Below are 144,179 nucleotides of genomic sequence, written 5' to 3'. Positions count from 1 at the left end.
TTTCTTTAGTATTTTCTGAAAAGTAGAAAATTGATGAAGTTTGCCTGGGTGTGGTGGCTCACGCCTGTAATCCCAGCAATTTGGGAGGCTGAGGGGGGTGGATCACTTGAGCTCAAGAGTTCGAAATCAGCCTGGCCAACATGGTGAAACCCAATCTCTACAAAAAAATACAGAGTAGCCAGGAATGGTGGTACATGCCTATGGTTCCAGCTACTTGGGAGGCTGAGGTGGGAGGATCACTTGAACCTGGGTGGCAGAGGTTGCAGTGAGCCGAGATAGCACCACTGCACTCCAGTCTGGGTGACCCACTGAGATGCTATATCAAACAAAAAAAAAAAAAAAAAAAGAAAAAAGAAAACTAATAAAGTTCAGTTTATCATTTTTTTCTTTCATGGTTTTTATTGTTTCTTTCTTAAGAAATATTTACCCAGCCAAAGATTGCAATGATGTATTATGTTCAGTTCTAGAAGATTTATAATATTAGGGTTTACATTTGAGTTGATTTTTGTAATGGCATAAGGTGAAGGTTAATGTTCTTTTTTGGAGGCATATAGGTGGCACTAGTTCATTGAAAAGACGATCATTTTCCCACTGAAATACCTGGCTACATTTGTCAAAAACCAATTGATACGTGTGATCTATTTTCTAGATTATCTTTGTTTCCACTGATTGCTTATCTCTATGCCAATACAATAGGTACTTGAACCAAATCTGTTTTGTTTGTCTTAGGCAACAGCGGATGAGACTGAGTATGACTAAGACATCTAGTATGATGACCAGACCTACTTGGAGGATAGACACAGCCAGGCTTCTATCCAGATCCAAGCTGGTCAAATATGCCATTAATCGAGGTGCACCCGGAGGTATTGGCTTTTGCATACACTCTGCCTAGACTGGCCAGCAGGAAGTTCAGGACAAAGGGATTTTTATCATCATATGTGCTAGAGAGTTTAGGTTAGTGTTTTGTGTGTGTGTATGTGTGTGTGTGTGCATGTGTGCACATGTGGTGAGGTGGGGTGGGGAGTAAGCATAAATTGGTTGGCCACTTAAGAAATAGTAGTGATTTCAGTAACAGTATTTTGTTGATGTGGCATCAGGGCTCAGTTTTATTTATTAAGTTTGTGAAAAACATCTAAAAGAGTTTGTCATCCCTTAAACAGGAGAGGACAACCACAGGATACCAATGATAACAGCCTATCACAACAACTAATGTTTTCTTCTTTATTTTTTTGTCTTGGGTTTATAAATTTTTAATCAAATATAAGAAAATTTTAGCCATTATTTATTTAAGTATTTTTTTCTGCTGGCTATTTTATTAATTAGTTGATTATTCCTAGATATAGTCTTAAAGTGTATTCTGGGTGCAGTTAAGTTAACCTGGAAACAATTTGGTGCTTTCTAAGCTTTCTAGTTCTGTTAGGCTAGAACAGAGTAGCCTTTAGTTTAGGGGTAATTTTGTCATGCCACCAAGGCAGTATCCTGCTGAGAGCTGTACCCAGTATCCCACACTGGCTGGTGGGAACACAGATATTCCTGACCCTAAGTATAAACTCTGGGGATTGGTTCGATTCCTCTAATCCTTTTAGGAGCTTCTTTTTCAGCCTTCAGTTCTTTTCTCACATGAATGCACTGATTAGTATTCAGCTAAAGACTGGGAGGGTCCTTCTGCAGATCTCTGGAAATCTCTCTATGGACAGTTCCCTCCTATCTGGATTCTGCCCCAGAATCTCCAGCCACCTCAAGCTACCTGAACTCCCAACTCAGGGAGAATTCTGGGCTCCACTCAGGTTCCATCTCTCTGCACTGTGACCTGGAAACTGTCTCCAGGCAGTAGCTGCAGCAGTTGTAGGGCTCACTCTGTTTTCCTTCTCCCCTGGATCTTTCTCCTGCCTTGCCTGTTGTCTGATGTTTAAAAACAGTATTTCATATATTTTGTATAGGAAACTTTGTATTTTGTAATTTTATTTGTATTTTTAAATTTGTATTTTGTAATTTTAATTGTTTCAGGTGGGAGGGTAAGTCTGGATCTGTTACTCCTTGGCTTGAAGCAGGAGCCATTTTTCACTCTGCAATTTGGTTTCCTTTGTGGTCTTGCAACCTCATCTATCTAATAGGTTTAAGAAAAGTTATAATCTTATAGATGATTTAGTTTGTTCAGGTTCTAGCATAGAAATAATGTTGTCTTGTGGCTTTATATCCTCAGCAAAAGTGGAAGCTTTAGTAAATACACATTTAGCTTTCAACCAATTAAAGATAACTCTGCATTCTGCTGTGGCTTGGTTTATATAAAGTATGGTGTCTTATTCCATTTTGCACAGCTATAACAGAATAACTAAGATATTCTGTTTATAAAGACCAGAAATTCATTTCTCACAGTTCTAGGGGCTGAGAAATCTAAGACTTAGGTGCTGGCAGGTTAGGGTTTCTGGCTGGGTCCTCACATGCTGGAAAGAAGGGCAAGAGAGAACTCTGGGCCCTCACATGACAGAAGAGTGGAAGAGCAAGCTAGCCACCTAACCAAAGCCTGCACAAAGCCTCTTCTAAAAGAGCCTTAACACCACTAATGATGGAGAAGCCCTCATGACCTAATCCCCTCTTGAAAGCCCCACTTCTTAATAGCATCACCTTGGCAACACCTGAATTTTGGAAGGTACACATTCAAACCACGGCAGATGGCATTATCACAATATTTAAAAATGGCATATGTATAGTTATATTATGTATAGTGAAGTCAGAAAATATTGAGAAGATTTGACATTTAAAATAAGAAAAAATTATAAGATGATGCAATTTGGGCCATTTCTAATTGAAAAGTTAGGGCAAGGTATTCCTGGTAAATGACATTTCAGGTAGCATAAAATATAAACAAAAGTATGAGAGCTGAGATTTTCTCAGTTTTATACCTTGCTTTTTGACTTTTCTAAAACTACTTAGTTTCAAGCCATTTAGCGTTGCTTGATATCACAATGAAGATATCAAACAGCAACCATAAAGTAAGTCCGCATTTGTTCTTTTTCAAAAGTAGGAAAATGGCAGCAGTTTTATTTAAATTTTTAGTGATTGTTCTGAAGATGATAGTAGAAATAAATACTTCACATCTATATTAACTTCTAGGCAAAAAATTTTATTTTTCCTCCCAATTCTATTTTCTCTTCCTCACCTGGGCTGACTGGCATTTTAAAACTTGTCTCTAGGTTGATGTTTCATTGACCTTGACTACTTTCCCATTCTGTGGCATCCATTTATCATCTTTGGTTCTGTTTAGAGGTACATTAAATAATAAAACTGCATTATTGGGGGCATCTTTGGACATTTTAGAAATAAGCTGATTTGTCCCTGACCTCATTAGGTATTCAAAATTTCTGAGGGAAATGGGTTAAATATTCCTAAGGAGTTACACATTGCTCCTTGGCTTGGCGAGTTAGGGACAGGCGATGTCTAAGGACTATGCTGAATAGATGAGACTCTTTCCTTTCTAACTCTGTCCTCCTGGTTAGAAATACAGGCAGAACAACTGAACTACTTAATTTACCTTTTTAAAGTAGGAAAAGCAGAAAAGATCTAACACATTTAAAATTGCAGAGGTGGTAGAGGGAGTAAGAATGTAATTCCCCCAGTTCTATGGCCATTCCTAATCATGAGAAAATTGCCAGAGGATTCTTAATGGGCATTAGTGGTTTAAGACTCTGATTCCACACACCTCACAAGGCAGCCTGCTTCTGCAGAATTAAAAGTGGGAGTGTCTAAACTGGCTTCCTGGTGATTTTAATGACAATCTAAACTCTGGTGATTTAAAAAGAAAATGAACCTTGAGATTGGAAATATCAGCTGTAGTGGGAAAGGACAAAGCACTGAAATTACAGAAAGTTGACTCACACACCCTTTAGAAACAAGTCCTTTTACCATGACTTACCAGAAGTCGAGAAGACTCTATTCAAACAATGATGGCTACACTTGGCAGTTATTTTACTTATATGATCTCATGAGGTCATAGACCAAAGAAATATGGCCATGAGCAAGTCAGGGATTTATAGTAGAGTGATTGAAGTAGTCAATCAAAATGAATATTTAATGTGAGCTGGGCTGATCTGGTGCATGTTGTACATTCCAAGATGTGTTTTCTGAATAAACAAGTGATTTAAATTCCTGTGAGACTTAATTGACAACAGTGATTTTAGGCATGCCTTAAGAAAGGTTTTTGTTTTCCAAAATGATTATTACTTGGCACAAAAAATTTGTCAGAAAATTTAGCAGCATTCTAGTCCTTTGAATATTATTATGCATCTTCTTTGTTTATTTTTTTCCTTAGATCTTAGCTTTACTCACACTTCCCACTTTGAATGAGCAAACTGGCAAGAAATACCAAGTTCTTTAGCTTTTACCTATTATTGTGAATAATCCTTAATACTGAATGGATTTTTTTAAAAAATGACATGTCTTTCACAAAAATGTACAGGTTACTGTTATCTTTTGAAACAGAAACTTTAAATATGAAATGAACATAAAAATAATAGAACTTAAGAACAACAGCTTTAGAAGAGATTTCTTACCAACAACAAAATATTTTAAATCAGAATGTCAATTATTAATCCTTAATGAGAATCAGCTATCAAAATGATCAGATATTTGCCTTATTGACTCAGGAAACTATATCATCAGCCTACTGATGATCTGCTTATCTATATAGTTTCCCGAATCAATAAGGTAAGTGCTGATAGGTGCTGGGCCTGTTTGCTGTCATGTTGGTTACTTGCTTTTCTCTACGTGTTCTCTCTGTGGCAGGGGAGCTGACTCCTGGAATCTGTGCTCCTTAGATTAAGATAGGAGGACAAAAAAATAGAGTGTGTTTCATAATCTGTCTCTGGGTCAGGTGGTTTCTTTGGTGTTGGCTGAGTCTCCTGCCTGGTTCTAGCTTCCATCAAGTGCCCTAGCCATGAGGGTCCAGTAATACTCCCTCTTCCCTTTAGCCCAGAGGTGTCCGTGGTTCCTTGCAGTTGCAAATCCTTGGGGTTGCCTCCTAACTCCTCCTTGACTTCTAGCAATTCCAACTGTGTGACCAATTCCTGCATTGCATTTCTTGTATTTTAAGTACCTGGTAATGTTTTTTGTTTTCCTAGTTGAACCTTGAATGATACAGTAGGCAAGGAATGAGATAAAGGGAAGCTGGTTTTATGATTCAAATGTTTAATGCTATTTGGCTTGAAAAGCATCAAGCTTGGGAATTACCTGAAGTATGTTCAGATTCATTCTGCTTAACTCAAAGGTAAACTGAAAAGATGAAAACATTTAGAAATCTTTCTGAAATGTCTCTTTCTCTCTCCTGCATTAGAAAGCAAAACTGTATTTCATTTATTCTCTTTCATATTTTAGATTCTAGTAGTGTTTCTCAGAGTATCTAGGACCAAGATATTGAAATAGAATCTGTAGATGGTTGGACTAAATATGATTCATCGTTAGGATGCAACTTTGAGGCAGTTTTTAGAAACCATCTGCTATAGTTTGAATATGGTTTGTTTGTCCCCACCAAATTGTATGTTGAAATTTGATCTCCAGTGTTGGAGGTGGGGCCAAATGGGAGTTGTTTGGGTCATGAGGGTGGATCCCTCATAAATAGATTAATGACTTCCCTGGAGTGGGGGCATGAGTGAATTCTCTCTCTAGTAGTTCCCAAGAAAGCTGTTATTAAAGAAAGCCTGGCACCTCTCCCCCGTATCTCTTATCTCTCTTGCTTCTTTTCTCACTGTGTGATCTCTGGACAGCCGGCTGTCCTTCACCTTTTGCCATGAGTGGAAGCTGCCTGAGATCCTCACCAGATTCAGATTCCTAATTGTGAATGTTCCAGCCATCAAAACTGTGAGCCAAATAAACATTTTTCCTTAATAAATTACCAGCCTTTATAGCAATACAAAACAAAGACACCATCCTTATCTCAGTTTTATGCTTGTGCGTGCATCTCTATTTTTTTATGAAAACATATCTTAAAACCATGTTGAAAAGCAAACTTACAAACAAATTTAGTTCAAAGATCTAATTGGCTTTTATTTGTGATTTGAGATCAGGCAACATTTCTTTCTATAAAATAGAATGGGTGTTCCACTGCACTGAGCCTAAGAGATTGGCTTTAAAGGCAGAAAAGTACTGAAGAAAGCAGAAACAGGGAACAAAAAGCAGATTGGTCCCTTCAAAGCTACTTTCCTTATATGGTTAAAACAGGGAACTTTCGTTGCGTGCTGGCTTAGGTAAACTGGGCCCCTTCTGATTGGTGGCTGTGAATCTCTTCTTTTCTGGAAAACTAGCCTGTTTCAAAGTTCAGTTTCATCACTCATTCTTGTTTGGCCTGGTCTGTTGGGGCCTAGTGCAGGAGTTTAGTCCAAAATCATGGCCTCACATGAATTTTATTTAGCAAGGATAGTGCATATGTCATCTTTTGATATTTACAAATATTGAATTCAAGCACGCTGTTTTATCTTAAACAGAGCAGCAATATCAGGTCAGTAAGGGTTTTAGTTGTAAAATTTATTTTCGGATGGCCAAAACCTAGGTCATTAAAAAGACAGGCTTTAGAAAATATATGCAGTCATTTATTGTTTTTTAAATATTTAATGATAACCTGCTATGAGATAGGCATTGGAGACACAGTGGTAAATAAAACAGATGTGAGCTTAAAATCTGCTGGAGAAAACAGACTTCTACAGGCAATCACAATAATGTACAAGAGAAGTTATGGGTATATATAACAGGGGATTTGGCTTGTGTCTTAGTCTGTTTTGTGCTGCTATAACAGAACGCCTGAGGCTGGGTAATATACAATGAACAGAAACTTATTTGGCTCACAGTACTGGAGGCTGGGTGGTCCAAGAGCATGGTGCTGGCATCTGGCAAGGACCTTCATAAGGCATCGTCTCAGCGTGGAAGGTGAAAGAGCAGGAGAGTGAGAGCAAGCAGGAGATTGAACTCATAGCCTCAAGCCCTTTAATAATCAGTATTAATCCATTAATGAGGGTGGAGCCTCCATGACCTAGGCACCTCCCATTGGGCCCCACCTTTCAACACTGTTGCTTTGGGGATTAAGCTACAAACACATGCTTTTTGGGGACACATTCAAACTGCAGCAACTTTGTCCAAAAGTCTGGGAATGTTAAGAAGTAATCAGAAGCAAAAAGAAGACCAAAATTGTCCCAGGTTATCAGACAAGATTCATTTATCCATTCAAAAAACTTGACAAACATTTATGAGTCTAGGGAATAGTTGTCAGTAGGACTAACAGTGTTAATAAAAACACAGAAGGATGAGCTGACAAAGCAAGCACACCAAAAAGTTGGGTAATGACTTGGGTTGCATATCACAATGACAAACTCCTGACTATAATGTATTAATGATTTTTCCTTCTTTGTGTTCCCCAAACTCCTGACTATTATGTATTAATGATTTTTCCTCCTTTGTGCTCCCCAAACAGCTTTTATTTCTACTGCAGCATTTAATAGTATTTGGCCTAAGAAATTTGTTTGAGATCATATTTTTTTTACTCATGAGAAAATTTGGATCCAAGGGGTTAAAGGACTAGTTTAAAGTCACTGAGATTGTAAATGTTGGAGAATTAACATTGTCACAGAGTGTTGAGGAGTGAGTGTGTCATCTGAGGCATGTTCCTGAGTAGATAAGTTTTCCTATCTACCCAAAGTGAGACATTAATAGCATGAGGATTTAAAAAAGGTTTACATTACTTAACACAGTGCTTGGCACAGACTGCTTAATTAATGTTAGCTCTTACTGAGACAGGAATAATACAGGGTGGTTGTAGGAGAATAGAGAATTCCAGGCAGCAGTTTCATGTGACTAACAGAAAGGAAACTGTTGAAACAGCTGCATAAGCTAAAGGCTGATAAGACACTGAAAAACAAGATATAGACCAAGCTGACTCTGACCAACTGGACTCAACATGGTGCTGGATTTGACCTAGGTTTTACCTAGGACTTAATATCTGCTTATTAACATACTAAATCACACATCCACCAGTGCCATAACAGTTCCAGAAACATCCATATTTGGTGTAAAAATGGGTGACACCTCAGTTCCAAGGTATCTTCAACTTTTTCCAGAAATCTTCGTGAATATTCCACCCCTTGGTTAAAGAAACCCATAAAGGTAGAAGCCTCAGACTCTATTGGATGCAACTCACTTTCTTGAGTACACCCACACTCCCTTTTCTTGAGTGTGTACTTGCAGTTTGCAATAAATATCCACACTTTCACTTTCCTCTGACTTGTCTTTGAATTCTTTCTCACAATAGTGTCAAGAACTGGAACACCAGCCTAGGTCAAGTTCCCACAGGCGTTTGGGGACCTCCCGTAGCTCACCAGTATTGTTATTAGCTATCAGACCTATGAAACACCATTGTATTAGTCAGTCATTGTATTCTATAGAGAAACAGAACCAATAGGAAACCTATATATCTATATATACAGCTACAACTATATCTATGTATCTATATCTACAGTCATGCACTGCACAACAACGTTTTGGCCAACAATATTCTGTATCTATGACAGTGGTCCTATAAGATTATAATAGAACTGGAAAATTCCTATCACTTGGTGATATTGTCACTGTCATAATGTCGTAGTGCAATGCATTACTTACTTGTTTGTGGTGATGCTGATGTAAACATGCCTACTGCCCCACAATCACATAAAAGTGTACTGTAATATCCAAGGCCTTCATATTCACTCACAACTCACTGACTCACTCAGAGCCACTTCAGTCCTGCAAGATCCCTTCATGGTAAGTGAAAGCATATCATTTTTTAATCTTTAAAATTATATTTTTACTGTGTCTTTTCTATGTTTAGGGAGATTTAGATATATAAGTACTTAATATTATGTTATAATTGCCAACAATATTCAGTATAGGTATATGCTGTACAAATTTGTAAGTTTGGAGCAATAGGCTAGACCATATAGCCTAGTTGAGTGATAGGCTATGCCATTTAGGTTTGTAGAAGTACACTCCATGATGTTCACATTTCTCAGAATGTATCCCTGGTGTTAAGCAACTAATGACTCTCTATATATCTGTATCTATATCATCTGTATCTATTCTATCATCTATCTGTCTAGTCTATCATCTACCCATCTCTCCATCTAGGTAGATAATTTAGTATGAGGAATTGACTCATGTGATTATGGAGGCTTAGAAGTCCCATGATTGCCATCTGCAAGCTGGAGACATAGGAAAGCTGGTGGTGTAATTCAGTTGGAGTCAAAAGGCCTGAAAACCAGAGGAACTGATAGTGTAAATTCAAGTCTGAAGGGAGGAGATGAAATATGATGTTCCAGCTTAAGCAGCAAAGCAGGAAAAAAGAGTAAAATTCCTTCTTCCTCTGCCTTTTGTTCTATTCCTGCCCTCAGGGATTGGATGATGCCCACTGACATTGGGTAGGGCAATCTTCTTTACTGAGTCCACAATTCAAATGCTAATCTCTTCTGAAAACACGCTTATCCACACGCCCAGAAATAATGTTTCTGTGGATATTCCATAACCTAGTCAAGTTGACACATAAAATTAACCATCATTAGAGACCATCCATTCTCTAAAGGCTCTTTCAATACATTTCATTCGATCCCAAAGACAACACTGGGAAGGGGAAAAGTAGGCATGATCATTCTCATTGTAGAGAAAAAGAAACAGAAACAGAGACATTAGTGATTTTCCCTAAATAGACATCAGGCATTGAGATATGATGGAACACAGAATTCGATCTCCTTAACTTCACATTGATTGCCTTTCCCATGCAATCAAGCTACTACTCATTGCACTATAAGCAGTTACAAAAACATACCTCTCTACTGCTAGACTGGATTAGATTGCTTCTTTCCAGGATTGTCTCTCTTACTAGGCCTCTTGCTCTTTGAAGCCAGAACCAAGTTTTATTCATCTGAGGTGTTCTCATAATGCCTAGCACTGACACAGGGACACAGAGGGTGTTCCATAAACACTTGTCAAGTGAAACTAAGATGGAGACAGAGGCAGGCATAATGGATGATGCAAGGAGGCTGCTCCAACCAAGTCCTGAAACAAGTAAATCTTTTTGATTTGCTGTGGCATACTAATGGATATTTGGAAGTTGCAGTTCCTATTGTGAACCCCGAATATCTGAGAGAGGTCAAGTTAATTTAGAAAGTTAATTTTGCCAAGGTTGAACATGCGCACCCCAGACACAGCCTCAGGAGGTCCTGATGACATGTGCCCAAGGTGGTCAGAGCACAGTTTGGTTTCATACATTTTAGGGAGACATGAGACATCAATCATTATATGTAAGATGAACATTGGTTCAATCTGGAAAGGTGGGACAAATCGAAGCAGGAGGAGGCTTCCAGGTCATAGATGGATAAGAGACAAATGGTTGCCTTCCTTTGAGTTTCTGATTAGCCTCTCCAAAGGAGGCAGTCAGATATGCATTTATCTCAGTGAGCAGAGGGGTGACTTTGAATAGAATAGGGGCAGGTTTTCCCAGCTTGACTTCTCCTTTTAGCTTAGTGATCTTGGGGTCCCAAGATTTACTTTCCTTTCACACTATCTTTGAGTAATATCCAAATTCTAGGTGAATTGGATTCGTCCTGGAAGGTACAGGGCCCCCTATCACTCTGAGAGAGTTGCTTTTTAAAGATTTTTCAGGTTTTTAAAAAATCAGCTTTCCTCTTGTGTGGGCCTGTGGGCTCTTTAAGTTGAGCCTGGAATTCTTGGAGGGTGGCATCTATGGCCTTATATGAAATTTTCTTTTATGTTCATTTAGAAATAGTCACTATATCGTGCCATACTACTTCAAAGATTCTATTCTATTCCTTCAGCTATGCAGCGATCCCCATTTTCATGCCTTAAAGCTCTTCCGTGCCAGGCAAGCACTTACCAAGAGGTCCCTGCATCTCTGTGGGAGTGGGATGTAGATATTGCCAAGACCAAGCTCCAGCCTTCTTTCTTCCTCTTGCTTTTGAGGGCTGAAAGGGGTTGGGCACACTGAATGCTCCTTGGCTCTGCTCACCCTGAGTGAGATTGCTAATCAAATGCAGGGCAAACCAGGAAATGGTTTTCCTGGAAACAGAAAAATTATTCTTTAGTTGGTAGTGCAGAAATCATGAACTTCAAGCATTGTGATGGTTACACAGCCCCTTTTCATTCTGATGTAAATAACATTCAGTTATGGAAGCCACATGTTATGCTTTGACAGAGTCATTTTTAAAAAGCCAGCAGAGGTAAAATCTGCATGAATATGCCACAGGGCCATTATCCTGAAGCTTAGAATGATGGCTGTAAAAGGTCTTATACAATGGTAATTTTATATCTCAGTCATATGCTATTAAGGTATAGTAGATACCTGGTGAAAGATGCTCTGGATTTCCTCTGAGAGAGAGAGAGGAAAAGTGTGTGTATGTGTATTTATACATGTGGCTGCCCTTAGATGTTTGCATAGGAGTTAGTTGGACCTTGAGAAAGTGCGAGGAGCATGTTCATTGCATGTCTGAGGATACACCATATTTTAATTCCCTGGAGAAGCAAAGCAGTTTCTAGTGGGTATTACTCCTCCTCCAAGTAATACAAATCTTTTCAATGAGTTTTACCTGTATTATAACAGGATATAGTAACCATGAAAAATTTCACCCTTAAAAACAAAATCCAAAAAAAAAACAATGGGTCTAATTATTAGGAGCAATGTACTGCAATAAAGGAAGAAACTATATCAAATGTATGGATACACTGATATTTGCTATGCATTAGGGAAATAAGTTGATTCCTTTGAGATGTTTAATTCCACTTGATAAATTATATGGCCTAGTAGAAATAGCATTTGCACATTGACAACCTTGCTAATGCCTACGCCACTTAGCTGTCATGCATAATCACATGTATGAATGACTTCTTTGAATAGACCTATTTCTGAGAACATAATTATAGGACATTATATTTGTGGCAATTACCATATTCTTTGAGAGCATCTTACATAGCACATCCTTTGACTTGTTTAGTTTTGAGACTTTTCTTTCACGCTTTCAGTTGGAAAATGATTAAACTAGGGCCTTTGTCCAAATGCAAATAGAGCTTACAGTCGACAAAAATTACTAAATTTGATCATGCAGTGCTGCAGCCTGTAAGATGGTATGATGGTTGATTGTAGGTGTCAACTCGACTGGACAAAGGAATACTCAGCTGGGAAAGCACTATTTCTTCTCAATGCTTCACTGGGCACTGAGCCTGCCCCTCTTCTACTGAAAGGAAAAGCCAGGAGGTTTTGCCTTTGATTAGAACAATTGGTCTGCCCAAGGTGTGTATGTGAGGGTGTTTCAAGAGGAGATTGTTGTGTGAGTCAGTGAGGATGACCTGCTTCATCCAGTGGAAGATCCACCCTCGTCATGAGTGGGCACTATACAACTGGCTGGGGGCCTGGATAGAACAAAAAAGCAGAGGAAAGGCACATTTGCCCCCTCTCACCCTTCTCCTGCTCCTGAAGATCAGAACTCCAGGTTCTCCAGTCTTTGAATTCCTGGATTTGCACCAGTGGTGCCTGGGTTCTCAGGCCTTCAGCCTCAGACTGAAGTTCACCATTGGCTTCCTTGACTGGAGGCCTTTAACTCGGACTGAGACATGCTATCAGCTTCCCTGGTTCTCCAGCTTACAGATGGCCTGTTATGGGACTTCTCAGCATCCATAATGAGTGAGCCAATTCCACTAATAAATACCCTCTTATCTCTCTTGTTCTCTCTATTCTATCAGTCTGCGTGGAGAACCCTGATGCAAATAGATGGTAATCCTTTCATGATCACTTTGTGTGTTTCCCTTCTTTATTTTTGTTCAGATGATACCAATGAGTTGTGGATCACTCACTGTGAGGAAGATCATGGATTCTATGGAGAAATGAATCCTGAGTTATTTGAGAACAAGAAAGAGGATGGTGATCCCTTTCTAAAATCTATGAGTCTTTTAATTTCAGTTCTTGCCTCTTGATGCAGCTTGACCTTGGATAGCTCATAATCACGGGCAACAGTGCTGATGAAGTAAGAATGAAGACTGATGTGAGGAAGTCAAAGGCTCTCTCTTACCCTGTGTTCAGGAGATGAAAAGCCCTAATAAAGAAGAATGAAGAATTAAAGACATGACTGTAGAAGTAGCACCCAAATGTGTCAGAGCTTTTATCTGGAGTTCTTTTTTGAGAAAATCCTTGCTTTTTTATTCCCTCACCTTCTTCCATGTTTGATCTTTCTGGCTTCTGAGTTTCTGGCATAGTTCAAATGAACTGTTTGGCTGTGAATCTTAGACACCTCCAGTCTCCCTCACATATCTCCCCCCATCTGCCTCATTGTTTTTAATCCATTCCAGCTTGATTTATTTTTACCACCTGATTCCTGTCTCTGGCATCACTTGTCACTTATCTCTATCTGCTCATGCTTGAGTACATTTTGCTAATGTGAGATAAAGGAAAGACCATGAGCTTTGGGATTTAAAATACCAGAAACCAGTTACTAATGGTGTGACCTAGAAGAGTCTCTCTGAGCTTTAGTTTCATTTTCATTAACTATGAAAAGAGGATAGTTATACTTTCCTGTTAGGGTAGAAGTGAAGAACTGAAGAGTTGACAGTAGGAAAAATGCTTCTCACAGTGGCTGGCACTTAGTACTTGCTCAATGCATGCTGCCTTCATTCCTATCTTCTGACTTCCACTCAGAGACATCCCTGCGTCATCCAGCACTAGCCAATCCTACTGACCTGACAAATGTGGCTTGTAGATCATGACATTGTGACAAGATGACCAGTGATGCAGCATCCTATTTACATCCTTTAAATCATCCTCTCCTTCCACACTTCCTTCCAACGCCTGTCTACTCTTATTAGCTAACAACCTGTTAACAGTTATCAGCGATCTGTCTCTCCTGTCTACTGTTATCACTCCTGGCAGAACTCTAAAGAAGAAAAAGAAAGAATCAATGAAGGTGTAATCTGAGATTGCTTGGGACTCATTAAAATAGTGTAAATCTTCCAAAGTGGGCATCATCTTAAATTTAACACCACCACCACCATTATAACTTTATACCTTACACCTTTTCTTTCCCTATTTTCAGAATTCTTGGCAATGATGCTTTCTGTCATGTTCCACCAAATCAGGAAATCAGCGGTTTTCACTTTCTTTAATTCTTTGTGATACTTTTTTGCTGAAACCTGATGGTTTTCCTTCTGTGGCTTTGCTTTCACCAATTTTGTCGTAAGCTGTGATTTAGACTCTATTCTGTCATAAATAGCTAATTTTGACTTTTTCCTAGTCAATGACTCAGTGATTATCATCAAAGAATGGCCATGGCCAATTTTCCTGCCAGCAGTATTCATGTTTCTTTGGCTCTTTATCTTTTATCTTCTGTGGTCTCAGCTTTAAAGACGCTAAGAAGCACAGAATCCCTGGGTGTTGGAAGCAAGCTTAACATCCTTAAATAATCAACATGATATCCTTACTGTGTGGTCACCTGGCCCAGCTTGAATAACCCCAGTTATGGTATAAACACTGGCTCTCAAGGCATCAACCAATTCCACATTTAGTTGGCTTTGATATTTAGAAAGCTGTTTTTTCTGTTTTTCTCTTCCCTTGATCTTAATTTTGCTCCTTGCAGTCATATGGAGCAAATGTGGCTTCCACTTCTAAACTATTTACACCTTTCAAAGGCAGCTATCTGTCCCTGATACACACCCTTTCCATACCAACATTTTATTTACCAACATTTCCATTTACTCTAATCATCTGTAAAACCTGTTAATATTTGTTACCACACAGTTATCACATTTGCCATGAAATTAGGAACTTGTTTTTCTTTATGGTGATACCGGAGAAATAATGATCACCAAAATAATCTACCCTAGACTTCATATGTTAGAAACAAACAACAAAAAGAAACTCATGTTCTGAGAAATCCTATGTAATGGAATGTTTATATGAAGTGAGAGCTTTGCATACCCATCTCTATTAGTCCACTGTCATGCTGCTATGAAGAAATATCCAAGACTGGGTAATTTATAAAGGAAAGAGGTTTAATTGACTCACAGTTCTGCATGGCTGGGGAGACATCAGGAAACTTACAATCATGGCAGAAGGTATCTCTTCACAGGGCAGCAGGAGACAGAATGAGTGTGGAGGGAAGGGGAAAGACCCTTATAAAACCATCAGATCTTGTGAGAACTCACTCACTATCAAGAAAACAGCCTGGTGGAAACTGCCCCCATGATTCATTATCTCCACCTGTTCCCACCCTTGGCATGTGGGGATTATTACAATTCAAGGTGAGATCTGGGTGGGGACACAGAGCAAAACATATCATCCTCTATACTAAGTTAATATGTAATGATTACTTTGGGAACAGCCTGGCATATATATGAACAAGGGGATGAGTGGTACAATTTTTGAAATTACTAATGTGCCTTTTTACCTTTTAGGCTCCATGACATTTGCTCCAGTTAACCTGATACAGCCATCTGCCTGAAGGAGGAGGAGAACTTATTATAAAGAATGACGAAGGAAAGAAGCAGAGATATGTAACATCTGACATAAAAAAAAAGGATTAAAGCAAAATAAAAGCATTATAAACCAGACTATGATCTTGAGAGATGATTTTCCAAATCCTTTCCACTCCCTCCTCTAACATACCAGATATTAAACCCAGAGGATCCCACAGCAGAGAAGTTACCTTTCCATCCATGACAGCAAAGCCATGTGTCTGAGAGAGACAGCATATAGAAGTAAAAACAAGGCCCACCTCTTTTCTAGCCATTAGAAATGATGACGGGAAGGGGCCAGAGAGAGAGAGAGAAGAAGCACATTGATGGGATGAGTGCCTGCATTTCCTCTCTCTGGACTGGGGAGAGTAGACTCAGGATGTGCATTGTGAGGGAGGCAAAAGGAGGAGGCTCTAGTCCCTGACCCCCTTTTGGGGCTCTGCAAAGAGAGAACCTCCCTAACTTTTCCTGTACAAAACATACTTTCATTCTCTTCACAGTGCAGAGCTTTTAAGGAGCCAGAGGACTCTAGGGTTAGCATTTCTGAGCCACTCTCAGGTCCCAAGGAGTTTGGGTGCAGAGTCTCGGAGGCTGTTTTGGTGTCTGCTGAGGTGTAAATAGCAGAGGCTAGCGGGGGATTTCAGGGTTTTGGAGCCAGCAGGCATCAAAGTGAGACCAAATTGTTCAGGGAGGACACTGGGCTGTGACCAAGTTCGGAGAGAGAAAGAGACCAACTGCAGACTTCGGCCACAAATATAGTAGCCAGATGAACAAGACAACATCGTCTAGGAGATTAGAACACCATGCTCAAGGTTACTGTGTCTATTCATTCACACTCTTCTCGCCACTCATACGCTCAATTGCCTTCTTTCAGAGATAAGTAGGAGGAGGCAGAGGAAATCTGAGAGACTGAGATTCTTTCTCCAGCAGAAAAGACTGAATATTGCCTGAAAGGACTATTTAAATTAATTAAGTCAGACTAGCCTTAAACTGGGTTAGATATCCATTAAAAATGTTCCCTTTAACCAGAGAAGGAGGACTCATGAGAAAAACTCTAAACAAACAAAATAACATTTTCTCTGCATATCCAAGTTGTGCAAGTTAAAATTTTTGACCCCCATTATGTATCAACTATCCCCCAAAGACCTCTAATGATATTTGAAGGAGGGAGAGAAATTGCCACAGTGATTTGTCACCTGAAGCTTACTGATGCATGAAGTTAATCTCAATTTTCTATTCACGTAGGGGATTATTTGCACAGTGTGCTACATTAATTTTTCAGCACAGTTTTTATGTATTTTTATTAAAGTATACTTTTCTTTTGACATTTTAAAAGCCCTCTTGGTATTACAGTAAGCAACGCGTGCATTCATTGGTTTGATTCATGTCTCCTTCTCAGCTTACTGTTTGTGTTTGTCTTTAGCGAGAGCAGGGCAGAAAGTCCTGTTTATCCTTTGCTGTTCATTCAATATTAATCTAGGTTTTTACATATTCCCAGGGTGTATTATTCTTTATGCTTATATGCCACAAAGCTAGGGGACCTGATAACTTTAGTGATTTCAGTGAAAGTAATTTTTAGTATTCTACCGCTGATAGGAGAGTTGAAGTTACCAAACTGTTTTCCTTTATGATATTGGTTTCAGATGCTCACTATTTTCAGAATGACTCAGATTTCTTGGGATTTACAAAGTTTTTCTTAAATTTGGTTTTACTGTTAGACTTACAAAAATTACATTCTTCATAGCTATTTTATTTGTTTATTTGTGTATTCTTTGGAAAGCTAATAAATTATATTATGGGGTCAAAAACATGTTATGGGGGGTTTCTGAATTTTTTTTCAATGAAGAAAAAATTACATTTGTTGAGCCCCTACTTCCTAGTAGGTACATTGCCCATTCTCTCATTTAAATTTCTCTAGCTGTAGTGCTGTCCCATGGAAGTCTCAGTTCATAGAGGCTGTGTTGAATGAATGGGTTGATGGGTGGTATCATTTTGCCAAGGAACAACTGAAGACCTTGCCTGAATTTAGAGGAATGTCTCTAAGGCAGGTATTCTGGAACTGATGAAGGTCTGGGGAGAAACATTTTGGGAGGGTGAGCCTGTCAGTGCCTCTTAAGCCATAGGTGACTGTCTATTTTACCTTTGTGTAGGGCCAAAGCAGTAGTGAACAAATGATAGAACCACGGAGAATGAAAGCACTTCTGGTACCAGATGCATCCTGATTCAGCTACGTCCTTCTGCCTCGGTGCTCTTGGGTAAATTGCATAATCACAGAGCCCAAGTTTTACTCATTTGTAAATTGGGTATATCAATAGAACTTGACCTGCCTATCTTGCAGACTTTGTAAAGATGAATGAGGTGAGGTATGAGAATATCTTTTTCTCACAAGCATGGTAAGTGTTGTCATAACATTTTATTTTCCTTGGCACAGCTTGGCTGGAAAGGAGATGTAGTGGTCATAGGAGTTTTTGTTGAGGGAGAATGGAGCTTACTTTTTCTACACCCTGTCAATACCAGCTAAGTATCTAATGGTACTTTCTTTACCTGCTCCTTCACCAGATACTGTGTGTCTTGTACCACCCGCCTTCTTCCTCGTTCACTTCCTCTTGTTCTGGCATGTAGTAAAGCATTTGTCTGTATGGAATACATTCAATAGGAACTGGTTGAAGACTCAGCTCACAGAGGGCATTCCTCCTGCTGGTGGTCTCCCTGAAGAAGCACTGGCTGTTGTCAGAAGGAAGTCCCAACAGAAGACTGATGATGTCAGTTATTTATGTTCACACTCACCTAAGTAGAGGCTGCAAGCATAGATCAACTTTTTTTTGCACAACTTCTAGTTGTTTGAATATGTCAGTCCATGGAGCCCTTTACTGTAGAAATTTCTCCATCCCCCAACCTCTCCAATATCTTTGTTTCCATTGCTTCCTTTTCCATTACTTTCTTCCAAACTCTTCCCTGGGTGCACATTTTGTAGACTCAAAGGTAAGTCTCACTCTCTGTAATCTTCACTTTTTCAAAAATTTGGCCTAAGTTTCAAGCTCTTCCCATTTTCCTATTTGCCTTCACATGCTTCTCTTCTGAGGCAATCCTACAGAGGTCGCCTAGCTGACTGAAAGTGGGTGGGGCGTGGGGGAGTTTGAATGTCAAACAGGGAAATATATTTGAGAAAATATAATATTAAAAAAATGACCCTGCCCATGTGCATATTTGGAATTACTTACTGTGGCAGAATAAATTCATGTTAACCCACTCTCCTCTAGGTAAGAGAGTGTTTTATCATATGCCTCAGGGGTGGAATCTAGCCCATTAATTTCATGAATTTGTAAGATCTGCATATAAACAGAAACTGAAAAAGATTATGCCCAATGAGAAACTATAAACTTGGCATGAAGATGCTTTTCAGGTAAAGTAGCCTAAAAAATTTCATTTAGAATTTGTATAATAGGCTGGGTGCAGTGGCTTACGCCTGTAATCCCAGCACTTTGGGAGGCTGAGGTGGGTGGATAGTTTGAGCCTAGGAGTTCAAAACCAGCCTGGGTAACATGACGAGACCCCATCTCTACCAAAAATACAGAAAATTAGCTGGGCATGGTGCCATGCATCTGTAGTCCCAGCTACCCGGGAGGCTGAGATGGGAGGATCACCTGAGCCCAGGAGTTTGAGGCTGCAGTGAGCCGTGGTTGCACCAGTGCACTCCAGCCTCATTGATGGAGTAAGATCCTGTCTCAAAAACAGAAAAAATATGTATAATAGAGCATATCTTTCCAGGACATTCTAATTCCAGTTGGCCATGGTGTACCATGTAAGGGCAATGAGATTTCTTATTTATTGACCTTCACGGAGCTGCAACACTTATTGGATCAGCTTTGACTCTGTTACCTTGATATGGTTCTATGTTTTGATTCTAGTAAGAGGAGAAATTTATTTTAAAACATCCTAAAATTAAAGCCAACCCAAATCCTCTAAAACTTTGTGTTTTTTTTTAAACTAGTTTAACATCTTGAATTTGATTTCAACTTCTGAGCCCACATGTTTTATTAGCTTTCCTTCTCATTATAAATTTCACACCATGGAGTAGCATGGGGCTGAGAATAACAGGAGAACAGAGATAATTAAAGTAAATTTCTCAACTATATTTAGAAATTAGGGCAAAATATGTATGAATAAAAATAAGGTATTAAATGTTTAATGCTTGAAATTCAGCCCGTTGCAGTTCAGTGACTCTGACTCTTAACCATGTTTGTACTGATAAATATTGAAGGATAGACGTTTTATTGAATAGTTTTTGTAAAAGGATTTCTAATATATTTTAATATAAGTTTTCCTTTCTGTAAAATAAGGCTAAATATATATCAATTTTGCAAAGATTTGAAGATCAAAATGTTTTTAAAACTGAAACATCCTTACACATAATAATGATTGCCTCCTCCCCCATACCCTGCAAGTTACTGTTTGTGCTTAAAGCTTGTTAATGGATTCTGCCTTCAGTCACTAAGATAAGTCTTAGTTCTAATGCTCTTCAAATGTCTCCCAACTTATGTTTTTTTCTGTGTGTGAAGTCTTTTCTAGAACTCTTGAATTTGCCTGCATTTTCATAATCTGGTTTTCCAATGGAGTTTCTATTTCTGTTTTTTTCTGTCTAGCTACACGTTGTAGCACAAGGGCAAAGTCAGGCCTGTTGTCAGTATTGCTTGTAAAAGTCATGACATTTATTCCATCCAAATATGAGAAATATTTGTGTCATTTAGTTAATAATAATTTACTGTATATTTCAAAATAACTGAGTTATTCAAATATATACAATATTTGAATATTAAATATATATTATTCAGTTACTGAGGGATTCAACCAACTGTAAGTAAGACTCTGTGTTAGGAATTGAAATGTTCCTAACACAAAGAAATGATAGATGCTTGAGGTGATGGATATCCCAGCTATCTTGACTTGATCATTATACATGGCATGCTTGTATCAAATTATCACATGTATCCCTATAATTATGTACAACTTAGGTATCCATAATAATTAAAAATAATAATTAAAAAATTATTAGGTTCTTGATCATGACATTTTTATCATCAAAACTGTTGCAGAAAAGACTCCATTTTAGGTAGGTCTCATGTGTTAAGAGTTGTCCTCTGTAGGATGAGGCTGATTTGTGCTCAAGCAGGAAAATTTGTGATTTGGATGTGAGACTTGACTACGGCTCAGTAGGTAGGCTCCAGAAAGTCACTTACTCTGTTCAGTACAGCTTTTCCATTAGACTCTGTGTGTGTTTGTACATGTGTTTCTCAATGTCTCAGTGTGAGGTATATCAGACATAAAAGCATCTATAACATGTACAACCACAGTTTAAATAGCAACAAAAATTATAATAAAAAAGAGTGAACATTTAGGCATCAATTATCTATTTTAAAAACCAGAACTGTACCAGATCCTTTGAAGCTCTGCAAGCTCTTTTTTGAATGTGCCTGTTCCTCGCACCCAGAATGAGCCACTCTCCTGGATTTTGTGCTAAACATACTGTTCATTTCTCTTTTATTTTACCACATGTATCCTGTCTCTAAATATGTTGTTTAGTATGCCCATTTTTGAATTTTATATACACAGTTTCACATTATGTCTATTCTTCTGAGATTTGGTTTTTAAAAACTCTATAGTCAGCCTTCCATATTCGTGCGTTCTACCTCTGTGGATTCAACCAACTGTACATAAAAAGTATTCAGAAAAAAATATTTCACAAACTTCCAAGAAGCAAAATCTGAATTTGCCATGCACTAAGTACTACATTGAATCCATGCAAATGAGGTGATGTGTGGGCCTTGTGTTAGTATTGTAATTAATCTAGAGAAGATTTAAACTATCCAGGAAGATGTACATTGATTATATGTAAATATTATGCCATTTTATGTGAGACTTGAGGATCCACGGATTTTGGTGTACCGGGGGTCCTGGAACCAATCTCCATAGATACTGAGGGATGACTGTATTGTGCTTTTTCCTTCTTCAGATGTACCCTTTTGATACATCTAAATATAATTAATTTACTTTTCTTGGGTGTGTGTTATTATTTTGTTGTATAAATGTACTATCTATTACCCAATCTATCGTTATTTTATATATGTCCATGAGAACTATTTTATCAAGTTTTTAAATCTCATTATTCTTACTGATTATTTTGCATAGTTTATTAAAACTGACAGGACTGGGAGAAAATTTTCACTATTGTGGTGGATTTATGCCTTTCTTATTGTTGTTATGTCACTTTTTGCTTTATAGATTTAAAAATTAATTTACTAAGGGCATGCAAATTTAGACTATTATGTATTACCTATGAATTGAGCCTCTTAATCTTTTTGACTTAGAGTCCATTTTTTGATAGCAGTGTAGCTAAACCAACGTTATTTTCCATTTTAAACTATCGTTTTACTTTCAAATTTTGTGTTTTTAAATTTTAAATATGTCTCTTGTAATTAGCATATAGATAGATTGTGTTTAAAATATTCACCTGACAATCTTTATACAGTCATGTATAAACTACCAGGAAACTTAACTACCAGGAAACTTTCTGAGAAATGCATTGCTCATCAGTTTTGTCTTTGTGCAAACATCACAGAGTTTGCTTACACAAATCTAGGTGGTATAGCCTACTACACACATAGGCTATTTTATTGCTCCTGGGCTCCAAAGTGTACAGCATGTTACTGTACTCAATATAGTAGGCAACTGTTACACAAAGGCAAGTATTTGCTTATCTAAACATAGAAAAGGTACATAAAACTATGGTATTAAAGGTAAAAAGGAACTGGTGCACCTGTATAGGGCACTTACCGTGAATGGAGCTTGCAGGACTGGAAGTAGCTCTGGGTTAGTCAGCGAGAGGGTGATGGTTACTATATACATTCTGAGCAATTTCTTCAGAAACTTTCCGATTCAGAAATTTTACCTCTAGCTTTTAAACTACTGTTCAACTGATTTGTTCATTTTAATTTTAATTATTGTATTTTTATTTTTAAATTTCTCTAGTTGGTTCTTTTTCAAATTCAATTTTAACAGTCACTTCCTTAAACGTTCAATCCCAAAGTTTATTTCTGTAAAAGTATTAAATATGCTTAATTTATATTTTGTATATATCCACTAACTATAATCTTTATAGGTCTGTGATATGGTTTGGCTGTGTTCCCACCAAAATCTCATCTTGAACTGTAGTTCCCATAATCCCCACGTGTTGTGGGAGAGACCTGGTAGGAGGTAATCGAATCATGGGTACGCTTGGTTACCTCCATGCTGTTCTCGTGATAGTAAGAGTAATCTAGTGAATAATCTAGGTTACTTAGAAGCAGGATCATTTTTATTTTACTTTCTTTGTCCTTAGATCTATAATCAAGACTAACCCAGACAAATCTCTGTGGAGTGGGTTGTTTTTTGTTCACTCCCTGACATGTCATCCCGCAATCCCGCAGCAATCTTTTTTTTTTTTTTTTTTTTTGAGACAGAGTCTCCGTCTGTCTCCCAGGCTGGAGTGCAGTGGTGCGATCTCGGCTCACTGCAACCTCCACCTCCCCGGTTCAAGCGCAGCAATCTTAACTTTTTGTGGGGTCTCACATCTGCCCTTAAGCTATTACTCCTGTCTGCTGTCCTCATGTTACTGTTAAATTTAGGCTCTAGGAATGCAAGGATTATCAGATATTGTTAGGGAAAATGCTGTTTCCAGGGCCAGCTTATCCCTGTAGAATTGTTTCCTTATTTCTGGACTCAAATTGTTTTTCTCCTCTGCCAGCTTGACTGTACTTTAAACATTGTTTAAATACATATTACCCAGCATTATTTTTGGTGTTCTGTACCATTGTTACTCTGTATATCTAGTATATGTTTCTGGAAATGTAATTCCCACAGGAATGTCTGTAGTATAAGGTTTGAATAAAGACTTACAAAGCCTCAGAAGATGTATCTTGGTACTGCTTTGAATTGCAGAGTGCCATAATAATGAAGCCATAATAATGAGGCCATTAGCACATGTCTTATATTATTCTTTGTCCTCACTTTACTCAGAATTTTACCATTGGATATGTATAGAGCTCTTCATTACATACTGGATGAAACTCAAATACATTTTGCAAGATGAGTATTTGTGTGTAGGATAATTTGTGTGTGTATGTTGTTTTAATATTGCTTAGTCCAAAAATAAATTATATGGAATATGTGTGTGAGTGTTTCTTTGAGGTTAGTTACTATTTTGGGAATGTATTTTTAGTCATGAGACATTTCTACATTTTGCCTGAAGGGGTCTTTGCCTACCGCTGACTGTTTGCACTTGCTGTTCCTCTACTTGAAATGTTTTCTTCATGATGATATTCTTATGATTCATTCTCTCATCTACATTTTGCTCAAATGTCACCATCTTTGTGAATCCTTTCTTTGTCACTGTTTCTAACATTGCAATGGTTTCCTCAACTCTTGCCTTGCTTTTATTTTTTCCTTAGCATGTATCAGCATCTAACATACTATCTAATTTATGTTCTGATTTTCCCACTGGAATGTGAACTCCATGAGGGCTAAATTTACTTGGAATAGTGTCTCACACATAATGGATACTCAATGGATATTTGTTGTATGAATTAAATGAATGAATGAATGTGACCATATTTAATTTCTCTGAAGATGCAGAGCTTAGTACTGCCTGTAAGTCTACTTTGTAATGTCTCTGTTCAAAATCAGGCATCCCTTATTTTAAAGCTCTATGTTAACAACCTGAAACTCAAATATATCTCCCACAGATACAGTTTTTAGTTTGAACCTTCTATAATTACATTTCCCATTTTGTTGAGATGTTCTGTGTGCTCTTTAAAGGTTTCTTCTGCCCATGGTTCATATACATTCCTTTTTTGTTCACAAATGATGCCATGATGCCAGAATACTTGGGGACTTAGTCGTCCTTCATTTTGCTCTCCAATGGATGTGGAATTGAATGATACAAGTGTTGCTTCCTTGATGTGCTGAAGAGAAGAGTAACTAATTGGTGTTATCTAACATCATCGTGAGTCAGCAAACTGACTCACGATGACATTAGTGGCATGGTGTCATCTCAAAGATGAAGTCAGAACGGTCGGACATCACAAAGGCCAGTAAAGGATAGGAGAGATCGACAACTCCATAAATTTTACAGAGCTTACGCATGAGCACTCTGTCACTGAGATCTTGCAGAGTGAAAACCAATCAAATATAGAAACAGATCAGAGCATCAAATACTTGAAACTGTGACAAGAACATTGATTTCAGTATGAAACAGACTTGGATTAAATCCTGCCTCAACACTTACTAGCTATTCCATCTTAGGCATGTTTCCAAGGAAATAGTTGGGCTGCTTTGATTTCAAAGAAACCTAATGGTGCTGTTGTTTTCTCTGCCTGCTCCTGCTCCCCAGGTAGTCCCTGACCTTCTCTGTCCTGTGATGCTGACCCTGCAGACTACCCAGCTGGGCCCCTTTGCCAGTTTGATGGTGGTGGAATTTGGCACCTGCAGGAGATGAGGGAGTGATAGGAGATAATGTATAGGGTCTTCCGTCCCTGCTCCTTCCCTGCTTCAGTGTTCATGTCTGCCTATCCAGCATCCCCCAGGAGCACATTCCTGTGAGTCCAGCTTTCCTCTGTTGCAGTCTCACTGAGCTACAGTAACATTATTTCCTCTCTGTGTCCCTTTAGCCAGAGGAATGGTTAGAACCTCCCCCGTTCATAGCATCTGGGAGCCTATATCTCTGTAAATATTAACCTCATTTAAGTTTTTCTCTGAATATCTGGGCTAATTCTATTTCATTCCAGGAAGTTTTCACAGCAATTCAAATAGGCTTAATGAAAAGGGAATTCATTGCTCTTACAACTTGAGTTTGGAGGAATGGTACATCCAAGCTTAGGTTTGGTTAGACCAGGTTCATACGATGTTACTAGGGCTTTGTCTTTGCTGGTGATCTCTGTTTGACTTTATTCTGCATAGAGGTATGTGGCATACACTAGGCAAGATGCCCACCAGCAGCTTGAAATGCAAATCCTCTTCTCTGAGCAACTCAGAATGGAAGCTTTCCTCCCAAAGTTTGTATAGAAATACATAAAAAGATGTCTTAATGGCTAAACTTTGCATATGTCCACTCCTATGGCTGGGAGAGTGAGGAAGCTGTGAGAGAAAATTCCCTTGGATACCATGGAATGGGGAAGCATGGTTGAGATGATGCTGGTGGATAAAAACAATATGCTCACAACATCTAGCTTTAATATCTCTAAACTGGAGCTAAGATCTATCTCATAGATTTCTTGGTAGGATCAAATAGTATAATGCAGATTTCTTGGCATTTGATTGGCACACAGTAAATGGTAGTCCTTATTATTATTTGAGCTATGTTAACTGTGTGACCTTTCTTTATCACCAAATTTCAGTCTTTATTTCTATAATTGGTATTATCATTTTATGTTTTCTAGGATTAGTGTTCATTGTTCATGAAGAAATAATGGAAACAACACATAATTTTCAGCTTCAAAATATTAAACATTATAATTGCCTATTATTTTATGATTTAAAAATGTTTTTACATACTTTATTGTTTAAAATATAATCACCAACCCCATGAGCTGGGTATGATTATCACCACCACCTTTCAAAGAAAGAAATTCAGATTTAGATAAATTAAATATCTTGTCCAATATTGCACAATTGGTATACAGCAAACTTAGGACTCAAGGTGAGTTCTTCTGAGTCTAAACCTTGTATTCTTTCTAGGATACTATGGAATTATGAGCTTGCTTATAGAAAGTATTAAATTTTTTAAAGAATCAAATATTTGAATGGCATTTTTTGAAATTTAACAGTAGTTTGTCTAAATTTGGGCAAGACTTTTTATGTCAGGAAGTATTTTATGAATCAGGAAACATTTAATAAAGCATAAGGAGCTATACCATTATAAGCAATTTTGATTTTGTTAATGGGGATGTTTTCGGCAAACATGAAATGCCCATGCTTGTAAGTATGTAGAAAGGTAAAAAAGATAAGTTTCACCTTCCTCTCTGTTTTGCTGATCTGCAGTAAGGATACCAAATGAAGATGGAACCTCCTACAATTTGTATCTTATAGAAGTCATATTTTACAACTATTGTTCCTGTTTAAAAGAGGTCAGAAAACCACTTTTTATGATTTGGCAAGGATGTGTTTGTGTTGGTTAGGATGAGTGAGAAGATCAGTAGTTTCCACGCTGGGGCTCTTGATGATACAGATTCTTGGGCCCTTCCCTGGAATCAAGGAGGTCACTGGACCCTAATTTGTGAGTTACTTGTAAAAGCTCTTTTAATTCTAAGCCAATAGTTACAATTAATCCATTTGGTGGGGGAGTAAGTAAGGTTTATAAGGCATATTTATGTAACTATTAAGTTTTCTGATCTAGTGGGTAAACACAGAGAATCCAAATCTGATATTTTACATCAAACAAATATAATGCAGACTCTGACAACCACATCTCTAGAGAAAAATGCTTTATTCTTTCAGTTACTGTTCACCATATAATAACGACCCCTCACTTCAAGTCTTAGTGCTTTATTTAATTTTGATATGCCCTGGGGCGACTAGGACACTATTAAGCCCTTATCTTTTGCTCCAGGGTTTCTTAAATTACCTGCCTGCAAATCTCAATGTGCAGTTGCCTTCAGTTCCCATGGCAACCTACTTGATGTCAATATATGTTTGAACATAACCAGGTCACTTGGAAACCAAAAGATATCCCTAAACATACAGTAATAAATAAAACAAATGCAAAATGGATGTTTGAGCATTATTATTTATTTATTGTTAGGTTTACAGGTGAGGAAAGAAAAAAAAACATAGATTGACAACAGGCTTTAAGATGTGTGCTGAGGTCTGGGCTCAGCTTTACAAGCCTAGAATGAGAAGTAGATTTTTGATCTCTGAGATGACTAATCATTGAGTTGGCTGCTGTTGGAATAAGAAAAGCTCTAGATCTGTATGACATGTTGAGTTTGTCAAACTCTTTGTGATGGGCTGCATTCAATAAATCAAATGCAGAGGCATTAGTAGTGAGCTATAGCTCTGCTAGCTGAGGCTTTGGAAATCGCAGGATGCAATGTCTCAATTTCTGCTGTTGAACTTGATAATGGGGCATTCCATAATGAATTCCTTACAAGGGGACTTGAGTATGAGAGGGCAGAAAGCACACATATCTAGAGCTTCAGTCACTGTAAGTATCAGGAAGAAAGGCGCATTGAGAATACACCCTTACATACATAATTCTTTTTATTTACTCCTCCAGAATTTTTTTTTAATTGGGAATGATTTGCACACAGTAAAATGCACATATTAGAAATGCAGCTGAACGATTTTTTATAAATGCATCTACCCATGAACACATCACCTCAAACAAGATATAGAACACTTCCATCGTTCCAGAAAATGCACAGCTACCCCTTTTCAGTCAATGTCCTTTTCCCAGAAGCAACCAATATTCCTATTTTTATCATCATAGATTGGTTTTGCCTATTCTAGAACTTACAGATACAATAATACAGTTTACTATTTGGGCATGGCTTCTTTATCTCAGCATAAAGTTTCAAGATTCATCTATGTTGTCCTGTGTATGGGCAGTTTCTCTCATTTTATCACTGAGTATTATTTTACTGTATGAATATACCAAAATGTAATTATTTATTCTTCTATTGCAGGTTTTTGGTAGTTTTGGGCTAATATTAATAAAGTTGATAAGGAGGATTTGTGTACCAGTATTTGTGTGGAAAAAAATATGTTTTCATTGGGTAAGGACATTGCCTGAGTGAAATTGCCAGGTCATAGCAATTTCCTAGTGCATGCAAACATATGCCTATGTTTAATTTTATAAGATACTAACAAGTGGTTTTCCAAAGTGTCGTACCATTTTACACTCACAACAGCACTTTTTGAGAGTTCTGGATGTTCTATATCCTCGTCAACATCAGATGTGTCATTCATTTTATATGTAGTTGTAATAGTGAGGATCTAATGATGTTTTTGTGATTTTAATTTGCATTTTTCTGATGATTGATAATGTTGAGCACTTTTTGTATACTTTTTTGCCACTTTTATAACTTCTTTTACTAGTTGTTTTCTCAAGTCTTCTCTCAATTTTTTTGTTGGCTTGTTTGCCCTCTTTTTTAGAATTGAAGGAGGTCTTTATTCTGCAAAAAGAACCCTTTTATAGATATATGTGTTGTGAATGTTCTCTTCTAGACTATGTGTTGTCTATTCATTCTCCTGACTGCCATTTATAAACAGCATTTTCATTTTGAGAAAATCCAATTTATCAATTTTACATTTTATTGTTGGTTATTTGTGTCCTACTTAAGAAATCTTTACATAGCCTGTGCTTGCAAAGACATTCTCATATTTTTTCTTTTTGAATAGCACCTTCTAATAGAATTTTCCATTTGTCCTATTCAACACTGTAGCCTTTAGCTATGTTGGTTATTGAGCATTTGCAATACATGTAGTGTGACTGAGTAGCCAAGTTTTAAGTTTCATTTCATTTTAATCAAATTTAATTTTATATGGCAATATGTGGTTATTGACTCTTGTATTGAATGCCATAGTTCCGAAAACTTTGTAATTTTAACTTTTACATTTATATCTATAATCTATCTCAAATTGTTAATGTGTAATTAATTTCATTATTTGTGTTATTTGAGATAGCAGTAGAAATTCATTTTTCTCTTCATTTGTTTATCCAGTTGTTGTTCTAGTACCATTGAACTGTGTTGTCAAAAACAGTTGACCATTTATGCATTAGTTTATTTTTGGCCCACAGATTTACGTCTGTCTTTATATTTAAATACAATATTGACTCGATAGAATCTGGTAATGTAAGTTCATCAGTTATTTTTCTTTTTCTAAATTGTTTTGGATTTTCTAGCACTTTGCATTTTAATATACATTTTAGAATCAATGTGCCAATTTCCACAAAAACGACCTCTGGAATTTTGATTGGGGAAGTCTGCATCCATAGACACTGTTAAGAAAATTCTAGGAGGTCTGACGTCATTTCCTGCCAGATGGGAGTCTTGCTATGTTGCTCAGGATGGAGTGCAGTGACTATTCACAGGCCCAATAATGGCACACTACAGCCTGGAACTCCTGGGCTCGAGTAATCCTCCTGCCTCAGCCTCCTGAGTAGCTGGAACTATAGGCCCTGGTGTGTGATGTTCCCCTCCCTGTGTGGAAGTCATTGGCAAAGACTTCATGACTAAAACACCAAAAGCAACTGCAACAAAAGCCATAATTGACAAACGAGATCTAATTAAACTAAAGAGCTTCTGCTCAGTGAAAGAAACTATTATCAGAGTGAACAGTCAACCTACAGAATGGGAGAAAATTTTTGCAGTCAATCCATCTGACAAAGGCCTAATATCAAGAATCTACAAGGAACTTAAGCAAATTTACAAGAAAAAAACAAACAACCCCATCAAAAAGTGGGCGAAGGATATGAACAGACACTTCTCAAAAGAAGACATTTATGAGACCAACAAACATATGAAAAAAAGCTCATCATTGCTGGTCATTAGAGAAATGAAAATCAAAACCACAATGAGATACCATCTCATGCCAGTTATAATGGCGATCGTTGGCCGGGCGCGGTGGCTCATGCCTGTAATCCCAACACTTTGGGAGGCTGAGGTGGGTAGATCACAAGGTCAGGAGTTCAAGACCAGCCTGACCAAGATGGTGAAACCCTGTGTCTACTAAAAATGCGGAAATTAGCAGGGCGCAGAGGCAGGCACCTGTAGTTCCAGCTACTCGGGAGGCTGAGGCAGGAGAATTGCTTGAACCTGGGCGGCAGAGGTTGCAATGAGCTGAGATCGCACCACTGCACTCCAGCCTGGGTGATAGAGTGAGACTCCATATTAAAAAAAATGGCGATCATTAAAAAGTCTGGAAACAACAGATGCTGGAGAGGATGTGGAGAAATAGGAATGCTTTTACACTGTTGGTGGGAGTATAAATTAGTTCAACCATTGTGGAAGACAGTGTGGCAATTCCTCAAGGATCTAGAACCAGAAATACCATTTGACCCAGCAATCCTGTTACTGGGTATATACCCAAAGGATTATAAATCATTCTACTATAAAGACACATGCACACATATGTTTATTGCAGCACTGTTCACAATAGCAAAGACTTGGAACCAACCCAAATGCCCAGCAATGATAGACTGGATAAAGAAAATGTGGCACATGTACACCATGGAATACTATGGAGCCATAAAAAACAATGAGTTCATGTCCTTTGCAGGGACATGAATGAAGCTGAAAACCATCATCCTTAGCAAATTAACGCAGGAACAGAAAACCAAACACCGCATGTTCTCACTTGTAAGAGGGAGCTGAACAATTTCCTTTCTTTCTTAACAGATTAGTTGCAAGGCCTTTTAAACAACCCTAGAAATATGTACTATTATCCCAACGTTATAGGTAGGAAAAATGAGGCAGAGAAAAGTTAAATAACATGGCCAAGGTCATAGCTGGGAAGCGGCACAGCCATGATTCAGACTGCAGTGGCCTGGTCCCAGAGCTCATGTTCTTAACCTCTACAGTATGTTATGTCTCCAGTAGCCTCATTGGGCAGAGGACACACATAGACTGATGCATAACAAGAGATAGATACAGACACCTGGAGAGACCTGGACAAGCAGCTTTGTGTGGTAGGAGAGAGTGCTGTGCAGTGTGGTTGGCTGAATAGCAAGCCCTAGTAGGGGAGGGATGGGGATGGATTAAAAACAAAATGAGGCAGCTCACACCTGTAATCCCAGCACCTTGGGAGGCTGAGGTGGGAGGATCGTGTGAGGCCAGCAGTTCAAGACCTGTCTGGGCAACACATGAGACCCTATCTGTACAAAATACTAAAAAGAATTTTAAAAATCAAAAAAAAAAAAAAAAAAGAAAAGAAAATTCTAAGAAACCCCTTTTCACAGACTGCATGTTTCAACTACTCAATTTACCATTTTGTAATCAGTGAGATATTGTCAGGTCCTGGATGAATTCGAGAGATTTATAGAAGGACAGATACTTATTGAGAATTATTTTTCAGAAATATTTTTGTTTAATTCTTACAATAGTCTATCCATGTTACAGTTGAGAAAACTTACTTAGAAAGATTAAGCAAAATTCTCAAGGACACAGGCAGGACTGAATTTTAACCTAGATTTATCTGACTCCTCCACTTACTTTAATCACATTTTTACTTGCCCAATTATAAAGAGATCATTTCTTGTAAATGGCACATTGATAGTTTTCAGTTAGTTTCTCATATTGCTGCTTCCACTCCTGTAACATTTCTCCAGAGTTAATTTTTGGGTGAGGAGCCCCCCAATAGCTCAGTCTCCTTTACTATTTGATTAGTAACTGGGCAGTTGTTTCATTATTATGAGGCTGTTTAGGGACTCATTACAGAAGGATGTGAGCATGATCTAGACATGACCAATGCATACAAGCATAATACACCTAAATGTACCTAATGGCATTACTTAGCTTTGAATAATTGTTGTCTGTTATGTCTGAGGACAAAAACCGAAGTAGCAAAGCCAACAAAAACTGATAATGGTTTCTAGAGTGCCTCTAGTATACAGCTTCTAAGCCTGGCACTCATTTCTTTGCATGTAATGATCAGTCAGAGCCATTTCCTTCTGTAAAAACATGGAAGTTTCAAAGACTATGATCTTGAAGCTCCTGTTTCTTTGTTCTCCGAAAGGAATAAGTTTTTTGAAAATAACTTTTCATTATATATCAAATACATGCCTTCTTTCTTTTTATAATTTTGATCATGATAACTAGCTTTATTTATTTACTTTAAAAGTCAGGAACTAAACCTAGTGACATGATTTTTGTTTTTGTTTTTGTATTTGTTTTTTTGTTTTTTGTTTTTTTGAGACGAAGTCTCGTTCTGTCGCCTAGGCTGGAGTGCAGCTGTGTGATCTCGGCTCACTGCAAGCTCTGCCTCCCGGATTCACACCATTGTCCTGCCTCAGCCTCCCGAGTAGCTGGGACTACAGGTGCCCGCCACCACGCCCGGCTAATTTTTTGTATTTTTAGTAGAGACAGGGTTTCACCGTGTTAGCCAGGATGGTCTTGATCTCCTGACTTCGTTCCTGACCTCGTGATTCACCCGCCTCCCTCTCTCCCAAAGTGCTGGGATTACAGGCGTGAGCCACTGCGCCCATCCAAACTAGTGACATTTTTGTTGACTATGTTTTTAGCCTCATTAGAACTCATTTTATGCATTAATAGAAAAAATGTATAGTTATTCTTTTCTAGGATATTGATTTTATCTGTTACTAGGGTCCAACCTACTGTGGCAATCTACCCAATACTATGGCCAATCTGACTTTCAAGAAGTTCAATAGTCTTAGGATTGCTATTATTTAGTGTAGCCCTGACGTGAGAGCGGCAACTGATTGGAATAAAACTGTACTTTGTTAGCTGGGCCCAAGATACAGAAACAGAAAGCTAATTATATATTTTTCTTTTTTCTCTTCTCTCTAAAATACCCCGCCCTAATTTATACAGGTAGGCTCACTTTCTGCCAATCCTTTGGTCTTACCTTCATTTCCTTCTTTCATTACAGATATTTGTATGTCTTACCTTTTTTTAGCTTGTTCTATGTTATCCATACTTGCAGTAGAGGCATGATCTATTTCCATCTTTTTTTTCTCTCTGTTTGCTGATGCTGTAAAAGCACAACGTTTTTGTTAGAGACAAAGATAAAGAAATCAGAAGCAAGAGGTTCCAAGTTAAGATTTTAGAGACAGATTATCATACAATAAAGATTTTTTCTTTTTATAACTAGACACTTTTGAACGATAAGGGAGAACTCAAAAGACATATATGCCGTATTGCTATTTTTTCAAAATTAAGTATGTTTAGGCTTTGGTAGGGAATAACATTATTTGGGTTTTCAGCTGGAAGAAGCTAGATGTGAGGGGCCTAAGTAGCCATTCTGAGGCGGAGAACACTGGTACTTCATAATGCTCTTTCATGGTCAGGTGAGTGGGAGATATTTTTCTTGAATTACTGCGTTCTCCAACATGTGTGAATATGGGGATCAAATTAGCGTTAGCAGTACTTGAGTACTGGAGTCTCAGTGTAAAAGTTTGCGTAGCGTGATCAGGATACAGGAACCATTCACACTTGAGTTCCGTAGGCATCTGAGCTGAGCCTCACCTAGCACTAAGCTGGGTAGATGTTTAGTTGTGAATGTGGTTGTGTAGCTCATATCCATGTACTTGACTTCAAATTATCCAAAGAATGATAGAAAGATTCAGATAGATAGAGCTGGAAGATTATATGGAGATTTCTCAAACAACTAAAAATAGAACAACCATTCAATCCAGAATTCCACTACTGGCTATTTCCCCAAAGGAAAATAAATCATTATATCAAAAATATACCTGCACATGTATGTTTATCAAGACACTATTCACAATAGCAAAGATATGGAATCAACCCAAGTATCCATTAATGGATTATTGGATAAGAAAAATGTGATATACATATATATATATATATATACACACACACACACACAACATATACATGCATTTATGTGTATGTATGTATATGTATATACACACACCATGAAATACCATTCATACATATACATATATACACACACACCATGAAATACCATTCAGCTATGAAAAAGAATGAAAATTATGTCTTTTGCAGCAACATGCATGAAGCTGGAGGCTATTATCTTAAGTGAAACAACTCAGAAACAGAAAGTAAAATATCACATGTTCTCACTTAGAAGTGGGAGCTAAATAATGTGTACGCATGAACATAGGGTATGGAATGGTAGAGAGTGGAGAATCAGAAAGGTGAGAGGTTGATGAAACTCAGAAAGAAAGGTGGGTGATGAAAAATTACTTAATGGACACAATGTACACTATTTGGGTGATGGCTACACTAAAAACCCAGACTTCACCACTAAGCAATATATTCATGTAACAAAATTGCACTTGTACCTCTAAACTTATACAAATACATAAAAGAAAGAGCTGGAATTCTAATATCAGAGAGGTGAAGTCCACCCCTGAAACCCAGCAGCAGTTAGGAGGCAGAAATTAAGCTCAGGAGAGCTTACCATGCCAGAATTCTATGGGTAAACTGATACAGAATGGAAGTAAAACAGTGTAAAAAAGGATATGAGATTTTGTGCTAAGTTCCAAATATTTAGGGATGATGAATTTGTGATGGTGAGTGGTTGGGGTTAGCTTAAATATTTGAAGAGTTGGAGAGTTTTAGGATTAAATGAGTTAAGCCAAGAAGAGTATTTAGAATAGTCATTGGCACATAGTAAATTCTCACTAAATGTTAGTTCTTTTTAAGATGTTTGTAATTTTTATCCCATATCCTACTCCCATTTCATATAGCAGCATAGTTGCATATCATATTACATAGAGAAAATTTGGGCTATAAGTTATGTTTTTAAAGCTTTTCTTCCCTATAGCTATATGCAATTATCCATTATCACTTTCTGTTTCACCACTTCCTCTCCTGAGTCAGAGGAAGTGGTTATTGATGGTTCTTCGTCCCCACTTAGCTATACAGAACACACACATACACGTACACAAATTAGATTTTGTCAACATTAAAAACATTTTGTTTTCAAAAGAGTTAAGAAATAAAAAGACAAGCTACAGAATGGGAGAAAATATTTTCAAAACATATGTCCAAAAAAGACATGTATCTAGAATATGCAAAGAACACTTAACAACTCATTGATAAGAGTACAAACCTCCCAATTAACAAGTAAGACAAAGATTTGAACAGTCATTTTGCCAAATACATTTTGTATGTATACTGTAAACACGAAACATGCTCAGTATCTTTACTCATTAGGGAAATGCAAACTAAAAAGGGATACCAGTACCTATCTATTAAAATGTCTACAATGAAAAAGACTGTGAATACTATGTTGAGGAGGGTGTGGAACAAGATGAACTCATACACTGTTGGTAGAAATGTAAAATGATGCAACCACTTTGGAAAATGAGTTGGCAATTCTTTAAAAAGTTAAGCATACACTCAACCATTCCACCCCATGTATTTACCCAAGAAAAATGCTCGCACCCATTCAAACATTTGTACACACGTATTCACAACAGTTTTATTTGTATTAGACAAAAATGGAAACAACATATAAGTGGATAAACACATGGTGGTATATCCATGAATTTTCCACTGCAGTTCGAAAACACAGTTTATGACTTGATCAAAACGAGTTTAATGGTGACAGCTTCAAGTTTGGGGCCATTTTTCCTGTCTCTGGTATGGTGTGCCCTGCAGCCTGGCAAACTCTTACCCATATTTGAGATGCTGCTTGGTATCTCCCTTTGTTAATCTCTCACTCCTTGATCCCATCACAAGGTTCATTACTGCCTACTTCGGGACACTGTTGTGATAAGTCAATTTAGTAAACTGCGTAGCTGATAATTTTGTAACAAAGACTATATGTTATTCATCTTTGGTTCAATTTTCTCAACTACTACAAGAATAAGTAGATGAATGTGTGAATCCTTAAAGAAGAGCTACACATGCCTCAAATGTTCTACTGGTGGGTGTGTGACCATACATAACTGGGCTGCCCCATCTGGGCTGCTTAGCTGGTCTAAGTTTGGCTGAAATTTTTCAGGAAAGTCATGGATTTAGATTTAAACAAACTATTTTCTAGAACATAAAAGATTCTTTCCTTGATACCGGACAATATCCTGAAAAGTCAGAATAATAAAAAATTTGGAAACAAACGAGTAGCTTTGCATAAAACCTAAGGTGCTAAATGTCATTAAAAAGGCAACTTTTTTTCCAGCCTGGCCCTTGGGCTGTGTCTTGTCCAGAATACCAGGTGGGGTCAAGGGCTCTACCACTTTTCCAGTGATAAAATGTGGGCTGGCAACTGCCAAAATTCAGCTTAACAACTTAACTTGTAACTATTGGGACAGAATAAGCTAGAAGAAGCTTTTCTGAGAGTCTGATGAAAATTAGCAGGCTTCTTTTTAATAGATTTACCGAGGTATACTCATAGTTTTCTTTGTAATTTTAGGGACTTTGCTCTTCTCCAAACACTTATGATAAAAACCCTGCATCAAATAATAATAGGATAATGTCTCATCAGAATAATCAGGATAATTTGAGGAGAATTTATTAACAAAGTATATTAGATCCTTTGACTGAGGTAATAAGTTATCACGGATGTGGTGGCTCAAAACAAGAAAATATTATTCTTAATTCTGGGGACCAGAAGTCCAAAACCAATATCATAGGACAGAAATCATGGTGTTGTCAGGGTTGTGCTCTGGAGACTCTAGAGGAGAATCAGTCTGTGCCCATTTCTGGGCTGGCTTCTGGCATTCCTTGGCTTGTGGCTGCATCACTTCAGTCTCTGCTTTCGTGGTCATCTTGCCTCCTCCTCTTCTGTCTGTGTCTTTTCTTCTGTTTGTTACAAGGACAGTTGTGATTGCCTTTAGGCCCACCCTGGTAATCCAGGATAATCTTCCCATTTCCAGATCCTTAACTTCATCAGATCTGACAGATAATTTTTTTATATAAGATAAAATTTGTGGGTTCCAGAGATGATTGGGTAGCCATTATTCAACCTCCTACATGAAGGGACTATTGATAAAGTAGGCAAGGTCTAGTAGGAGATCCGCAGCGGGGAGGCTGGCCAGAAGCATAGGTTCTGCTTCCACACTTAGCACTGAAAGGGTGAGTGAAGGTGTGGTTACTGGAACCTGGAAGGAGAGAGTCATGTAGAGAAGACCTCCTTGAAAGAAATGGTATGCCCCCCTTTTTAAGGGCCACCACCAGCTCTAGACAACTTGGGAAGGAAGGCGGCAGGGAAATCAGTGACCTGATCCCCCCCTCTTCTTTCTCTCCAATCTGTTTCCCATCAGCAGCACTCAACAGGAAGCAAGTGGGCCACAGGCTCATACCTATTTATAGAATTTATGCAGGTTAAACTTCTCAGGGTAGACAGTAGGGTAGAGAAGAGTAAACAGTAGTTCTGGAGGGGTAAATGGAAGATTCTAGGCATTCAGCACAGTGGAGCATCATGTATAGGAAATTTTCATAGTTTCTTTTGTTGCAGATGTGTCAGCTTTGAACATCTATGCACTTGTAGAGCCATTTGTCTCTCCAGGCAACCCACCAAAATAACTGCCAGAACTCTAATGCAGCCTGGAGAGAAGGTACTTTTGTCTATTTTGTTTACCAATGTAGCTGGTAGCTCTAGAACAGTTTCTGGTACATAGTATATGGTCTATAAGTATTTGTTGAATAAATGGAACTGAAACATAGTCTACAAGCACCTGCTGGTTACCCTCCATATTACTTTATATCCCCTACCAGGTACTCATTTCCCCTTCTGTCTCCTTTGCCTAACACAGCTGTGGTTGCTGTGCTACCCTCTGTGCTTTGGTAATGGCACAATTCCCTTCCACACTCATATTCCTGTTGCAGGCTTGGTTCTTCTAGCTCCATTGAGGATAACTGACTAATTCAGACAGGTTCAGCTTCCTTGAGAAGGTTTGCACAATTAGAATTAATTCCATTAGATTAAAATTTGAAGGAAGTGGAGAGAGGACACCTTTATTTATAATGGTTTGGATAACTGTCTTCTCTTGGAATTTTTATAAGGAATGACTATAGGAATTTGATTTTTCCAGCCTATGAGCAGAAGGCTGCTGAGGGAATTTCTCATAGTACCAAAGGCCAGGAAAGGACCTAGGAGTGTAACAGCCTCTGAAGGCACAGTTTTGCAGGAGCTCACAATAGCAGACTGAACAGGACACCTGTCTCTTGTCAGTCAGGATAAAGCTCCTGAAGGCAACATGGGGCTGAGAGGGAGGCTAGGTGCCACAGGGTCTCTGTGATGCTGGCAAGTCTCTTCAGGTGCTGTCAGATTGGAGGTCAACCACCTCCATCACTCACTTTGATTTCCAAGGGGCTGCAAACTCTTAGAGTTGCAAGATGGGCAACCTCTTTCAGTAACCATTACTGCCTTCATCATCAAGATAAAGATCCTCAGAATATCAGATACCTTGTGATCCACCCCTTCCTACTTCCCCAGTCTCCTCTAAATTTATCCTATTCTCCAGCTGTAATACACTTCTCTGAATGATGTTAATTGTTTCATGTCATTTAGTGCTTGTATATTTGTGTTGCATACCACTTCTGACTTCAATGGAGTATCTGGTGATTTAACTGCAATGATGATTTGATACCCAGGACATTTGGACAGTCCCATCTTTTTTCTGGATCTAAATTAGCCAATCCATTTATCTTCGTATTTTACCAAGTAGTGTATTGCAACACACACATACACACACACATACACACACACTCCCCTCAATGACATATATTTGAGCTTTACCTAACATTGAATTTTACCCCATCCTTAAAGTTAATTAACATCTCTGAGGTTGGCTGTTCTCTTAAATTTTATTACTATCCATGACTTAACCTCATACCTGAACTTACTACTGACCATCACCCAAATCCCAGCCTCAACTTGTTCCTGAGTGAAAATATGAGTTAAGGCAGAAATCAGTGAATCAATTGCCATACGTAAAATTCTACAGGGAGTATAAACCATCATTCTCAGAAGAGCTGCTTAGCTGAGCTCATAGATGTAGATTTTGGCAACAATTCTTGAAGGACAAAAGGATAAACTTAGTATTAAATAAGATAATTTCTAAACTTAAAATAGTGATTCTTTTTAAATAGGACAAAACTCAAAAAGGGTCAGGGATGATTCCTTAAACATCGCTTAAACAGAAAAGTATACAAATCCAGGATGACAAATGCTACTCAGAGGCTGTATTGTTCTGTTCTTGCATTGCTATAAAGAACTAACTGAGACTGGGTAATTTACAAAGAAAAGAGGTTTAATTGGGTCACAGTTCTGCAGGCTGCACAGGAAGCATGGCTGGGGAGGCCTCAAGATACTTACAATCATGGCAGACAGCCAAGAGCAAGGAGGCGCGTCTTACATGGCTGGCCCAGGAGGAGGAGAGAGAAGGGGGAGGTGCTACACGCTTTTAAACAACTGGATCTCATGAGAACTCACTCACTATCATGAGAATGGCAAGGGGGAAGTCCATACCCATGATCCAATCACCACCTACCAGGCCCCTCCTCCAACACTGGTGATTACAATTTGACATGAGATTTGGGTGAGGACACAAATCCAAACCATACCAGAAGCTAAATTATTCTTCCAGCCTAGCCTTGGCATATTTTTCTGCCCAGTATTGCCCTTGGTTCAACAGAACTTGTGTTTCCCATTTGGTGCTTGGCATACTATACATGCATAAATTACTAAACTGGAATTAAACACCACTATTCTAGGCCTTTTTAAAGTAATTGTTTTGAAAATCTGAGGAAAGCCACTTTTTTCCCCCAGAAAAATGCACGTAACGACATACACATATAATTTTGCTTTCTATTGCAGAAACTTCAGTGAGCCACGGACCCAATATTTAGAATCCATAAGTTAGAGATCTTAACTACTCTAGGTAACTGGCTCAGAGAAGGACTCTATTTATAGAATATGCTCCAGACCAGTTCTCCTTCTTCTGATATTTTTAATTCTGGGTTTTTCTTTCACTGAGTACTCTTGTAACTCTCATCTCTGTGGTCATCTAAAGAGCATCTCCCTTAGGTGATCTACAGCAGAAACATCATGAATTATGTAGACTACACTTACCTGAGGCTTTTTTCACTATTTTTAGTTCTGCGGAGGGACATTATATATCTGTTCTCATGAGATGATTTTATGAGATAATTAAACCAGTTTGTGGCCAGATTCTTGCAGCTGCTGAGCATCCTGAAGTTGTAGGCTTCCCTCATTCCCCATATACATATACACATGTATCACCATCACCAGCACTATGTTTTGAGATATCATTATTTGAATAGAAATACTTTTGACTTATTTATGCTATCTCTTATATTTCACTAAAATAGATAAGGTAGTAATTATACTCATGTTATAGCTTAGGCAACTAAAGAATTGATCATATGGTAAATTTCTCAACAATCCACCACAAATCTGTGATGGCTAAGATTAAGACCCAGATCCCTGGTATTGGAATCACCAAATTTTCCACCAGTACTCCTAGCTGTGATTTGGGTCTTACTGTTTTTTATCACCCAGTCCAACTCAGTCCCAGAGGGCTCCATAATCCCTCATCAGTATGCCCTCTGAAGAGAGGGCATTTCAGCAGTGGCTCCATATTACCGTATCTAAGGTCAAATTCCAGGGCTGGCTTATTCACTTCCACTGGAGAGTTGCTCAGTCATATAAATTTCAAATTCCTTTAGATTTCTTGCACAATCACACTTTCCCCACTTCCTTTGCACCTCAGGAGCAGAGTTATGTTCTTCTTCAGTTTGTACCCTAGAAGGTATTTCATCATTGCTGGTCTCTACAACCCCACGTCTATTTTTATCCTTGACTCTCTTCTCCTAGGCAACCATTCTATTTAATATGTATCTATTTTTTGATTTGTATATTTTCTACAAAATGTATATTGCTTTGTGCATGTGTTTTTAATGTATTTAAGTTATATTATATTATTGTGTTAGGATAATACCAGATGCAATCATAAATAATGTCCAAATTTTAGTAACTAAGCACAGTAAAATTTCTTGTTCACCCAACAGTATTAATGGTGTTGCTGGTTGGATAGCTCTTCTCCATGCAGTGATTAAGAAACCCTGTGTCTCCACCACCCAATGCAATGGCTCCCAATATCACCCCGAGGGTGACTTCATTCAAGACAACCGAAAAGAGAACAGAGCATGGAGAATTGCCAAGTGTATACAATATTGTTTGTAATCCACATCTCTTTTCCCTAGTGTTTCAGGCACTACTGCTCATAAAGGATTCCCTTTTAACCACGAATTCTTCAATTACCATTAATACTGACCCCAGGCCTTATGGAATACATGGATTGCCTTTGAAATGCAAGCCTTCTTCAGAAAATATTCAGTAGCTGAACAAACTTTCACTCATGATTTTCATTTATATATCAATTCATTCAACAAATATTGCTTTGAGTTCTTTACTTTGTCAGGTCCTGTACTAAGTTTTTTTGAGGAAAAAAAAGTCTTATATGAGAATTTTACATAAAAACACAATTCCCCAAACAAAACAGATGATACAAAAGTTTTATGGTTTTTTGCAAGTATCAGAAAAAAATGCTGCTTGAACTCAGAAGAGGGTGTAAAAAATTTTGATAAAAAGTTTAGAGAAGGGTTTATGTTTATATTTATTGCATTTAGGTGGGAGAGGAAGGAGGGAGGAACAATGCAGAAAATAAGAGTAATGTCACAAGGCTTGAAGGCATGAAAAAGCAGAGCCTGTTAATGCAATGGCTGCAGCATTTGGGGCAGGGGACAGATATACAGGACCTGAATGTCAACTTAGCAGTATGGACTTAATTCTGCTATCAGAAGTTTAGAATCATGTAGGTTCTAGAGAATATCAGAGTTCAAGTGTAGTTTTGCAATTCAGTTGAAATTTGTACCCTTAAATTTCCTGATTTGTAAAATTCCCTTGGTGATAATGCTTGATTTTCACCAGGCAATGTCATTGTGAAGCTAAAAAAAGGGATGTAAAATTCTCTTACACAGTTTACAGCTCTTTATAGCCAAGAGCTGTTATTATTTCTATCACTCATTGGGAAATATGGTACCTAGGTGAGCCTTTTTCTTCTGTTGTTATGTAAACTTCTATCTTTTACTGATTTTTAACATACCATGTTTTCATGTCTTTTCTCTCTCCATGTCTTAGGTCTGTGACTCCCATAATGTGCAGCATGATACAAATATTGAGTATACATCAACATATATCTTGATTTGTTGATTGCCCTTTAAAGTAACTGACTGCACCAATAGGTAAATACAGTCTTTGGAACTTGGCAATCAGTTAGAAAAAAACTGAAATAAGAAACAGAGCTAATTAAGATGTTATCTTAATAGTAGGAACTCGGTGGATGTTGTCATGGGTTTGAGCCAGAGTAGACAGTACCTCAAAGTTTTCAAAGATGAATCAGGGCAAGCCAGAGGATCCCTGAAAGGCCAGAGGTAGAAACGGGGAGTATAAGAACATACAGTGGAGGATCTAGGGAGATGAGATACAGGCAGAAAACAGACGTCCAAGTGGCTTTTCAGATCAGAGAGGTCAGAAGGCAAGTTTTTAAGTCCTGGTTCCTATAAAAGCTATTCAAAGGGCAAGAGGCAAACACTGAGCAGCGTGGTGAGCATAAGTCCTGATCTTGGGGAAGTTGCTAACATGAGCTTGTCAGGAGTGAGCAGTAGAAAAACAAGGCTGGGTTTGGCTGTTGGAAAAGTTTCTATAAGAGGAACATGGAAGGAGTCAAGCTGCTAGAATGAGCTTGAGGTTAGAGCAGTCCTAGTAGTCCCACTAGTGAAAACATAAAGCTGTTGAGTTAGAACTACTTAAGTACCTCCTGATAAATAACAGAAGGGGTCACAGGGCTGGAAGCAGAGCCAAGCCTGTTGATATGCTCAGGCTCCTTGGTTGTGAGGATTGGAGGGAGCTGATCAGTCCTTGGCAACCACTCTGTGCTCAGTGGTCAGATGAAGAGTTTGTGGGAATTTGAGGTCATTGATGGGAGCATGTTTATAGAGTTCAAGAAAGGTTCTGCATGAGGCAGTGAGGCCAGCTGAACCAAGCTGGCATGAGCCACCTGTTTAAACCTTGCTAACAGACTCCTCATTTTGTCTTTTACATTCCATATCATTCCTCTGTAATCCTTTGTCTCTTTCTAATTTTTAAGTGGCATTTAAATATTATTTTCTCAATTGGATTGTCTATACTCCTTGTCCCAATCCCCTCTCATTCACTTGATAACTCACCAGAAGTTAGCTTCTATTAGCCTGAAACTTTACTAAGTAACCACAAGCTTCTAAACTGTCAACTCCAAGAGAGATTTTTTTGGACAATCTGCTTCAGTTGACATTATCACTTCCTTATTTTCCTTCCTCTTCTGTAAGTTATCCTTTCTCCAATTTTCTCCTTATATATTGGGAAGGCTCTTCTGACTACCTATATGTTTTTCCTGGGTGATCATCTCTAGTCCTAGAGACTTAACTGTGTTTACCAACAAATAACTTGCACATTCATTTCTTGGGCTCAGAGGTTCTAAAGAATTTTAGGTGTGTTTATCCAGTTTCCTGTTGGTCAATGCAACTGGCATGCATTGGATGCCTGAATGCAATAATTACAACCAAACCCAGCATTCTCCTCTCAAAAGCTAATTTTTTCTTCTACTAATGTTTCCTTCACTTTGAAATATTACAACCACATAGTCAACAAGCTTGTTGACCAGGCACCTCTAATTCCCTATATTCTTGACTCCTCCAGTTCTTCAGCATACACAGCTAAGTCCTACTAAATTTTCCCCCTAAATATTTTGTGACTTTGTTTACTCCTCTCCACCCCTTTTAATACTGCCAAGATTTACTTTAGATTCCTTTCTCTTCATCCTTTCTCTGGGAGTTCTGCTCATTGTTTATTTGTAAGATAAGATATTTACTAAAAGAGTAATTTTTAGTGATACAGATTTTTTCTATTACATGATGAAGTTGTAATTAAAACAGGCAGCTAGAATAAATGATTAGATAAATAGAATAGTAGGGGAAACCCAGGATCAGATTTAAATGGGACCTTGATATATGACAGAGCTGGCTTTACAAATATATAGTGTATGGACGTAGCATTTCCTATCCTACACTATATTCACAAACCAATTCCAGGTGGATCAAAATCCCAAATGCATAAAATAAACCTTTAACACTCATAGATTAAAATACAGAAGAATATGACCTGGATTAGGGAAGGAATTCTTAAGCCATAAGGGGAAAAATGATGAATTTGCATCAACATTACAATCTTCCATACAACAAAACACATGCTAAAAGATAAACAAATTTAAAAGTCCTACAACATACCTTGGAGAATGTGGTTGCAATTTATATAAAGACATAGGGTCCAGAATATAGAAAGAAATCCTACAAATTAAGAAGAAAAAGGAAAAAGGAGATTGAGAGAAAAATGAACAAAGAAAATGAACAAGCATATCACAGTAGAGGAAATCTGAATTTACAATTATGAGATGCTCAACCTCACTTAATGTAGGTGAAGTATAAATTAAAACAAAGATGGGATGCCATTTTTCATGATCAGACTGTCAAAAATGAAATAGTTGGACAATAAGTACTGATAAAGATACAAGGAAATGAAAAGGTAGAAGTGCGAGTTGGCAAAACCAGATTAGAAAGGAATTTAGCAGGATCTCATAAACTGGTGAATTTATATCCAGTGACTCAGAAATGTCATTGCTGGATCTCACTACTGGGAATCTATCCAAAGGAAAGAAAATCATTATATCATAGATACGTCTGTACCCCATGTTTATAGTAGCACTATTCTCAATAGACAAGATATGAAATCAACCTAGGTGTCCAACAGTAGGTCAATGGATAAGGAAAATATATTATATTTGCACAATGGAATACTGTTCAGGCATAAAAAAGAATGAAATTATATCCTTTGTGTAACATGAATGAAAGTGGGAGATGTTAAGTTAAATAAGCCAGGAACAAAAAGTTAAACACCACATGTTCTCACTCATATGTGGAAGTTAAAAAAGTCGATTTCATAGAAGTAAAATGTAGAACAGAGGACATTGGAAGCTGTGAAGTGCAGGGAAAAGGGAGGGATAGAGACACATTTGTTTAGGACACAAAATTTGTTAAAGGACAAAAAATTACAGCTAGATAGGAAGAATAAGTTCTAGTGTTCTATACCACTGTAGAATGACTATAGTTAATAATAATATGTAGTTTCAAACAGCTAGAAGGGGGATATTGAATGTTCCCAATACACAAAAATGATAAATGGATGATGGATATGCTAGTTACCCTGATCTGACCACTACATTATATATATTAAAACATCACCACGTACCCCATGAATATGTACAATTATCATTTGCCAATTAAAAAGAGAAAAAAATTCCATTTCTGGAATATGCTATAGAGATACTCTCAGACATTGCGCACAAAGAGACATGTATGAGGATGTTTATTGCAACCTTATTTGCGGTAGCAAAAAACTGAAAACAAACTAAATATCCATCAATAGGGTAATCAATGGAAAAAAATAACATAATGAGAAATATAAAAGAAACAGCTATAGAATGATTAAAAGGAATGATAAGAAAGTTAACATCTTTTGAAGGCCTACTATATGTCAGAAACTATTCTAATCACTTTACATGTATTAACTCATTTAATCATCACAGTAAATTAGTAACATGCTCTACAGATAAGGGGCACAGGCAATGAAGAGATGAATTTTCCCAGGGTTACACAGCTAGTACACAGAGATCTAGGATGAAATCCAGGCAATATGATGCTTGAGACCAAGCTTTAGCCATTACGCTGTGCTACCTTTCCAGAGTTTACATCTTGTGATGCCTCTTATGCAATTAAAGATATACATAAAGCATGCTGTATATTATTTATATATATTATTTATATATACATATTATATAAATATGTTTTTAGATGTAGAAAACATGACAGTATATATACTAAATTTATTTTAGTGGCTGCTGAGGATGGGGAAGTTGTATTTAGGATGATGGAGTAAATGGAGCTTTGCATGTATTTGTCAATTTGTTCTATAAAAAAGAAAGAACTTGAGACCTGGTGCGGTCTTTATCTTTTCCACATAGCTCCTTATGTGAAAACGATACTTTTGAATCTTTCTGACCATGGGAAAAATGTTGGTGGAATATTCTCTTGCCTGGAGTTGTTCTGTTATGTGTACATTGGTTGTACCCAAGGATGACGCTTAGCACTTTTGAATACAGAAAGCTATACAGTGATACTAGCAAAAGACATAAATCTAAGTCCAACCGCTGAGGTGGGAATTACTTTGGGTTGTGTTTCTAAATATATAATACCATGAACTCATCAAGCTGGATACAGTATATGTTCATGATCTAAAATGACTTCAGATTTTTAAGAAACACCAAGCAAAACTCTTCTCCATGGGTCTTCTACTCTGGAGGAATCAGCCCCACAGCTGAAGCTACGTCCTTGTCAAACTTTAGAACCGGCTGCACTGGATGACACCCTTCTCCTTCTACCAGGGGCCCAGACTGTCGCACAGGGTAGATAAAAGTTCCCTGATGACCATTCATCCTCCAATCACCACCATGGACACCGAACCCAAAGGTGATGAAGCAAGAGTCTCCAGCAAATATCCAGAAGCTGAATACATTTTAAATTTCAGTCTCAAGTTCATTCTTGCATTCATTCAGGCATTCTTTCCTTTAAGAAACATTTTTTAAAAAACTAATTTTCTCGGCCAAATCTCAGACTGGGCTCTGGAGATGTAATCAATGCCAATCTCTGCTACAGTTTGTTTCCCTCAATTTCCAATTACTTTAAAAAGCAGTTCCCTCTTTGCTTCGAATTAATGTTTAATAAAGAGATGCCAAGCAGATCTTGTTATTAGTCTTCTTATTTTTAAGTAAAAAATTATTATCAAGTGATGGTGCATTATGAAATAATAATTGAAATAATATTAATAATTAACATACTCAGCAGTTGCTATGAGCCAGACACAGCTTTCAGTATTTTAAATACTCGAGTAATTTTACTACAACTCTATAGGTAGGTGTTATTATTATTCTTGTTTTTTAGATGAGGAAACTGAGGCACAGAGTAGTTAAGTAATATCGTCTTCTAAATTTACAGAAAACTCTATGGCAATAGTTAACTAGGGCAGGTACTACAACTAATAGTAGTTAGAGAAACCAAGCCAGAGTCCTTAAATGACTCTTATGAATAGAAAAACATATAGAAATATTTACAATAAGGTATTCCTGGTTATCTCTGCATTATAAGAATGTGGTCATTTAATCTTTTTATTGTGTTACCTGAATCTTTAACTTTCTACCATGCATACATAATGCTGTGTCTTAACCCATTTTGTGTAGTGATAACAGAATACTTGAGAATGAGTAATTTATAATGAACAGAAATTTATTTGCTCAGATTTCCTGATATTGGGAAGTCCAATATCAAGGTGCCAGCATCTTGTGAGGGCCTTCTTGCTGTGTCATCACAAGGCAGAAGGTGAGAGAGCAAGAGAAGGCTGAACGCTCCTTTTTATTATGACACCAGTCTCAACCATGAGGGTGGAATCCTCATGACCTAATGACCCCTTAAAGGTCTTATTTAATGCTGTTATAGTGGCAATTAATTTTCAACATAAGTATTGGAGGGTACAGATGTTCAAACCACAGCAGCTTATCAAGTAATAAGTTTATTTTTAATAATAAAGATAACCTACTGGAGACTAACATGTATAATACCATCAAATTATAGAAGAGCTGTTTAAGCAGAGAAGAGAGGATAACCCTCACCATTTGGGGGTCAGGTAAGGATTTATACAGAAAATTACCTGGCATTGGTCTGGGAAAAATGAAGAGTTTACATGGCAGAGAAATAGTGGGAAGGACCTACTAAGCTGAAGGAACAGGGTAAACAGAGATAGGAGAGAATAGGACATGCATTGGATGAGAGTGGGAGGTAGGGTATCAGGGAATCAATGGGGAGATGAGACTGGCACTGTAGTTTGGATTGAGAAACACAGGCTTTAGAGGGAGAAGTTCTGGGTTCAAACCCAGCATTGCCACTTTGCCTGCTGCATGAACTTGGGGAAGTCACTTGGGCCTTTTCAACTCTGATTTCCTCTAGTTAAATGTGTATTGTGGAGTTTCCTGCCATGCTACCTCAAAGGGTTATTGTGAGGCTCAAAGGAAATGTAATATTATAAAGATTATATACATATACATTATATAAATGAAGGCGTTGTCTACAATACCTATTGGAAAATGTCCTGCTCTGTTGATACATTATATTTTCTTGATATTTTAGTGAAATGTTTATGGTTATTTGACTTTTCTTTAAATCATTTTCTCCATTGACATATTAGTTAACTCTAAAGTACAATACCAAGAGTATACAGGAATACATATTTTATGATTTACTAATCATCCATTAAATTGATGGGTGGAAGCCACTGCAATTGACAAGTCTTATTCCTGAGTGGAGGTTGTAGTGATCAATAAAATCAGTAAGGGAGGACTCAGGGTAGCAATGTGTGATAGGAGGGTCAATCCAGGAAAGGTAGAGTCTCAGGGCCTAGAGGTGGTTGTCAAGGCACAGCAGGCTGTGCTACAGGATCAGAAGCTGACTGTGAAAAAGAGTTGGGATGGAAGGAAGAGTATGTCAGGGACTGGTAATGGCAGTGGGCCCAGGTCGGATATCATGGAAGGAGTCTAACCCTGAGGCTGGAGCCTATGATCCTATAGTAAACACAAGTAGGAGCCTAGACTTAGATTAAACAAGCTCTTAGAAGAGTACTGGCATAAAGACTCATGCAACATTCCAAGGGAAATTGTCTGGAGCTGGGATCTTTGATTTGGTATGCAAGGCTTAGGTTCAGTCACAGAAGCAAGACCTGGTGAAATGTGGCCATAAAGTTGGAGCAGAACAGAAGCCTCATGACCTTTATGCTCTTCTCCTGCCCTAGAGTTCTTTATTATTACCAGTAATGAAAATGAGCTGGTCCTGCAGGGGTGCTAAGTGGTGTTTGCTAGGGAGATTGGTGGGCCTCTAAATCTTGGATTAAGAAGTGGTGGTGTTGACTATGCCCAGTAGTTTTGAGACTGAGTGGGAGTGTCACTGGACATTTAGTTGTTGGGGGCAGGCTTTCTCATGGAGACATAAGTGGGAACAGTTAGGTTGTATATGAACAAGGTGACAAGCATTCGCTGGTGCCCAATTCATGTTTAAGCTCTGACTCTCAGCTGCTTTCTGATCACTTAATTCTTTATCTCTCTTGCCCCTATACATTATGGTAAGCCGGAGGGACCACAAACTGCTGCTTACATTCCTTTTATCCCATCCACCACTCAGAACAGAGCTTTGTTCTTCATTGTTCAAAACATGCTGTTTGTGGTTTGATGGCATTTTCACCTCTGTTTCCATGTCATGCCTGTATAAGGGCCATTCATAGGTAAATAAATGTTTTTTCTTTGGAGATGATAAAGGTTGGTTAATTGGATCTTTGCATGCCTCTGTCAGTCTCCCTGATCTGTAATCTACTGTATATAATTATATAAAACTTTCCAAAGAAGGGTCTACTCACTGCCCCGATTTTCTGACCTCCCACTACTTTTTATTCCATAGCCTCTGGTTTCCATCTTTTGAAACTCTTCTTATAAGGTCACCAGTGACCAAGTAATCATCAAACTAAAGTAGTCTTTTTGGGATTTACTTACTTTATACCTTTGTTTTTTCAGGTGATACCGTCAATCATACAGACTATCTTTTATTGGCTCGTGAGACCCTTCGTGTTCCATATAATGTTACTAATTTCTTGCAAGACATCCCCTTTTTCCTCCACAATCTCTCTAAAATGTTGGGGAGACTCTTCTCCCTGCATGTGCTTCTTGACTAATCTTTTCTGTTGTAGTTTATTCCTCAACTTTGTTGGTCCCCAAATTTACATCTATAGCCCCAAATATGTTGATATGGTCTGGCTCTGTGTCCCCACCCAAATCTCATCTTGAATTGTAGTCTGAATTGTAATTCCCATGTGTTGGGGAAGGGACATCCTGGGAGGTGATTAGATCATGGGGGCACTTCCTCCATGCTGTTCTTGTGTTAGTGAGTGAGTTCTCATGATATCTGATGGTTTTATAAGGGGCTTTCCCCCACTTCGTTCTGCACTTTTCTCTCCTGCTGCCACTTGAAGAAGGGCATATTTGCTTCCCTTTCCACCATGGTAGTAGGTTTCCTGAGGCCTCCCCAGCCATGCAGAACTGTGAGTCAATTAAACGTCTTTCCTTTATAAATTACCCTGTCTCAGGTGTTTCATCATAGCAGCATGAGAATTGACTAGTAGATGTGTCTAATGAAATGCAAACTTGTATATGCAATTGCTGCCCTTATATCTCCTCTTAGCTGTCCAAAAGACACTTAAAATTTATGTTCCCAGAACTGAACTCATTTTTGTGCCACCTCTTATATTCTCTGTCACCTGGAGGCAGTAACCTATGCAGTCATCCAAGCTAGAAACATTGTTTTTATATTCTCCTTTTCTTGTCTCCTACATCCAATCATTGTGTAATCCTGCCCATTTTCCTCCTCAATATTTCTTGAATTTTTCCCATATCCTTTATTTCAACAACTACTACCTTATAGAGATAAATCACTTTTATCATTTGCCATCATCTCTTGCCTGGGTTTGTCAATAGATTTCTAATTGTTTTTTAAGCCAATTTATTCCCCATACTACCTTTGAAACCACCTCCATGTGATACATAACTCGTCTGCTTAATGTTAATTAGCAACAGGATAATGCCCCACTTTCTTAACATGGTACCTACATCTCTTCATGATCTGACTTTTACCTATGTCTCCAGCTTCAAATAGCACCAGTCTCCATGTTATGATTTACTTTTTAGTGATATGAATTTTCCTGAGGTCTCCAAATCTGCTATGCTGTTTTTCCTTTCCTAGCTTACACTCGTATTGCCATCTCTGCCTTCTTTTTCTTACATATGTTTGCAATTGAGTTCTGACACTGCCTCATTCAGGAAAATCTCTTTACTCATCTTCTTCCTTCAAGACTATTATCATTGCTTCTCCTCGGTTATCCAGTAATACTATGTACATAAATGTGTTGCAGTAGTTGTGAGTTGGGCTAGTACAGGGTAGGCATCAATAAATATGTGTTGAATTTAGTTGGCACTGCTTATCCTTATTTTCTCTTGGGTGTATTGGTAACCTGTGTGTGGGTAAAACGGGGTTCATAAGTCAATGCATAGTAGTGCCTCTCTTCCACTTGAGGTGTGCCAGGTCCACCCCAATGACCTGGCCCTTCTCTGAGCCTCCTGCTCCTCACCAGGTCCAGTTTCTCATGGATCCTTTTCTGTGAGGCGGGTGGGGTGTTAACTTTGTCAGCAGCAAGGTTAGTGTCCACTCCAGGTCATCTGCTGCCAGGGCCCAGAGTTGAGGTTGAGGGCTGCACCATGGTTTAGTCAATACTTGGGCCATTTTTTTCTACTATTCCTGAACTTGTGAAGAAGACTGACTCCTGATCTCTGTTCCTTGAGTCCATGCTGACCACTTCACGCCCATGCCAGAAAAGGATTTATATTAGTCTGCTCGGGCTGCCATAATGAAATACCACAGACTGTGTGGCTTCAACTACAAAAAATTGTTTTCTCACAGTTCTGGAAACTGGATATTTTAGGTAGTTTAATATCAAGTTTTTGGCAGAGTTTGGTTTCTGGTGAGGGCTGTCTTCCTGGCTTGCAGAGAGCCACTTAGGCCTTAGATGGTCTTTCCTTTGAGAATGCAATCGCTCCAGTGTCCCTTCTTATAAGGAGCTAATCCTATTAGATTAAATTCCACCTTTATAAGCTCATTTACCTTTAATCATCTTGTAGGCCCTATTTCCAAATACAGTCACATTGGGGGTTACAGCTTCAATGTATAAATTTTGGGGGGATACAAACATTCAGTCCAAACACAACCAATTTTCATAAGTCTGTGGAATGGAAATCACCAGGCTGAGCTGGCATGACAGCTGACTTGTGAATGCTGCTGAAAGAGAGGATGAAATCTACAGTGAAGGCAGGCCAGGCCCTGGGCCTCGAATGTAGCAAGACGTAAACTTTCAACTAGCAATGGAAGTTGGGTAGGAGAGAGGAAGGTATAATTTGGATTTCATGACATATGTAAAGGTATATTCCTGTTCCAACTTTTCGTTAACTGTGACAGGGCTCCTTATTTACTTCTTTGTAGGTGTGGAAAAGAAAAGGCCCATCTTTTTAATGAATGGCACAAGAACCTTCTCACATCTGTTCTATATTGTAGTTACTATACCAGTCAAGCGATAGATCACTTCAGGTTCTTTAATATATGACTAGATCTACATTAAGAAAATGAAATTAGCAGATTTGATACTAGAGAAGCAGACCTGGGCAATGGATCTAAAAGAAAGTGCCAACTAGGCTGGCCTGCCACCTAATTTGGAAGAAAATGTATAGAGTACATGGAATCAAGTAAGAACATCACGTTATTTCTTTTATCGTTTGTAAAATGCAAACTAAAGTGTTTTCCCCTTTTTAAACCAAGATAATTATTTTCTCTTTTTTCTGATGTATTTAGCAGTAAGATGCTTATAGTATTTTAATGATTGAAATTCATGGTTTAATTTCTCATGCAAAGTCATGTTCTTTGACTCTTACTGTTTGTCTTCAGTTTCATTGTAAGTGTGAACAATTATAATCCTTCCTTCCTCCCTCCCTTTCCTTCCTTCCCTCTTTCCTTCCTCTCTTCCTTCCTCTCTCCATCCTCTCTCCAGTTTCCTTACTACCTCCCTTCTTCCTATCTTTCTTTTTCCATTCTCTTTCTTTCCTCTCTCCCTCTCTCTCTTCCTCCCTTTCTCTTTTTACTAACTCATATTTGTCAATTTATGATTTTTTTTAAAAAAGAAAAGCTTTTAAGGAAATGATCAACTAATATCGTTTGAAGTCTAAGTTCATGCTGTCTCTTCATAGGTATTTAGATATTCCTGCATTGTCACTGAAGGCTAATATGTAAGTTTTATATTTCTGATTCTTAAAGTTTAGGGGTGAGGGCACATCCTCAAATCGGGAGTTTTGTGATGCATTATGGTGGTTGGGCCAATGTCAAATCCTTAATGTTTAATTTGGAAAAGTATTGGAATGTAAAGGCTCTTGAGGGTAAATGGCTTATTCTCTTGTCTTTGACAAATAGTATGAGAAGTGAAGTGATCTAGAGTTATATTTGTCAAGCTTTAATGTGCATATAGAATACTTAGAGGTCTTATTAAAATTTAGACTTTGATTCTGTAGGTCTGGGGTGAGGGCCAGGAGTCTTACATTAGTCAGGGTTGTCCAGAGAAACAACCAATAAAACACACACACACAGACACATACACACACTCACACACACACATACACATATATACACACATATATAAACATAAATATATAAAATGTAGGTTAAAATGATATACATATTTATTTATTTTGAAGAATTGGCTCACACCATTTTGGAGGCTGAGAAGTCCATGATCTGCCATCTGCAAGCTGGGGAACCAGGAAGCTTGTGATGTAACACAATCTGAGTCTGAAGTCCTGGTAATGAGGGAACTGATAGCGTAAATCTCAGTCCAGGGACAGGGGAAGATGAGGGGAGATGTCCTGGCCCATACAGTGAGACAGAAAAAAATAAGGGGGCAAAGCATTTCTTTCACCTTCTTCTACCTTTTGTTCTACTTAAGCCCTCAATGAATAAAGTGATGCCTACCCTGTTGGGGAGGGCCACCAACTTTCTTAGCCTACTGGGTTTGAATGTGAATCTCATCTGGACATACCCTCACAGACACACCCGAAATAACATTTTATTTGGGCACACCATAGCCCAGTCAAGTTGACTTGTAATTAACCACTACAAGTCTGCGTTTCTACCAGCCCTCAGGTGCTGCTGATGGTTCTGGACCGTGGATCACATTTAGAGGAATAAGACTCTAGAGCCCTGTTGTCTAATATGGTAGCTCCTAGTACATGTGCGTATTTAAACAACAATCAGTTAAAATTAAAATGAAAAATAAATTTTTCAGTCACACTAGCTACAATGCAAGGGCTCAATAGTCACATGTGAGTAAAGGCCACCATACTGAACATTTTCATCAAGGTAGAAAGCACTACTGGACAGTGCTGCTGTGGACAAAATAATATTGCATGATATGTTAGAAGATTCATGGCCAAATCTCACTTTTGTAACTTACTAGATTTATCAACATTAGACGTCCTACCTACAAAGGTGTATTTCCTCATCTGAAAAGTGGCCATAATAAAGATAACTTCGTCAGAAGGTTTGGAAACACTTAAATTAGTTAGCAAAAGTGATTGGCATATTATGGATGCCCCGTAAACTATATACCTAGTTGTTACAAGATGCTCCAGCTCTGGAGCCAGACAGCGTAGATTAGAATCTTGATATCTTGATATTGCCATTTACTGGCTTTGCGACCTTAGTTAAGTTACTCAATGTCTTTGAGTTTCAGTTGCTTTATCTGTGAAATGATTATAATCCTAATAACCTACAAGATTTTTAAGAGGATGGAATATCTGAATACATGTAAGTCTCCTTGAACAATTAGTTTCTGGAACATAGTTCTAGGAACAATGAAGAGCAAGAAGAAATAAACAATGAAGTGTTTTTGACATCTAGGCCATTTAGAAAGGGCATTCTTAATTCAGAGAATTTGTAGGTGGGCTTCAGAGAAATTGTGTGCTTTCTGAATTTAAATTAATTAAAATGCATATGTATTACATGCATTTTTCTGAATTCCTGACAGGTCTGAGATAAAGAAAAAAGGAAAGAATCTGTTTTTAGAAGGGCTTTTTATAACTGAGAGAGCCCTTTATTCAACAACAACTTCTGGTCAGCAGCTCAACCTCCCTGATGACTTTTCTGAGAGTAGAGTTTGTACTTGGAGTTTGGGTTTTGAGGGCTATAAGAAATTTATTTTCCCGGAAATTAGAAATTTAGCTTCAGCTCTTTGAATGTCAGTTTCATCATCTGTAAACTGGGGTTATTGGATTGGAGGATTTTTAAATAATGCTGGAAATCTAACATGTGTTATGACCCTAATGCAGATGAAGTGCTGTTAGTAAAATGCCCACTATATCAGGAAATTTGGACAGATTTAAAATAAAAGCTTGACCAACATGTCTTTATCAAATCTCTTTAACATTAAACAGAAAACCTAGAGCAAGGAGCTCTTGAAACGTTACCAGATCTCTGAGCAGGGAAGCACTGCTTGCTGCTTAGCAACCTTTGAGGCTATAGAGTGCAAATAGAAAACTGCAGGACAGCTGAGCCAAGCAGCTTCAAGAGGAGCCATAACGAGGCAGCTCGGTGTTTTCTGCAGAAGGGATGCTTTAGGATACAATAAAGCAGTGCTTACACAATGCAGCAGAGTTTTGGGTGTGGTCAAAATCTCTGTTAGCCATACTGAGTATACAATAAACGGAAGCATGACATCCTTTTTAGAACAAGTAAATCTGGAATAATTTGAGTCTAAGATTTATAGTAAACAGGGACATCTCTGCTATCAATAGCTTCAGCTTTAAACAAATATTTACACTTATGTGATTTTAATCATTTTTGCCACAAAACATTCGTACATAGCAACAACCAATTCTTTTGAACCCAGAGATCTACGAAGTACGTACTTTTTTAAAATGATAAGTTTAAGTATAAAATTGCTAGAGACTGCATCCTGAGTAATTTTATGAAAAAATAAAATATTTTTGATTTATTCTCTTTTTATTCACACTTGTATGTGCCAAAAACGTTTCTTCACATCCCAATTTGCTTTCTTAAGACACCATTTTTTTCTTCCTGCTAACTGTTCCAAATGAGAGTAAAATTCATCATAGTATAAAAGATGTAGAAAATCTAATTATTTTCTAATGCAGATGAAATTTGTAAACCACCTATCATCTGCCAGTCCTATCATGGTGGAATATTTATATATAGTTCAAAGGAATGGGAAGGAAATTTCTGCTTTCAGAATCTTTCTGGTTATCTAGTTTATTTAGAATTGTTCTCATGTTCTCGTCATGATTTTATTCTCAGCTAATGTTACTGACCCAAATATTTCTAGGTGACAGATTGTTCTGTCTCAGGCATGAAATGTAAATTGCTTTCCCTTGACTGTCTGAGTCAGGAGTCACATAAAATCTTTCCTGGAACTGTGATTTAGACAGTAGTTGTCATCCATCTCTGACACGTATGTAGTGTGTGTTTGCCTTTCATTTGACCTCTGTTCTAGTTAGATTCAGGATCTTTTTTTTTCTCAATATTACTAATAATATCTTTAGTTTACTAATACATATCAATCGTAAGCTAACTACAAGGGCCAGAGTAATTAGAGGATGTGCAGAGAGTTCCCTGATTCCCTGACAGTAGCACATATTTCTCCAGAGTTTTTGGAGTAGGAACAAAGAAAAGGAGGTCAGTATTTAACAATGTAAGGAGTGTACAAAAATAGAAAAGTCTCATCTTGGTTAATTTTCTTCCCTTATCTCTACCCAGGGAATGGGTTGGATGAAAGGAGGTTGCCTCCAAAGACTTTGAGATTCATTACTTTAACAGCACAGACAATTAAACCTAAGGGCTTTAAAAAGCCACACTGTTGTGACTACAGTGTGAGAGTTCTCTGGGGCCAAATTCTATAGTTTCAGTAAAGCCAAAGGTATATAGTCTGATCTCTTAGAGGCATCCTAGCATGACAATTAAGAGTATGGACTTTGGAGTCAACAGATTCAGTTCAAATTCTAGCTTGTTTTGACAAATTACTTAACCTTCGTATCCTAGATTTCTCTTTTATTAAAAGGGTGCTATGATAGTTACTTACTGAAATTGCATGGATTAAGTGAGATAGTGATCATAAAGTACCCCAAACAGCGCCTGATCTAAGATAAGTGTTCTTTAGGTGGTAGATATTATTAAAAATAATAAGCAATTAAAAATTTTCTTCTAGAATGAATCCACTATGAAACTGTCGAATAGCAAAACCGCAGCAAAATTAGCAGTAGACAATATTTAATTACAGCTGCTGGAAACAAAGAGTAATAAAGTGTGACAAGGAAACAATTGTGAAGGAAGCATTGGTGATGAGTGAGAGTTTTTTTAGAGTAGCATCCAAAGAGGATTTTTTCCTTTCCAGGGGCCCCTAACCATCCCCTACTCTTCTCTCCAGCAGCACATGCAGCATCTTGTGGTAGACATTACCTGAGGGGGACATGCAGTGCTGCAGATGTGCCTTGATCACTTCAGCATCGCATACATCATAACAAACACAGCTACAACAATGAAGATCAAGACATGACAAGTTAAAGATTGCACATTGAGCAATTAGAGAAGAAGAAACAAAAATATTTCACAGTAAGCACAACAGCTCTGATTTAATGAAGTAGACCAGCATGGGTCAGCTTGGGACATAGATCAACATGGAGTGAGGAAGCAGAGGAAAACAAGGACTCAGAACAAGAATGATGAGAACAAACTAGAAACGACTAGGCTTAGCTTTTAGTGATGAATGGATAGTAGCTGTAATTGATGAACATAGAGTAAAAGGATGTAGTTTAATCTATAATGCAGATGAAATTCTTCTCAAGTAGTTCTTTTCCTTTCTTTTTTTAAAAATCTCAAATAGATAATTCTGTAGGCTCTTGAGTGAAGAAATACTATCAAACTCCTCCTTGTTTTCTTTTTCTTGCTCCTTCCGAAGGAGGAAAAATACTGGATAATTTGATACAAATTATGAATAAATGAAATTATTTGAAATATACTTAGTAGAAGGTGAAATCACTGAAGTAAAACACAAGTGGTTTAGAAAAACTGACTCCTTCTTGTGGTCCACCCCAATTCATCATAGTTCCCTTCTCTTGGATTTTAAGAAAAAGTCCCAGCTAATGATTTGCTGTTATACTTATTTTCTTTGCCAAATATTTCTCCCAGAGACCTTTTGGGTAGGCATTGCTATGTCCTGGGGACAAATTCAAATATTATGGGCTTCCCTGGCCACAATACAACAAAATAGCATTGTAATCTCATCTCAGTTCTAACACAGTTATGAGAATTGTTCAAACCTTTGCTCAATTTTTGGAGGATAATTCTTTATACTGAAGATGGTTGGAAAGGCATGTGTATAATAATAAATGAAAGTTGTATTTCCTTACTATGAGATAGGAATACAAATAGAAGTACTGTCAGTGTGAACTTGGTGTTAGGCAATGCTTAGGCAAGAACATTGAGCAGGACTTTTGCACACTATTGTGACTTTCAGGTGAGATTTCAGAATCTCTTTTTGTCATAAGAACACTACTTTGTTTTCTGATAACATCTCATGCTTCTCTTCTTCTACCCTGTCTACACAGCTTTAAATCCAGTCTCGGCCTTTTTCTTCACTGACAGTTGATACAGAGACACCTGCTGAAGGATTGCTGGAAGGAGTTGAGAACATGCAACATCTATTTGAGGATTTATCTCTCTTCTAAACAGAAGCATTTTTAAAAATATTGGCAAATGGAGGGCTTTGGGAAGACCTTTAAGCCGTTGAACAAGTATTTTGGCAACAGGAGAAAATACTAGGAATAGAAGCATGAACTCAATATTTGTCGTTATCCCTAGAACAGTTTATTTGTTTTTTTCTAAATATTGGCTCTTGACACATTAGTGGGTCACGAAATCGATTTAGTGGCTTAAACCATACAATTAAAATAAATAAATAAAATTAAACAGAAAATAATGAAAAATAATGAAGTGTATCTCATGTGCCATTCCACGAAACTTGTCTACAATGAATAATATAGATTTCTGATCTGTGAGTAAAAAAGTTTGAAAAGCCAACTTCCGTAAAATATATCTTTCATTAAGTTCCCCAATTACATATTCTACACCTTAGATATGAAGCCACCTCTGAATTATGATCTACTTCCTTCTCCCTGACTTTCACAGCAAAAGAAACTCCTAAAGATATTAGATATCAGAAAGATATAAGCCCTGATGGCCTTGACAATAACTCTGTTGGTTATTACAGAGAGACCAAGAAAGCCATGTGGCCATTGGTAACATGGGATTTTGTAATGGACTGAATTGGATCCCCTCAAATTCATACGTTGAAGTTCTAACCCCTAGTACCTCAGAATGTGACATATTTGGAGAGGTTAGAGGTAATTAAAGTTAAATGAGGTCATTGGGATGGATCCTAACCCAATATGACTGATGTTATAAGGGAAAATTAAGACATAGACACACACAAAGGGAAAACCATTGAAGACACAGGGATGAAGACAGACATTTACAAACCAAGGAGAGAGGCCTCAGAGAAACCAGCCATGCCAGTACCCTGACTCCTAGCTTCCAGAATTGTGCAAAAATATGTTGTTGAAGCCAATTAGCCTGCACTAGTTTGTATAGCAGTCCTAGCAAATGAATACAGCCTTAAGTAAGGCCCATTTTTATTTAACCATGGCACAACTTGATCAAAAATTTCCCTTACAACTTCCTTTCTTGTTTTCTCTCCTTTCATGAGGCCTGTTCCTTGGGTTAAAAAAAATGTGCTAGTTGATATTACTGTATTCCCCAGTCAAAGGATAAATTTTTACTCCTGAATTTAACCATGGATTGCCCAGAGCACATTTTGGAGTGTGCCAAATTAGGATCTGAAGAGCTAACATCAACCTCATTTTTCCAGCACTCACTGGACTTATCCAAATTGCTTGGGGTTGGCTCTTCTTTTTTTCTGGAAACAAGGCATTTAAAGTTATCATCTTGAATATCTTGCTTAATATGCATAGCTTTGGATTGTCTCCTTTCCCTTTCATTAACACTTTTTCCTAACTCTAGGAGTGCTGTTTACCCATCTCTTCTTCCAGCTCAGGACGTCTATGCTTGTTTATATTTCATCCTTCACCCAAAATATAAATTCTTGCCCATCTGTCCTTTCAAATATTCCCATTGCTAGGCAGATCTGCACTTTCACCCTGTGGTTCCATCCCCCAACCAACTGGACATCTTTGTAAGACCGTTTCATTGAATCCTTGAAAATCCCTCTTCTGTCATATGCAAATTTCCATCTTCAAACAAGTAACACGATGCTTTTTCTCTCTTCTTGGTACCACCTAACCTGGCTTTCTTGCTCACATCACAGTGAGTTTGCAGCCAGGAAGGCATATCTTCTCAGCCACGCATCCTCTTTGCTTCTCTAGTGGCTTACTCACACCTTGATTGTAACACCTATCATATTTCCATAAGTGTTTGTTTACATGATTGTGTTTCTTTGCCTACACAGTTACTCTTTGGAAGACAGGGGTTTGTATTTAAGAACTTGGCCTTTGGAGTTGGATTTGGTTTGAATTCCTGCTTGGCAACTGTAAATTACATGAAGTTGGCAAGTTGCTTAACTTTGATTCATCTGTGAAATGCAAATAAAAATTATACTGCTCTTTTAGGATTTGATAATTTAATGGGATATATTAGTCAGAGTTCCCCAGAGAAACAGAAACAGTAGAATTTATATATACATACAGAAAAATTTATTATAAAGAAAAGGCTCACATGATTATAGAGGCCACCAAGTCCCAAGATCTGCAGGGTGAGTCAGCAAGCTGGAGACCCAGGAGAGCTGATGGTGTAGTTCCAGTCGAAAGGCTGGAAGTTAAGACCCAGGAAAAAACAAAGCTTCAGTTTGAGTCCTAAGGCAGGATAAAAGCCAATGTCCCAGCCTGAGGGCAGCCAGGCTAGAAAATAACTATCTCTTACTTGGGGTAGGATCAACATTTTTCTTCTATTTAGGCCTTCAACTGATTGGATAAGGCCCATCCCCATTAGGGAGGGGAATCTTCTTTACTCAGCCTTTTGATTTATATGCTAATCTCATCAAACACTCTCACAGAAATATTTAGGATAACGTTTAATCAAATATCTGGTGACCATATGGCCCAGTCAAGTTGACATACATATGTAATCATCACATGAGAGTAATGACTACACTGCACTTGGCACATGGCATGTCACAGAGTTGACATTCTTTCTATAAATGTGTATGGGCGCTCCCATCATCTCTGTGTATCCCAGGTTTAGGGAAGTACCTGTCCTGTGCTTGAGAAATGTTTGTCAAATTAATGAGAAGACAAATCCCACTTCAGAATTATATTATTTCTAGCAGAATTTGTCTAAGGATACTGTGTTAAGGTTCATCCAAGTTTTGCATCTATCAATAAATAGTCCATTCCTTTTTATTGCTGAGTAGTATTTCATTGTGTGGCTGTGTCACAGTTTGTCTAACTTGCCACTCATTAAAGGACATTTGGGTGGTTTCCAGATTTTGCCCATTACAAATCAAACTTCTAAGATAATTGTGTATATTTGTGTAAATAAGTTTTAATTTCTGTGGAATAAATGCTCAATGTTGCAATTACTATGTCATATGGTAAATGTGTATTTAGTTTTATGAGAAACTGCCAAAGTATTTTGCAAAGTGACATTTTACATTCTCATCAGCAATGTATAAAATATCCAATTTCTCTGCATTCTTGCCGGCATTTGGCATTATTTCTATGCTTTATTTTAGTTGTTCTAGTAAGTGTGTGGTTATATTTCATAGTGGTTTTAATTTTTGCATTTTCCTAATGGCTAATAATGTGGTTTGGCTGTGTCCCCACCCAAATCTCATCTTGAATTGTAGCTTCCATAATTTCCATGTGTCATGGGAGGGATGTGGTGGGAAGTGATTGAATCACGGGGGCAGGTCTCTCCCATGCTGTTCTTGTGGTAGTGAATAAGTCTCATAAGATCTGGTGGTTTTATAAAGGGGAGTTCCCCTGCACATGTTCTCTCCTGCTTGTTGCCATGTAAGATGTGACTTACTCTGTTCCTCATTCGCCTTCGGCCACAATTGTGAAGCCGCCTCAGCCACGTGGAACTGTGAGTCAATTAAACCTCTTTCCAGGCTGGTGCAGTGTCTCACACCTGCAATCCCAGCACTTTGGGAGGCCGAGGTGGGCGGATCACCTGAGGTCAGGAATTGGAGACCAGCCTGGCCAACATGGTGACACTGTCTCTACTAAAAATACAAAAAAATTAGCTGGAGGTGATGGCACTGTAGTCCCAGCCACTTGGGAGGCTGAGGCAGGAGAATCACTTGAACCTGGGGGGCGGAGTTTGCACTGAGCCGAGATCATGCCACTGCACTCCAGCCTAGGTGTCTCAAAAAAATAAAAAAGAAAAAGAAAAACAATTCTTTCCTTTATAAATTATCCAGTTTGGGGTATGTCTTTATTAGCACCATGAGAACAGACTAATACAGCTAATAATATGTATATATATATTTTTTGAGAGGGAGTCTCACTTTGACAGCCAGGCTGGAGTACAGCGGCGCTATCTCAGCTCACTACGATTTCCTGCCTCCTTGGTTCAAGCGATTCCCCTGCCTCAGCCTCCTGAGTAGCTGGGATTACAGGCATGCACCACCATGCCTGGCTAATGTTTGTATTTTTAGTAGAGATGGGGTTTCACCGTGTTGGCCAGGCTGGTCTTGAACTCCTGACCTCAAGTGATCTGCCCGCTTCGGCCTCCCAAAATGCTAGGATTATAGGCATGAGCCACAGAGACCAGCCATAAACACTTTTTACATGCCTACCTGCTATACGTATCTCCTTTTTTGTGAAATATCTGTTTATATTTTTTCCCATTTTCAAATTGAGAATTTTCTAACTGTTGAGCTTTAAGAGTTCTTTATGTATTCTAGATACAAGATTTTTGTCAGATATACTGCTTGCAAGTATTTTCTCCCAGTCTGTGGCTTATCTTTTCATCTTTTTAACATCCATCTGCTGAAAAATATATCGTTCTGTCGATGAATTTCTTTGCATCTTTGTTTAAATTTCAATTTGCCATATTTATGTGGGTATATTTTGGGGTTCTATACCAACTGTATTCCATTGGTCTATATGTTTATCTCTCCACAATATCATGGCTACTGTAGCTGTATGCTAAGTCAATATCTGATAGAATGATTTGTCCAATTTTATTCTTTTTCATAATTGTTTCAGTTATTATAATTTCTTTGCCTTTCTATATAAACTTTAGAATAAGCTTGTCTACATGTAAAAAGATCATGCTGGGATTTTGGTGGAACTTGCATTAAACCTACCAATCAACTTGGAGAGATTTTACATCTTTATGATGTTGAGTCTTCCAATCTATGAACACAATATGTTCATTTACTTATATTTTTTAATTTTCTATATCAGTATATTGTAATTTTTAGCATTCAGATCTTGTAGATGATTTTTCTTTTAGGTTTTACTTATTTCATTTTCTGGATAATGATATTATGTTTTAAATTTTGTTCCCCATGTGTTTGTTGCTTACATATAGAAATATGATTTATATTTGTGTGTTGATCTTGTATTTTGTGACCTTGCTGAACTCACAGTTTCAGGAGTGTAACAGTCCATTTTCATGCTGCTGATAAAGACATATCTGAGACTGGGAAATTTACAAAAGAAAGAGGTTTAATTGGACTCACAGTTCCACGTGGCTGGAGAGTCCTCACAATCAAGGCAGAGGCAAGGAGGCAAGTCACATCTTATGTGGATGCTGGCAGGCAAAGAGCTTGTTCAGGAAAACTCCTCCTTATAATAACCATCAGATCTCATGAGACTTACTATCACAAGAACAGCAGGGGAAAGACCGTGCCCCCATGATTCAATTATCTCCCACCGATACCTCCCACAACACATGAGAATTCAAGATGAGATTTAGGTGGGGACACAGCAAAACCATATCAAGTAGGCCCTTTTTATTTAAAATGTGTTACCTAAAAATGTGTAGATTCATTGGGATTTTGTACATAGACAATCATGTCACTTGCACATAAAGGCAGTTGTATTTCTTCTTTTCCAATGTGTATGTCTTTATTTGGGAAATAATATTTGTTGCTCCATAAAGCATAAAAATCTTTTCAAGACCCTTCTCATAACAGCTATTCCTGTTAGACAGATAATATTAGTGTTGCCCAGTTGACGGGTAAGAGCTTCAACCTTTTTTGTTGTTGTTGTTAACTACTTTATGAGAAAAAGCAATTTCTATGGGAAGCTTAAATTGAAGAACAAATGTCATTTACTTCTCTTTTCACACGTTTGTGAGGACAGATTTCTTGCTCTTTCAAAACAAAATCCCACCATGAGTATTGGCCTGCCCTGTCCTCGCCTAGCTGCAGAATCTGAAGATTTTACTCAATCCCTGGATTAGTCCGTGATCAATGTGAGCCAGGCTCCATTCAAAACATTTAAAACAGTGTCTGGCAACTGGGATTAAGATTGCTTAGCTGTGCCAGGTGCCTGTTGTCCTTCTGTGAAATTTTCTCTGATCCTCCCATTCAGAAGGGTTAAGTTTTTTGTGAGTTCCCATAAAATACATAACTCCTTGAGAGCATTTTATCACATCCTTGCTCTGTCTATCTCTCTATCGACTGAGGTGGATACTTCTTTCCTAACTTTTTTGTTTTCACTTCGGCCGTAAGAAGGAGTTCTGTAGCATTCCTGGTTTATTTTCAAACTTTTGCTGAGACAGGAGCCTGCTCCAAAACATATACTCCTTGGCAGAGCTCATATACTTTGGTGAGATTTTATTTTATTTCTTTCTTCAAATTGATGTGTATACAAACCTACTGGCTTATATCAGGAATGTCAGACAAAAATGATGTCCCTGAAACCAAAACTAGATTCCCCACCTATCTACTGTCTCCATCAGGGTCATGAGGCAATGCCTCCACCATGAGATTGTGACTCTTGAAAAGATCCACTGCTCCACATCAGCTAAATAGACAGTATAATCTGGATAAGCTTACCTTCATTTTAGAAATTACTGTGTTTCAATACTTGTATATTTTCTACTCCTCCATAGTTTGTCTTTGGTGTTGTATCCTCTCTCACAGATGAACAAGGGAAAGAATATCTCTGCCTATTTTTGAGATTGCTGAGGTTATGGAAGTTCATTCTGCACACTTTATTAAGAAAAAATGTATTTTTTCACTTGTAATTTTATTTATTTATTTATTTTTATTTTAGGTTCAGGAGTACACATGTAGGTTAGTTATATAGGTGAATTGTATGTCACGGGATTTGGTGCATAGATTATTTTGTCACCCAGGTGATAAGCATAGTACCCAATAGTTAGTTTTTTGATCCTCACCCTCTTCCCCCTCCACTCTCCAGTAGGCCCTGGTGTCTGTTGTTCCTTTCTTTGTGTTCATGTGTACTCAATGTTTAGCTCCCACTTGTAAGTGAGACATAGTATTTGGTTTTCTCTTCCTGCATTAGTTTGCTTAGATAACAGCCTCCAGCTCCAATTATGTTGTTGCAAAGGACATGATCTTGTACTTTTATGGCTGCATAGTATTCTATGATGTATATGTATCATATTTTCAGAAAAAAAATGTATTTAAAGCCACTGCTTAGCCTGAAACAAATTGTGGGGTCTCTTGAGTAATATGAGATGCCCACTAGCTAGATGAAAATATGATTTCCTTGTTCAATAGAATAGTATGTACCTTAATATCTACCCATCAGTAAGATAAGTACTTAAGCAAAGTGATGTATAAGACGTGGTTTCAGGCCTCTTGAAGTGTCTAGTCCAATTGAGAACACAAAATGCACAAATAGAATTCATCCAGGCTCTATGATAAAGTTAGTTGTGATTTAGGACCTCTTGATGTCTTCTTAATGTTACTCTTTATTCTAGAATGTTTCTCTGGGTAAATTTCTAAGATTTTTTTTTCTTTAGTTTGCTTTCTGTATGTACCAAATTAGTCATTTTTTTAAAGTGTGACATAGTCCCATCCGGTAAGCAAGCAGATGTTGAGAGGTGGTAGGATGACCCTGCCAATCAGGAGCTCTGCACTGACTTCTCTGTCACTGGTTGTCAGTCTGTGAATCCTTTTAACTGAAAAGTCAGGATAAAAAATGACTGCTGTGTGGAGTTTCCTATTGCTATGTTACCACACATCATTTGCAAGTGGGTTAGCTACAGAAATGCCAGTTGCCTGCAAATCATTTTAGATTGCTGTGAGCTCTGGGCCGAACACTGTGAGTGTCACAGAATGGACTCTCCCTATTTTGATAGCCTTGCAGACTTCAAATTACATTCCATACTTCAAACATTTGCCAGGTGTAAGATTTTGTCCTGAGGACTACATAAATAAACCTTACTCTGAAGGTATATTCCATTTTGAGAAGTAACAGAAAATATCACAATGAGCTCTATCACAAGGTATCATGTAGAAAGTGTCATCAAAGAGGTGCCAGCAAAAACCCATAGGGACCCAGAGGGAGAGAGATTTAATCTTGGACCTGGAGCTCATGAAGGAGGCACTGGAACTGGAGTGAATACTGTAGTCTGGGCAAGGTGGTCACAGGTATATTTTGTCAGGAGGGTTTTCCAAAATAGAAATAAAAGCACAGAAGTACAGAGAAAATAGAGAATAAAAGCACGTAAGTAGGAGAAAAGAGTTGCTGGGAGATGATGGGTAAGTAACTGGCTGGATTTAGGGGGCTACAGAAGGCCACTGAACATTAGAGCTAGTGCCTAGAAACAGGGGGTTTGGACATTGTGTGGCAAATAAAGTGTTCTTAAATAGGGCATATGTTCATAAGTTTGCTGTTTGAAGAAAGTAACTCAGGAATCAGTGGATGGCATGAACTGGGTGGACAGAGAAAGACAGGCTTCCCTTGGGAGCTGTTTCCTATTCATGTTGGACGTAAAAGAGGCTTTCTCTAGAACAAGAGTATGAAAATAAAAAGGTGAAATGAGCATTTGAGGCTTTGGGGGTGACCAGAACCCTCAGGTGTCTTTTTTTTTGGATGCTTCTGAAAGGGTAGTTGTAAGACATTAGATCATCATTGTCCAGTATAAATATAATTAAGGTCATAAATGTAAGCCATACATGTAATTTAAAAATTTTAATAGCCACAGTGAAAAGGAAAAAAGAATCATGTGCATTTAATTTTAATGATATATTTTAACTGAAATATTAAAATATTTCAACATGTATCCACTTAATTCTTAATAATTAATATCAACATTGATATTAATATTCATTTTAATAATTAAAAGAATATTACAATTCATAACAACTAATTTTTAATGATATTTGTCTTTTTTTCTCACCAAGTTGTTGGAGGTAGTGTGTACATTGGCTACCCTATCGGACTACATAGCCTGATACACTTTTACTCATCTACTTAGTACTAATGTACTATCTACTTAGATGAACTGTATTACTCTACTTGTCTTATTGTATCATAAAAGTTTGTTTCAGTGTTTTGAGCTCCTAGAGGAAGAATGGCCTAGTTTTATGGTGGCCTGGAGTTCATAGCTCTAGGGCATGGCAAGAGGAAAGAAAAGGTGTATGCTTCTTAGCCTGACTCATTCTTCACATTGAGAGAACTGTGAATGGCCCTTCCTCAGCTAAAGCTATTGAAGCAAATGTGACTAAGAAAAGTAAAGGTGGGTATCTATCTAAAGGAAAAGAAGTCATTATATTAAAAAGACACTTGTACACATATACTTATTGCAGCACAATTCACAATTACAAAGATATGAAATCAACCTAAGTGCCCACAAATTGATGAGTGGATAAAGAAAATGTTATATATATATATCACATGGAATACTAGTCAGCCTTAAAAAAAGAGTGAAATAATGTCTTTTGCAGCAACTTGGAGAAAGCTGCAGGCTATTATTCTAAGTGAAGTAACTTAGGAACCAAACACCACATGTTCTCACTTATAAAGTGGGAACTAAGCTATGGGTACCAAAAAGCATACAGAGTGAAATAATGGACATTGGAGACTCAGAAGGGGAGAGGGCAGAGGGGGATGAGGGATTAAAAAGTCACCTATTGAGTATAATGTGCACTATTCAAGTGATAGGTACAGGTAAAGCCCAGACTTCATCATTACACAGTTCACCCATGTAACCAAAAACCACTTGTATCCCTAAAGCTATTGAAATAAACAAATTAATTAAATAAGAAAATGTAAAGTAAATGGTGTTTCTTTCATCCCCATATTTATACAAGGTACTCAGAGACAAGGAATTGATATGGAGAAAGTTGCGTGGATCTGCTAATGAGAGATTTATTAGAAATGCATGTTTTCATTGTTCTAAAAAAGCTTCATGTCTGAAATGTATTTCTCCATTGGAGTCTCTGCTTCCCTGTCTCTCAATTATTTTATACTTTAGTTATTTTAGACACATACTCTTGCCCAAAGGTTAATTTAGAACCTAAGCTGAAATGTGTCTGATGATTTGAAATTGTGCTTGCACAGTGAAGGGAAGTCCTTTAGCAAAATAGTCGTTGAGGAAAAGAGGGTTGTGTTAATGAGAAAGAAGGCAGTAAACACTATTCGAACATCCTATAAAGTACATTATGAAGACACCAAAACACTAGAATGTGGCCCTGTATCTAGTACATGCTGGGTGTTTTTCCTATGCTATCTCATTTAATGATTATTCATGCGCATATGAGACTCAGAAGAGTAAATAACTTGTTCAAGGTCACAGAACAAGGTGCAGGCTGAATTTGAACCCAGGTCTTTCTTAGTCTACCACCCACACTCTCATTGTCATACTACATTTTCCCCTTCCAGATGATCTAGAAAAACATGCATAAGAAAGTGAACCTAAACATACTTGGAGACTGCAGCCTTAGTAATATTTTCTTATTCTGGATGCCTGATGCACAGCATATTTTTAAGATATTGTGTTCAGGGTCCAAAAATATGAAAGGAAAAGGCACGGATTTTATTTAGAAATGAATAGGGAATGAGGGATGGTGATTTCAGGTTACGTGGAAGACAGTGACAGACACTGTGAGCTGGGAGGTGTTTCTGTCACATCAGGAAAAGAGTCAGAAGTCTGTACACAGGAGAGGGAGTTACATAGCTGCCAAAAAAAAAAAAAAATTGAAAAGAAATGGGAGTGGCAAGTTTCAGGATTTTTAATTTTTTTTGGAAAACTTATGGCTCAATAAGATCTAATTTATCAATTTTCTCATGTCTACTATATTAATGCTATATTTCAGTTTGCACGTATGAATATTTCATGGAAACAGAGGCTCTGATACTTTAGAATTAAGAAACATAATTTGGAGGTTTCCTAGGCAATGAGTGAAAATGAGAGGAATGCAATATAACAATAGAACACAGCTTTTCATAGTTGCTGAAGAATAATAAACCACATAAAGATTTTTCTTCTGTAATAAAATATATGTCAACACATCTTTCACACAGATAAATGGGTAGATAGAAAAAAAAAATGGATGTAAATAAAAAACTCCATGAAAAGCAAAGAAAATTAGTTCCTCTCCAGGAAGTATAACTTATTGCACAAACAAAATGATGTGAAATGGCATCCCAAAATATTACTGGAAGTTTGAGATTAAATGGAAAGTAAACATTTAATTTCATTGTCATACATTATTATCGAAATCATTTTTGCATTAAAATATGTATGGTTTAATGAGTTCTGATTATATTTACCAATGACTTCATTTACTCTTCAGATCATTTCAAGTTATAAAATTTTATTGTGGCTATTTCCCCAAACTTAAACCAAGGTATCTTTAGATTTATAATATTTGGAAACTTTGATTCAAAATTTTAAATAACAGAAGTTTAATTTAAAAAGCAATAGAAATGTGGTAAAGATGACATGATATAACGTAGATGTAGCAGAAAAATTCCCCATGTGTTCCCTACCTACAACTCTGCTAAGTAAACTCTGTTAATATACTGGAAGGTAGCAGATATCCAAGAAGAAAGGGTATTCCTGAGTTGGATGAAGAGTGAACACTGGAAAAGTAACTCTGAGTCGGAGTCATTTCAGTCCCCTTTTATTTGTTTATCTTTCTAGTACAGTTCAGGAATATATAGTGTGACCTCCTGATGTTCTTTTGTTTGGAACAATTTATTCTAGAACAAATTTTGTACTCTAGTATCTTAAAAATGGGCAAATTAACGGAGTTTTATAAATATAGGCATAGAACATAAAAAGAGAGAGACATCCAGGAGGAATAAAGAAAGATGAGTCAGTTGTTATGAGCTTCAGGGAGTCTTCTAGAATTAAATCAGTTCTCCCTGAAGTACCGAGGGCAAGATAGTGACAATGTAATTAGAGCTTAGCAGTAAGAATGGGCTCTAAATTTGGTGTTTGCCAGGAGACACCTTTCTCCCTTGGGCTCAATCTAATTTTCTTCTAGAAAAAAAGCCAGTTTAAGGCATTTTATGAAAGATCCACCCTCTTGGTTTTCTCTTTCATTCTAGAGTGAAAAACTTGTGAATTCTGAGGAAAAAGAAAATCTAAAGTATGTGAGATAATTTCCCCCAAAAGATTGAATGAAAATGTAAAATTTGAAAGACAATAATAGAATTTCTTTTGCTGATAATATTTCCTGATTTTCTTTTACCTCTTCCTGCTTTTCTTCTCATTCCATAAGATAAATGAAAAACCAAAACAACAAAAGTACTTCATTTGCAGTATTGTAATGGTCTCAGTCTTTTATGTATACATATGTAACTAACCTGCATGTTGTGCACATGTACCCTAAAACTTAAAGTATTATAAAAAATATGGAATATTTGAAATTTATAGAAAAGTACAGAGAATAATATTATAATGAACTTGCATCTAGCTACCAAGTATTTTTCAAATATTCATATTCTGTCATATTTCCTTTTAATGAAATAATAAATTATTGAGAAGTTTAAGCCTTCTGGATACCCTTCTGTGATTCCAGCCCTGTTCTTCCCAAAGATAAAGTCAACTATTGGTGAATTTTATATTTAGGTTCCTATGGAGGAACTCTATGAGCAAAATTACACATGCTGCCTTTGGGTGGGCAAATTGGTAAACTTCTGAGTAGAGCACATTGAGTTGGAGATATAGGTCCCCTTGTGCAGAAGGGGTTCTACTTCTGGACAGAAGCCCAAAGAAACTTGTTTATGTGTGCAAGGAGACATATAGAGTTCATTGTAGCATTAAGTGTGTAAAGTGGAAGTAGAGGGAGAAGTTAAAAAAGTATAGAAATGTATCTTTAGGGTAGATGTAAATATTTTGTCAGGCTGTACATTTTCTAGGCTTTATACTAGTCGGTTTGATGAGCAGTAATCATACCTTCCTACTCAAAGTGTGGTCCATGAAGTAGAGGAAGGACATCTTATGGGAATGCATATTAAGAATGCTGAATTTCAGGCCCCAATCCAGGTTTACTGGATTGGAATCTGCATTTTAACAAAATCAGCAGGTGATTAAAGTTTGGAAGCATAGATCTAGAACAGCTACTCTCAACTTCTGTGTCTCAGCAGGGAGTGCGTCACTATTAGCTGTGAGATGAATCATAAATACATTATTACCATTAATAAATAAAGTACAAACTTTTTCAGATGATTTTAAAAATAGAACCAATTTGAAGTACTTCATGCAGAACCATAACTCAAACTCATGTGCGTTTCTTGAGTGGGAGAATAAGAGTTGAGATGGGACTCTTGAGATAGGAATGTGTGCCTGCACATTGCAAACATGTGAGCTTGTGTGTTGGGAGATGCTATGGAGGGAACCATGTGCTTTGTGGCTGTTGGAGGATAAGGTGGAAACTGTAATAGAGTTACCATCCCAAGGAACAGATCACTCAGATACTCTTAGGGAGGACCATTCACTCATTGAACCTGTATACTTATCCCTGACACGTGCCACCGCCTCTGCTAGACCCCAGGGGACAGTGGTGAATGCCACAGATCCAGTCTTTTCCCAGTGGAGCTTACGGTCAGTTGCTCAGGGGAGGCAGATATTCATTAAGTATTACTGTTCAACAAATTTTATGAGAAGAGAGGCATGAGTCTTATGAAGACAGAAAGAGAGAGAGAGAGAGATGATTGATAGGATAGATCAAAGATGCAGAGATGGAGACAGAGAGAGTGAGAACATACAGCAGAGGCACCTCTCAGAGTCTGCATGCCAGATGTCCAGATATTAGAAACACTTGAAAGGTTAGAGAGAATAGAAATGTATGATTTTAACAGAACATGTGGAATTCTTAGCAAATGTAGGTGAAAAGAGAAACAAGTAAAAAATACTGTGGGGGTACTGGCTCTAAATAAAGTGACCAGACATTTTCAAAACGTTATTATTTACTGTGTTCAGATATACATAAAAATCCAGAAAGGAAATCGGCTATTTTTGAACTGGCTTTTGGAAATCTTGATTTAAAAACTATTCAGATTTATTAAGATTTGGTTTCTGAGCTTTCAGGTTAAATCCTGTGCTTCTTTCCTGGTGCATGGAGTTGGAACCAACTTTCTTTTCAGTTACTTGGGATATTCCCATAGTCATTTATTTGTAGAGAGGAGAACACTTTAGGTAGGGTTTTTGTTTCTTATTGCTTTTGTTTTTGTTTTGGTATTCTCTCTTACCTACTACTGTTATTGTCCCAGACTCCCACTGTGGTAGAAAAACATGGGATAAATGGGCTGGTAAGGCTTCCCTGTCTGGTGATTTAGGTTTTTAGGTTTTAATTAAAAATGCAATGGTGTCAGGAAACTATAATCTACATATATTATATATTACTATATATAATCTACTATATAACATATCATATATTACATAACATGTATGTTCTATATAATATATGTAATACCTATGTATATATGGATACATATGTAAATATATATTTGTGTGTGTGTGTTGTGTGTGTGTGTGTGTGTTTTCTTCTGGCATAGTTCTTCCTTTTACTTAGTGCTCCTTCTGCCATTCTAAGTTCATGAACTCCTTGGAGAAGGGATAAGAACCGAAAGAGAAAAATCAAACTCAAGTTTTTCTTCTGGGTTTTGAATTTTGAAAGTCCAGCTTAGCTTTCAGAGAGGAAAGGTGAAGAACATGATGTTTGGGAGGCTCTATTAAAGAGAACATACCAGGATTCTCTTGTGATCAGACAGAATAAGGGTCCTCTGATCTGCAGGATAGAGCATCAGCAGGGAAGTGAGAAGAGTCTTGGGACCTTAGCAAGGTGAGGGAATATTTCCTGCCCTTTCTATGAATCGTGTCCTTGGGAGGTTAATATAAATCCTAGATATGTTTCGGGGTCCAAGAGCAGAGAAGATCTAGGCCTTGATTCTTGGGCAGAGTGTGGAAGTAGCAGAGCCCCAGAGAGCAAATGCCTTCATGATGGGTTTAGGAAGAGGGGCTTTAGTCTGACGGGGGAGTTTAACTTCTCCAGTTTAGCACAGTACAAAATAACAGTTCCTGGTGGCCCAAAGTGGCACAGAAGTTAGATGGTGCTGCAGGTAGCTTAATTTCCATGGCATTATCTGGAATAAAAGCTGCAGAATGGGCCCATGAAACCAGAAGAGTACAGAAGTGCTGAGAATGAGCTGGACACAAGCACACCTGCCATCAGGAAGCATGGCTGACACCTGTCTGGTGGACTGACGGCCTGCCATCTGATGGGGATACAATCTCTCATCTGATGCTAGATGCATGATCTCCCAGGCCATATATCCAATATTGGCATTGTGTAAACCCTCTAGAATTTATAGTAACCTTAGGATGGGGAGATGACTAAAATTTAATTTTCAGCACTCAGTAGAATGGGGACTCAGAGTAGAAATGGAGTTATTAAAAAAAGTTAAATTTCCTCACAATAAAATTTTGGCTTTAAGTTTGTACTCATTACAGTGTTTTTCTCTGTATTTGTGTTGGAATGGGGTTTGAGAGGAAATATATTTAGAGGGGAAACGAGCTTTCTTTTCTCTTCTGTCCTTCTAACTTCAGGGCCTTGGGCTATTAACAATGGAAGAGTTACCGTTTCTTCAGAATCCTGCCATATTTCCCAAACCTGTCCATCAATATCTTGTTTTCTCCATTGCTTGCCACTGGAATCAGAAACAATGAAGACAAAACTGAATCCAGATATAGATCTGAGGATACCTTCATCCACGGATAACATCCACCTCACAGAATTCTGCAGGTACCAGAGATCCTATCAGCTCCCAAACCCACTTATCTTCCTTTTTGAAGCCCAGGTTATTTTAGAGGTAAGGACCCAAAATCTTTGCAGCTTAGTGAACAAATAGCAAACATGTACAGGGAGGAAAGAGATAGAGAAAATCTAGGCAAAGATGAAAAGGATTTAAGAATTCAGTTGGAGGGAAGGGAGAATGTGGAAGTGAGATATTCTTGTTGAAAGTGCATACCAGCTTGATCACCAATAATTTCCCATCAGGGAGAATGTATTTTTTTCATATGTTTGTCCAATGCCAACTATATGCCTTATGGAGATTCTTTGTTATGAACATGGGAGCATTTGGGAGCAGCCTCTAATTCTGTGGGGAGCTGAGAATTATACTTGCCTTTTTAAAGCTTTTTTTCCTTTGCCAAGATAGATGCTGCCCCATGGAACCCTCTCGCTCTTCCTGCTCTGCTCTGGTGTTACCGACTGCTTAGCCATTCTTTGTCAAATAGTAGACACAGGGCCCCACACGGTCACCATTTCTCTACTCAGAGCCACAAAAGTAATTATTTTGATGATGGAGAGAAACATTCTGTCATTATCAGATCTTCACCCTCCCTGCTCCAAGGTGCCGCTATTTTTTACTATTGAGAAAAGCCCTCCATGGGAAACTCTCTGTAACCCCTCTGAGGAAGTTTGCCACCTGTGTTCACTGTGGGAACTGGCTACTACTCTCCCAGTGAATTTAATGGGGGATGTGATAAGGTGTGGCCACATTGTCATGAGAAGACCCTAGGATAGTCTTCTACACTACTTACAATCACAGGGGAAATAACCCTTGGTTTGTTTGTGTCTAAGGTAGATGCTTGTCTAGAAACTAACACCACAGCACTACTCATAACAATTTAGAGTTGTCCATGGCAAACACCAGGGAGACTGCAGGGAAAGAGGGGAGGTGTGTCTTCCCCCAGGTCTCTGGTTGCAGCTTTTGTTTATGTGAAGCCAGCTCAGCACTTAACTGCGCTGACTCCAGCTCCTGTGATTAGTTTCTGACTTTAGGGAGTAATAAAATAGATGAGGCAGGAGCAGAGAGCTTGTGGGGTGGGGGATGGGGGATTGGTGGGGGGGCGGGGGGCAGCGGGTGGAGAGAAGACTATAGACTGAGTATAGGCGGCTCAGTCTCCATCTGCTTGTCTTTCTTCTCTGTTTCCTGCCCTTTAACCTGTAGATAATGTCCATTAAATCTTTGCTGAATGAATGAATGTTTAGGGTGAAATGGTGGAAGAGTCTTCAGTTACATTGATAGTTAAGTTATTCACAATAATGTACCTATAAGTATTTGGTCTATTTTTTTTTTGTCATTTGCAGACCTGCGATTTTTATGACTGCATTGTCTAACTATTTTACTAATAACTCAGCCATTATGGTGACACAAAAACCTTGTTCGTAAAAATAACTATGGGTCAAGCAATTCTGTAGTTGTGTTTTGCTATTTCGAAGAACACAATTTTAAGCTCCATAAAGGGAATCTCTGTACATGGCAAGATTAACCAACTCTCCCCCTCCCCACCACTGCAGAGAGCATTTGGGGTCTGAGAGAACCCATTTGGTGTTTGCACCCCCAGTGATTGTTGGCTCAGGGAGAGCCATTATTCCTTCATATGACAGGGGAGTACTTCCAATTAAAGCAGGGCAGGAAGGAAGCAACAATCCTTGAGCACAATAAGGCCACTGTCTTATTTCTCAGAGTAGGAGAAAGACCCTATGATGGAAACTACTTTTCTCTTGTGAGATTGTACTCCCTTTCTTTAGGCAATTCTAAGCGAACATGGCTGCAGCCATCATTTATCAAGAGCTTCTCCTGGCTTCTTCTACTCATGGCACACAGCTCATGGCTTTCCCTCAGATGCAGTGGAAGCCTGGACAAAGGAAAACTTCCATTAACATCTTGTTGAAGTCTGAGGTGGCAGAGTTTGCAATACGCACAAAGAGATGAGGACATCAATAGACTTCTTTCTCACATGGGAAAGGTAGGATTTTCCCGGAAGTAAGAGGAGAGTTGGGGAAAGGTGAGCTCTCCAAGGAGAGAGAGGATCGAAGTGCTGCTTTGGGAAGGAAAGGGAAGGGTCTGGTTAGGGAAATTGGGTTAGGGAACAAGAAAATTCCCATGAAGAAAGTTTCCTCCAAAGTCCTGGATGGAGACGTTGTATTTTCTGATGTTTTTGTGTGGTTAAGGGAACAAGTTAATTAAATAAAGTTACAACTCCTGGTCCTCTTTTCTACCCTTTTAGGATTCTTACTTGACTTTTTTTTTTCTTTTTTTTAAACGGAGTCTCACTGCGTCACCCAGGCTGGAGTGCAGTGCGATCTTGGCTCATTGCAACCTCCACCTCCCGGATTGAACAGATTCTCCTGTCTCAGCTCCCAGAGTAGCTAGGATTACAGGCACGCACCAACACGCCTGGCTAATTTTTGTATTTTTCTTTTTGAGATGGAGTCTTGCTCTGTCGCCCAGGCTGGAGTGCAGTGGTGCGATCTTGGCTCACTGCAACCTCCGCCTCCCGGGTTCAAGTGATTCTCCTGCTTCAATCTCCTGAGTAGCTGTGATTACAGGTGCACACCACCACGCCCAGCTAATTTTTGTATTTTTAGTAGAGACGGGGTTTCATCATGTTGGCCAGGCTGGTCTCAAACTCCTGACCTCAGGTGATCCGCCCGCCTCGGCCTCCCAAAGTGCCGGTATTACAGGTTTGAGCCACCGCGCCTGGCCACTTACTTGGCATTTTTTAAAAGGATTATTCAAGCCTCTATTGGAGCTCAAAGTGTATTTAAGAGTGGAAGAGAAGCACGGTTTGGTTGAAAAGGGGAAAGTCCAGGTCTCTGGTCAGGTACCTCTGGCTGTCCCTCTCACCTTCTTGTGGGTTACCAGGCAGAGGATGCTGACCATCAAACACCCCCAGAGAGATGATAAAGCTCCTTCCACAAACTTCCCTTCCCAAGACATTCTTCCGCATGCATTGATTCATCCTTCATGATAGCAAGGGGGTTACTGTACAATCTAGTCCATAGAAACCCATTCTCTGTCCACATCTCATGAACTTCTTTACCAAACGCTAAAGGTGTTCTATGGGTCTGTGTGATTCTGGAAGTCAGAATTTTTATTGTTTGTTGTTTCAAATAAGTTGACACTTGAAGGAAACATTAGCCATCCTTTTCAATCTAAATTTTATCTTTATGTGACACTCCTAAATGAGAATTTCAAATATCCCAAAATAGAATATGAGAAAATAAAATTTGAAAAGTAAAAGATTACATTTGCAAGTGGTCAGAATTTCATTAGGCAAACTTCTGTTTACTTTATGCCTGTCTTCATTATGGATTAGATATGTAGCCTTATTTTCAAGACTGTGTATTTAAACCAGTTCATTTCTTTGCTACCTTTTTGTTTTCCTGGAAGGAAGTCACATCTGTTGTATGTATGATGTAATTATGTGTGGAACTGCTTGATATGGCAAATTTAACTGACAGGCCCTCATTGATTTGTTATCCTGCATGTACAATGGAAACCTGAGATCAGTCTGTTGAGTCTAGTTCCTTCTTGCAATTATTTCTCTTTCTTAACAATTGATATTCCCTTAGTAATTGTATTGTTAACTTGTTACTCTAGGTCTCTTTCTCAAGAATTTGAACCAGATTCATTTTTTACCTCTGCACATTTTTTAAAAAGTTGGTTTGTTCATTATAGTCCTTGCCTTAATGTACTAATTGTCTTTGGAGTTGCAACTTCCCACACAATTTGTGCTTGGAAAATCGATTGTTAATCTTCTGGAATTTCACCTAATATATATGGTCAGTTGGCTCATGGCAAGGAAACTTTTTATGGTACCGCTAAGTATGCTTTTAATCATATGGAAAATAGTCTAATATTGGCTAATGCATTCCACATTCTGAAGCTTCTTGAATTTAATTTAATCAATAATAAAGTAGAACAGTGGAGACATTAATGCTTTTTATTTCAATAAGTGGGTTGTCTCTCAAAATTAATCGGATAAAATATCGTTTGGCAGATTTAGTCAATCAGTGAAATACATGAGGTTTTCCATTTATTTTGAGCTCTTTCTTATAATATTAAAATGTCTGATAGTTCATTACAATTAATAGACCAGGAAGGAGCATTGAGGAACTTGAAGGGCACCATGAGCAGGTCACCTTATGAACGTGAGGAGAGAGGGCAATGTATATTATTCACAACCTGCAGACCCATGTCTGAGCACTATAGTTTGATTTAGTATAGCTCCTTCAAATGCCTTTCAAGGCAAGAAGCTGGACAGGAGTCTAGAAATGTGTAGAACATCACTTCCCTACTGTGGTCTAATTGTATTATTTTATAGTTAAGCAATATGGGAATTCCATGTGAGATGAATTCAGATAGAACTGCCAGTCCTTTATATAGAATCCCAAACAGCAGATTTTTTTTTTTTTTTTTTTGGTTCTTAACTATGACTTGATTGCTTGAATGGTGGGATAGGAGTGTTTGAAGGTCATACACATTTTTTGTATGAATTATGTAATCTAGGGACAAAGAAAATCGATATATTGGTAAATGTAGTTTACCATTAAATATTTAAATAGTTTCTCCTGATTTTACTCATGGACTGGTGAAATCTTATTTGGCAGGTTGGAAGGTCAGGGGGCAGGAGGCAGAACATTGGATGAAGAAAGTAAGATTATGTACATGAAAGTGATTTGTAAACCCTCAAGTGATGAGCAAATTATAGCTGCCATTATTATTTTGTCTAATTTCTTCCCTCATAATCTGCATACATTTTTGGCTTCCTAAATCACCTTAAACTCAGAGGCAATATTCTCTAGTTGATTTTCAATGTAATTGAATTTTCATAAAGAGCAAGATGGCATAGTTACTTTGCATTTTAATAAAACGAAGGGCTCAAATCCAAAATGTATTGCATGCAAGAGAAGTACAATTTCTTTAGAAAGTTCATAACTATGATCTAAAATATAGTTTGAATAACTAAGTGTTTACAATATCATGGAAATTTTGCATTGTTTTTGAAAGTTTCAACTAGGAATCTGACTCTGGACTTGCAAAAAATATGTCCCTTTCTGCTTAAACAGTGTAACTGTTATATGCTGCCAAATAGAATAGCTAGTGTATTAGTCCATTCTCACACTGCTGTAAAGAACTACCTGAGACTGGGTAATTTACAAAGAAAAGAAGTTTAATTGATTCACAGTTCTGCATGGCTGAGGAAGTCTGAGGAAGCTTATAATCATGGCAGAAGGTGAAGGGGAAGCAAGGCACACCTTACATGGCTGTAGGATTCAGAGAGAGAGAGAGAGAGAGAGAGAGAAAGACAGAGAGAGCGTGAGAGTGAGCGCTAAAGAAGCAGGAAGTGCCACACACTTTCAAACAACTAGATCTGGTGAGAACTCACTCACTATCACGGAACAGTAAGGGGGAAGTGCCCCCATGATCCAGTCACCTCCCACCAGGCCCTTCACTAGAATTGTAATTGGGGATTACAATTCTAGATGAGATTTGGATGGGGTCACAGAGCCAAACCATATCATCTAGTTTTGCAGAAAACAGTGTCAACTGACTTAAAAAAAAAAAATTATTTGTATCACGGAGATTTCAAACTAATAAAAACATGGATATGAAACAGTACAATGATCCCACATATCCATCATCTAGATCCAGGGATTTTTGAAATTTATGATACTAGAATTTTCAGAGTAAAAGGCTATAAATTTCAGCTCATTTTGTTATTGCCATGTGTCAGGGTATATTAGCAGATATATAGAAAATACATATATATTTGTTTTCTTTTATATATATTTCTAATATATGCATGTATTTGTTTAGACACACATAGATGTATGTACACATACACAAACACAAACATGCACACACTACAGAACAAATAAACAGAAAAGTGAAATTAAAGCCTAGCTGTTATGTATTCAGCCTACATCTTGGGATACCAGTCAACTATTTTCGAATTCCCGTCCATGTGTTAGCTTCTGGCCTCTCATTTGATCCCATCCTAAATCTGCATTCTTTGTAGTGGCAGTTATAAAACATCCTTCCAACTTAACAAATTTACATCTGCTGATTCTATCTGAAACTAGCTTCTAAAGTCCTCTCTCCCCATAAATTTACTGAAACAACAAACCTCATTACACTCTGCAATTGTGGTTAATTCACACCTATTACCATAGGTTAATTCTCTAGCATAGATGACCATGAACAATGTATATTTCCCTTCACAAATCATAACCACTAGAACTCTTTAGGACATACACATGTATGTCCTAGTTCCCATTGAAGGATATGCTTCAGGCTAACCCAGCCTATGGCAGATGAACCTACTTACCTAACACCACTCACACAAAAATTGGCAACCTCACTGAGGAAAAAAATTAGCCTAGGCAATGGATAACTGAGACATGGCAAAAAACAACACACAATAAATAATATCAAATACAATAAATGTTGGATAAAACTCCCCTAAATGTAACCAACTTTTGGGATGTAGCAGGCGAATGTGGAAGAGGATTTCAAATTCCCACCACTACTCCATTAACCTCAACCTCAAACCTCCTGCTAAAGGTTATTGTTATAAATACAGTCCATTTTTTATTTTCATGTAAATTACGAGAGTTTTATAGCCTTTCTCTAGTCTCAACCAGGGGTGAATTTACTCCTTAGAAAACATTTGGCAATGTCCACAGCTCTTTTTGGTAGTCACAATTGAAGGGGTACTAGTAGCATGTAATGGATAGAAAACAGAGACATTGCTCAACACTCTACAATGCAGGATAGCCATCCAAAGCAAATATTTATTAATCTGGCCCAAAATGCCAGTGATGCTGAGGTTGAGAAATCCTGCTCTAGGCATCCTTTAAGTGAGCAGTGGGACCACCATTGGAAAGCCCATTCAAACCCTGTGAAAGGGGCCACAAGTACCAGGCACAGAATTTTTTGATAAGCTTTTTTGGGTGGGCTCTGGAAAGAAAAAAGAGGAGAATATTGATTTTCTTCTGCTGCAGATAGACTCCGTACCATGAACATATGTTTTTCCCAAATGACAAATCATGGTTAAGCAGTGACTTCTTATCCATCTTTCTGATGACTCCTCATTTCCACCTGGCCCTGGGAATTGTCATCTCCTTACTGCTGGGTTTTCTGGCTGAGGTTCTTCCTGCAGGTGTTTTCTAAGAAACACCTGGAAGATTTGGCCCCATCAGTTGTCCTTCCCCAACCTATTTGCTTCATCACTATCACTGCTGGTCAACATGAAACTTTCCTTTCAGCATTACAGTGAAAACAAACTTCACCTTGCTCTCTACCCTGATATTGCCCCTGCTCTGATGTTGACCATGAAACTTACCCTAGCCACTTTGCTGAACTGCTCCTTTTAAAGATCCATGCAGAGTTTGTGGTTCTACCTCTACTTCCAGAGAATGGGTAATTGATGTTAAGGTGTTCTTGTTGTAGATGCCAGCCCCAGGGGAGCTGGGAAATATCTCGTTATGGGATTACCCAGACCTCACCATAAGGGACTTCCCACTGCTGTGATTTGCCCCTTGCTCAATACACAGTTTAGGACTCAGCCTCCCTCCTTAGGGCTTAGGTAGGAGGAGATGTTTCAGTGTTATATGTATCTGCATTTTCTGTGTTTTAATTTTCCTTTGTCTGTAGTGGAAGACATGATCACACACTAAACCAGTCTCAAGATTTTTTTTTTTTTTTTGTCATTTAAAAGAGCATTTCCCAGTGTATTCCATGTAATTGCAGCCCAGTGAGATCCTTGAAGGTGTTTTTGGGAAAAGGATTTTATAGTCAAATTCTTCTGGGTTCTTTATTGCCAAACTTCTCAAAAGCTCTAAGACGGTAATAAGTACTGAGAGAAGAAATGGAAAGTATGTCTCCCACATTTGTCTGCATATAGATTTTTTCCTATGGGATAATCTTAACTACTGCTTAGCCACAATAATAAGATGGAAAATTATATGGAAGACTTATATTTTAATTCTATAATTTATAAAGACAATTCATTTATTGTTTTCTTGTCTTCTATGGAGGGCAAGGCTAGATCAATAAGAAATATCCCAGGGTAATTTATATTTGCTCCCTCAGGGGTTTGAGAAATCCAAAGAATTGAATGAGAGTCCCTGGGGAAGTGAAATGTCTTAGGAATGTGAAATTAAGTATTTCTAGGAAGCACAGGTAAAGGATCATTTCCTAAAATAGCATCTTCCTAGCTTAAAAATCCACATAACCCTTTCTAAAAGAGAATCTCAAAGTATTAGAAAATCCATAGAATACCTCTGAAAAATTACTTATAGAAAAGGAAACTGAAATTAACTGGGTATATTACTATAGGATTTGCAGAACCTGTAGACTTAGGGATGACATGTTAGTTGAAATTGCTCTATTTGTATTCTCTATAGTGTTCTCACTGCATACTGAGCCATGTGTAATGTCGTACCATAGCCCCAACTCATGAGACTTTTACTTTTATGTAATAATGAATTCTTAAAATGAAATGTAGAAATATTTATGCTCTGTACGGATCTAGATATGAGAGAGCCATGTAAAAACTGTCTACGTGTATGTATCTTTATCTGCACAAAGATATTATATTTATGTGTGTGTCTACATTTATTACAATCCCTAAACATTGTGAAAACTTCTTTTGGGATTATCATTGTGCTAGAAACTGTGTGTATAGCTTTAATAGAGAAAATCTCGGTTATTCTGAAGCTTCCTTGGTCTCTAGGATGCAACTGAGAAATCTTGCTAATGACTGGGGAAGCAGAGCTACAGGTAAACAAATTGAAGAATGTGAAAATGACTTGCAAAGCTTTACAACTAAGTTCAAACTCATGTCATTTCTTTAGACTAACAGGAAATATCTTAATAGGCATAGCCTTGAGGCATGCTGTGACCTGTGCATTATTGATCAAGGAGGAAGGGGAGAAAGGTGAGACCCACTTGAGAAAGTCACTCCAGTTGTTGGATTGGTCACTAAAAGGTCTCTTACTGATGAAACAGGGCCTGGGATATTCAGGGTGTTATAGCTACAATTAAGAAAATTATACCTTTTGATGTACCTGGAAGAGGCTTGGTTCCTGTCCATTATTAATAATTTCGATTGTTATCATAACAATAATAATCATTAATTACAATTATTAATGAGACCCTCTATTGTCTCAGAAGTGTCCTAGTTTGGGTAACAAATAATATTCTCTCCTAATTAAAAAGGAAAGGACTTGGGGTTTGGGAGTAGCTCAACCCAAGTTTGAATTCCAGCCTTTATGTCTGTCGGGTAGGTGATCTAGTGCTAGTTACATAATCTCTTTGATTTGCAGTTTTTTATAAGTAACATGAAGATAATAATTTATTCAAAAGTTGTTGAAAGTCTTATATGAATGTAAAATATGCAGCTGAGTACCTTGCATATGGTTGGCACTAAATAAGTCACTGCTACTTTTGTTATTCTGATTGGTATTTTTATCCAAAAAGGCTCAATTCCAAAGGAAGAGCAAGATAACAGAAATCTAGGTAAGTGTTGATTTTTTTTTTTTTTTGAGACAGTGCTTCGGTCTATCACCCAGGCTGGAGTGCAGTGGTGCTATCATGGCTCACTGTAACCTCGATCTCCTGGGCTGAAGTGATCCTCCCTTTTTAGCCTCCTGAGTAGCTAGAACCACATGTGACATCATACCTGGCCAACTAAAAAAAAAAAAAAAAAATCCACAAAACCTTTTTTTGTCAAGATAGGGTCTCGCTATGTTGCCCAGGCTGGTCTTGAACTCCTGGGCTCATGTGATCCTTCCACTTCAGTGTCCCAAAGTGCTAGGATTACATGTGTGAGCCACGGTGCCCAGCTGAGGTGATAATTGAAGTGATGTTCTGATTATTCTAACTCCAGGGAACAAGATGGGAAGAGGAACCAAGGACATGGAAGAGAGTGTGCAGCTCTACATGGAAGGGCCTGGCCAAATCTAAGGCAAGTGGTAAGAGACCCATAACAATGAGGTTATTCAAAGATATAGGCCATAGAGTGTACTGCAAAAATCTGTCAATAACCCAGTTCAACGGTCCAGGAAAGTATAGAGAAGTTGTGGAAGACAGTTGCCACTGTAGTGCTCAGGATACTGTGAGAGACAGCAGCTGGCACATGGGCACCATATTTATTGGAGCATTATGAATTCCCATTTCCATCCCATGGTGGACTCAGTGTCTTCCAGCCTGGCACAGGATCTGGATGTTTTGTGTGCATACCCTTAGACCTTGTGGTTGAGTTAGGGAGGGAGGAGCTGACCTAACCAAAAGTAATTTATTTTTTCTCTGGTTGCATAGTGTGCTTACATTTGGGAGAGCAAAAAAACATTTTCATAGCAGGACTGCTTCAGAACTTGACCAAATTATATGGTATCCAATGGCTTTTGGTAATGAAGTATAACATTATATACCAGTTATGTATGCAAGTAAATTCTGTTGAAATAACCCTGTTGTTTCAAGAAGCAAAAATAGTCTAACCTTTTATAAAATGTAGTAGCATTTTATGGTAGTGTTATTTTTTATAAAAGCACCTACATTTACACAATTCTACCATCCCCTTCTCCTGTGTACCCAGTCTGTACAATCACAAGGTCCTTAATCAACTGACTTTAATCAAAAGAAAGATTATTGGACTGGGTCTTCTCTAATCAGGCGAGCCCTTAAAAGATGTAAAAAGATTCAAAGTGCAGGTGATTCTTCTGGCCTTGGAGGGGCCAACTTCCAATGTTGTGGAGAGTGCCATGTGGCAGGAAATATTGGGTGGCCTTTAGTTGACAGCCAGCAGAAAACAGGAACCTCCATCCTATAACTGTAAGGAACCAAATTCTGGCAACAATCTGAATGTGTTTGGAAGTGAATTCTGAGCTCCAGATGAGAATGCAGCTCCAGTCAACACCTGGATTCCAGCCTTAAGACCCCAAGCAAAGAACCCTATTGTCAGGCCTCTGAGCCCAAGCCAAGCCATCACATCACCTGTGACTTGCACATATACGCCCAGATGGCCTGAAGTAACTGAAGAATCACAAAAGAAGTGAAAAGGCCCTGCCCCACCTTAACTGATGACATTCCACCATTGTGATTTGTTCCTGCCCCACTTTAACTGAGTGATTAACCCTGTGAATTTCCTTCTCCTGGCTCAGAAGCTCCCCCACTGAGCACCTTGTGACCCCCCACCCCTGCCCACCAGAGAACAACCCCCTTTGACTGTAATTTTCCATTACCATCCCAAATCCTATAAAACGGCCCCACCATTATCTCCCTTCACTGACTCTCTTTTTGGACTCAGCCCGCCTGCCCCCAGGTGAAATAAACAGCCATGTTGCTCCCACAAAGCCTGTTTGATGGTCTCTTCACACGGACGCGTATGAAATTTGGTGCCGTGACTTGGATCGGGGGACCTCCCTTGGGAGATCAATCCCCTGTCTTCTTGTCCTTTGCTCTGTGAGAAAGATCCACCTATGACCTCAGGTCCTCAGACTGACCAGCCCAAGAAACATCTCACCAATTTCAAATCCGGTAAGCGGCCTCTTTTTTCTCTCTTCTCCAACCTCCCTCACTATCCCTCAACCTCTTTCTCCTTTCAATCTTGGCGCCACACTTCAATCTCTCCCTTCTCTTAATTTCAATTCCTTTCAATTCCTTTGGTAGAGACAAAGGAGACACGTTTTATCCGTGGACCCAAAACTTAGGCGCTGGTCACGGACTGGGAAGCCAGCCTTCCCTTAGTGTTTGATAATTCCAGGGACACCTCTCTGATTATTCACCCACGTTTCAAAGGTGTCAGACCACACAGGGACGCCTGCCTTGGTCCTTCACCCTTAGCAGCAAGTCCCGCTTTCCTGGGGCAGGGGCAAGTACCCCTCAACCCCTTCTCCTTCACCCTTAGTGGCAAGTCCCGCTTTCCTGGGGCAGGGGCAAATACCCCTCAACCCCTTCTCCTTCACCCTTAGCGGCAAGTCCCGCTTTCCTAGGGGGCAAGAACCCCTCAAATCGCTTATTTCCACACCCCAACCTCTTATCTCTGTGCCCCAATCCCTTATTTCCGCACCCTGACCTCTTATCTCTGTGCCCCAATCCCTTATTTCCTTGCCTCAACCCCTTCTCTGCTTTTCTGGAGGGCAAGAACCCCCCACCCCTTCTCCGTGTCTCTACTCTTTTCTCTGGGCTTGCCTCCTTCACTATGGGTAAGCTCCCACCTTCCATTCCTCCTTCTTCTCCCTTAGCCTGTGTTCTCAAAAACTTAAAACCTCTTCAGCTCACACCTGACCTAAAACCTAAATGCCTTATTTTCTTCTGCAATGCCGCTTGACCCCAATACAAACTCGACAGTAGTTCCAAATAGCCAGAAAATGGCACTTTGAATTTTTCCATCCTGCAAAATCTAAATAATTCTTGTCGTAAAATAGGCAAACGGTCTGAGGTGCCTGACGTCCAGGCATTCTTTTACACATCAGTCCCTTCCTAGTCTCTGTGTCCAGTGCAGCTTGTCCCAAATCTTCCTTCTTTCCCTCCCGCCTGTCCCCCCAGTCCCAACCCCAAGTGTCACTGAGTCTTTCTAATCTTCCTTTTCTACAGACCCATCTGACCTCTCCCTTCCTCCCCAGGTTGTTCCTCGCCAGGCCGAGCTAGGTCCCAATTCTTCCTCAGCCTCTGCTCCTCCACCCTGTAATCTTTTTATCACCTCCCCTCCTCACACCTGGTCCGGCTTACAGTTTTGTTCCGTGACTAGCCCTCCCCCACCTGCCCAGCAATTTACTCTTAAAAAGGTGGCTGGAGCCAAAGGCATAGTCAAGGTTAATGCTCCTTTTTCTTTATCCCAAATCAGAGGCATTTAGGCTCTTTTTCATCAAATATAAAAATCCAGCCCAGTTCATGGCTCATTTGGCAGCGACCCTGAGACGCTTTACAGCCCTAGACCCTAAAAGGTCAAAAGGCCATCTGTATTCTCAATATACATTTTATTACCCAATCTGCTCCCGACATTAAATAAAACTCCAAAAATTGGAATCTGGCCCTCAAACCCCACAACAGGACTTAATTAACCTCACCTTCAAGGTGTACAATAACAGAAAAAAGTTGCAATTCCTTGCCTCCACTGTGAGACAAACCCCAGCCACATCTCCAGCACACAAGAACTTCCAAACGCCTGAACCACAGCAGCAAGGCGTTCCTCCAGAACCTCCTCCCCCAGGAGCTTGCTACACGTGCTGGAAATCTGGCCACTGGGCCAAGGAATGCCCGCAGCCCAGGATTCCTCCTAAGCCATGTCCCATCTGTGTGGGACCCCACTGAAAATCGGACTGTTCAACTCACCTGGCAGCCACTCCCAGAGCCCCTGGAACTCTGGCCCAAGGCTCTCTGACTGACTCCTTCCCAGATCTTCTCGGCTTAATGGCTGAAGACTGACACTGCCCGATCGCCTCGGAAGCCCCTGACCATCACGGATGCTGAGCTTTGGGTAACTCTCACAGTGGAAGGTAAGCCCATCCCCTTCTTAATCAATACGGAGGCTACCCACTCCACGTTACCTTCTTTTCAAGGGCCTGTTTCCCTTGCCTCCATAACTGTTGTGGGTATTGACAGCCAGGCTTCTAAACCTCTTAAAACTCCCCAACTCTGGTGCCAACTTAGACAATACTCTTTTAAGCACTCCTTTTTAGTTATCCCCACCTGCCCAGTTCCCTTATTAGGCTGAGACACTTTAACTAAATTCTCTGCTTCCCTGACTATTCCTGGACTACAGCCACATCTCATTGCCGCCCTTCTCCCCAACCCAAAGCCTCCTTCGAGTCTTCCTCTCATATCCCCCCACCTTAACCCACAAGTATAGGACATCTCTACTCCTTCCCTGGGAACCGATCACATGCCCATCACCATCCCATTAAAACCTAATCACCCTTACCCCGCTCAAGGCCAATATCCCATCCCACAACATGCTTTAAAAGGATTAAAGCCTGTTATCACTCGCCTGCTACAGCATGGGCTTCTAAAACCTATAAACTCTCCCTACCATTCCCCCATTTTACCTGTCCTAAAACCAGACAAGGCTTACAAGTTAGTTCAGAATCTGCGCCTTATCAACCAAATTGTTTTGCCTATCCACCTCGTGATGCCAAACCCATATACTCTCCTATCCTCAATACCTGCTTCTACAACCCATTATTCTGTTCTAGATCTCAAACATGCTTTCTTTACTATTCCTTTGCACCCTTAATCCCAGCCTCTCTTCGCTTTCACTTGGACTGACCCTGACACCCATCAAGCTCAGCAAATTACCTAGGCTGTACTGCTGCAAAGCTTCACAGACAGCCCCCATTACTTCAATCAAGCCCAAATTTCTTCCTCATCTGTTACCTATCTCGGCATAATTCTCATAAAAACACACGTGCTCTCCCTGCCAATTGTGTCCAACTGATCTCTCAAACCCCAGCACCTTCTACAAAACAACAACTCCTTTCCTTCCTAGGCGTGGTTAGTGCGGTCAGAATTCTTACACAAGAGCCAGGACCACACCCTGTAGCCTTTCTGTCCAAACAACTTGACCTTACTGTTTTAGCCTAGCCCTCATGTCTGAGTGCAGCGTCTGCCGCTGCTTTAATACTGTTAGAGGCCCTAAAAATCACAAACTATGCTCAACTCACTCTCTACATTTCTCATAACTTCCAAAATCTATTTTCTTCCTCATACCTAACGCATATACTTTCTGCTCCCTGGCTCCTTCAGCTGTACTCACTCTTTAAGTCCCACAATTACCATTGTTCCTGGCCCGGACTTCAATCTGGCCTCTCACATTATTCCTGATACCACACCTGACCCCCATGACTGTATCTCTCTGATCCACCTGATATTCACCCCATTTCCCCATATTTCCTTCTTTCCTGTTCCTCACCCTGATCACGCTTGATTTATTGATGGCAGTTCCACCAGGCCTAATCGCCACACACCAGCAAAAGCAGGCTATGCTATAGTACAAGCCACTAGCCCGCCTCTCAGAACCTCTCATTTCCTTTCCATCCTGGAAATCTATCCTCAAGGAAATAACTTCTCAGTGTTCCATCTGCTATTCTACTCCTCAGGGATTATTCAGGCCCCCTCCCTTCCCTACACATCAAGCTCGAGGATTTGCCCCCACCCAGGACTGGCAAATTAGCTTTACTCAACATGCCCGAGTCAGGAAACTAAAATACCTCTTAGTCTAAATAGACACTTTCATTGAATAAGTAAAGGCCTTTCCTACAGGGTCTGAGAAGGCCACCGCAGTCATTTCTTCCCTTCTGTCAGACATAATTCCTCAGTTTAGCCTTCCCACCTCTATACAGTCTGATAACAGACCAGCCTTTATTAGTCAAATCAGCCAAGCAGTTTTTCAGGCTCTTAGTATTCAGTGAAACCTTTATATCCCTTATGGTCCTCCGTCTTCAAGAAAAGTAGAACGGACTAAAGGTCTTTTAAAAACACACCTCACCAAGCTCAGCCACCAACTTAAAAAGGACTGGACAATACTTTTACCACTTTCGCTTCTCAGAATTCAGGCCTGTCCTCAGAATGTTACAAGGTACAGCCCATTTAAGCTCCTGTATAGACGCTCCTTTTTATTAGGCCCCAGTCTCATTCGACACCAGACCAACTTAGACTGTGCCCCAAAAAACTTGTCATCCCTACTATCTTCTGTCTAGTCATACTCCTATTCACCATTCTCAACTACTCATACATGACCTGCTCTTGTTTACACTGCCAGTTTACACTGTTTCTCCAAGCCATCACAGCTGATATCTCCTCGTGCTATCCCCAAACCGCCACTCTAAGCTCTTGAAGTAAATAAATAATCTTTGCTGGCAGGACTATGCTGAATCTCCTTAGGCACTCTCTAATCAGATGTCCTAGGTCCTCCCAATTCTTAGACCTTTTATACCTGTTTTTCTCCTTCTCTTATTACATTTAGTTTTTCAATTCATACAAAACCGTATCCAGGCCATCACCAATCATTCTATATGACAAATGTTTCTTCTAACAACCCCACAATATCACCCCTTACCACAAGATCTCCCTTCAGCTTAATCTCTCCCATTCTAGGTTCCCACACCACCCCTAATCCCGCTTGAAGCAGCCCTGAGAAACATCGCCCATTCTCTCTCCATACCACCCCCAAAAATTTTCGCTGCCCCAACACTTCAACACTATTTTGTTTTATTTTTCTTATTAATATAAGAAGGCAGGAATGTCAGGCCTCTGAGCCCAAGCCAAGCCATCGCATCCCCTGTGACTTGCACATATACGCCCAGATGGCCTGAAGTAACTGAAGAATCACAAAAGAAGTGAAAAGGCCCTGCCCCGCCTTAACTGATGACATTCCACCATTGTGATTTGTTCCTGCCCCACTTTAACTGAGTGATTAACCCTGTGAATTTCCTTCTCCTGGCTCAGAAGCTCCCCCACTGAGCACCTTGTGACCCCCCACCCCTGCCCACCAGAGAACAACCCCCTTTGACTGTAATTTTCCATTACCTTCCCAAATCCTATAAAACGGCCCCACCCTTATCTCCCTTCGCTGACTCTCTTTTTGGACTCAGCCTGCCTGCACCCAGGTGAAATAAACAGCCATGTTGCTCCCACAAAGCCTGTTTGGTGGTCTCTTCACACGGACGCGCATGAAACCTATCATGACTGCTCCAGTCATCTGAAACTGTGAGATAAGAAGTGGATATTGCTAAAATCTATTAAATTTGTGGGAATTTGTAATATAGCAATAGAAAACTAATATACAATTATTCAAGTTTTACTATGAGTTTTAAATCTAGTGGTATTTGAATACAATTTGAAACCAAAGGTAAATTCTTTGCTTCATATCAGCTTGGATTCAAGTAACTTTAATTGGGACTGAGAAGTTGAATGAGAGCCTATTCCATAACTGATCAAACACTTTAATTTAAAATTAATTCTGAGACCAAATGAAGTCAGCTGCATTAGGGTTATTTTTCACAATTTTCTGAATCACATAAAAAGTGACTTTAGAGAGTTTATTAAAGCTATTTTTCTTTAAAAGCTCTTGTTCCAAATTTATGGAAGAAATTTCATAGACCATATGTTTTATGTTTGCTAAATATCAGATCATATTTCTGAGCTATGTAACCTTGCTAGATACTGAGCATTTCAGAACATTTTATATATTAAAGTCCTTTTGCAATGCCTTTTATTCATTAAATATGTATAAATCTGCATCCATGGACGACTGAAAAACAAGAAGATGTACATCTCTTTTTGATGGGTGAGTAGGACAGATCTATTTTGACCTAGATTATACATATTTTCAAAGAAGCATTTAAGTTAGTAAAACTAATTAATGTGTGACCATGATGAATTCCTACCCTTCTGTTGACTTTATGTCTGAAGCTTTTTGTTTTGTCATATGCTGCCTGTTGTTAGGGCTTATTTATATTTCATGAGATACTGAGATTGTCATATTTTTCAATCTAAATGCCAGGTTTTATTTTACATAAAGTCTTTTCCAGAAGAAGACCATAATGTAAGATGAATTTGTATGAGGTTTACATCTTTTTGGATGATTCAGAAGGGAAATGCACCAGAGATGTAATAGAAGCTCTTCTAATCTAAACTAAGTTTACTGTGACTTTAATTTAAAAGTTTTATTTTTCTGAAGTATGTAGGAATAAGCCTAGATTTGGGACTAGCAAGGTAATGGCATGTTATCTGATGGGAATGACATGTTGGATGGGCACCACTTTTGCTTTATTTTACTGCTATCTCGGCAGGAGATTGTGAGTCAGTTATTTTACCTTCATTGTGCCACATGTCTTTTTCTCCTTTTACAAATGTCCTTCTGCCAAAAGGCCCATACATTCAGCAGCCTTCAAAATGATTTTATCCATTTTTTAACTTCAAAGTAAATGTTTGAAATAAGAGGAAAGGAAGAAAATTGCTTATGTAGTAAGGATAGGATTGTATACGACTGAGCTTGACAATACGGCACTTGATTAGCTCTGATATTTTCATGCATTTGGGTAAAAAAGTGCAATGGTTTAGTTTGCTTTACTAATCTGCTGTTTTAAGTCAACAATACAACTGCATCTTTGAAAAAATGTTTTTCCCTTTGCTTCCATTGTCTTAGACTCTTAAGCAACACATGAAAGATTGATTTATTATTCTATAAGCAGCAAGGAACTTTAAAGGAAATTGATTAAGCATTTCTCCCCCTTCCTCTCCACTGGAGCCCCCTTTGCCACAAAAGCTCTCAGAAATGGAGTATTATTGAGGCTGCCAGTGGGTTCCATTAGTTGCACTGCACCTTGAGGTTTACTAATGAAGCTAGGATGTGTTTTCTGTCATTAATGATGATTCAAAAGAATGCTTAATTATCTCTTTGCATTGATTGTGGTTGTCCTCTTTATGGGTTCAGCAGTGACTATGTTGTATAACATTTTTCTTTTGGAGTTTTTCTGTAATACTTGACATTTTGTTATTGATGGTCATTCTAATTTGGCAGAAAAATACTGAATCAGGCTTCCTGCTTATTATTTGGGGGAAGATGGTTTACAGATATTCACATGTAGTTAAAGTCACCCCTTTCCCAACATATTGTGGGTAAACACCCAGGATACTGCACAGGCTGCTAAGCTTCTCTTTTACAAGGAAAAACACAATCTTGGAATATATTTAAGTGCATCTAGCAATGGCAATGTTCCTCCTTTTGTTTGGAATTGAGGCTACTTTTGTAAATATTTTGTATAATTACAAAAGCCTGATGTTTAGTCATGTGAACGCATTTTTAGAGCCATTAGAAGGTACTTCACTCCCTAAGAACACGTGAGTGTTTTTCCTCCTTTGTTTGTGGTTATTTTGTTTGTTTCTAACTCAGCTACATTTGGCAGAGACCTAAAATCTGTTCAACATCCACAGAGTCTGAATCACTTCAGGCTTTGGCCAACATTCTAATGAAATGACTTTGGCAGAACATATGTTTCACTGAGCTCCTGTAGATACATTTCCCAGGAAACCATAACCTTTTCCACAATATAGTGAAAAGCATGAGGGCTACAGAATAGATATAGCAGGGCCAGAGAGCATAGTTCAGCCACTCCTGGTTGTGTGACCCTTAGTAGGATGCTTAAGCCTACTGAGCTCAGTGCCCTATCTGTAAATGTGAATCATATACCTCTCAAGCTTCTTATTAAATAAGGTTAACATAAGTAAAATGTATGGAATATGTATGTAGCATATGTTTTACATATCATTTATAACATATATGCATAAGTAATATATGTAAAACATTGTTTGTAATGCATGGTAGGCCTTCAAATGTATGTCGTCTTCAGGAGTAGGTTCTTTTTTTATTTTCCTATGTTTTCATAAAAACAATAACTAAAAGCATCATCTGTGACTTTACAGAAATTGTCAAATGCACAATGAATGGTGGGTTCTTACCTACTCTTGCTCTCTTGTTAGGATTACTGTAAAAAATTATAATATTGTAATTTCTATAAGTAGTCAGAGCTTTATTAACACAATAGATTTATATACATATAGTATTACACTCCTTTAGGATGAATTTAATGCTGAAGATGTGTGGAACTGAAACATTTCATTGTTTAATCTCCTAGGAGAGAGATAATTATTTCCATTTGTTTATTTGTTTATTTTTTTTAATTACAGAAGCAGGGCTAGCTTAATGATTATTCCCCTGAAAGTTCTGTGGATAGTCACTTAAAATATAAGCTGTGACCATAGAAGATGAGGCCATCTGGAGAATAAATGCCAGTACCAGCCAATTAAACACTGAATTCCCAAATAAGTTATAAGTTAAATTTTTATCACACACAGCTAAGTTTCTTTTTGCATAGTACTTAGAATTCTTTAAGTGTTTATTCTTTTGTAATAAATACTCATGTGTTATACAATATAGCACTTCCTTCAAAAATAAATGGGAATAAAAGAATGACTTGAGGACATTATCACAAACAGATATATTTGAAGGAGGGAAGATGTTTGAAGAGGAGGAAGGAGGAATGAGTGAGGTACAAATAGATTTCTCTTTTGAAGCAGTGAACTCAAGATAGAGGGAGTGGGAGTAAGGCCTGAGGGGAGGGGCTTCACAAAGACTTATTAAGGCAGTGGGTGGAAGTCATGTGCTCACTCCCATTACCCAGGCATGAGAATTAGGATGCTCGCCCCCCTTTCCCACCCCGCTGGATTAGGCACTTCAATAATGTCTGCATTTGACAGAAGGCATTTGGAAAACATGTGGACTGAGTGGGAGGAATACTGGAATATAAAGAAGAATTTGTACCCTCTGACCAGGAAACCAGAAAGTGTCTTGACGATAGCAACATGGGGAAGGTGGAGAGGCAGATGGTTTCAAGGGTCAATCAGCCAAGAGCTGCTGACTCCTGTCCTCACGTTGACTTCAGAGTGCTCTGTGGTGATTATAAAGCAACGTGAAATGTTTAAATACTCTTTCCTTTGAGGGACATATTAATTTAATTGATCTGGGTGCAAACATCTTAACATTTGGAAATATGGTTCTTTTAAGCTCCTTTTCAAGAGAAAGGGATAAAGTCTCAGTAAATCTGAAAAGGGAATCTCTATCATGCCAAACACAAAAGTAACATATGTTTGTTTGGACAGAGGAAGCCATGAGACATCTCATCATATTCACATTCAAGGCCCATCTGAAGCTAAACTGGTGACATTCAAGCAGTGTTCTCAGTGGAATGCTTTCTGTTAGCAGAAACTTAAAGCATTGTTTTTTATTATTTAAAGCTACCTGGAGAGATACACCGTGTATCACCCACCCACCTCCACCTGCTGTCTGATCTGCTGTGCCAATTACAGTGCTCTGCAAATTTAGGCACTCAATCAAGTAGCAGGCAGAATGATGTATGAAGAGAAATACAGAAGCAGAGCAGTTAGCCAGACATAGCATTCCAAATCAACAGCATCATTTTTGGAATTAAAAGAGCAGTTTATATTTTCAGAAGTAAAAAGAACAAAAGACAAGAGACCCACTGCTTGGGCTATAGCAGTCAACACAAGACACATGGTGTGCACTCCTGTTTTCCACCTGCATGCCTCAGTGTTCATTACTTTATGGAGAAGGAGCCCAGAGGACCTGTTTAACTTTCATGCCTGTTAATGCGGGAAGAGCTGGTGACATTTGTCTTTATAGACCCACCCTAGTCACTGGATGGTTGTTGGATTTTCACAGCTCTTTGTCCCACACAGGAGATAAAAGAGAGGTATTGAGCTTGAACCTTGTTTCCAGAAGTTGGTGAGATACTAATGCCTGGCTCTGCCTATGGAGACTTTGTAGCTTCATTCTTCCGCCCTTGTGACGTTGGAGATGGGAGCCATATTGCAGACTTGCCAGTTTTTAGTCAGGATTTCTACTAAAATCTGGGAACAGTTTCAGATTTGTCAGTACATTCATCATTATTGTTAGTAATTCTCAGAACTTCCACTTTTGGAACTTACTTGTTTTCTAAAAATTCATCCAACAAATCTCCTTGTCTTCAAGTTTTCTCAGTAGGAAATTTTTGTAGTTTTATATATCCTCTTCAAAATATGCTCATCAGATTCTCTTAACCCACTTCACGTTTGTCCTGACTGTGACTTTGGTCTGATAGATGCACTCTGTGCACAAAAATATTCCAAAAATGAATTTTCAATAGTTCCAGTGCCACTTACCTCATGTTAATGCATGCTTATATTTAAAAATATCACATAATTGTAATTAATGGAATGGGTATACAAAAAGTATCAACACTGATTCATCTTTGGAGTATAAAAATGCAACTTAAAATTCATCATAACCCACTAAAATAATTTTGAGTACGTTAAGAATTTTCAAAAGCTGTTCTACCCCAACCCTTTCTTCAACAGTTTCAAAAATACATATATTGTATTTTTTTGTTAGCAATGAAGAATTCTTTTAGCTTCACCAGAGAATTGATTCAATAATCCTAACTGGATAGCCACATAATGACTATGTCAGTCACTGATGGTAGGGCTTTCCCAAAAGGCATTTACACTTGGCTACCTTGTTATTAGAACTCTGATTTTGTTCAGATATTTTGTTCACATATTTTAGAGAGTGAAACAAATACTTGAAGCCAATATACATTTTCATTATTCTTGCTTGATTAAGCATGTCATGAAATTCCGACCAATTGCAAGTGAGGGGAAGTTCTCTAGAAAGTAATTTATCTTCACTTTTAAATAGATATTTTGTTGTTTTTGGTGTTATTGTTGTTTTGCACTTGGATTTTGTTATGTAGGAACACAATGGCTGGATATATTGTAGTCATCCTAAGAAAATGAGAGGAGAAATCTACAATTGTCAAGGCAGAGAGATCTTAACATTAAAGTGCTGATATAACTGATGTTCTACTTTGTGACTTATTGTGCAAGGCAGTACATTTACCTTTTATATGAAAGTTTTAAAACATATTTACTGAGGTATATTTGACATACAATAAACTGTTCTTATTAAAGGTGTATATCCAGATAGGCTTTGACGTATGTACATACCTACAAAATCACCACTGTTAATATAATGAATGTTCTATAACCTCCCGACGTTTTCTTATCTATGTGTCTAAATAAAGACAGCTTTAATGCAGTTATTAAAACATTTTATTTCTTTATGTTGCCTTATCACACTGACTACAATATCTAGTACACTGTTGAACAAACGTGGTGAGAGCTGACATCTTCACCTTTTTCCTCATCTTTGCATTCATTCTTTTACCAGTAAATATGATGTGAGCTACAGGTTTTTTTGTAGGTACTTTTATCTGATTGAGAAAGTTCTGTTATTAGTGGCTGAGAGTTTTTTTCAGGGATTGATGTGGGATTTCATCAGATGTTTTCCCATATATATTTAGATGGTCATGTATTTTTTTTCTTTTTTAATCTGTTAATAGAGGATATTACATTAATTAATATCTGAATGTTAAACTTTGCATAACTGGGGTAAACTTAACTTGGTCATGGTGACTTTTTTTATATAATGGTGGACTTAATTTGAGAAAATTTTCTTAAGGAATTTCCACCTATGTCTCTGAGAAATATTGGTCTAGTTTTGTTTTCTTACAAAGTGTTTATCTGGTTTTGTTACAAAATTAAGTCTGGCATTATAGGTTGAGTTGGTTGGTGAGTATTCCCTCCTCTTCAGCCTTCTGGAAGGAAATCATTTTATTGTTTTTGTGTTTTCTATTTTCTTAATTTCTGCTATGGTTTTTATGATTTCCTTTCTTCTACTTACTTTGGTTTTCATTTGTCCTTCTTTTTATAGTTTCTTATGATCAAAGCTAAAATAAGTGATTTGAGATCATTCTTTTCTAATATAGGTATTTTAATTCTATTTGCTTTTCATTGATGCGTTAGCTGTATCCCTCAAATTTTGATAGGCTGTGTTTTTTTTTTTAATCAGCTCAATATACCTTCTAAGTGGACCTTTGGAAATGTGCCATTTGGTTTCAAATATTTGGGGATTTTCTAGGTATGTTTATGTTACTGATTTAAAATTTAAATTCTAGTGTGATCAGAAACATACTTTGAATGATTTGACTATTTTAATTGAATACACATATTCTTTATGTCACTGAATATGAAATATATAGGTAATGCTCTGTTTTTACTTGGAAAGAATATACATTCTGTTTTTGGGTGGAGTGTTGGCTTTCATTTTTTCTTGGGCAAGATGGAAAATTCTCTTCCTGTTACTCCATCTTGGCCAGAAATCTAAATTCTCATATAAACCGGTTTTGCTTGTTCAGTTGTTATTTTTATTTGGAACTAAAAGCAATGTCATGCATGATGACTTGAAGAAATGTCTGAAACTTTTGAAAATTCCTTATTTGGCAAGACAATCTACTTATTTATTTAAATAGCTTTCGAACATACCCTTTCCTCACTCATAATTGAGGGGTAGGAGCACACCACAGTTTATTAGTAAAAGTTATTTTATTTAAACATATCTAGAAGTTTTCTGTGTTAAATTTGTAAGGAAGAAAAGGAAGTAGTCTTTTATAACTGACTTTTTATAAGTAAATGTGAGCTAACTTTGAGGCTATATAGCATATGCAGCAGAGCTTGTGAACTGAAGACTTGTGGTCCCATTTGGTGTGCAAGCATGTTTTACTTGGTCTCCACTATCTTGGTTCCTGTGATGTTCTAAAACGATGTAAATGTTGGCTGTAAATGAGAGTCTAGATTTCCATATTCTCTTAAGACATTTTGAGTATCCATAGATACTCTTAAATGACTGCAACAAAGCTCAAAGACTTGGAGCCAAGTGGTGGTTGCCTCCATTAGATGGAGCATGCATTCTCCAGCTTACCACTGCCCCCATCACTCAGTGTAGTCTCATACCCAGCACTTTTCACCCATATGCATCATGTCCTTATAATTGAAGGGATTTGACTTTGCATTTTCTTCAGTGTAGGAATTACCTCTGAGTTTGACCCATATTCACATTACTGTCTAGATTCATTATAAAATGACTAGAAAAAGTCTCAATTTCAGTGAAGTAAAACAAACACAAATTCTCTTTATTTTTTTCTAATTAATGTCTTTTTAGGGGAGAATTAAGGAGAAGGGGGATTCCATTTGGGATTTTTTTCCACCTCCTTAGCAAATATGGACAGTTTCTTATTCTTCATTTGCCTTTGGTCCATCATTTTCATAAAAGGTGGGGCATAACACAATTTTTTAAAGCATACCTATTTTTTAATTTTTAATTTATTATTATTATTTTTTTATATGGAGTGTCCCTCTGTGGCCCAGGCTGGAGTGCAGTGCCCTGATCTCAGCTCACTGCCGGCTCCGCCTCCCGGGTTCACGCCATTCTCCTGCCTCAGCCTCCAGAGTAGCTGATTCTACAGGTGCCCGCCACCACGCCCGGCTAATTTTTTGTATTTTTAATAGAGATGGGGTTTCACCGTGTTAGCCAGGATGGTCTTGAGAGGTGACAGCGTGCTGGAAGTCCTCAGAGCCCTCGCTTGCTCTCGGCACCTCCTCTGCATGGGCTCCCACTTCGGCGGCATTTGAGGAGCCCTTCAGCCCATCACTGCACTGTGGGAGCCCCTTTCTGGGCTGGCCAAGGCTGGAGCCCACTCCCTCAGCTTGCAGGGAGGTGTGGAGGGAGAGGCGCGAGCGGCAACCGGGGCTGCCTGCGGCGCTTGCAGGCCAGCTGGAGTTCTGGGTGGGCGTGGGCTTGGCGGGCCCCGCACTCGGAGCAGCCAGCCGGCCCTGCCGGCCCCAGGCAGTAAGGGGCTTAGCACCCGGGCCAGTGGCTGCGGAGGGTGTACTGGGTCCCCCAGCAGTGCCGGCCCACTGGTGCTGCACTCGATTTCTCACCAGGCCTTAGCTGGCTTCCCGCGGGGCAGGGCTTGGGACCTGCAGCGCGCCATGCCTGAGTCTCCTACCCCCTCCATGGGCTCCTGTGCGGCCCGGAGCCTCCCTGACGAGCGCTGCCCCCTGCTCCACGGCGCCCTGTCCCATCAACTGCCCAAGGGCTGAGGAGTGTGAGCGCATGGCGCAGGACTGGCAGGCAGCTCCACCTGCCGCCCCGGTGCGGGATCCACTGGGTGAAGCCAGCTGGGCTCCTGAGTCTGGTGGGGACGTGGAGAGTCTTTATGTCTAGCTCAGGGATTGTAAATACACTGATCAGCACCCTGTGTCTAGCTCAGGGTTTGTGAGTGCACCAATGGACACTCTGTATCTAGCTGCTCTGGTGGGGCCTTGGAGAACCTTTATGTCTAGCTCAGGGATTGTAAATACACCAATCAGCACCCTGTGTCTAGCTCAGGGTTTGTGAGTGTACCAATCGACACTGTATCTAGCTGCTCTGGTGGGGCCTTGGAGAACCTGCATGTCAAAACTCTGTATCTAACTAATCTGACGAGGACGTGGAGAACCTTTGTATCTAGCTCAGGGATTGTAAACACACCAATCAGCGCCCTGACAAAACAGGCCACTTGGCTCTACCAATCAGCAGGATGTGGGTGGGGCCAGATAAGAGAATAAAAGCAGGCTGCCAGCGCCAGCATTGGCAACCCGCTCGGGTCCCCTTCCACGCTGTGGAAGCTTTGTTCTTTCGCTCTTTGCAGTAAATCTTGCTACTGCTAACTCTTTGGGTCCACGCTGCTTTTACGAGCTGTAACACTCACCGCAAAGATCTGCAGCTTCACTCCTGAGCCCAGCAAGACCACGAGCCCACCGGGAGGAATGAACAACTCCAGACGCTCTGCCTTAAGAGCTATAACACCGCGAAGGTCTGCAGCTTCGCTCCTGAGCCAGCGAGACCACGGACCCACCAGAAGGAAGAAACTCCGAACACATCTGAACATCAGAAGGAACAAACTCCAGACGTGCCACCTTAAGAGCTGTAACACTCACCGCCAGGGTCCGCGGCTTCATTCTTGAAGTCAGTGAGACCAAGAACCCACCAATTCCGGACACAGTCTCGATCTCCTGACCTCGTGATCCACCTGCCTCAGTTTCCCAAAGTGCTGGGATTACAGGTGTGAGCCACAGCATACCTACATACCACCCGGCCACAGCATACCTATTTTTAAAAATAAGGTGACAGTTTTTTTTTTTTTTTTTTGGCCTCCTGGAACTGGCCTCCTCATAGAATCTGCACTCAAAACCTACACATACAACATGGTTTAATGATGATTAGGACTAAGGAAGGCTTAGTTTTCCTTATGTAGGAAGGAAACTACATTGTGCAGTGATACTTGAGGGCCAGATTTTGATTACTTGCTAATGTTATGGATTTGTTTTTATTGGGAGATACTTTACTGTGGCTATTCTACACCTCCAACTCTGGTAGGACCATCTTTTTAACTCTATTTTGGGATTAGGAGGTGGAGTAGTTCAAGTTAGTGTGTTTGCCTGCCTGATTACAATACTCTTGGCTTAAATGAGTCTTATTAAATTGTAACAAGGGAATGTCAAAGCTGAAAATTCCAAATTCCTATTTTCAGATATAAACTATAATCTGAAAATCACACTTCATAAGAAATATATGACTTTCATCTTTTAGTCTTTAAAGTCTCTGACCTTTTTCCTGAACTTTAAAATGTATATGTATAAACATGTATTGTATATTTGTGGCACTTAACCAAGTATTCACACTTCTCTAAATTTGGGTGGTAGCATATAGGAAAATAAGTATTAGCTAACAAATAGTGAGTGCTATTAGCTAAAGACTAGTAGTTATTTTATTTAATCTTCACAACAACCTCTAAGGTTACTACTCTAATTATTTTATTTTACAGTTATGAAACTATGGCAGGGCTAGATTAATTTGCCCAAAGACAAATAGTATCCAGTGCCTGGATTCAAGCCCAGGGACCATGGCTCCAAAGCCCGTGTTCTTAATTTTCAATCTATATTGCCTCTTTAAGAAATGAGTGTAGGTGGTGAAATACAATTGATAACACCCAGGAATTTAAATTTGAGCTATTATAAGCATATGGGGAGATCTTGCAATTGGTGTTTAAGCTCTGATACAAAGAAGTTGTTAGTTCAGAAATGACATTGATCAGAGGTACCTGAAGAAGTCAGAGAGAGAGAACTGAGGTGATAAAAAGAAATGAAGACTCAGACCAGAAACAACACAGAAACACATCTTTGTCATTTCCTTTTATGTTTCACAGAACTACACTTTAGTTATATTTATATATCAATTGCAGATTGCTGGTGGGTGCATAGACTGAGTACACATATAAACACACACACACCCACATTCATAGAACTTTTTAAATGTACATGTTCAGTAAAATGTATACAGTTTATTCTGTTAGGCGTTGAATCACTTTTTTGGTTGACATTGTAACATCATGATATAAAAATGAAACAAATAATAACAAAGGTTCTTGACATGGGGAAATTGTCCTGGATTATCTGAGTAGACCCAATGTAATATCAGGGTTCTTTAAAAAAGTCAAAGAAGGAAAGGTAATCATGGAAGCAGAATCAGAAGGAGATTTGAAGGTGCTTGCTTCTTTGAGGATACTGGTTTTGAAGACGGAGGAAAGAGCCATGAGCCAAAGAACACAGATGGCCTCTAGAAGCTAAGACGAGAGAACAGGCCTTACCCTAGAGCCTGCAGAATTAATGCAGCCCTGCTGACACCTTGATTTTGGCTTGATGAAACCCATTTAGGACTTCTGACCTTCAGAACGGTAAGATCATAAATTTGACGTTTTAAGCCACTGCAAAGTTTGTGATAATTTTTCACCAGTACCAGTAGGAAACCAGTAGAAGCTGGCCATTCAACCCTAATCTTTTATTATCCAGATGGGTTCTCTACCTGGCCAGCACCCTGTTGTCTGTTCCTTACTGTACATATGGTTGACGCTTGTACAGTACAGGGAAGATGGAGCCGCCAGGTTGAACATGCCTGGCCCCCAGGTAGCCTTTTCCTATTGGCACAGCTGCCAGCATTTACCTATGGAAGCTTCCAGCTTGCTCATCTATATCTGCAGCTGAATTTTCCAGGCTGCTCTTTGTTAGGAAAGAAATGATTTTGGGGGCTGCTTCGTGTTAAAAGGGAAGCCTTACTGAGGACTATATTACCCACACTAATTGTCTAAATAATTTCTTTTTAGCTCCCGTATCAATATCTGTGCTATTATGAACAGTGCTGTGATAAATACACTAGTGCAGTTTGTGTGTGTGTGTGTGTGTGTGTGTGTGTAATGATTTCATTTCCTTTGGGTAGATTCCTAGTATTAAAATTGCTGAGTCAAATGATAGTTCTACTTTTAGCTCTTTGAGAAATCTCCATATTGTTTTCCATAGAGGTTGTACTAATTTACATTTCCACCAACAGTGTATAAGTTTTTCCGTATCCTTACCAACAACTGTTATTTTTTGTCTTTTTAATAATAGCCATTCTGGCTGGGCACAGTGGTTCATGCTTGTAATCCCAGCACTTTGGGAGGCCAAGGTGGGTGGATCATTTGAGGTCAGGAGTTCAAGACCAGTCTGGGCAACATGGTGAAACCCCACGTCTACTAAAAATACAAAAATTAGCCAGTTGTGGTGGCAGGTGCCTGTAGTCCCAGCTACTTGAGAGGCTGAGGCAGGAGAATCGCTTGAACCTGGGAGGTGGATGTTGCAGTGAGCTGAGATTGTGCCACTGTACTCCAGCCTGGGTGACAGAGTGAGATTCTGTCTCTAAATAAATAAATAAAATAAAAAATAAAAATAAATAAAATAAATAATAGCCATTCTAACTGGTGTAAAATGATACCTCATTGTGGTTTTGACTTGCATTTTCCTGGTGATTGGTAATGTTGAGCATCTTTTCGTATACTTCTTGGCCATTTGTATGTGTTCTTTGGAAAAATGTCTATTCCCGTCTTTTGCATACTTTTTTTTAATTATTCTACTTTAAGTTTTAGGGTACATATGCAAAATGTGCAGGTTAGTTACATAAGTGGGATTAATTGTTGTTTTTGTGGTTGCATTGTTCGAGTTTCTTGTTTATATTAGATATTAGTTCCCTGTCAAATGAATAATTTGCAAATATTTTCCACCATTCTGCTGCTTTTTGTTCACTCTGTTGATCACTTCTTTTGCTGTGCAGAAGCTTTTTGTTTAATTAAGTCCCATTTGTTTATTTTTGTTTCTGTTGCCTGTGCTTTTGAGGTCTTAGTCATAAATTATTTGCCTAGACAAATAACCAGAGAGTTTCCCTAGGTTTTTCCTTTTTTTTTTTTATACTTTAAGTTCTAGGGTACATGTGCACAACGTGCAGGTTTGTTACATAGATACACATGTGCCGTGTTGGTTTGCTGCACCCATTAACTCGTCATTTACATTAGGTATTTCTCCTAATGCTATCCCTCCCCCTGCCCCCCACCCTATGACAGGCCCTGGGGTGTGATGTTCCCCGCCCTGTGTCCAAGTGTTCTCATTGTTCAGTTCCCACCTATGAGTGAGAACATCTGGTGTTTGGTTTTCTGTCCTTGTGATAGTTTGCTCAGAATGATGATTTCCAGCTGCATCCATGACCCTGCAAAGGACATGAACTCATCCTTTTTTATGGGTGCATAGTACTCCATGGTGTATATGTGCCACGTTTTCTTATCAGTGATGGGCATTTGGGTTGGTTCCAAGTCTTTGCTATTGTGAATAGTGCTTCAATAAACATACGTGTGCATGTGTCTTTATAGTGGCATGATTTATAATCTTTTGGGTAATGGGATCACTGGGTCAAATAGTATTTCTAGTTTTAGATCCTTGAGGATTCGCCACACTGTCTTCCACAATGATTGAACTAGTTTACACTCCCACCAATAGTGTAAAAGCATTCCTATTTCTCCACATCCTCTCCAGCATCTGTTGTTTCCTGACTTTTTAATGATTGCCATTCTAACTGGTGTGAGATGGTATCTCATTGTGGTTTTGATTTGCATTTCTCTCATGACCGGTGATGATGAGCATTTTTTCATGTGTCTGTTGGTTGCGTAAAAGTCTTCTTTTGAGAAGTGTCTGTTCATATCCTTTGCCCACTTTTTGATGGGGTTGTTTGTTTTTTTCTTGTAAATTTGTTTAAGTTGTTTGTAGCTTCTGGACATTAGCGCTTTGTCAGAAGGGTAGATTGCAAAAATTTTCTCCCATTCTGTGGGTTGCCTGTTCACTCTTATGGTAGTTTCCTTTGCTGTGCAGAAGCTCTTTAGTTTAATTAGATTCCATTTGTCTATTTTGGCTTTTGTTGCCATTGTTTTTGGTGTTTTAGTCATGAAGTCCTTGCCCATGCCTATGTCCTGAATGGTATTGCCTAGGTTTTCTTCTAGGGTTTTTACGGTTTTAGGTGTAACATTTAAGTCTTTAATCCATCTTGAATTAATTTTTGTATAAGGTGTAAGGAAGGGATCCAGTTTCAGCTTTCTACATATGGCTAGCTAGTTTTCCCAGCACCATTTATTAAATAGGGGATCCTTTCCCCATTGCTTGTTTTTGCCAGATTTGTCAAAGATCTGATGGTTGTAGATGTGTGGTGTTATTTCTGAGGCCTCTGTTCTGTTTTGTTGGTCTATATCTCTGTTTTGGTAGCAATACCATGCTGTGTTGGTTACTGTAGCCTTGTAGTATAGTTTGAAGTCATGTAGTGTGATGCCTCCAACTTTGTTCTTTTTGCTTAGGATTGTCTTGGCAATGCAGGCTTTTTTTTGGTTCCATACGAACTTTAAAGTAGTTTTTTACAATTCTGTGAAGAAAATCATTGGTAGCTTGATGGGGAATCTATTAATTACCTTGGACAGTATGGCCATTTTTGTGATATTGATTCTTCCTATCCATGAGCAGGGAAAGTTCTTCCATTTGTTTGTGTCCTCTTTTATTTCGTTGAGCAGTGGTTTGTAGTTCTCCTTGAAGAGGTCTTCACATCCCTTGTAAATTGTATTCCTAGGTATTTTATTCTCTTTGCAGCAATTGTGAATGGGAATTCACTGATGATTTGTCTCTCTGTTTGTCTGTTACTGGCATATAGGAATGCTTGTGATTTTTGCACATTGATTTTGTATCCTGAGACTTTGCTGAAGTTGCTTATCAGCTTAAGGAGATTTTGGGCTGAGATGATGGGGTTTTCTAAATATACAATCATGTCATCTGTAAACATGGACAATTTGACTTCCTCTTTTCCTAACTGAATACACTTTATTTCTTTCTCTTGCCTGATTGCCCTGGCCAGAACTTCCAACACTATGCTGAATAGGAGTGGTGAGTGAGGGCATCCCTGTCTTGTGCCAGTTTTCAAAGGGAATGCTTCCAGTTTTTGCCCATTCAGTATGATATTTGCTGTGGGTTTGTCATAAATAGTTCTTATTATTTTGAGATGCGTTCCATCAATACCTAGTTTATTGAGAGATTTTAGCATGAAGAGCTGTTGAATTTTGTCAAAGGCCTTTTCCTAGTGTTTTTATAGTTTCACCTCTTACATTTAAGTCTTTGATCCATCTTGAGTTGATTTTTGTATATGATAAGAGATAGGGGTCTAGTTTCATTGCTCTGCATATGGCAATCCAATTTTCCCAGCACTATTTATTGAAAAGGGTATTCTTTCTCCAGTATATGTTCTTGTGAGTTTTGTCAAGGATCAGTTGGCTGTAAATATGTGGCTTTATTTTTGCGTCTCTATTCTGCTCCATTGATCTATGTTCTTATTTTTATACTAGTACCATGGTGTTTTGATTACTGTAGCCTTGCTGTATAATTTGAAATCAGGTTGTATGATGCTCATTGCTTTGTTCTGTTTGCTCTGCTTTGCTTTTGCTATTCAGGCTCTTTTTAGGTTCCATACAGATTTTAAGGTTGTTTTTCTAATTCTGTGAAGAATGATATTGGTGTTTTGATAGGGATTGCATTGAATCTGTAGATTGCTTGGGGCATTATGGTCATTTTCAAGATGAATTATTTCAGTCCATGAGCATGGATATTTTTCCATTTGTTTTTATTATCTGCAATATCTTTCATGAGTGTTTTATAGTTTTCCTTGTAGAGATCTTTTACCTCTTTGTTTAAATAGATTCCTAGGTTTTTATTCTTTATTTTGTAGCTATTGTAAACGGGATTATAATCTTGATTTGTTTCTCAGCTTCATTTGCTGAGATACATTATTGATGTATAGAAATGTTTGAGTGGTAATTTTTAACCTGAAACTTTACTGAATTTATTTATCAAATCTAAGAGTTTTTGTTGGGAGTCCTTAGATTTCTCAAGAGATAGGAGCATATAACCAGTGAAAAGGGATATTTTGACTTCCTCTTTTCCAGTTTGGATGCATTTTATTTCTTTCTTTTGCCTGATTGGCTGTATAGGACTATACAATAGTCCTATATACTCCTATTCAATAGTACTGTATTGCATAGGAGTGATTAAAATGGATATCCTCGTCTTGTTCTAGTTGTTAGAGGGAATGCTTTCAACTTTTCCCCATTTTGTATGATGTTGGCTGTGTGTTTGTCATATATGGCTTTTATTTTGAGGTATGTTCCTTCTATGCTTAGTTTGTTGAGGATTTTTATCATGGAGAGATGCTAAATTTTATCAAATGCTTTTCTGGCATCTTTTGAGATTATCATATGGGTTTTGTCCTTAATTCTGTTTATATGATATATTAGATTTATTGATTTGTATATGCAGAACCATCCTTGAATCCCCGACATAAAACCCACTAGGTCATCCTGGGAACTTTTTTTTTTAATATGCTGTTGGATTTGGTTTGCTAGTATTTTCTTGAGGATTTTTGCATGTATGTTCTTCAGGAATATTGGTCTATAGTTTTCTTTTTTCTTTTTTTTGCTACCTTTTCTGGTTTTGGTTATTTTTAATTTTCTAAGGTAGAAAAATTATTTAGAATAGAAATGGTAGTGTGAAGATTGTTAGTTACAACTAATTTATATTTGGCTATTTGCAACTGGGTGTCTCTTCTTTGCACTGCTCACAACTTGTTTTTGAATTATTCTGTCTCCAACACTTTGGGTATACTTCTCAGTCAATGGAACTGGAATGTTCAGTCTCAGAGTGTGTTTAACATACATATAAATAGGGATCATTTATTGTATGACAGCCACTTTTCAAACATTATTTCTTTTAATCCTAACAATATTCCTATACTTTAGGTATCACTAATATCATTTTATTCTTTTGAATAATACCACCATCATTTATTTTGGTGGTAGCCATTAGAGTTTGCTTTTTTTAAGTTTGATTTGCTTTGGTAAATGAGTGGCATTATCAGCACCATTCATTTTCAAGAAGTGATGTATTCACCCAAGAAACTATAAAGAATCTTAAAAAGGTAATATTATTAAGTGAAGAAACATTTATAGAGGAACCCATAATAATCATAATAATTAACATTTTGAAGATAGTCACAATAATAATAAACACTTTTAAGTGTTTATTATTATTATTTTTTTTTTTGAGACTGAGTTTCGTTCTTGTCGCTCAGGCTGGAGTCCAGTGGTGCAATCTTGGCTCACCACAATCTCCACCTCCTGGGTTCAAGCAATTCTCCTCTGTCAGCCTCCCCAGTAGCTGGGGTTACAGGCATGCGCCACCACGCCCAGCTAATTTTGTATTTTTAGTAGAGATGGAGTTTCTCCATGTTGGTCAGGCTGGTCTCAAACTCCCAACTTCAGGTGATCTGCCTGCCTTGGCCTCCAAAGTGCTGGGATTACAGGCATGAGCTACTGTGCCTGGCTACTAATACTATTTTAAGGTGAAGAAGTTGAAGACTCAGAGAGGTTAAATGAATTGTTCAATGTTACACAGATAGTAAGTAAGGGAAATTCGATCTCAATACTGATCTAAAGCCCCTACCTGAGGCTCTTCTCTTTTTAACTAGTCACTTTCTTAAAACAAAGGTGACCAAGGAGGTACTTCTTTGACAATTTTAGATTAACCTGAAATAACTTATGACTTGTGTACATATACATATACACGATGTAGAATATATATGTTTACTTGATCTTGATCTCTATTTTTATGAGAAAACCAATCCTTTGAATCTTATATATGCTATTGTTTAATCATTGACTTTGAATACCATCCTTGGGAACTTTAAACTCATGAGATCATTCATTTATTCTATGATCCTTAGACAATAAATAACTTACAAACTATACCAAACTTAACAAAGAAATAATTTATCAACTTTAAAAGAAACCTTTAAGGTTGGGGAATTATACAGTATTTCTGAGGCCTGGTCATGCAGAAATTGAAAACTTCCTAAGGGCAAAGTGTCTATTCCTTGGTTATAATTCACAGATTTTAATAGATTGAAGGCTATTGTTGGCTCATTGAGTTCAACTTCCTTGTGTCTGTCTGATTTGGAATAAACTATTTGACCTGTGAGTTTCATTTTTCCAACAAAGAAAATGGGGTTAACAACACCTACTCACATACTCCTTGTGAATATTGATGGAGATAATAAATAAGAAGGACATAATAAAGCCTTTGGCTTATAGTAAGCACTTAAAAGTGTTTATTATTATTGTGACTGTCTTCAAAATGTTAATTATTATGATTATTATGGATTCTTCTATAAATGTTTCTTCACTTAATAATATTACCTTTTTAAGATTCTTTATAGTTTCTTGGGTGAATACATCACTTCCTGAAAATGAATGGTGCTGATAATGCCACTCATTTACCAAAGCAAAACAAACTTAAAAAAAGCAAACTCTAATGGCTACCACCAAAACCCACCAAATCAAATTTGAAAATTTTGTCTTATATTAAAATTCTCCTCTAGTTAGACTTCAACCTGCATTTCTCTGTCTTCAGACACACAGAACCACATGCTGTTTCCTGAGCTTGTTGGAAGTTTTCCCTCTGCCTTTTGCTCAGGTTGTTTTTATTGATGGCCCTGGATACACACCCTGTATAGGAACCTCAACTGGGACTTCATGGGAGAGATTGTACCTAGCATGTCAGTAGATTTTTGCTTTTACTTTATCCTGTCAAAAGTTTATTAACCATTTGAAAGTAATTCTGTATTCTCAGAGATTTGAGAGAAATCTGGACCAAGGAGGCCAAACAGCAACCCCAGAGAAAGTAGAATATCCCACATTCTTAAGACCAGGTTAGACTACCCAAAGGTCAACTACCAAGGATAAGCCCAAGTCACACTACTAAACAACATCATTTTTTAACAAATCTTCTTAACCATGTCTTTCTCTCCCTCACTTGAATAATAGTATAGTACATTTTCTATTATCACCCCTGGTCATAAGTCCCTGCTTTTACTCTTCTGTGTCTCACGAAATCTTATTCTGTAGTTTCAACACCAGCTACCTCAAAAACCTATGTCTAAGCCCCATTTAGGAAATCTCTCATCCTGAGCCAATCCTCTGCTCAATTCTTTTTTCTTTTGTGGTTGAACCATCTAGGAAGCTCCCTCCACATGGCACAACCTTCTTCTATTTCTGTCTCCCAAATCCTACCTTTCCATGTATGCACAAAACAAATGCTAACTCCTTCATAAAGCCTTTTCTGACCCTTATGCAGTTGAAACATTTCTTCTACCAACAAACTCCTAAGAAATTGTTTTTTTGTTTGTTTGTTTTGGTTTTGGTTTTTTATTTTATTTTATTTTATTATACTTTATGTTCTAGGGTACATGTGCACAACGTGCAACATGCCATCTTGTAGCATACTAATCACTGTGTGCTTACCTTATCTTGCCTTGCTGGATTTTAAGTCTATTAAAAGTTAAGATTATATCTTGTATTTGTGTCTTCTGAGGGGTGTCTCACAAGGCCTGTTGTTAAATAAATATCAATAAATATCTCACTTATTGTGTTGAATTTTAAAAAGTTCAATTCTAATTTATTATAGGATAAAATTGAGTTTTATTATTTTTATTAACACAGAAATATGTATGGAATCTCAGCCTAGTTCTATCTTCAATCTGACAATTGCTCTTCTGGGTGTACTCTTTGTTAATTTTTTTTGTAGATGCTAAAGTGAGACGTGGAAATGAGAAAACAATGCAATGAGTTGGATCACATCTACATTTTAGGGAAAGCTCAGAACAGCTCCAGTGGAGGGTCATATGTTATATCAAAAATCTTGACCCTGACAAAACATAAAAATTGGTTTAATGGAATATTTTAAACAATATTAATCCCATTAAGCCAAAAAATTCATGTTTATTGCATTAAAAATAGTGGGATTGATATTTTTGCACTTTAATTGTGTAGACATTTGTTATACTCAACATCTATGAGATGACTTTGATTTTTCTTAGAGATAGCATCACTATAAGGGCACAAGGGCCTGTGTGTGGGTTGGGAAGCCCATGGAATTAGGTGTCAAAAGATATAGATTTAGCTTCTAGTTCTTCAATGACAAACATACAATTAAAAGTTTTTTTTTCTTTAACGTTTTTTGAGCCTCCTGTATAAGATAGAGTGAACGATAAAAAATTTTCCTACCTCACAGGTTGTTTTTAAAAGACTGAATAAATGATTTTTATGTAAATATACATCATAAAATATACAACATAAGTGATATTATTTGGGGTCATAAATGGGATGAAAGTCTTACAGAAATTGTTTTTGGATTTCTAGCCTCTGGCTTTGATAATAGCATATACCACTGGCGGAAATGTATTTTTTTTTCCCATTACTTCTAAAAGTGCAGGAAAAAGTTGTCCTTCAGAAGCCGCATCATTGAAGTCAAGTAAGAGAATTCCATCTCGAAGGAATACTGATGTTTGTATCACTTAGACCTTCTTTCAAATAGGAGTCATCCTTTGGGAATGTGTAGAATGAGCGCATAAGAGAGGAGTTAGGAAGTTATTGCCCTCATCCTGATTTTCAACCAATGGTTTCACATTAGAATCCTCTGGAGGGTTTTCGAGAACACCAGTGCTGGGGTCCACCTTGAAAGATTCTAATTTAATTAACCAGGATAAGTGCTCATGTACCGGTATATTTTAAACTTTCCTAGTTAATTCTAATGGGTAGCTAGAGATGAGTATCACTCTTCTGGATTAGTCTTAATTTCGCTACAAAGGCTTCATACCTTAATGTTTTTAGTTGTCTGAATTCAATTGTGTTATTCTCTTTACTTTAAATAACTGACATATATCATGCTCATTATGATATGAGCTAGGTATTTCTGTAATCAGAGTAAGTATATACTAACTCTATTCAATTCTCATAACAATACTGTGGTAGGTATTGCTAATTTCTCTTTTTTTTCTCTCTCTTTTCTGTTTTTTTGAGAACAGAGTCTTGCTCTGTCACCCGGGCTGGAGTGCAGTGGTGTGATCTCGGCTCACTGCAAGCACCCCTCCTAGGTTCACACCATTCTCTTGCCTCAGCCTTCTGAGTAGCTGGGACTACAGGTGCCCACCATCACACCAGGCTAGTTTTTTGCATTTTTAGTAGAGACAGGGTTTCACCGTGTTAGCCAGGATGGTCTTGATCTCCTGACCTCATGATCCACTCACCTCAGCCTCCCAAAGTGTATATTTTCTCTACTTTATAGATGAGAAAACTGAAACAGAGAGAGTGTAAGGATTCAACCAAGGTCATACAGACCAAGTCATTCTTCCTTCCTTTTCTCATTCTTTAACTTTTGAACCTTTCATTATATCAGTTTAGGGATACCACATGCCTTAGATGATGACAATGAGCTAAAAGAATGAAAACCTTCAGAGGAAAAAAAAGAGAAAATTATTAAAGGCTGGATTAAAAAGTCATATTAATATAAATCATTATGTGACATTCTTCTTTTGAAAAATAGATCAGATTTCAAACCCAAGTGAGCCATACAATGAAAACAACAACTGAATGAAACTTGCATTCAAAACACTTCAAGCAGTGGATGAAGAGGCTTATACTACATCAAGAAAAACATTACTAGTAAATTAAATTGTAAACCACCAGTAAGATTCAGAAACTGATTTTACTTTTATTGCAGTACAAATTATATTATTAAGCAGGGTTCTTGTTCAGCCATGAAATGCAGATGGGCTGTTTAATATGCACATAGATGACATTTTTAATTAATTTTGGTGGTCATTACAATGAGTTGAATTTAAAAATGGGTTAATGCTTTATAATATTGTATTTTGAACAACACCACTCTTATTCATTTTTAAAATGCCCACTGTGACAGAAATATTACAATTTCATGTTTAGTTAAGCAAAATAAGCAAAACTGGGAGAATTTAAGGTGTCATCTTATTTACTGCTTTCCAGTAGGATTATAATTAAAAATTTACTGAATGAAGTGGTATAATATTGATAAATTAACTGATTTTCTTTCTATAATTCTGCAATACCGTTCATGCCATCTGCTGAAATTAGATTGCGAGTCTGAAATTTATCAGCTAAAAAAGGCTGAAAGAAAAAAAGAGATTCAAATTCTAGTTTTTGACTTCCATCTAGGGCAGTAGTTCTAATGGGGATGATTTCACCCTACCAAGGGCATGTTTGGCAAGGTCTAGAGGTATTTTTGGTTGTCACACCTGGGTGGGGTTGCTGTTGGCATCTAGTGGGTAGAGGCCAAGGATGCTGCTAAATAGCCTACAATGCGCAGAGCAGCTTTCCACAACAAGCACTTATCTGACTCAAAATTACAGTTATGCTGAGGTTAAGAAACTCTAAACTAGAGATTTAAAAAAAATGTACAATTGACATAATACTCTTTAAAAGACCAGATAGTGATTGGGCTTGGTGGCTCATGCCTGTAGTCCAGCACACTTGGAAGCTGAGGCAGGTGAATAGCTTGAGCCCAGGAGTTCGCAGCCAGCTTAGACAAGATAGCAAAACCTTGTCTCTACAAAAAATACAAAAAAAAAAAAAAAAAAAATTAGCTGGGCATGGTGGCGCATGCCTGCAGTCTCAGCTACTTGGGAGACTGAGACGAGAAGATCACTTGAACCCAAGCAGTTGAGGCTGCAGTGAGCTGCGATTATGCTTGTGCACTCCAGCCTGGGTGACAGGAGTGAGACCCTGTCTCAAAAATAAAAATAAAAATAATAAATAATAAAGCAAAAAACCCAAGGCACTTCAATTTTATTGAGTACATATTATGTATCAGGTACTGGTTTGAAACTTTTTTATACAAATTGATCTTCAGAAAAATCCAGTGAATGTTGTTAATAATAATTTGCATTAGTTCATACTTATAGTAAGTGATGGGGCCAAGTTTCAACCCTTGGAAGTGTAATTACAGAATTTACCTACTTAACCATCCTGCTCCACTATCAAACTATCAATTGCGAGAGTCTCACCAATAAAGAAACATGTTTGGAGGGAATTTGTAAAAGGCCCAAAGTCCTCAGAAAATAAAGTGTATACCATCACAAATACAGTTAGAGGGCCAGATGCAGTATCTCTCCCCTATAATCCTTGTGCTTTGGGAGGCCACAGTGGGAGGATTGCTTGAAGCCAGGAGTTTGAGACAAGCCTGGGCAATATAGCAAGACCCGTCTCTACAAACATTTAAAAAACTTGCTGGGCATGGTGGCATGCACCTGTTGTCTTAGCTACTTGGGAAGCTGAGGTGGGAGGATTGCTTGAGCCCAGAAGTTCGAGATTACACTGAGTTATGACTGCACTACTGCACTCCAGCCTGGGCAACAGAGTGACATCTTGTCTGTAAAAATTTATATATCTATATTACATACATATTATATATATGTGTTTATATATGTATGTGCACGCGTGTGTGTGTATGTAAAGAGAGAGAGACAGGGAAAGAGAGAGAAAGAGAGAGTTAGGACGACTGAATAATTTTCCAGTTATAGAGGAGAGTTTTTGATGGTCATGGAAAAACAATAAAGAAAACAGCCAGAAGGAGATAACTCTGGGTAAGAGGGTTGGAGACAAAAACCCTCAATGGGTTTCGTGGTATCTGAAAATAGAGTAAACCTATATTTCACCTGTTAGGGTGTAGCCAGAAATTTACACACCAGCTTGGTAGAGCAGGATGAAGAATTCAGACTGGGGATGTGGAGACAACACTTGTCATTCCCATCCATACACCCCTCAAAGTGGGTCACCTTAGCCTCAAAGTGGCATGGGGGAGTATACAGAAGTTTCCAGTTGCTGTAAGAAGAACATAAAAGTGGCTGAGAAAGTTCGTCAGACTGGAACATACATCATGGTATTGGTGGGGTGTGGCCACCTGTAAATGGAGGATATGGACCATAGGAACAATACTCCATCCACAAAGAGGTCAGAACATCAGGGAGAGATGTCACTGGGCAAAGATTACCTCTTATAAGGACCACAGCTGACACTGGGTCAGAGTGAAACATATGCCTCCTCTCCTCACAGCCGTGACATGCTGATACATCTCGCTGCCTTGGAATATGGATTTAACTTTGTGGAAATGAAGGGAGCAGGAGAATATTTATTTTGAGAGTTTTACACCTGAAATGACTGAATGAACACTAATTGAAATTAAATATTCTTCTAGTACTGTAATGCAGGCTTATAACGGAAATTGCTGGGGAAGGAAAATGAATTTATATTTGTCAATTCCAGAGCTTTATGTCTTTCAAATTCAAATATGCTACAGGTGCCTATGCAAGACACAATATGGAGTGTGGAAGCTATTAACATTTTCAAGAGGAGGGCATGGAATCTTCCAGCTTGGATCTTTTTTCATTTGAAACCTATTTCTTAGACTACAGTATAAATATTTTAAAAATACTTCTTTGCACACACCACCTAATCTGCCAAGAATTTTAGGATTTCCTTTAGTTTACAGATAAAATCTGGATTTTATGCAGCCTTCAACAACTGGATTCCTGTGTAATTCTGCCCACCCCTAACTGCTCTTTTTCCCTCCATCCCCAGCCAGGATTCTTTCTCTTACCCAAACAGATTTCTCACAAGGCCTTATTGTCTTGGGTCATAAATCTTTTCTAGTCTGGAATGTCTTTTCCCCTCCTTTCTGCTAGTCTAAATATACATCTCTTTCAAAGTCTATACTCTTGTCTCACATGATTTTTAAAGCATTCTCAAAATGCCTCAATTGTAATTCCTGTGAACTCCTACAGAAATGACAGGTATATATGCATCAGCAAGTGGACAATCTGACTATACTCTTATCTACACTTTTATTTGAACTGTGGAGAGATCTCAGTTTTTCTATCTGTAATTGCTCATATTTTGAATGCTAAGTTTTCATCAACCATAATTTTTATGTGCTCTAATATGTTTCTTCACAGATTCATGCCATGTTCAGTTTAAAAGAGTCCTGTTCTTTTAATACATTATCTTTGAAATGCCTCTTACTGAGGAATGACTAAACTTCTTCTGAAATGTGCTCTCTGGATTGAAGTCAAGAGTACATGTTGCAACAAAGATAATCATTACTTTTAGTATTAAGAGACAATTACCAGATTGAGTGCTACTTAGAAAAGTTTCCCTCCCTGTGCAGAGATTACTGTACTTATCAAACAACCCGCCCCATGTGGGCAATATATAATTGAGATAATTAGTATCCAACTGATACTAAAAGGTTAATTGGGATAAATTAATTTTAGCAAGAGTCCTGTTATCCAAAGAAATTGGGTCATGTATTTGGTCAATTAACCAAAAAGTCAGTAAGTAAAATATGAAATGATAACATGGTGGTGTGCAGTGAAGAATTCAGTTAACTCAAGGAGAGGTCTGGCCTTTACCTTCAGCTACTGAGAGACGATCTCTAGTCCCTGGAAATATCGTGCTTGATAGGAATGTCTTTGCTTGGGGAAGGGACTGAAGAATAAAGGAATTAGCCTGAACTTCTGGGAGGGCCTGGAGACTAAAGGGCAGCCACGTGAATAGTATGTGATCAAACCCCCATAAAACCTCTGGACACTGAAAGCTTGGGTGAGCTTCCCTGGTTGCCAGTACTCTGAATTGTTTCACATCAATGCTGGGAAGGTCACATATCTGTGATTCCGCAAAAAGAGGACAACAGAATCTATTTGTTTGGTACTGATACAGACAGGAGACAGGAAAGTACTGGATAGAAGACGGTGGTTCCCAGACAAAGGCCCCAACCTCAAGCCTGCATACCTGTGGCCCTAAATGAGAGCAGGCATTCCTGTTTTTGTACCCAAAAAGTTGCCTTTTGGCCTTCAAGGCCCCCTTAAACCCCGAACTCCAAGCTCCAGAGCAGACCAGCAAGCCAACCTTACATTCATCCTTCAAGTCCGTGTGTGACTCGATTTTCCCCGGACGATGGACAAGAGCTCGGGATACAGGAAGGCGTCACAGTGGCCTCTGCCCTTGCGAAAAGGCAGAGGGTGAGCTGATTAACACTCAGGCCATCTGCAGATGGCAAAGCTGAAAGAGCTCTGTAACACTGGGGTTGCAGACACACATCCCCAGACACTACCGTGGAGCTGGAGCTCAAAGTGCTCTCCTGGCTCCTGCACCTGCCGGTCTGCATGCTCACGCTCCCTCAAGGGGTTTGAGCAGCAGGGCGACTGAACATTTGGGCCACACTCCTGTCACACTTCCTGCGAAGGGGATAAGGAACCTAGAAAATGTTTCAGTACCTTTTCTAGACTCTTTCTGGTATTTTCCTCCCTTGGCTGATTTTGACTGTTACTCTTTCTCTGTTGTATATCATGACCATGAGTATAACAGCTTTCAGTAAGTTCTTTGAGTCCTTCTAGTGGGTTATTAATCCTGAGAGTGGTTTTGAAAACCATTCCCCTACACACACACACACACACACACACACACACACACACACACACACCAGATTTGCAATTGATGTCAGAGGTGAGAACGGTCTTGTATAGGCTGTATTCCCTTCAACTTTGCATTTGGCTAAATTCAATGCAGGTGTTCATCAGAGATAGTCACAAATATTTAAAGTCTCCTTCCAAGCACTATGCAATAGAGATATAGTATGTCTGTTAAACTGCTGCTGTTTTAGATGACTGAAATTTGGGGATTGTTTGTTACTGCAGCATAACTTAGACATCCTGACAGATGAGCACACAAAAATAAAACCTTTGGCTCTAAATTAAAACCAGAAGAGTAAATTTATTTTTCTGCATTTTTGTAGGCATTTTCTATGAATATGGATTTTGTGGTTACAGTTCTGTGCTATCTTTGTTGAGTAAATCAACCCATAATTTATTATCTAATATCAAGTGTCTTAGTCCTTTTGGACCCCCATAATAAAATACCATACACTAGGTGTCTTATAAACAATGTGGCTAATAAATAATAGAAATTTATTTCTTACAGTTCTGGAGGCTAAGAAGTCCCAGATCAAGCTGCTGGTAGATTCAGCATCTGGTGAAGTTTGCTTCCTGGATCATAGCGTCTTCTTGCAGCGTTCTCACATGGTGGCAGGGACTGGGGAGCTCTCTCATGCCTCTTTTAAAAAGGAGTTAATTCCATTCATGAGGGCTCCATCCTTATGACCCAATCACTTCCCAAAGGCCTCACCTCCTTATGCCCATCACCTTAGGGGTTAGGATTTTAACATATGAATTTTGGGAGGACACAAATATTCACTCCATAGCATCCAGTTATGATTTTATTGAAAATTAAGCATAATCTGAGAGTAGGATTTTTCTAGACTATCATCTTTATTTTTCTACTCATATTTCATGTGTTTATGTAACATTTCCTTGAATAATGTGATCATAATACAAATATAACAGACATAAAATTGTTGAAAACTGAATAATTAAACTCTTAATAGGCACACAACTCAACTGCAAGAGGAAGTGTTCAGGTATTCAGGAGGGTAGTTTAGGATTGGAGAGTGTTCAGTGTGCAATGAGCATCTGTATTTAAATTTTACATAAGAAATGGAAAATGTTAGTTAAGAATAAGAATTAATTAAATGGTAGTTGGTTAGAAGAGCTTCTGCAGTAATTGATTAAGAAGATAAGGGTTGGAGGTCAATACTAGTTCTGATACAATTTAAAACTTTAAACCATGTGCTGTATTTTGAATTATAACACTAATCTGTAATCACTTGTTTTAGCATTTAATTTCTGGTCTATTTTTCTTAATTTCACTTAAATTACAGTATGTATTAAAACATTATTAAGAGAAGGATAGAATAAATAACAGAAGACTTTTTGCATTATTAACAATTTAATCTCTGACTCAAGGTAGTGACAAGTTACAAAGACAATTTGCATTTGCATGTTACAAAAAATAATTTTAGAATTGTCAATGTATGACTGAATAGAATGACAAATTAAGCCAATTAACATATATCTCTAGCAAGGAGTTATAGGGGAGTGACTTCGTTTACCCAAATAATTACTTTAGTTTTTCACTCTATCTCAGCTAGGTAGAGATAGCAGTAACAATGTTTCAAGGACGTGTTAGCTGGAAGGTGCCATGGGCTCTATGGATTAAAGTGTTCCTATCCCCCATGAAGCTCCTTGATACTGACAATGTTGGGAAAAGCCTTGTGACTTTTTCAATCATGGAATCATAGAATTTAATTCATGAGGGCTTATTTAGGCAGCCCTGTTGTTTTACTAATGAGGGATTTACATGTGTGAGAAGTTATTCTGTCTTGCTCAAACACAAATAACTAATGGAAAAATCACATTAAATCCAAGGTTTCTTGCCTCCTGGGTCAGTTCTCCTTCACTGTGCTTTATCATCGTTTCTAGTCTAGAAAGTTGTTGCATACCTAAGTGTTTCATCGCTAAGCCTGCTGGCTCCATATTTTATCACCTTATCTAGCCAATGTTGATTTTTCTTTCGCAAACTCTCCAACAACTAGTTCACAGGTTTTTCTGTAATCTGCTTTTATTTCTCAATAATATTTTCTGACACATTTCTATGTCAAGAAATATGGAACTAAATCATAATATTTAAAAAATGTATAGTAATCTGTTATGTGAGTGTATGTATGTATAGTAATCTGTTATGTGAGTGTATGTATCTACACCATAGAATATATTTTTTAAAATAACCAGTTCTTGCTCGGTAGAGGGTGGTGGTGGTAACTGCCTGACTTTCCCCTGCCCTCTGATCCCTGACATAGCTGATTGAGACATGGGTGGAAATACTGATGTTCTGAAGTTTCACAACTGTATTTCTAAGACAGCATCTGTTTTCATTTACCCTGTTTAGCACTCAGTGAGCCCTTCTATTTAACAACTATTGTTTTCCTTGAGCACTGGGAAATTTTCTCATATTATTTTTCTTATTTTAAAAATATCTTCATCTTCTGTGTTCTTTCTTCTCTTTTAATGAGACTCCTGATAATAGGACCTTGGATGCTCTTCTTTTTCGGTTACTATAATTATGTAACAAATTACCCCAAAACTTAGTCCCTTAAAGCAACCTTTCAGTTTTGCTCATGATTTTGTAAATCATGAATTTTGGAAAGACTGGTTAGGCAGTTCTCACTTGAGAGTTCTAATGCAGTTGCTGTCAGATTTCACTGGAACTGCAGTCATCTGAAGGCTAAGCTGAACTGGATGGTAAAAAGATGACTCCTCCATAAGGTGGCAATTGGTGCTGGCTGTTGGCCGGCAGATCAGCTGGAGCTGTCAACTGGAGTGCCAGTGTGTGGCTTCTTCATGCAGCTTGACTTCTTTCTTCAGAAATTTGTTGAATTCTATAAGCTTCTGATGACCCCATCCATTGTAGTGGTTTTATGTTACACTTACTGAATATCCCTTTGCTATCATATGTTTTAAAGTAAGTGTTTTAGGAAAGCATAGCATAGTTACAGAAATGTCCAAAGATCTTTTAAGTTACTAAATTTTCATGATATGAACACATTCATGTAACCAATACCTAGATCAAGATGAAAAACATAACCAGCGCTGCAGAAGACTGCAATCCTAGAGTCTCCTGCAGAACCCCTCCTCACGCTCCTTGCTTCAAACATCGTAGATTAGTCTTGCTTGCTTTTGGATTAATTTTAATGGAATCAGTATGTACTCTACGTCCAGCTCCTTTTGCTGCACATTTTGTCTGTGTGAGTCAATAATGTAACATTTGTTGATTTATTATCCTTGTTATATAATTACATTGTATGAAAATGCCATAATTTAATTGCCTATTTTACTGTTAATGTACACTTCTTTCAGTTTTTGGCTTTTATTAGTAGTACCTTATTGATTCTAATAGCTTATCTGTACATTCTTTTTTTGTTTTGTTTTGTTTTCTGACTTCCTCTTAAAATACAGTTTATTGCCCTTGATCTTTAGTTTCAAATAGTAACTATTCACAGTAAACAATGTGACACAGTAAACAACATGTATAGTAAACAAAGTACAGAAAAACCAACAGGAGAAAACAATTTGCCCCTTGTACTTCACCCAGAAGAGCCACCGCTAATATTTTGATGTATTTCCTTCTATTTTAGTTGCAAACTGTAACAACCACTAAATAAATAAATACAATGAATTTGTAAAGTTTACAAAGTAATACTAGGAGTGATGATTGCACAACATTGTGAATGTACTAAATGCCACTGAATTGTACACTTTAAAATGGTGAATTCCACATGATGTGAGTTTCACATCTATTAGCCTCCCAGGCTAGGAATACTGCCAAGACCTCAGGAACCACAGAATTCATCATCTCTTTCCTTTTCCTTAAAGTTTGACCTCCTGTGTGAGCCCTTCAACAAACTGTTTTTCAGCTTGTCCTGCTTTTGAACTTCATACGGATTGAGGGGGAGATCGTGTGTATTTTCCATGGTTTGCTTCTTTCTCAACACTGTCTCTTTGATAATGATGTGATGAATTACTCATTTTCACTGCTGACTAGAAGCCCACTGTGTGGAGGTCCCATCACTCAGCTGTCCACTCTGCTGCCACTGACACATGGGCAGTTTTGCCCAGGAGCAGGGCATCACAAACACCTAATTGGAGTCCAGTGTGACAGTTTTTCCAGGGCCTGTCATTGTACAACACATCATTTCACTTTGTTTTTCTTCTTTTATTATTATACTTTAAGTTTTAGGGTACATGTGCACAACGTGCAGGTTAGTTACATATGTACACAAGTGCCGTGTTAGTGTGCTGCACCCAGTAACTCGTCATTTAACATTAGGTATATCTCCTAATGCCATCCCTCCTCCCTCCCCCCACCCCACAACAGGCCCTGGTGTGTGATGTTCCCCTTCCTGTGTCCATGTGTTCTCATTGTTCAATTCCCACCTATGAGTGAGGACATGCGGTGTTTGATTTTTTTGTCTTTGCGATAGTTTGCTGAGAATGACGGTTTCCAGCTTCATCCATGTCCTTACAAAGGACACAAACTCATCATGTTTTATGGCTATATAGTATTCCATGGTGTATATGTGCCACATTTTCTTAATCCAGTCTACCATTGTTGGACATTCGGGTTGGTTCCAAGTCTTTGCTCTTGTGAAGAGTGCTGCAATAAACATACGTGTGCATGTGTCTTTATAGCAGCATGATTTATAATCCTTTGGTTATATACCCAGTAATGGGATGGCTGGGTCAAATGGTATTTCTAATTCTAGATCCCTGAGGAATCGCCACACTGACTTCCACAATGGTTGAACTAGTTTACAGTCCCACCAACAGTGTAAAAGTGTTCCTATTTTTCCACATCCTCTCCAGCACCTGTTGTTTCCTGACTTTTTAATGATCGCCATTGTAACTGGTGTGAGATGGTATCTCATTGTGGTTTTGATTTGCATTTCTCTGATGGCCAGTGATGATGAGCATTTTTTCATGTGTCTTTTGGCTGCATAAATGTCACAACAAAACCCAAAATTGACAAAAGGGATCTAATTAAACTAAAGAGCTTCTGCACAGCAAAAGAAACTACCATCAGAGTGAACAGGCAACCTACAGAATGGGAGAAAATTTTTGTAATCTACTCGTGTGACAAAGGGCTAATATCCAGAATCTACAATGAACTCAAACAAATTTACAAGAAAAAAACAACCCCATCAAAAAGTGGGCGAAGGATATAAACAGACACTTCTCAAAAGAAGACATTTATGCAGCTTATCTGTACATTCTTTTAGATTTTTTTGCCTAGTCAATTATTTTGTAAATAATGACTTTCACAGTAATTTTAGAAGCTTTTGTGTGGGAGAAAATATAAATGCATTTATTTAGATTGCCTTCTTGCACCAGAAATCTGGAAAGCATGGTTTCACGAATAGATACATTACTAAACCTTCCTTCAGAAGTGTTCTATCAGTGTGTCTTCCTAACAGTGAATGAATAGCAGCTTGGTTATAGCTTTTCTGATATTCTATACTTTTCCACATTTTTAATATTTGTCCATCTCTTACCCCAAAACAAAACCTTTGAAAAATGTATTAATTATTGAAAATTTGCATTTCTTTTGTAAATTGCCTTACTATATTATTGATCATTTTTTGAGTGTCTTATGCATTAAGATTGCATTTGATGTACAAGAAATTTGACACACAGTGACTTAAATAGGTGAGGGTCAATACCATGACCCTACAAAGTTTTCATGACATTCTTGGGATGTGGCTTTCATTTCATAGTAGTCCCCTTGGTGTAAGATGACTATTCTTCCTCCGGCAGCAGGAAGGAGCTGGGGTAAAAGCTCATGCCACTTGTGTCTCCTCCAGTTTAAAGTTTTCCCTGAAGCTTTGTCCTGTGACTTCTGCTTCTATATGACTGTCCAGAACTAGGTCATATAGTGCTCCCTCACTGCTGTGGAGTAGGGAATGTAACTAGAGATGGTGTAATTGCCACTTCAAACAAGATCAGGCTTCTGTTTGTTAAAAAAAAAAAAAAAAAAGGAAGAGTAGACATTGATTAGGCAACAGCAAAATCATTTATGCTACACCAGTTCAGTTACCTGATACCAATACACATCTTCTTTTCATACATAGAATAGATTTACCTTCATTGCAAGGCAATGTTCCAGGTGATGTGCCTCATGATCTGGTGACTTATAAACTAACTGTCTGTGGACTAGAGTTCATCCCATATGGAGTTTGGGAGTATGAATGGCACCAGGGAGTTGTCCTGCCCTGAAGCAAGAGGGCTGGGCTTTTATACTAATATCAGTGAGCTGTTAGCTGCTGGTCAGCACTCAGCAACTGGGTTTTGTGTAACTGCGCAGATATCTGAGTCAGGTGGCTTTAACTGGCAGAGAGCAAGTCTCTGGAAAGGGGTACAGTTGGGAGACATTGGCAGCCAACAGCACAGCAGCTGGGCCTGGTGAAGGGAATCAGGGCAGGTGCCGAACACAGAACACATCAGAGAGCAAATCTGGCAACTCCTGGTTCTTCTCTCTAGGTTTCCTCCTTAATCCTTTATTTTTCCTAGCTTCTAATTCTTCTCTGTGTGCATGTTGCAGGGCAGAAGGGGAGGTTTCTGCTTGTCCATTTCTTCTATTGCCTCTTCTGAGGTAGGCTGAGGAGAAGATGTCTTTTCTTGGGGTTCCTCTGCTTTCTAAGGTCTCTTTATGGATGCAACTTGTGGACTTAGAGATGAATTTAGGGGTTCAAAAATCACAAACTGTTGCAGCCAGGCCTGGGGTTTTCTTGGCAAAGCAAGTTCCACAAAAGCTTTCTATTTGTTTCCAGTCATTTCCATGTGCAAATGACTACAGTTAGGATGTTTCACATACATAATATTTAAGCATGAAGGTTGCCTAGTTTTACTCACTGAACTCATCACTCAGTTCATCCCCTCCCCCATTGGAATATTAATGGTAATTTCAACTCCTTGGTGATAAAATTTACTGTCTTCTGAACTCCATTTCAAGACTATTTCTTTCTCCTCGGTCTCATCTCTCCCTTCTCTTCCCCAACATTGCAACGTGGTCAGGGTGGAAGCTCACCTGTCGTTATGATGGTGGAGAGGGGGGTCTCTTGTCCTCCTTTGGGCCTATACTGACTTAAGGAATACACAATGTCTATATTCTTTCCTGTCTCTGAGCATCTCATACTGGGGTTTGCTGCGATGTGGCCCCAACATTTTGCGATTCTAGATAGACAGCGTGCTGAAACCTGTGATCCTTGCCTCAGACTTCCAGGTTTTACATCCCCATTCTCTGGTCTTAACTCTGGATTTGGGGAATTCATCAGACCTTCTACACCTCTGCACTCCACCTGGTGGCATGAGGGCTCCATTCTGATACCTGCACACAGGCAGTTAGCCAGGCCGTGCTGCCCTAGGTGGATTCCCCTGGACACCATATCTTTGTGCTATCTTGGAAGAGTCAGAGAAGTGAAAGAACTGCCATGGTTCTCGGCTACTCTCTAAAGTGATTTGAAGTCTCTGTTTCTATCACTTGCTCCTCTCCTTTGCAGAGATCCAGGCAATATCTTCTCGTGAATGCTTCCCCTCACACTCCTGCCATATCAGAATGGCATTTCTTATTATCTTCTCTGTAGAACATTACTTATAGTAAAGCTCTATTCTTAGACCTTTAACCATTTTTCTGAATACATAAAAGGCAGCTGTAGAATTTAAGAGACTTTTTTCTCTCTCACATCAAATCCAGGCTCACTATAACTAAACACTCCAGCTCTTAGATCCTAGAGAATAAAATCTCAACTTTTTAACCTGGAATTTGACATCCTTCACCATTTGATTTCCAATGCATTTTTCCATTTTCAAAGTCTCCATCTTCAAAAAGACTTCCATCTCTTTTTTCCTGCTTATACCACTTACTGCGCTTAATGCTTTCTTCGACTGATCTAATCATATCTCCCTCCTCAGTGAAGCCATTTTTGACAACTCCTCTTCCGCCTCCAGTACATCTTTCTCACCCATTTTGCCTTGCAGTCTCTCAATTCCACAGTCTCCTTGATTATTTTGTTTTTCTTTCTCACCTCTTTCTGAGGGTTAGCAGTTCTCAGGGTTTGGCTTTTGCCTTCTCCTCTTGACTGGAAGGTTTTTTGTGGCTGATCTTACCTGCTTCTTGTTCTCAACCACTACCTCTAGCAGATGGCTGCCAGGGCTGCGCCTCCACTCCTATCATCTTTCTTGAGGACGACCTTTTTTTTTCAATGCAACTACAGTCATGCATCACATAACAACGTTTGGGAAAACAACAAACTGCATATGTGATGGTGGCTTTGTAAGATTATAACACTGTATTTTTACCATATCTTTTCTATGTTTAGATGTGTTGGATACATTAATACTTACCATTGTGTTATAGGTGGCTGCAGTATTCAGTCCAGTAACGTGCTGCCCAGGTTTGTATCCAGGAACAGTAGGCTAGACCATATAGCCTAGGTGTGTAATAGGCTATACCATCTAGGTCTATGTAAGTACACTGTGTAATGTTTGCACAACAATGAAGTCACCTAACAACACATTTCTCAAGAGGATTCTCTATGGTTAAGTGACACATTACTGTACTTAACTTCTGTAAGTATCTCACACTAAAGGTGTTTAAAGCTGAGCTTAGGAAGTGAGAAATGAAAAACTCATTTTTATATTCTTAATAACTTGGTCCAATTCTCTTGGCTTGAGTTAAAGAAATCATCAAGAAAGATGAAATACTTAGAATATAGGAAATTCAGATTTAGGAGGAGTGACAAATGATAATGTACCTTAGGGAAATGTCAACAGACGCATGTAGTTATAAAATCCATTCCATTTGCCTAAGAAGGAGTTATGCTGTGACTCTTTCATTCGTTTATGTTCTATTTTATTTTTGTTCTTTAAAACCATTTTGCTTCGGATAATAAGTGTAACAAATGCTTATTACCAAATAACTGGAAAATAAAGAACTATAAAGAGAAAAACATACAAATCTATCATCCAGAAATAATCCATCATCTAGAAATAATAACAACTGCATTTTAAAATTAATTTTATTCTGATTTTTATGCATGTATATTTAATCTGCTCTTATGGTGTTTATTAATTTAACTGTTTATTTTTAGGTAAAATTACCATAGTACTAAGTACATTTCTGTACTTGCTGTTTTTACTTAATATTACACAGGAAATATTTTTATATTATTAACATTTCTTATAATTGCCACTTTTAGTGACTACAATGTATCTCATTGGGTATATTATGATTTGTCTTATTCTCTCTTTTTGGGACTTTATTTCCAATTATACTTCTGTTCTTAAATGTTTGATGAATATCTTTTACCTATATCTCTGATCTCATGTCCAGATATTTTTTTTTTTCAAATAAAGCTGAGAAGTGAAATTCCTGTGACTAAAGTCAGGATTTTTTTCTTTGCCTCAACCAAGATTCAGTCTTTTTTAGCTAGTCTGATCTGGGATTAATCAGAAAGAAAAGCATAAATGGCTTAAATCCAGCAGACCATTTTACTATAGATTTTCTTTCTCTAAAAATTTCAATAATTTGTCTTTATAAATTAAGGGCTTTTGTTTAGCTTCCTTCTGAAAGCCTTCCAGATTTATGTGAATCTGCAACATGCACCTTTTTGAGTTCTCCATAGGAACACAATAATTCCCACTTCCTATGGGGGACCCAAAGGGTTCTGAAATGGATGAGCACAGGGAGAGGGCCCAGTGTTTCAGGGAGTGACATCATAAATATTCTCTTTTGTCCTCTAAAAAGAATAACATTAATTAATACCACTTATTGAATGTTTTTAGGCATTGTACAATGTTCTGGATACCTGCATATTTTAGATAAAAGATGTAAACACAGTTCACATATTTGTTTTCAATACTTTTTCTCTATTACGAGTGGTACTCTCAAGCGCATCTTGAAACCAACGAGTTTGTTTTTTTAAGTAAAGTAGTTAGTTATTAACAATGTCAGGCAGAACCTCAGAGTATGGAGAAGACAAGACATAAAGTTTTACTTGTAGAATAGCAGAACATAGGCATGAGACTCTTAAAAAACACCTGGCCTCTGGTGTGTGAAAATAAGATCAATTTAAATAAATGAAAAAGAACAATAAGATATAGGTTTTAGCTCAGCTTCTTTCAAATGTAAGTGATCAAAATAAATTTTGAAGCTTCTGGAAAAATCAAATTTCTAAACCTCAAGCCCAGAGATTTTCATTTTGTCTGCTAGGGTGGAGTCTCTATGCTCTATTTTTTAATTTTAAGAAATGACTCCAAATAATTCTGGTGAATAACTGGGTTTTGGAACCACAATTTAAGTATTGCAGTGTTTACTCTTTATTGCTTTTAAAGGAAATATATTATTTTACTCTTCTTAAAATAAGCATAACTATATAACACACAGTGGCCAACTGACTCACAACTGAGCCATCTTATCTTATAATTAGGAAGGAATTTAATAAAAACTTGTGTTCATACTGTCTTTTTATCACTTCATTTTCTAAAATCTTCTTTTAGGAAACTTGCCTCAAAGCATGGCTCATCTTTTACCCAGCTTCAAAAGAAAACATTTTAGTCTTTGTATTTCACTTCCAGGATAAGGTTTGATTGCTTTAGAGAATCAGAAAACAATAATAGATTCATCCCCTCCCACTCCCAGGAATATTTAAGAATAACAGGCCCCAATTTCTTTTTAATCTCTTTTGTGCTATTTTTTTGTTCTATTTTTAAAGGAAATTTTCTTTCTTCTTTTTCCCTTTCCTCACCACCTCCAACTGTTGTTAGCAACTCTCTAATTTTTGTGCAATCTCATTTTTATAATTTGGAATTAGATCAAACTTATTAAAAAGGAGCAGATGCTTCCCAGAAGATGTTGTTGTGCCTTTGCTTTGTTCTGTATTGACATCATGGATTTCTATATTTCTCTGATTATTTACCATTGTTTATGTTTTAGTTTGGTTAAAAATCAATTAATGTTGACTCTTTTAACCCTCTAAACAACATTGTGGGGATAGTATTATTATCTGCTAATTTGAACCACATGAAATTGCTATGTTTGAAGATAAACAAAAGCAATTGAATATTGGCAAATTTAATACGATTCAGCCTAGTATACTTGATGGCTCCATGCTATAGATCTCAAACAAGTGACTTTGCTCAGGGTTACCTAAGCATATAAATAGAATCAGTTTCAGTGTGTTCTTCCCCCTAAAACATAGTTGTTTCTCTTTTTAAAAAGTATTAACCGGCTGGGCGCGGTGGCTCACGCCTGTAATCACAGCACTTTGGGAGGCCAAGGCAGGTGAATCATGAGGTCAGGAGTTTGAGACCAGCCTGGCCAGCATGGTGAAACCCCGTCTCTACCAAAAATACAAAAAATTAGCTGGGCGTAGTGTCAGGCACCTGTAATCCCAGATACTTGGGAGGCTGAGGCAGGAGAATTGCTTGAACCCAGGAGGTGGAAGTTGCAGGGAGCAGAGATGGTGCCACAGCACTCCAGCCCTGTCTACAGAGTGAGACTCTGTCTCAAAAAAAAAAAAAAAAAAGTATTAACCAACATTTACAACCTGTTTTTGTTTCTCAATTGGAAATTTTTAGGTCTTAAATTGCATCATTTACTGTATAACACACATGTACAGCTCTCCTTCACAGAGTGTACATGCTGCATTTGTATTGTTCTACCACGAAGCAAGCTATTCTATGTTTCCCTGTATACATACATGGTTATTTGTGAATATACAATTTTAGGTAAGAAATTACTATTAGTATTTATAGAAGTTTACAGCATAAAGAATTTTTCGATTTGATTACTTTGTGTATTATATTCAGAAAACCTAATGTATAAAGGTGTTGATATTATTTTATTTGTTCAATGCCTATTATGTCTAGTAGGTATTTTAACTAATCAGACCCAAAAGGAAGGAGTAGTAGTACAGGATCTAAGTCCTGGGAGCTTGTTCTATCTAATAAGATCACAAATTATAGAAAACGTTATTTTAGTCTTGGAAGAAAGTCTATACCAGAGTAAAGTTCTTGAACTCATAACTGTTGAAATAAATTTATTGTTTTAATAGCTCAATTCTTCTTACTTTCCTGTATTGGTGTTCCTTCTCATGTGTTATAACTTCACTATGAGTTGGGTGCCCTGTTGCTTTGCTTGACTGGGTTCTCCATGTAACTTGCTTTAACCAACGGAGTGAGGTAGAAGTGACGGTATGCCTGCTGCAAGCCCAGGACTCATGAACCTTGTGTATTTCTGCTTGTACTCTAGAAAAGTGGTTCTCAACTAGGGGCAGCTTTTTCCCTAGGGGAATTTGGCAATATCTGGGAGCATTTTTGGCCACAACTTGGGGGATTCTACTGGCACCCAGTGGGTACCGGCCCAAGATCCTGTGGAACATCCTATGATAGAATAACTCTTTACAACAAAAAATATTCAACCTAAAACATCAATAGAGTTGAGTTTGAAAAACTTTGCTCTTTACAGACTCTGTCATCACCACAAGAAGGATATGCCTGGGCTACCCTTCAACTTTTAGGTGGAGGATGAGAGGCACATGGAGTAACACTAACCTGCAGAAACATGAGTAAGACCAGTCAAGATCAACCAACACCAAGCCTTGTGACTCATGAGATTTAATAATAAATAATCTTCCGTTTAATAACTGAGTCTTAAGGTGGATTGTTTTGCAGCAACACCTAACTGATAGAACCTTGTAACAGAGGAAAGCTGAATATTGGGTGGTAGAGTCACAGTCAACATACCATGTTAACAAATTACTCAGCAAAAGATAAAAATTAATCTATCACTTCCTACACACCACCAATGGAAGACTTTTTTTAAAACTTTTTCTTTGAAAATAAATGCAGTTTTAAGGTTTGCGTAGTGAATCTATTTCACAAATCAAAGGATAAAGAATTCTGGTATATTAGCATAGATAAGAACATCTCTTCTAATTAATTAAAAAGTGCCGTAGTGCCTGGCACCATCATGAACACTGTAATTGTAAAGAAAAATAAAACATGGCCCCTGCTCACTATAAGCTTCCCATACAGCTGGAATATTCAAATTCCTTGGCTTCATTCAAGTATTTTTAACTAGTGGAGATTTTATCATTGTTTTAGGAAGAGTATCTACCTTAAAACAAATTTATTTTTGGAGGCAGAATTATAGCTGGAAATATCAATTGTTGTACTTTCTGTGTTTTTGTTCCTCCTTTCTACTCTCTAGTGGTAGTGGGGTAGGGGAGGGCAATCTTTGCTTTCTCAAGCCAATATTGAAATAGAAAAAAAGACTCAAAAAGATACATATCCAAGCACAAGTCAGAAAGACGCACATAAGTATTTATGGAGGCATATTTTTGGTAATCAAAGACTAAAAAGACAAGGGTAGTGGGAAGGTGGGACTATCCTAGAAAAGAGAAACAGGGCTTGATTTCTCAAAGTGGAAGAAAGGGCTGAATTTTCCTCTTACAAGCACTGGGATTGACGATGAAGGGGCTTGTAACGATGATTACTGGTTCTTCTCCAATATATATTTTACCTCCTTTCCAGTGACCCACTGCCAATGGACATCCAAAGTTCCTCGTTCTAGATACTGGTGTTTCACAGAATAAAAATTAAAGGACTTGGACTGCTTGTGTGGAGATGGGGATGAAAAAAATCTCATTTGTATTTTTCTTATGACCAGGTACAGCTGGGGACACAATAACACTACATTTTTTTTTAATAGTAGCGATGCAAATGTAATCATGTTTTTCTTGCTACGTTTAGCCTACTTTCTATTTTTACCTGTGACACATTTGTACGCATATTTCATGCTAATTAAATATTTAAAACTTTCTCATTACCTTTTCATTTTTAAATTATTCTTTGTCAATTGCATATATAACTAAGTTTGTGATTTTTGCCTACCAATGTCTAAAAATATGAAATCCTAGAAATGTGTTTTTCTTGTATCCATAGTTATCCAGCATATTTTCATAGCAGCAAGGCAGATCCTTGTGGTAACTTGGTTCCTATACCTCCCATAACACAAGGACTGAACATGGCTTTTAGCAGATGGAGTATGTGTTATTTCCACTTGTGGCAACATGAAACCTGGTGTGGTGAATAGTAGGGGTCTGCCCATGATGCCCACCTCTTGATTTTCATGTCTGATTTAAATGCTCTGTGGAAAAAGGATGGATTTACTCCCTCCCCCAAATTTGGTTCAGATATCAAGACATGATCACACACAAACACACATACACACACACACGCACACACACACAGACAGCATGGAAGGTCTTATTTCTTGTGTAAGGTTAGCTTCCCATCCTGGTCCAAACATGGCCTAAGAGAACAGGGAAAGGAGACTTGAATGGGGGTTGTTATGGTTGTCAGAGAGTGTGGCTGGGGTTAAGGTTCCCACACACACAGCAGGGTTTGTGTGGAGTGAACCTCCACTGGCTCCAAAGGAAGAAGTACCCAGGCTTTCTTTTCAGGTGACCCAGATGCAAGCAGAAGGGAAAGAGGAGAGGTGAGGCATGTCTCCAATCAAATATCAAAAAGGAATTGAGACTGTTGATTACCCTGGTTCTATGTAATGCCCTCCCCTTGAGTGTGGGTGAGAACTGTGACCTGTAAATGTTGTGATTACATTATATTATGTGGTAAAGGTGATGGGATGTTACTCCCATGATTAGAATACAATGTATATACATATATAACTCCAAGAAGACTCTCTCTTCTCTCTTGCTGCCCTGAAAGCAGCAAGCCTTTATGTTGTGAGCTGCCTATGGAGAAGGACACATGGCCAGGAACTGTGGGCAGCCTGCAGGAGTTGAGGGCTTCAGTCCTCCAATTTCAAAGAACAGAATTCTTCCAACAAACACAAGCACATAATCTTGGTGAGGACCCCGAGCCTCAGATAAGAAGACTCTAGCCCAGCTGAAACCTTGATTGCAGTCTGGGAGATCCTGAAGTAGAGAACCCACTCAAGCTCCTGATCCACAGGAGCTGTGGTATAATTAATGTGTGTTGTTTTAAGTTGTTAAGTGTGCTGTAAAATGTTATGCAGCAATAGATAATATACCAAAGGATGACAATTTTTTTCTAGTCCTCTCCCTTTATCTTTCGCTATGAGGAAAATATATCTGATTTGTAAAAAAGGTATTTCATAGGAATATCTTTTCGTTTTGTTTGGGTAGATGGCAAATAGAGTCAGAAGTGGAAGTCCTTAAACATAGCAGTGAGTTTCCGGATGAAATTCAAGGAAAAGTATGTAAGAATGGGAGAAATTGGAAATCTATGTAAATAAACATAGCATCAGAAGTGACTTCAAGTAGCATTCTACAATGGCAGAAGCACAAGATAGAAACCATGAAAGGACAATCAATAAGATGTCTTAGGTAATTAGATGTAGGCATAAAGTAGATGAAGGAATCAAATATAATTCAGAGATTTTTTGATTCATGATGACATGGAGAGAAACTAAATTATTGATAGAAATTGGCAAATCAGAGAGAGAGAGTTTAATGTGAGGAGATTACTTTTACATTAAATATGTTGAATTTGAATTGACCAGAAACAGAGTTGAGGTCCAAGACTGACATACATTGACACAACAGACATGCATTGACCCCTTCTAGGAATCTAGTTTGGTAAGAAGCCCGGGGCGTAAAACTGATGAGTAAGCGATGTTCTCAGCTTTTGAGATGCTTGCACTCTCGTTCAGGCAGACGCATACCAGGAGTGCATTCATACAGAATACAGGTCCTAAGATAGAGGTAAAATCAAAGTACTGGGAAGCAAAAAGGTTGGACAACTCTTTATCATCCTTCAAGGCTCAGATAAGGTAGAGCTATTATCTGAGTGGCGCTTTCCCTGACCACTGTCTTCTCTGTCCCTTGTTTGTGTCTGCAAAGCTCTGTTATAGCACCGGCCCTCTTCTAATGCAATTATTTGTCAGCATGGCTGGTGTTTTTCTTACTAGATTGTGAGTTCTTTGAGAGCCAATCAGCCTCTTTTTTTCTCATCTCTGTGTTCCTGGTGCCCAGAATAGCACATGTCACATGTTACACACTCAAGAAATGTGTATTGTGTGCATTATGGCTGGTGGGAGTAATTCACTTGATTAAAGTGTGATTTACATAAGGGAGAGAGGTTCTGTTTAGAGAAAAAGCTGGAGCCTGAGGACTACATTTTCAGGTACATCTTCAACAATCTGTTCATAAAACACATCAGGGCCTCCCATTGCATACAATGTTGCAAGCCCATTGAGTTTTTGTCTTTTTATAAAAAGGGACTTTAGATGTGTCGAGAGTGAAATGGGCACTTTTTATCAAAGGATGTTTATTACCAGCTTTGGAGGTGGGCACTTATAACCCTCCACACTTTAGATGTCTTCATAACTCAGACAGATATTTGGCCTACTGCCTTGCAACCTGGAGGGGCTGCCCCTGCTACATCAAGTAGAAAAGGTCTCAATGCCTTGGACTGATATGCAGTATGTGAAGCATGGTGGAAGTCAAGCTAATGCCAAATAAAATTTGAGAAAAACATCTCACATGTCTCAGAGTAGAGACTATAGCTTACCAGGGAAAATAATTACTTTTATAGATTGGAAGGTCCCTTAAGACTTCATCTTTGTTCTTTCTTTACAATTGGAAACTTACTTCTGAAGTTTTATATTGCCTTATTTTTCCTAAATCCCAAAAGACATATTTTGTGAATTTTAAAAAAAGTTTCATTGAGCTATCTTGCCACCAAAAATGTGCTTCAGAATTTGGATTTATTATTGCAGATTTTTTTAAAAATGAGGTGACATGTGTAAGATAGCAATATCAGTGCATACTAATTCCTGTCTATTTCTAAATTCTGCTTAAAAGGACCAGAAAGTCATCTAAAACAATAACACATTTTTCTGCAACTAATAAGGTATAGGAAAATTAGTACTAGGGTGGAGAAAGACATCACCAGCAACACTGCTTCATCTCTACAAAGAACATTTCTGTCACTGCATCACATTTTAGTGCATTGACACATGACTGGGGTTTGTAATAATTACCCCAAGTAATTACTCTGAACAGCAATGCCTTCCCATTTGCTTTCCAGAGACTGGCTCATGCATACATGCGTGACAAATCCTGACCACTGAAACAAGAAGGAAAGATTGCTAGAGTGTTTCTGGGCATCTTGCTTGTCTTTAGTAAGGAAACAGAGGAAAGATAAACTACTTTCTGATTTTGGAGAACATTCTACTGTCTTAAAGTAATGCCTGGCACTATTGAAATAAGCCAGAGCATGAAGCTGCCACCCTTAAAGAAGAGCACAGCCAAAAACATGATGGAGAAGGGCAACTGGTGTCCTTATATCCAAACTTGGCATTGCCCTACGTCTGGAATTCTAGTTATATGAGATAAATGTATTTCCTTATTTAAGCCAATTTGAAATAGCATTTTGTTACTTATGTTGAAGGCTTCCTAAGTGATACAGAATGTGGGAAAATGAAGGAGAGTGCTCAAGGGAACATACCGAACATACCCTAAAAGGTATATTTGCTGAGTGGAGGGAGTAGAGGGGAGAGAAGAGAGAATTCCCTACTCTAAAAGACCCACCTATTCTAGGCTAGGAAGTGGGTGACCATCGGTGAAGCATTTGCCAACATTCTTTTAAACTGTTGCCTATTGTACATTGGGACTTAGATCATTTTCCATACAGATTCTGGTGTTAGGAAAGCCACAGGGAAAGTTTGAAATATTGAAATGATGTGTTGTTGCCCAATGCTACTGGCAAATTCCTAAAAGAAAAGATTTAGCTGAATATGGTCAAATCAAATGCACATAGGAGAGAAATATGACTTATGTGACTTTAAGAAAAGTTATGTCTTTGATCTACAACCAAGTCTACTGATGGGTAGAATAGCCAAATTCTCTATTCCTAGCTAAAGTTAACCTAAATGTCAACAGAGAGACAGCAGTTTTTCAGGTTACCATAGTGGGATTTCATTCAAGTCCCTCCTATTAGTCATTCTTTTTTGGAAAAGAGGTCAATCCTAAGAAAAAGATTAGATTATTTGTGGTGCCTCTCCACCAAAGACAATTAATTCACGTTCCTTCAGGGCGGAGGCTACTCATCTGGGGCCAACAGAGAAGGGAAGGACACAGAAGTGTATAGCCAGAAACAGGCATTTACATATTCAAAGATCACATGTAAATCAAGTTCTTTAATTGTGGACTGGAAGCAAAAATACCTGAAACCTAATAAATTTTTATGAGAACTGCATTTTCCGGTGGAAGTATCCTTGCCATAAAAATTTCAGCTACTTAAAACGGTTTGTTGAAGCTTTTCTCTACAAGGTCTGTCTTTACACCACTTGCTTCAGGTATGATCATAGGGGAAAATGTTCAAGGATTTATATGCACAGAACAGAATAATGCTGCCAGGTTGGCTCATTAAAAATCATATTATTGGCTGGGTGTGGTGGCTCATGCCTGTAATCCCAGCACTTTGGGAGGCTGAGGCGGGTGGGTCACAAGGTCAAGAGATCAAGACCACCCTGGCCAACATGGTGAAACCCCGTCTCTACTAAAAATACAAAAGAATTAGCTGGGTGTGGTGGTGCACACCTATAGTCCCAGCTACTCGGGAGGCTGAAGCAGGAGGATCGTTTGAAACTGGGAGGTGGAGGTTGCAATGAACTGAGATCACGCCACATCACTCCAGCCTAGCGATAGGGCGATACTTTGTCTCAAAAAACAAACAACAACACACACACACAACAAACAAACAAAAAAACCATATTATTTTCCTGGGGAATTAAATCTTGTCTCTCCAACAGAATATATATAGTGTGGCTAATGACTCTCAAGTTTAATTTCTCATTCTTCCTTTATTACAATTGGGAATTTTATTTAATATTATTATCATGTCCCTTCTGTCCTTTTTGTACCAGTTATTTTAGGGGTAGATCCCTCATCTTTTAGCCTTAGGTTGCCAGGAGCAATATCTGAACCTGATGGGGAGGAATATATATAAGCCAGGAAATTCACACTTGGATCTGGATACAGAAGAGATTTTGGTCTTTCTTCAGGAAAGATATGAATGTGTTTATGTAGATGTTAGAATTTCTAAAAATATTTGTAGATATTGGTTAGCTAAAGAGGTGAGCTGTAATGGTAATCATGGACTACTTCTCAATATCCTTCTACCCTCAAATGATTAGCACAAAACAATCATGGTACTCTCATTTCTTTTATCAATTCTAGGCAATGAAACTTCAATGGAATTTTGCTATTGTGCTTCTGGAAAATGGTTGTCTCCTTCTTCAAAAGACATATAACATGATATAGCTTCACTGCTGACTCTGGAAGTTACAGCTCTGGTTATAATGTTAGGAATTTCTGCAGCTACCTTGCTATGTTTTGAGGATCACTCCGGCACAAAGACAAGGGCAGTCTAACAAGAATGACAGAAACATAAAGCTGGAGCCATGCTGTAGAGTATCTCCCTGACTCTATGCTCTGTTAGACTCCATTTTGTAAAATAATACATTTCATCATTGCTTAGTTCATTCTGAGTTGGGTGTTCTCTTACTTGGAGTCCCAAAATACTAGCCTATAAGTAGTTTCTCTATCTATAGGCTGTCTTGATTTCCTGACTACAATGGGACCTGGTGTTTCATTTGATCTACATATATCCTTGGGGTGTACATCAGGGATGGGGTTGCTGGATTTAGCAAAGAAAAATACAGGATACTTAGTTAATCTAGATTTCAGATAAACATATATTTCATAAGACATACTTATGATGAAAGTCAAATTGAATTTGACATCCCTGTGTTGCCTGGCAACCCTAACAAGGATACCTTGGTGATAAGGTATAAATGGATATTTTTGATGTTCCAGGCTATTCTGGTTACTTACCAGAAAAGGGATCACATTGTTTATGGATGACATTATGGGTGAAGGGGGTCAGATTTCCTTAGCACTCCTGTTTATATTTGGGCTAGAGAATTTAGATTACGTGTCAGCAAACTTTTGCTGTAAAGGGCTAGATAATAAATATTTTAGGCTTTGCAGGCCTTACGGTTTCTGTTGCCACTACTCATTTCTGTATTACAGCTTGAAAGCTGTCATAGACAATACATAAATGAATAAGCATGGCTGTGTTCCAATACCACTTTATTCACAAAAACAGATGGTGGGCCAGATTTGGCTGTAGTTTGCTGATCCCTAATCTAGACCATTCAATAGGAATTGGTAATGAGACATGGCTTGAGTTTGCAATTTCAGAACACCTCCTTAATACTTCATCTCTGATCCTACAATGTGCTAGACTGAGTTGTTCAGTTGAAGGGTTTGTGTAAAGTCCAGGACAATTTTCATAGTGTGTAATGTTTCCCATATGACAACAGCTGAATTAAATAGAAACTTTCTTTTAAATAGAGAAATAAAGAATGGAACTAGAGGGGAATGGTAGATGGCAAATGAACTCGTAGAGACCACAACATAAAATACATAAACCATTGTCCTAGTTTCAAAGGGCTCATGCCTCTCTGGAATAAATTTACTGCAAGCAATGCAAGAATATTTTAGATTAAAAAAATACCAACCATATGAATAGTAGCAGGTCATAAGAACAGAGAAATATGAGCAAAGTTTGTTTGTGAATGAGTAGCATATTCAGATGCTATAAATCAGAAGCTTTAAATTCCAATTCATGATGCAAAAGATTAACTGAAGATATATCTCTAGAGCACAGACAAAAAGTATAAACAGATCGAAATAAATATAGAGAAAATGAGGCAAAGGTAATAAATGTTTTCAAGAGACAACAGAACTTATGAGCAGAATACATAATACAAAATAATAGCAGAAATTGTTTCTGAACTAAAAACAACATAGTTACAGAAACTTACGAAAAACTCTATTATCTAGCTATACTCAGGTAGTATTTAAAAATATAATCATCCAAGTAAATTAAAAATGAGTTCAACTTCTATAGACATTAGACTTCTTTCTACAAGGCTAGCTTCCAGAAAACAATAAAATAATATATACCACTCACACTGTCTTTGCATAACCAAATTAATTTTCATGTGCAAAATGTATAGCAGAATTGTTTTAGATGTTTATATAAATAAAAGCAGCTTTGCTATGAAGTTATGCTTCCAAAATAGATGACTTTCAATTATTGAATCAAAGTTTAGTATCTAAGAATGGGGATAAAAAAGAATCTAAGAATTATAGAATCTAAGAATTGTAGGTAAAAGGAACTTATGATAAATATTTAAGACAAAAAAAGCAAATAGAATTACTTACATAATTATGGAATTTGGTTTCAAAATTGAATGTATAAAATTAAATGAAGAAGAATCTATGTTGAAAAGAGTTTTAAGAACTACAGGTTTATATTCTTTGAATTACATTACAGAAGACTAGGAAAATTGCAGGAGAGTGAGAAATGGTAAGTAGATGAATATAGAAATACAGAGGAATCCATGAGAGTGTTTTTTTGACTAACTAGAAACAAAAAAAATCCTTGTTTTATTTTGAAAATTAGATAAATATAATTTTGATCACTTAAAAATATAAGATAGTCACTAATAAAATTAAAATCTGAATGCATACCATCTAAATTATCACAGAAGTTATAGACAAAATAAATTTAATTTATATGGCCTCCCAAAATAAAATAGAATGGAAAAAAATGTTCCTTAAACAATACAGGAAGACAGTAATATTCAAACTGAAATTAGCTCTTTAAACCTAATTGTTTTCCAAATTATGTGTGAGAAGCATCATAAAAGAGGACTCTGATTCATTATGTATTTTGACTTAGTCCTAAAATAAAATGTAACCCTGACCGTCTCCTCACACATCCTCTGGTCTTGTTCTTCTTTTTCTCCATCCATGTCTACCTCACCCTTCATATCTGCTTCATACTGTTGTCTTCTTTGTACCAGTCTCAGCTGCTGGAGACAGAAGCCATGACTAGGGCAATGTATTAAATAGTACTGCCTCAAGCTGCAGTACTGTGTGGCCTTACCCGAGATCCTTGTGACCTGTATGGTGGTCCCAATAGCAGTCTTCCTACTTACTTCCTGGGAGTCAAAATATCATTAGAAGTTATTAAACTAAATATAAAATAAAACTCGTTATGAAATAACACTCATGAATTAAAGAACAAAACTTGATCATATCCTGTTAATAATTAAAATGTATGTTGCAGTGCCATTGATAATAAAGATCTGGGTTAAGATATATTCAAGAAAATACAGACAGAGAGTGAGAGTGGCAATAATAATACCAAATGTATTTTCCAAGGCCAAAACATTAACATTAAATAGGATATTCACTCTATGTTAATAATTCATCATGAAGGTTGAACAAAAAATAACTTTAGTATATCACACAGCATATTAAAATGCTATATAAATTACATAAAAATATACAACGTAAAACAGGTAGCAATATAAGGAAGAATAAACACTGCAGGTCAAGTTGCTAAAAAAAATTTTAGGGACATAGTAGACATGAATCATAAATTACTAAAAATATCCTTCAGTAATGCCCCTATATGGAAACTGTCCTAGGGCTTTAAGATGATGATGATGAAAATTATAATAGCAATAAATAAATAATTTAATCTCAATTATACATATCAGGAATTGTGCTAGATTTCTAAAAATGTCATCTTAATTTACTGTCCCAGTGGCCTGTCAAGGTAGATATCACACCCATTTAAAATGTGAGCAATCTGAGATTGTGAAAGGTTAAAGTAATTTGTCCTAGGTCAAGATACTCTTTCTAAGAAGTGGGCAAAATTTAAAATTGTATTTGTCTGATTCTAGATCTCATGCTTTTTCTACCATACAGGATGCTTCTTATGGTCAAAGACATTCATCTTCCTGATAGGAATGAAGTGGAAAGCTCCAACAACAACAGTCAAGTAATGGCTGGCTCTTCACTGAAAATTATACAATATAAAAACCGTGTTTATGAACTCTTTATAATATTATCTTTATTATTTCTATAAAAGCAGAATAGCATGTGTGTATGTGATTTAATTCTAACTGTGCAAATAAAACCATTAAAACCACTTTTTGCATTTTTAAATAATAAATAGGTTCTATTTTTGAAAATTAACCATGAGAATCTACCTACCTAGAGTCTAAAAGCATTTTAGCAGACCCTAGGGAACTTCAGATAGGAGGATTTGGAGCACGAGGAGTGTAGTTTGCAGAAGAGTGGGTAATCCCCTGACTCATGGAGAAGCACTATCAAAAAGATTTTCGAAAATTGGAAGACATCCTACCCTTAATTTTTTTGTTTCATATTATGAATACTATCATTCACAATATTTAATAAAAACCAATTGTTTTTATGAAGACAACTTTGTAACAAATCTTGCTATAAAACAAATATTGCTTTTTATGCTTAGATGTCTTTTTTATTTAAATTTTTTTATTTCCATAGGCTTTTGGGGAACAGGTGGTATTTGGTTACCTGAGTAAGTGGTGATTTGCGAGATTTTGGTGTACCCATCACCCAATCAGTATACTCTGAACTCAATTTGTAGTCTTTTATCCCTCACCCCCTTCCCACTCTTTCCCCCTGGGTCCCCAAAGTCCATTGAGTCATTCTTATGCCTTTGCATCCTCATAGCTTAGTTTCCACTAATGAGTGAGAACACACGATGTTTGGTTTTTCTATTCCTGAGTTACTTCACTTAGAATAATAGTCTCTAGTATCATCCAGGTTGCTGCGAATGCCATTAATTCATTCCTTTTATGGCTGGGTAGTATTCCATTGTATGTGTGTGTGTGTGTATATATATATATAAAATCTAGCACAATATATATATACACACACATATATAATATATATGTATATATTCACATATATATACACACATATATGTGTGATAACTGTGATAGATAGATAGATAGATAGATAGATAGATAGATAGATAGATAGATAGATATAGGTATATCATAGCTTCTTTATCCACTCTGATTGCTGGGCATTTGGGTTGGTTCCAAATTTTTGCAATTGTGAATTGTGCTGCTATAAACATGGATGTGCAAGTACTTTTTCATATAATGACTTCTTTTCCACTGGATAGATACCCAGAAATGGGATTGCTGTATCAGATGATATTTCTGCTTTTAGTTCTTTAAGGAATTTCCACACTGTTTTCCATAGTGGTTGTACTAGTTTACATTCCCACCAGCAGAGTAGGAGTGTTCCCTTTTCACCACATCCACGCCAACATCTATTATTATTTTTATTTTTTGATCATGGCCATTCTTGTGGGAGTACACAATATACCTTTATGCTTAGATGTCTTAAAAATAAAATACCTTTTATGTAAGCCACTATTCACTATTTTTTGTGAAGACAAATTGAAAAGAAATATAAAAATATAAAACAAATTATTTCATTTTCAGAAGTTAGCTGACATATTACCATTATGGTGAATTCACTCTCAACATTTTAGTGTAGTTTGTTTTGTAGAAGTTGACCTTATTCATCTTTCATTGAGCTAATTGGGTGTTGGGTCTTATTGCACATACTTTATTTAGCACAGAGGAGGTATTAGAATTCTGAGATTGCCATTAAATACATGGCTACTCATATTTATCTAAATTGACCTAGTTGCAAGAAGAAACATTCTATATTGGCCTTTATTTCTTTTTCTAATAGAAGCTTGTATTCCGTTCCCCTCTAATTGGATAAATAGCTGTGATTTTACAATCAGTTAGCAGTCTTTTCCCTGCATAGAGAGGGCTGGAAGCATCCTAACATCACACCAGAAATTTTTGTTTGAAGCCTGGCATTTTAATTTAATGAAAGATGTGCCAACGTGGAGAATCCTGCATCAAGTTTTATATTAAAAGGCAGAGGGAGCCTTTTTTGTCCAACTAGAACGCTCATGTATTGCTTTTCACTGTGTGTGGCTGCACCTTTCAGAGCATGCTGAAGTAGCCATCGAGGACTAAGCAAATCTCTGTAACATATATAAAGCCTTCCTTTCTTACTGATTCTGATACAGTATAGTTAGTGTTCATGGCTGCTAGATAAATGATTTGCAAAATCAATGAAAGCATTACAGGGCCAGAGCTGGCATGCATTTCCCCTAATGACTTTGAAGCATGTTGCCTTCCAAATGAAGTCACCTTCTCTGCAGACCCAGCCACAGCTCTTGCTCCAGACATCCCAGAGGCCAATGACTCTCATTAGCCAGTGATGCACAAAATGTCATACAACCTCTGTTTATGAAAGCTGCCAACTCATGTAGCCTTTTATGAGTACTCTTCATGGTTAATTAATCAGGGATTGCAGTTCTGCTCAAGTACCACATGTTTAACATCCCTGATTTTTATAAAATGAAAGATTGACTCAGGGTTTATGTTTAATTTTGAAAAAATACTCAAATAAGAGATCACTTAAGGAAAAGAGCAGACACAATATGAACAATAGACCAACCACCCAGAATGAAGTAATTTAATTATGGGATAAACCTGGATAGTAAGGTTTCTAGGAATAGACAAGTTACAATGGTTCTCTCTAAACACAATTCTTCTTTTCTTTTAGTCTTTTCAAATCTTCTAGAATAGTGGGCCAATACCACTGAATAAACAGTGAGATTGTGTATTGTATTGAAGTGACCTAATCCATGAGTTTCCTGTTTTATTTCAGTCAAGGGTAGAGCTCATGGTTTGATGTGCCAGCTAGGAAAATGACAAAGCCTGTCATAGCAAAGAGAAGATAAAGGTAAGCTTTTCCAGGAACTTCTGAGCTAAAAATAATAAATTGTTGATCTTTCTTTGAATCTGATATAAAAACGTTGATCTCCAACGAGTCCTTGCCTGTTTGTGTGTGTGTGTGTGTGTGTGAAAATGTCTGAGAAACACAGCAAAACAGGTACTATTTAGGCCTGGGTCAGAGTCTGATATTCACATAATTCTCATATGCTATTTCAATTGGATATTTTTGTGTTCTGTTGTTTCCAGAAGTGATACTAGAGCACTGTAGCTAAGCTACTATGTTTGAAAGGCCAAGAGTTCAGGGACATTCTAAAAAGAAACAAACTAGAAAGCCAGGATATATTGAGAGAGTATGGATTACATCAGATAGGCACTGGTGTGTGTGAGGCACAGGGGTTGCAGGTTGAGGACACCTCAGCTTACCAGCTGCTCTGAATATTTTCTTTCAAATGGATCTGTAGAATCTGTTGTGTGGATGCAGTAAATGCAGTGAAAGAGAAACAAAGAGTCTACAGCTACAAAATTATTTTCTGCTACAACACCCGTGTGCATGCACACACACACATTGAGGAGTAGTGTTTATGCGCCTCTTGAACTCAGTTTTCTTCTAACTATTCTAATTCATTATTTTTCACCTGGCCTGTTTCACCAGCCTTTTAAATTATTTCCCAGCTCCTAGTACATTGTGTAAAGTGTATTACCATTAGACACAAATTTATGTA

The 144,179-nt window shown here is 38.0% G+C and overlaps 1 protein-coding gene across 5 annotated transcripts; it reads left to right on the top strand.

The window, feature by feature from the left end:
• The first annotated feature begins 61,983 nt into the window (after positions 1 to 61,983).
• LOC134730983 (uncharacterized) lies at positions 61,984 to 140,779 on the top strand. Of its 5 annotated transcripts, none has more exons than XM_063606831.1 (4): positions 61,984 to 62,252; positions 74,160 to 74,422; positions 84,300 to 84,384; positions 140,564 to 140,779. In XM_063606831.1, exons 1-4 carry the CDS (start codon positions 62,156 to 62,158, stop codon positions 140,638 to 140,640), a joined length of 522 nt encoding a protein of 173 aa, XP_063462901.1. In that variant the 5' UTR covers positions 61,984 to 62,155; the 3' UTR covers positions 140,641 to 140,779. The 5 variants fall into 5 exon arrangements, 2 of the variants coding, with proteins under 2 accessions (XP_063462901.1, XP_063462900.1); XR_010112972.1 differs by lacking the exon at positions 140,564 to 140,779 and adding an exon at positions 76,150 to 76,367 and having other exon boundaries at positions 62,187 to 62,252; positions 74,160 to 74,355; positions 84,300 to 85,761; XR_010112971.1 differs by lacking the exons at positions 84,300 to 84,384; positions 140,564 to 140,779 and adding an exon at positions 76,150 to 82,714 and having other exon boundaries at positions 74,160 to 74,355.
• Positions 140,780 to 144,179: the final 3,400 nt, after the last annotated feature.

The sequence above is a fragment of the Pan paniscus genome, chromosome 7, assembly GCF_029289425.2.
Source record: "Pan paniscus chromosome 7, NHGRI_mPanPan1-v2.0_pri, whole genome shotgun sequence".
In the NCBI taxonomy this organism is placed as follows: domain Eukaryota; kingdom Metazoa; phylum Chordata; class Mammalia; order Primates; family Hominidae; genus Pan; species Pan paniscus.
Note: the sequence above shows the minus strand (reverse complement) of the source record. Positions and strands in the feature narration are given on the sequence as shown.

What these genes read in the sequence shown, in the direction of transcription:
- LOC134730983 (XM_063606830.1), top strand. Translation starts at nt 62,156, where the DNA reads ATGTTCTCTCCTGCTTGTTGCCATGTAAGATGTGACTTACTCTGTTCC. An exon ending in CGCCTCAGCCACGTGGAACT is followed by an intron (nt 62,253 to 74,159) that starts GTGAGTCAATTA and finishes TTCTAACTTCAG; the next exon opens with GGCCTTGGGCTATTAACAAT. An exon ending in AAGCCCAGGTTATTTTAGAG is followed by an intron (nt 74,423 to 84,299) that starts GTAAGGACCCAA and finishes TTCTAACTCCAG; the next exon opens with GGAACAAGATGGGAAGAGGA.